Genomic DNA, 123,997 nt, shown 5'->3' with positions numbered 1-123,997 from the left:
TGGACAAGGCCTAACAATTGTTTCTGTAAAAGAAGTGGGCCCTATGCTTCCTCTCTCAGCCAAGGGCCGGCAGCCCCCCTCCAGGACTGGCCCCGGCACATCCCAGCTCCAGGAATGGGGCTATCCTTCATGGCTAGGTCTCTGTATCTCAGCCCGCCCCCAGCCCTCTGATCCCATACGCCGGATCAGCCCAGGTCTGAGCCGTCAGCAAAGCAAAGCACTTTGAAAATGTCCGAGTGCCAGGCAGGCAGGAGTCTGGCAGCAGGAGCAAACTCTCCAGATCCCCGGATCGCTAGCCAGTCTGAGGGGCTGCCGGGTGAGTCTGTAGAGGCAAAATCAACAAGCAGTCCGGGGGCATCTTAGAGATGAAGGGTACGCCTGAACTGCAAGGCTATTTTGGGGTACCTCCAGTATCCCAAAATAGCTACCCTGCGCCCATGGAACGCTTCCACTACTTCGAAATAATTTTTGGAATAATGGACATGCTATTTCAGCATCCCTGTAAACCTCGCTCCACGAGAAATAAGGGATGTCTAGAAGCAGTACTTTATTTTGAAATGTGGTGCCGTATAGACGCGCCAAATTTCGAAACAGCCTATTTCGAAATAAAATCAAACTAAAATATGCAATTTGCGTAGCACAAATGGCCTATCATATTTTGATTTTAGAGCGCAGTCTAGACAGACCCTAACCGATTTATTTGGGCGAAAGCTTTCACGGGTAACGACCACTTTGTCAGATGTACTGCGGCAAAGCAGGTTTTACCCACACATCCTGATGCCCAAACGAATCTGTTCATATATACGGTGCCCCCGAGCTCCTTGTTCATTTGGTTGAGCCCAATTCGGTCAGGGAGGATGTGGCAGCTGATGGGGAGGCATGAATGCCAAGAAAGGGGGAATTGCCTTTGTAATGAGAGAGCCATTCTAAATCTTTCTTCAGTCCTAATTTGATTGTGTGAAATCCGCGAGTGATGTGCAGCGCTGCTGTTGCTCTTGGCAGTCGGGGTTGGAAGTTTTTTTGTGGCAGGCCGGCTACGTTGTAATCTGTTACAGAGTGCCCAGGGAGGTTCAAGTGTTCTCCTTCTGCTTTTTGTAGGTTACCATCTTTGAGATTTGATTTGTGCTCACTTAGCCTTTGGCGCAGAGATGGTCGGGTGTGGCCAATCGCCATGGCCAACTGTACATTTGTGACGTAGTGGGGGTACCTTGCTGGCTGCTATGCTGGGCAGTGGGCTGTGGGTGACCCCCACTGGCTGCTGGCTGCAGCACGGCCCAGCAGGGCCAGGGGTGAGTCATTATGCAAAAAGGGTCTCTCAACCTGTCCAACCAGCTACCCCCCAGGGAGAGAAACAAAGGAAGGTGGAATGCCGCCCCTGGCTGGGAGCAGGGCTGGAAGTGAGTTAGTTCGTTTCTGGCTGGTATCATGGAGGAAACAGCCTAGGGAAAGGGGCTGGGATTTAGGGGCCCAGACTCCCCCATCTCAAGGGGGGCTGAGGCATCCTCGGCCTGCCCTGTAACCAGATGACATCGGTGCTGTGCTGTATCCTGGAGAAGCAATAAACTCCCTCTGTTCTACTGGCTGGTGGAGTCTGTCCATGTCATTACGGGGGGTGCAGGAGACGGGAAAACCCCAACGCGCCGTCACATACATAACTGCCTCTGAGAGATCAGCTGACTGGGGCTTAGCAGCTGTTTCTACGGCGGCAAAGAAATTAGCGCAGCTAAGTCGATACCAAGGGAGGGTTTGTAAGGCTGAAGAGATCCACAAAACTGAACACAAAAGACTATTTCAACCATTGTTCCAAATTAGTCTCTTCCAGGCCCCATAGCTCCGCCCGTGTGTGAAATGGAGACACTTTCACTTTTCACAGTGATGGGTGTCCGTTAGCATTTGGGACCGTGTCCTCAGTGAGCCCAGAACCAAATGTCGGTTTTGCTCCCTTCTGGTTTATTAGCCAACGTTACCTGGGAATATCCATCTTCCTCTCCTCCTCACCAGTGCTCTGTGTTCCCTGTAAGCTGAGCGCTTGGGTGGCCACCCAGGAGAGATTCAGATGCCAACCAGCTGAGGAGCAGCACGCCCACAGCCAGCAGCGTGTGTTTCTCCTGGTGGTGCACATCCACACATGCCTTGGTGCGCAGAACAAAAATTATTCTGTGCATGGGCGGAAAAAAATGAGGGAACGCCGCCAGAGCTCCATGCTAGCACTTCCAAGTTATTAGTGGTTCTTTTTTCAGAGCTAATGAGTCCGATTCGGAAGCAGCCCTAGTTAGGTGGCCTTGGCATGCAGCCCTGTGCACGGGTAGTGTCGGCAAATGGCTCTCGTGCATCGCTATCTAGCAATGGCCTGGCTGCATCCCACAGGGGACCGGCTCTCGGATGAGACACGCTCACACCGCAGCCAGGTGCGTTGGTGTCTCTATCCGGGGGCTGGCAATTCAGGCACTGCCCAGGCCCTCGGCAAACAAAGACCCACCTGGGCTAGCTGGCATGGTGCAGATAGATCCTGGAGCAGATGCCCAGCCAGGGAAATGGATACGTTCCTTATTCATTCACCTTCCGTAATGGGAGATGGGCAGCACATCGGTATCTCACCATAACTCGTCCCGCCAGTCCCCGCCCTCACCCGTGGGCAGGTCTCACACCCGGTTCCACCCTGTTATACAACTTCCCCGAAACCGCGCCACTGTCTGTGCCTCCTACATCCTGCCACTGGGGCGGAGGCTGGCACGGCCTCAGCCGGCTCCAAGTGACACCTCTCTTGGTACTCTGCTGCCCAGGGAAAGGGGGCGTGGCTTTGCAGCCACCTCCCTGGCGCTGCGGTACTCGGACCTCAGTGGTCCAGGAGCCAAATCAGCGATCGAAGTTATCCAGACGAGCCAGAGCCGTGTGGCGGCTGGGTTTCATTTGCTACAGATTCGTTTGTAAAGTGTCTGAGCGAGTGTGTCTGTGTGTGTGCGGGTGTCTCTGTGTGGGTGTATATGTCTGTGTGTGCACGAGTGTCTGTGTACGCGTGTCCATGTGTGAGTGTGTCTGTGTCTGCGCGCGCGTGTGAGTGTGTCTGTGTGCACGTGAGTACGTCTGTGTCCGTGTGAGTGTGTCTGTGTGTGTGCATGTCTGTGTGGGTGCGTGTGTCTCTGTGTGGGTGTATATGTCTGTGTGTGCATGAGTGTCTGTGCACGCGTGTCCATGTGTGAGTGTGTCTGTGTGCATGCGAGTATGTCTGTGTCTGTGTGTGCGTGTGTGTGAGTGTGCGCAAGTGTGTCTGTGTGTGCAAGTGTGTGTGTGTGTGTGTGTCTGTGTGTGTGGGGGTGCCTGTCTCACAGCAAAATGACTGACCAGGCATTATTTTATCAACTGCAATAGGTTAATAACACAGGAAAAGCATCCTGATTGGTGAGTCACTCGGATGGATTAACAGCTACACTGCAGGGTGGTTTAATATCAGGAAATGCATGTGGCTGGCAAACCTTGGAGCTAGTTGGAGCCTGTAAGCACCTGTCTGTTCTTCGGTTCCGGGGCCGAAGGTGGCGGCTGCAGCGTGTTCTGAACCTCGTTCGTAATGAGGTGTGACTGCACTGGAGGAGAGGGTCACAATTCAAAATGATCCGCACAGACTGGAGAAATGGGCTGAGGTCAACAGGGTGAAGTTGAATAAGGACAACTGCAAAGTGCACCACTTAGGAAGGAACAATCCGCATCTTGCACACAGAATAGGCAGCGACTGTCTAGGAAGGAGTTCTGCAGAAAGGGATCTAGGGATCAGAGTAGACCACAAGCTAAATATGAGTCAGCAGTGTGATGCTGTTGCCAAAAACATGATTCCGGGCTGCATGGACAGGCGTGTTGTGAGCCAGACACGAGAAGTCGTTCTTCCGCTCTACTCTGCACTGGTTAGGCCTCAGTTGGAGGATTGTGTCCAGTTCTGGGCACCGCATTTCAAGAAAGATGTGGAGAAATGGGAGAGGGTCCAGAGAAGAGCAACAAGAATGAAGAAAAGCCTAGAAAACATGAGCGATGAGGGAAGACTGAAAGAATTGGGCTTGTGTAGTTTGGAAAGGAGAAGACTGAGGGGGACATGAGAGCAGTTTTCAAGTATCTAAAAGGGGACCACAAGGAGAAGGGAGAAAAATTGTTCCCCGTGGCCTCTGAGGACAGGACAAGAAGCAAGGGGCTTAAACTGCAGCAAGGGAGGTTCAGGTTGGACGTTAGGAAAAACTTCCTGCCTGTCAGGGGGGTCAAACGCTGGAAGAAGTTGCCTGGGGAGGTTGTGGAGTCTCCATCCCTGGAGATACTGAGGAGCAGGTTGGACAGATGCCTGCCAGGGATGGTCAGACGGTGCTTGGTCCTGTCGTGGGGGCAGGGGACTGGACTCAACAACCTCACGAGGTCCCTTCCAGTTCTAGGATTCTCCCCCTGGGCATGAGCCCCCCGCCCCGTCCCTGGCGCTGGAATTCTCTGCATTGCGCCAGAGCAGGGCTCCGGCTGCCCCCCGCCCCCGGGGGATCCCAGCTGGCTTGGCGAGAGGCCGGATACAACCCCCAGCATCCTTTGCGCCTGCTCCACATTCCTGCTCTTGGCACACATGCCCCGAGCGCGGTGCGGGCTGGCACGTTCCACTCGGCGGCTATTCCTCGAATTAGGGTTCGGCCGCACCAGCCAGTTCCTCTGCGAATTGCATCAGCCTGCCTGGCCCCTCCCGAGCAAGGTGGAATCTGTTACAACACGCTGGGCCTTGCTGCCGTGGCCCGCCCGGTACATCCTGACCCCAGCCTCTGCGCTTCCCCGCCTTGCTGCCCGGCCTCGGCGTGTGGCTCTCCCAAGCCCGTGGCTCGTTTCCAGAGGCCCTGGCCTGCGGGGGAGAGGCTTGGTCTCCCCACCCGGCCCCCACGGGCGCTAACCTCCTCTGAGGTGAAACTCCCTTCCTGCACTTGCAGACGCTCCCCAGGCCGGCTGGCCAGCTCCAGAGCCCGGGCCCAGCTGTCCTTTTGACAGAACGGCCGTTAACCTGGGCTCAGGGCCCAGCCCACGGCATCGACCCTTCCCTGAGTGCCCCGCTGCTCGGGAGGGTCCCTGCAGCTGAGACAGGGGGGCTGAGGCCTGGCCTCTCACCTCAGGCGTGTTCCCTTTCCCTCGAAGAATCCCGTACACAGCAGGGCTCGGCCAGGTTGGGAAACTTGTTCTCCGTCTGACTGGAGTGGAGCCAGCTGCCTCGTGCGTCCCGGCCGCCTTCCTCCAGCCTGGCCCCTCTCCTTGGTCTGTGGCCTGGGCACCCCATGTCACCCCGGCCCGGGGTCAGGCAGTCATCTTGGAGGGAGAGGCCACTCCAAGGTTTTGGGAAGCATTCAAGGGCTGCACTTTTCTGGGGGGGTGTCTGGGATGGAGGTTCGGTGCAGAACAAGGGAGCTGGGGGGCAGGAGAGGGGGTGGAGTCTGGGAGGGAGTTTGGGTGAGGAGGGGGTTGTGACTCGGGGCAGAGGTTTGGGGTGCAGGGTCCGAGGATTCTGGCCTGGAGAAGGGGCACAGGAGGGGGTGCAGGGTCTAAGAGGGAGTTGTGACCTGGGACGGGGATAGGGAGGTGCAGATCTGGGTGGTGGACTCGGGCTGGCAGTTGGGGTACGGGAGGGGCTGGGGCGCCAGGTGGGAGGCGCTTAACTAGGCGGCTCCCGGCCAGCGGCCCCGCAGGCTGGCGCCCTGACTGCCACAGCCCCAGGCAACCCAAAGCAGCCAGCCAGGTTCTGCGAGCCGCATCCAAAGGCTTGGCAGGCCGGATCCAGCTCCCGGGCCGTATTTTGCCCGCCCCAGGTTAATTTCTCTCGTGGTTTCAAGTTTACACCCTCTTGCCAGCCTGGGGATGTCGCCCTTCGGCTTCCAGCCACTGCCGTGGTCGGGCTGTCCGACCGGAGAGCCCGCTAACAACGCTGGGGCCCCCACGTGGCTACATACAGACCGTGGCCCGCTCAGCCTGTCACCCCCTCGGCGGTTAGCTGCACAGATCGGCCTGTGCGACGGACCCCACGTCCCCCAGTTCCTGCTGCCTGCGTTCAGACCCCCTCCCGTTCACCGACACGCTGGGCGTGTGGCCCTCAGCCCCGCACACGGGATCGCAGCCGGGCCAAGGACAGACAGTGACCCGCTGCTGCTTCTGCGCACGCTTCCCTGGCTCTGACATTAGCTCTTCGATTACCCGTACGGTCCCTGGACAGGCTCCCGCATGGTCACCGGGCTGGCCCGTCACCGAGGGTCAGCGTCATTCCTCGCGCTCCTGCTCGAAGGTGGGGAGGTCGGAGCACTTCCAAGCTGCCCTCTCCTGCAGCATGCCCCTACCCCCACTTTCATGTCCCCCACTTGTTGAGCGAGCCCCAGGGATTGCTGGGCGCTGCAGGGATCTGTAGCTTAGGTCCCAGGGGCGATGGGGCAGAAAGAACAGAGAAGCCATAAAGCACACGCCGGGGAGAAAGACGGAAGCAACCAGCGTGACCAGGAAAGTTATTTATTGTCAGGTAAACAAAAGAGAATGGGAAATCGAGCTTCGGTTTGATTACAGACATCAGCTCAGGTTAATAGGGAGCAGGGTTAAAAGAACCCAAAAGACATTTTTCTTCATGCAGCACGGAGTCAACCCATGGAACTCCTCGCCGGAGGATGTGGTGAAGAGAAGAACTTTAGCATGGTTGAAAAAAGAGCTGGATAGATTCATGGAGGGAGGGTCCATCAATGGCTGTTAGCCAGGCTGGGCAGGGATGTGTCCCTAGCCTCTGTGTGTCACGTGATGGTCCCATTCTGTTTGCTCCCCCTGGGGCACCTGGCATTGGCCACTGCGGGCAAACGGCCCTGCCCAGGCAGGCTGACCCCCTGCATGGCTGAACTCGCCTCCGGCAGCTCTCAGCACCTGCCTGGGGCGGCCACAATCGTCCCTTTGCGCCGTGAGGGTGAGCGCTCTCCAGCTGGCTCACGGGCCACGTCGGGAGCGGTCGTGGTTACAGCATCAGTGGCCTCTGGGCTTTGTTAATGTCTTCCACTGGCCACTGGCCAGTCACTGGAACGGTCCAGCTGCCGCTCTGGCAGATCCGGGCCATCCGCCCATCTCTGCTCTCTCTGTGGCACCGGCCCGGCAGGCACCAGGCGCTTGGCAAAGCCGGACACTGTGGGGCCTTCTTCTCGGCCCCGCTCCAAGGTCCTGCCGCCTGTGGGCCCTGGCTCCGGCCAATGGCCATGGGCCCCCAACTTGGCTATGCACTCGCCTGTCGGCTTCCGGCCTCCTCCTGGGGATGGGACGGGGAAGTGGCAGCCATAGTGCAGCTGACTTTCGACCTGCTGCCTAGATTCCAGAGCCAGAAGGGACCCCTGTGAGCCTAGCACTGGAGGGGCCCTCGAGAGGCAGCGAGTCCGGTCCCCTGCCCTCGCGGCAGGACCGAGCATCATCTAGACCAGTGGTCCACGAGATCCCTTTTTGAATGTAAGTGCAATCCGAGATCTTCCCCTGGCCCCGCCTCCTCTGTGCTCCTGTGAGGCCCCGCCCCTGCTCACTCCATCCTCCCTCTCTCCCCCACCCTCACTCACGTTCACCAGGCTGGGGCAGCAGGTTGGGGTTCAGGCCCTTGTCTTGGATTAAGGGATCTGGGTGGGAGAGGGGCTCTGAGCTGAGCCTGGGGCAGGCAGTGGAGGTGCCGGAGGGGGATTCTAGGCCCAGGTTCTGGGAGGAGGTTTGGATGCAGGGGTGCCCCGGACCAGGGAAGGGGCTTGGGGTGCAGGAGGGGGGTCATGACTGGGGTAGGTTTCAGGACGTGGGCTCCAGCTGGGCACCACTTACCTCAGGTGGCTCCTGGGCGGTGGCGCAGTGGGACTAAAGCGGGCTCACCCCTGCCCTGGCCCTGCACCGCTCCCAAAAACAGCCAGTGAACTTCCTCCCACGTCCTGCTGGGCCCCCTCTCTGCTCTGTGGAGAAAGGATACAGGGTGGGAGAGGAGGCACCTTGACATCGGCACCCCCCCTCTCCCTCCCCTGCCCTGCACAACAAGCAGGAGCGGGAGGAGGCAGCTCCCAGGCAAAGGGCAGGAGATGTGCAGCAGTGGAGGGAGGGGCAGGTGACGTGCTGAACCTGACCAAACCAGGCAGGATCACCTGTCAGAGGCTCCAAGATCTTCCAGGCCATCCCGATCGACTGGTTGGTGACCACTGGTCTGACCATCCCTGGCAGGTGTCTGTCCAACTCGCTCTTCAATATCTCCAGGGATGGAGACCCCACAACCTCCCCAGGCAACTTCTTCCAGTGTGTATCCACCCGGACAGGCAGGAAGTTTTTCCTAATGTCCAGCCTAACCCTCCCTTGCTGCAGTTTAAGCCCCTTGCTGCTTGGCCTGTCCTCAGAGGCCAAAGAGAACAATTTTCCCCCTCCTCCCTCTGACACCCTTTTAGGTATTTGAAAACCAACATCATGTCCCCCCTCCGTCTTCTCCTTTCCAAACTAAACACGCCCAACTCTTTCAGCCTTCGCTCATCAGTTGTTCTCTAGACCTTGGATCATTTTTGTTGCTCTTCTCTGGACCCTCTCCCATTTCTCCACCTCTTTCTTGAAATGCGGTGCCCAGAACTGGACACAAGACTTCAGATGAGGCCTAATCAGTGTGGTGTAGAGCGGAAGAATGACTTCTCGGGTCTTGCTCACCACACCTCTGTTAACATTTGCTCTTTTTGGCAACAGTGTCACACTGCTGACTCATAGTTAGCTTGGGGTCCACTCTGACCCCTAGATCCCTTTCTGCAGGACTTCTTCTTAGACAGTCGCTTCCCACTCTGAGAGAGAGACACGGATTGTTCCTTCCTAAGTGGTGCACTTTGCATTTGTCCTTATTCAGCTTCACCCTATTGACCTCAGCCCATTTCTCCAGCTCATTTGGAATTTTGACCCTATCCTCCAATGCACACGCAAGCCCTCCGAGCTGGGTGATATCTGCAAACTTAATAAGCGTCCTCTCTCTGCCATCGTCTAAATCGTTGATGAAGATATTGAAGAGGACCGGTCCCAAAACAGACCCCTGCAGAGCTCCCCTTGTTCTGCCCTTCCAGCACAACCGTTAATAATGACTCTCCAAGCCAGTTCTGCACCCACCTTACAGCAGCACCGTCTAGGTTGTAAGTGCCTAGGTCTGACCCCTGCATGAGGCAGACCCTAGCTCTGTAATTCTTCTGGCAGCTCTTTTAGAGAGACTCCCAAAAGATGGATTGAATGGGTGTGACGTAGTGGGGGGGAACTTGCTGGTTTCTATGGGTCTGTGGTAACCCCCACTGGCTGCCGCCGGTACCACAGCCCAGAAGGACAGGGATGGGTCATTATGCAAAGGGATCTCTCAACCGGTCCGACCAGCTACCCCCATGGAGAGGAACATAGGAAGGTGGATGCTGCCCTGTCTGGGGGGCAGGGCTGGAGGAGAGTGAGTTAGTTTCTGTCTGGGAGCATGGAGGAAGCAGCCTCAGCAACAGGCTGGGGGGTTTAGAAGCCGAGACCCCTGCCCCATATCAAGGGGGGCTGAGGCATCCTAGGCCTGCCCTGTAACCTGGTGACATCTGTGCTGTGCTGTATACTGCAGAAGCAATAAACCATCTCTATGCTACTGGCTGGCGGAGTCTGTTCGTGCCATTTCGGGGGTGCAGGAGGCGGGGGACCCCAATGCGCCGTCACAGTGGGGACAGCGTTTTGGAGGAGGAGTGGGGCCTCAAGGAAGGGGCGGAGCAGAGGGCGGAGCCACGGCCTTTTGTAAAGTGAAGAACAAGTCGGCCACTTGCACGTTCAGGAGCAACATGAGGGAGGCAAGGCGGAATTCCCGCCCTGGAATTTGGTCCGCAGCGTGAGGGGCACACCCTGGCTCTGGCAGGCAGTAAACAGGTCTGCGGGTTACGTCACCTCTTGCAGAACAGCACACCCCATGCGGCTCCAGGGACAATGGTGCTGACGTCACGGCCAGGCCCCGCCTGGCAGTTACATAATGGGAAGCGCTCAGCAGCACTCGGTCCCCACGGCGCCCCTCACCAGCTCCCGTTCGGATCACCAGGCCAGCCGGCTCGGCCTGAGGGTCGCCCTGGGCCCGTTCCATCGCCGGCGTCACCCACAGAGGAAAGGCCGCGGGGCAAGAGAGGCTCTGGGAGACACCAGAGCCAGCCTGGGGCAACTCGGCTGCAGGGAACTGTCTCGCTGGTGCCCAAGGAGGGGGGGATACGGGCCCCTCCCCCAGGGGACGTCCACACAGCAGCATCACTGACGAAACTCCGAAATAACTAAGTGTGCGTCCACACGGCAAGCTGCTCTCTCCACATACCGGCCAGCTGGAGGACTGCTAACTCCGGCTCCCAGCACAGGGAGGACGTGGCTTAATTCGGCTGTAGCGCGCTGTGTGGATGGGCCCCCAGAGCTGGGCCGGGTCTGTGGCACCCTCAGGAGGAATGCCACCGTTTGCCCGTCCCCTCCCAGAGCGGAGTGGCGCTCAGCCGCCCGTTGTTCCAGCGGGGGCTCACAGTGACACCTGCAAGCCGCATGTCGCCTCTGGGCTTTGGTGACCACAGCGAAGGAAACAGCCACAGGAGCCCTGCCCATCTCGGCTGTGGCGTGTCCTCCCCTCCCCGTGTGGCAGGAACCCGCCCTCCTTCCGTGGCCACGATGGGACACGATGGTCCGGAGCCCTCCAGCCACCGCCTCTCTCTGCAGCCTGGGCCCAGCCGGGGCCTCTCTGCAGAGTCGTTTCCTGTTGCACTGAGGGGTGCAGGTAATGTGGGGTTCTCCCGTGTCCCCACTTGACTGGGCACAGCTGACCAAGAACTTTCCACCCCGTCATCACCCCTGCCGCCCCCTGGCCACCTCCCCCTCCCTCGCCTCCCTTCAGTGGCCAGGCGGGACACTAGCGCAGGGAAGAGGGGCCTTCCCCAGAGGTTGGGGGTAAGAGGGCTGTATCCAGGCCAGCCAATGGGTCCTCTCCCTAGGACATGTGGAACTGCTGTCTGCTAGTGGTCAGACCAGGCAAACACAAGGGGAACCCTGAGCAGTTTGAAAACGAGGGGCAGGCCGGGGGCACCGTAGAGGCTAACAAATACAGGCTCAAGTCTCTGTTTTAATCATTGAAATGTTTAGCTTTGTATTGAGTCCTTTTACATGGAAACTTAGTATTACGTCTTGGTAGAATACAAAGGGAAGGTGCCAGGGTTGGTATTAGTGTGGTATGTCCTGTGGTTGTTGGTAAGAATCATCCTGAGGTTAGGTGGTTGTCTATAGGAGATTTAAAAGTAGCCATTGTGCTATAAAGGAATTTCACCAGCCAACTACAGAGAGCGAGTTCACAACTGGAATTCATCCACAGATCTGAGACCGTTCTCCTGGGCTTCACTAAAGACACTAACTGGTTAACGCACTACAAAGCCAATTTCCCCTGCCTTTGATATTTGCGTTTTCGCATCAAAAGCTATGAATGGGACATATCCAGCCTGACTTTTAGCACCACTGAGCACGTCCACTCAGGGTGAATTGCTCAAACTCAGGTGCCTTACAACCCCTGACTGGAGACTGTTCCCAAATAGGCTACACACCAGTCACACCAAGCGCTTCAGCTGCCAATCTGGCCACCAGGAAGCCTCACAAGCAAAATCCCTCAGGCACCCCAGCTCTCCCTGTGCCACAATCAGCCCCGGGCCTAACACAGGTGAGGGGTTATAGAACCCCATCTCACCTCCCCCGAACGGGTCTTTCCAGTCCCAAAGAACCAGCCACAGATCCCCAGTCAATTTACACTTTGTATCTTATCCACAAGGGCACTCTGGGCCAATCCTTTAGAATCTACAAGGTTTATTAATGAAAGAAAGAAAAGCCATGAGAGGGAGGTTGTTAAGGAGAATACATGACATGCATCGACTCACCCAGTTCTCGATGCAGGCTCTTAGCAGAGATGTTACAAACTGCTAGCTTAAAAGCAGGGCTTTGGAGCAGAGCCCGGAGCTGGAGCGCAGAGCAGTGGAGCTGCGAGTTTTTACCCAGAGCTTGAGCGGAGCCAGGGCACACAAAATCTTGACTGCTCCACTGCTCCAGGTTTTTTTTTTTCATTTTCAATCCAAAATGAATGATATTTTAGCAAGAAAGTCCTAAAGGTGCCAAAAAGTTTCCAATTGTATAACAATTAATATTAACATCTCCTTGACCACTTTACGTAACATGTCACAGTTATTCTCACTTTGGCCGAAATCAAGATTTGATGTACAGATACAAAATTACAAAGTTTTTTTGGAGATATGTTTTATTAAAGAATCAGATAATTATCAGACATCCGGCAACAGTGCAGACTGCTCCCACCCTTGTGCCAAGGTTAGGGAGTACGTACTTGCGTAGATTAGTTAGATAAGTATGTGTTTATTTTCAACCTTGTAACGTGTAGCCTCATTACTTCCCAACAATTAATGTTGTAGAACAGCGATAGCACGTACTAACACTACGGCACATACCAAATTTCACTGATATATCTATATTAAAGAGTTTTTGAGATATTAATTAAAAACTTGGAAAATATTTCAAATATTTTTACCGCAAAATTACATAAGAAAAACTAACTTGCAATTTATAAATAAAAATGTATATTAATTATGTATATTAAAAATACTTCTTACTTCATTAAAACTGCAAGAACCATGTTAAAATATTAAAATATACTTTAATAATAATTTTGTGTAAAAAGAAAATGTGATCATTTTTGTCTGGAAAATCCAAAATAAATTCAAAGTACCTTAAGTGGTTAAGATATCACAAGCAGGTACATTATAAAAAAATGTAATGCTTTTGTTCATTGCTTTTCAAAGATCATAACAAGAAACATTCGGATGCGGTAGCAGCACAAGAAGATTTGGCCATGGCTTCAACAAAAAAATCAAATCTGCCCACCATGATTGAGAGCCGATTTACAGAAAAGGGTTTCAACGACATCTTTACTTTAGAATTTGAAAAGCCCAAATTTGGGCTTTTGGGAAAAGCAAAGAAGAAAGTAGCAACGTGCAAGGTAAAAAAGGAAGTGAATGGTGAGCTCAAACCACGTAGCTTCAAGACAAGTGAAGCAAGTGCCGTGAAAAGTTTCAACCTTTGGCGGCATGTAAAATGTAACTATCCTGAAAACTAAGCAGCTCTGGTTACAAAAAAGGACCAGGAAGATGAGGCAAAACAGAAAGTTGACGCGGCTAAACGACGTTCACCTGTCTTTTTGAAAACTCCTGAAGAAAAGATTTTTTGCGGAGCTTCATCTGAAAAGAAACCCAAAATTGAGCAAACAAAATTTGACTCATATTTGAAGTCCTCAAAGGTTACAGTCACCATGGATGCCAATACTTTCCATGAAGGGCTGATGGAAATGGTTTGCTTGAGTTCAACACCACTCACTATCTTCAGGCTAAAGAACAAAGAATTCCAAAAAATTGCAGGTGAAATGGGTCGGCAGCTTGGCGTTTTGATGGGGCACGATATGGTTCGTCATTTAGTTGTCAGCACAGCTGAGTCTGGTCGCGAAGAACTCAAGAAAGCTTTGGAGCAAAAATTGTGCAATCTGAAAATGGATGTGGCTACCCGTGGAAACAGAAGTTTCCTTGCAATCAATGCTCAGTACTACATAAGAACATAAGAACAGCCGTACTGGGTCAGACCAAAAGTCCGTCTAGCCCAGTAGCCTGTCTGCCGACAGTGGCCAGCACCAGGTGCCCCAGAGGGGGTGGACTGAAGACAATGATCAAGAGATTTGTCTTCTACCATCCATCTCCAGCCTCTGACAAACAGAGGCCAGGGACACCACTTCTATCCCCTGGCTAGTAGCCTTTTATGGACCTAACCTCCATGAAATTATCTAGCTTCTCTTTAAACTCTGTTATAGCCCCAGCCTTCACAGCCTCCTCTGGCAAGGAGTTCCACAGGTTGACTATGCACTGTGTGAAGAAGAACTTTCTTTTATTAGTTTTAAACCTGCTACCCATTAATTTAATTTGGTGTCCTCTAGTTCTTCTATTATGGGAACTAATAAATAACTTTTCTTTATCAGCCCTCTCCACACCACTCATGATTTTATAGACCTCTATCGTTTCCCCCTTCAGTCTCCTCTTTTCTAAACTGAAAAGTCCCAGTCGCTTTAACCTCTCTTCATATGGGACCCGTTCAAAACCCATAATCATTTTAGTTGCCCTTTTCTGAACCTTTTCCAAGGCCAAAATATCTTTTTTTGAGGTGATATTCTACGAAGAAGGAAAAGATAAAGCTGTGGTAAAAACCTTGGACATAACTGAAACTGAAGGGTGTCACAGTTCTTCCTGTGTGAAAAGTCAAGTAAAAGCTATTTTAGAAAAATTTGGGAACAGTGAAATGCAAGTGCTGAGCATCTGCATTGACAATGCAGCAAACATGACGGCTGCCATCAAAAATGTCAGCAAGGACAATGAAACCATTTCTATCTCTGAGAACAGGGATGTGGACAGAACTGAAGCTATTTTGTCTGATGAAAGAACTAAGGGAATGGATGAAATCGAGCTCAACATGGATGCTGTTGCACAATGGGTTAATGACCCTAGCCTCATACTTCCAACATGGCTTCATGAGGACGACTCAAAAGTCCAACTGCTGAGGTGAGGTATTCACACTCTTCAGTTGGCAATCTGGGATGGACTGAACAAAGCACATGTGAAGAAATTTCTGGCAAAAATTTGACAAGTTGTTGTCAAACTACGAACCCCAAGTATTCAAAGTGTTCTGCTTGATCTACATGGGGTAACTCAATCATTGGATACTGGGACTCGCTGGGGTTCAACATTTGCGATGAATGATCGGCTTCTCCTTTTTCAATCTTACTGTGAACAAGCAGCTGCTGCTGGAACAAGAGAACTCAAGTTAACAAAAGCTGAATGGGACAAAGTGAAGAACCTGTGAGATGTCTTGGCAAAGTCAAACCAAACAACCATGAATCTTCAAGCGGTCCATGTAACTCCGGGAGTTTTAATAAAGGAATGGCGAAAACTGTCAACATTCTTGCAAGAAAATGGTGGACAAATTGCAGAAGGAATTCTATCCTCCACGCAGAAACATGAAGAGAAGCTTTTTGACAATATTCATTTGCTTTCTGGAGTTTATGTTGACCCACAGTATCGGATTCTTCTTACCTCAAGGGAAATACCAAAGGCAAAGGAAGAGCTCCTTGATACTGCTCAACGACTCAAAAAACAAAATCTATTGCTACATTTGAACTCGGCGAAAGAGGTTGAAGAAAACGAAACTCAACAAAAGGAGTCATCAGTTGAATTTGTGGTTTCGGAAAGTTCACATCCTTCAGAAATAGCAGGCTGTTCTCAAACTTCCATCTCCATTCTGAACTTGTTCGAGCGTCCATCCCTGAGACGTCTTCAACCATCACAGGGAAATGACGATAATTCAAGCACCAATTCTTCAGAAGATGATGACTTTGAAAAGGAATTGGATAAACAAGAAAGACACTGGCGAGTTTCTGTGATTCATAATTGTAATGAAGCATTATTCGAGAGAAACTTTCGGGAAGATTGAGAGGCGATGGAGTCTATTGGTAGGCTAAAAGTTAAGTCTGTTTTTTGAGGCCATTCACAGCTACCCACACCGCATTCAGGCTGCCTGTGGAATTGCTTCGAGCATGCCAACAACTCAAGCTAGTGTAGAGCGACTGTTTTCGGCTTTAAAGTTAATTTTAAGTGATCTGCGGCAGACTATGAAAGACGACTTGATTGCTGCAATAATTTTTTACAGATTGAATTATGAATGATTCACGTTTGTATCATTGTTGATGATGTTTAAATTGTTTTAAAACTCTGAATAAAAATGTTTTTTCAAAATTACAGTATGCACTTTTTTATTTCGTTAAAAATTAATTTGAGTCGGATCACGGAGCGGAGCTGGAGCTGGAGCAGTCACTATTGGTGCTGGAGTGGAGCTGGAGTGGAGCAATTCAAAAATTTGATTGCTCCAAATCTCTGCTTAAAAGTCTCTGGTGTACATCCTATGTCAGGATGGGTCCATGGTTCTTCCCGGCTCTGTTCCTCGCAAGGCTGCATCTGGAATCAGTAGCAGAATTGAAGGCCAGATGGAGTTTGCCTCGTGGCATTTTATATCCATCCCTGGTCTCTTCCAAGCTGTAGCAGGTCACATGGCCCAGTGACCTATCCCTGTGTCCCGTGTCAGCAGCCATGGTATTGGCTGGTTTGCAGGTTCCAGACGCCTTCCTTGGGTGTGTCTTGGGCACCTTGAGAGCCATTGTCCCTGGAGCCTCGCTAATTAGCATAGTCATTGACTGGACAGTCCTTCCTTACAGCCGGCAGTTCAGGCTCACTGCTCCGTCTCAGACAGAGGACACTCACCGCATCAGCACGGAGTCCATATTCAGAACTCCACAGACACGTCATACACGTACATGACTAGTGTGACGTAGTGGGGCTACCTTGCTGGTTTCTATGCTGGGGCTGCGGTAACCCCGACTGGCTGCTGTCTGTAGCACGGCCCAGCAGGGCAGGGGGTGAGTCCTTATGCAAAGAGGGTCTCTCAACCTGTCTGACCAGCTACCCCCCAAGGAGAGAAACAAAGGAAGAGGGAATACCGCCCCTGGCTGGGGGCAGGGCTGGAGGAGAGTGAGTTAGTCTCGGGCTGGTATCATGGAGGAAGCAGCCTAGGCAACAAGCTGGGATTTAGGAGCCCAGACTCCCCCATATCAAGGGGGGCTCAGGCATCCTAGGCCTGCCCTGTAACCAGATGACTCCCTCTATTCAACTGGCTGGTGGAGTCTGTCCGTGCCATTACGGGGGTGCAGGAGGCGGAAAACCCCAACGCGTTGTCACAACTAGCATCTACAGAATCAGTAGAACACAAGCTTTCATTTGACACCTCACGTGGCCCCCTTTGCACAGACTTTGGGGCAAACCCCCCCTCCCTCCCGTGGGCGCAGCAATGCTCTGGCTGCGCCCCTTAAACTCCAGGAACCTAACAACAGGGAACTGCTTTTTGCGGCTATATAATCTTGGATTCTGTTCTTTCCACTCCAGCTCATCTGAGGAGGTGGGTTTTGCCCCCCAAAGCTCGTGAGCCTTGTATTTGTTAGCCTCTACGGTGCCCCCGGCCTGCCCCTTGTTTTCAAACTGCTCAGGGTTCCCCTTGTGTTTGCCTGGTCTGACCACTAGCAGACAGCAGTTCCACGTGTCCTAGGGAGAGGACCCATTGGCTGGCCTGGATACAGCCCTCTTACCCCCAACCCCTGGGGAAGGCCCCTCTTCCCTGCGCTAGTGTCCCGCCTGGCCACTGAAGGGAGGCGAGGGAGGGGGAGGTGGCCAGGGGACGGCAGGGGAGATGACGGGGTGAAAAGTTCTTGGTCAGCTGTGCGCTGGCCTGTCCCCATTCAAGTGGGGACACGGGAGAACCCCACATTACCTGCACCCCTCAGTGCAACAGGAAACAACTCTGCAGAGAGGCCCCGGCTGCACCCAGGCTGCGGAGGGAGGCGGCGGCTGGAGGGCTCCGGACCATCGTGTCCCATCCTGGCCACGTCAGTGATGCCGCTGTGTGGACGTCCCCTGGGGGAGGGGCCCGTATCCCCCCCTCCTTGGGCACCAGCAAGACAGTTCCCTGCAGCCGAGTTGCCCCGGGCTGGCTCTGGTGTCTCCCAGAGCCTCTCTTGCCCCACGGCCTTTCCTCTGTGGGTGACGCCGGCGATGGAACGGGCCCAGGGCGACCCTCAGGCCGAGCCGGCTGGCCTGGTGATTCGAACGGGAGCTGGTGAGGGGCGCCGTGGGGACCGAGTGCTGCTGAGCGCTTCCCATTATGTAACTGCCAGGCGGGGCCTGGCCGTGGCGTCAGCACCATTGTCCCTGGAGCCGCATGGGGTGTGCTGTTCTGCAAGAGGTGACGTAACCCGCAGACCTGTTTACTGCCTGCCGGAGCCAGGGTGTGCCCCTCACGCTGCGGACCAAATTCCAGGGCGGGAATTCCGCCTTGCCTCCCTCATGTTGCTCCTGAACGTGCAAGTGGCCGACTTGTTCTTCACTTTACAAAAGGCCATGGCTCCGCCCTCTGCTCCGCCCCTTCCTTGAGGCCCCACTCACTCCATCTTTTGGGAACAGTGATAGAAATGTAGCCGTGTTAGTCTGGTGTAGCTGAAGCAAAATGCAGGACTATGGAGCACTTTAAAGACTAACAAGATGGTTTATTAGATGATGAGCTTTCGTGGGCCAGACCCACTTCCTCAGATCAAATAGTGGAAGAAAATAGTCACAACCACATATACCAAAGGATACAATTTTAAAAAATGAACACGTATGAAAAGGACAAATCACATTTCAGAACAGAAGGGGAATGCGGAGGGGGAGGGGGGGGGAAGGTAGATGTCTGTGAGCTAATGGTATTAGAGGTGATAATTGGGGAAGCTATCTTGGTAACGGGTAAGATAACTAGAGTGTTTGTTGAGACCCACTTGTAAAGTGTCAAATTTTAGCATGAATGACAGTTCAGAGGATTCCCTTTCAAGTGCAGGTTAAAAAGGTCTTTGAAGCAGGATGCAGGTAGTTAAGTCGTTGAGACAATGTCCTTTCTGGTTGAAATGGCAAGATCCTTTTCTTTGTGATCCTGTCTGATATCTGTTTTGTGGGCATTGATCCTTTGGCGAAGTGTCTGAGATGTTTGTCCAATGTACGTAGCAGACGGACACTTTCGGCACATGATAGCATAAATTATATTTCTGGATGCGCAGGAATATGTGTTCTTGATCTTATAACTCACTTGGTTGGGTCCAATAATGGTATCAGCAGAGTGAATATGTGGCTCCACCCCTCTCCCTCAGAGTCTACAGCCCCATTGCTAAGCGGGGGAGTGGAAGGAAAGAGGCTGAGGCCCATCAACAGGACTGAAGCAGTCATGAGCAAGCCATGCCCGGGAGCCATTCTCCTGTCCATTGCTGGTGCTGTGTTGCTTCAGGCACGCTGAAATGCAGTCACCTCTAGGGTGGGCTGGACAGCTGTTTAACACCCTGTGATGGCGCGTCGGGGGTCCCCCGTCTCCTGCACCCTGAAATGGCACAAACAGACTGCACCAGCCGGTGGAATAGAGGAAGTTTATTGCCTCTCCAGGATACAGCACAGCACAGATGGAATCTGGTCACAGAGCTGGGCTAGGATGCCTCAGGCCCCCTTGAGATGGGGGAGACTGGGCCCCTAAACTCCAGCCCCTTTCCCTAGGCTGTCTCCTCCATGCTTCCAGCCAGCAACCAACTAACTCTCTTCCAGCCCTGCCCCCCAGCCAGGGCAGCATCCACCTTCCTTTGTTCCTCTCCATGGGGGGTGTCTGGCCATACTGGTTTGCATAGTGACTCATCCTGTTTTGCTGGGTCGTGGTACCCACGGCAGCCAGTGGGGGTTACCCCAGAGCCAGCAGCATAGAAACCAGCCAGGTACCCCCACTATGTCACACACCCGCACAAGGTTTCAGGCAGGGGGCAGTGCGGGCTGCCTTCCTGTAGAGCCCCCATCAGAACTACCGTGCCCTCCTGGCTTACGAAAAGAATAAACAGGAGGATTGGAAATTAACCCGCCCAGTCTTACGTCCCCTAGGCAGGGAATGAGCCATCTACATTAGGCCCCAGCTGGAGTATCATGTCCAGTTCTGGGTGCCACATTTCAGGAAACGTGGAAAAACTGGAGAAAGTCCAGAGAAGATCGACACAAATGATGAAAGGTCTAGAGAACATGAGATATGAGGCAAGGCCGAAGAAATAGGCCTTGTTTACCTTGGAAAGGAGAAGACCGAAAAGGGACATGAGAGCAGATTTCAAGTATCGAAAAGAGTATCATAAGGAGGAGGAAGAAAAATTGTTCTGCTTGGCCTCTGAGGTTAGGATGAGAAGCAATGGGCTTACATTGCAGCAAGGGAGGTTTAGGCTGGACATTAGGGAAAACTTCCTGCCCATCAGGATGGTTAAACACTGGAATAAATTGCCTAGTGAGATTGCGGAATCTCCATCACTGGAGATATTTAAGACCAGGTTGGACAGACACCTGTCAGGGATGAGCTAGGGCAACTCAGCTTTGGAAGCCCCGGGGGCCACACTGATACTTACAGAACATGCTGAGGGCTTCAACTTAAGTGTGGTTGCATATGCAAGCAAATAGATACAAATAGCTTCTCTCACACGGACAGGCATGAAAACAAAGATTAAGGCAAAACTACACAACGCACAGGCCCCATTTAAGTCAGTTCTGCTGATATTAATAAAGTTCAATATTTACCCGATTTCTACCCATGTGACAGCACTTTTCATGAGCAATGACAGTCCAGGAATGTAACTACTAAAACACATCAACAGAAGAGCATTACACTGACTATTTTTTTGTTTCAGCTCCCACTTGCCGGCCACGTATTGATCCCCACATGAACCCAAACTGCACTGTGAGGCACAAACAAACTGGCCGTGGGCAGCATGCCAAGTTATTAATAAATATTTTATAACCCTTTACCTTTTCTCTCTGCTGCCATGTCTCCTCTCCTCGCTCCATCAGCTCCCCTGGTGCCTGCTGCCCCCCAACCCCTCACCCTCCTCTGCTGTCCTGACTCCTGCCCTTCTCACTGCCCTCAGCCCTCCTGCGATCTGCCCCCCTCCACCAGCCCTTCTCTCCCCCGTGTCCACTCCTCCAGTAGCCCCACTCTGATCAAGTGAGCTACCCCTCCTCATCCCCTCTCCTAACACCTCCCTTGCCTCTCTCCTCTGGTGCTGGTCCCTCCCCTGCAGGTGTCTGTCCTTCTGCTTCACCCCAGAATCCCCTGGTACCTGCATCTTCCCTTAGCCCTGCACCCTCCTGGTGCCTCCCCCTTCCCTCACTGCCCCTGCCCCCTTTGCCCTCTTTTTCTCTGATACCCATCCCCTCACCACCCTCTGCCCCCATGCCCCTCTGTGCCCTCACACATGACTTGCTCCATCCCCACTTTTCTCATGCCCATCCCTTCTTTCAAGCCTTCTCCCAGGACCTCCTCCTCCAGCCCCCAGTGCCCTTCCCCCCCTCCTCTCCCAGCATCACCCTGTCCCCCCTCCTGCCCACTGACACCTCCCCTCCTGCCCTTTCTCTTGTTATCTGCACTTGGCCCCCTGGCATTTGTCTCTCCTGCACCCATGTCTATGCCTTCCCTTCCCCCTGCCCAAGCCCCTTCTCCTTCCACCCCTCTGCCTCTGCCCAAGCCCCCCCACCCCTGCCTCCTCTCCTCCCCCCCTCCACCCCCGCCCCCGCCCAAGCCCCCGCTGCCGTCGCCACCACACAAGCCCGTTCCCTACCTTCTGCCTTCCACATTGCGGGACCGGAGTCTGCGCTCAGGCCCTGGAGGCCGAACCCGGAGCCAGCCAGGCCCCGCAATGTGTCTCCCAGGACTTTTAAACTCCCAGCTGTGACATCATGTCACGCCTGGGCATCCTCCCTGCCCACGTGCAGACGGCGAGGAGGAGCCGCGCACAGCAGGGACAGTCCGGGGACACGGGGGACGCTCTGGGGGCGGGGGGGGGATGCACTCGGGGGCCCGGGGCCCGCTCCAGACACTCACCGGCACTTCCGGGTTCAGGGGCGTGGGGCCCACTTAGGCCCTGGTTGTAGCCTCCCTGATGGTGCGGCGGATGTGGCTAGGGCCTGTCATGGTGTCGCTTGCGTAGCTGTGCGGACAGAGCTGGCAATGGGGTTTGTGGCAGGTGTAGATTCCTGGGGGAGTGTGTCTGAGGCGAGGCTGCCAGCGAGTATTTGCTTCAGGGTGGGGGGTGTCCGTAGGCGAGGCCTGTCCGGTCCCCCAAGGCCCGTGAGAGCGAGGGTGTGTTTTCCAGGGGAGCGTGCAGCCTGCCAGTGCGGCGCCGGAGGGGCGGCAGGTGACGGCGTGAGCTGTCTGGACTCAGGGCCCAGGCGAGCCAGGTCAGTGCGCGGGGGCCTGCTCCCCAGCCAGGTTTTGCTGAGACCGGGGCGGCGCCTGAGTTACAAGGCCCCGGCTCCTCAGTCCATCTAGCTGAGGGTGCGTCTGGGCGGGTGGGGGCACAGCGCAGAGCGGCCAGGCTGGCTCGAACCGAAGGTCCATCCAGCCCGGCGTCCTGCCTGCCGGCAGTGGCCAATGCCAGGTGCTTTCGAGTGAACGGCACCCGCCAGGGAGCTGCCCCTTCCTCCAGGGCTGGCCTTGTGCAGCCATGCAGCCCCTCGCTCCCTCTCCCTGGCCTCTTAGCACCACTACACCCTTGGTGTGATGGATGCTTCATTAGCAAGGCTCTAGCTTCCTCCCAGCGAGCGCGAGCTCAGGCGCCATTCAAGGCCAGCGTCGGCTCCGGGCTGGGACGAGGCAAAGCAGCTCCAAGGCCACAGAGCTGAGATCTGCCAGATAAACCAGCCCTCGGGTGGCAGGCCCGGGAATGGAGGAGCCTGGAGAAAAGTCCCTGGACTCTTGCTGCTTCCCCCTGGCTCTGTGTCCTCCAGCAAGGGCAGTGCCGGGCTGAGAGCCAGTCACCCAAAGGGAACCGTGGCTCTGGGTTCGAGTCAGCCCGGCTTGCCTCCCTGTGCGCCAGGTCTGTCCCGTGTTACCTGCTGCTCCCTCCAGTGGGCGGCTGCGCCCGGCAGGCAGCATGGACATGGGGTCACCAGGCAGGCTGAGGGGCCACCAAGCTTGTCCACAGAGCATGTGACCCTGGAGGGAGAGGGGGCTGTGCTCCCGGCCGTGCCCCCTTGTGCTGGGGTGGCGTGCACTGCGCAGCCTCTGTTCACGCCGGGGTGCCCTCGAGCAGAGTATTGCGGACGGTCCTCGGGGTCCAGGCAGGGATGCCAGGCAGAGATACGGCTGGGGTGAGGCAGGGCTGGGTGGTGAGATGGGCACGGAGGACAGCCACATGGAACTCCCTCTGCGGCTTGCTACAAGAACCCGGGGACTGTGGCCTCTCAGCCCAGGAGCGGGGCTCTCTCGGCGGCCAGGCCCAGCTCTTCAGAAGTGCTGCCTCCCCCCTCCCCCAATGGACAACCATGGATCACCGCCCCGGAGGTTCCTTCCTCACCCCAGGCACTGGGTGCGAGGCTCTGGCACTCAGATGCCCCGGTGATGGGCTGGGTAGCACTACCGTGGGGGCTCAGAGCCCTGCCCTTACCCCTAGTTCAGACAACCGGCCTCCAGCAAACTGACGCGGAAGATCGAGCCTCTGCCGATTGCCCCCAGCCCAATGACACATGCCCCTCGCTCCTCCCAGCTGATTTTGCAACCCACCGCAGAAGGCTGGGGAGGAATCAAAAGCCCGCCCCAGAGGGGCTGGATCTTTCCTGCGGATTGGACACTGTGGGGTCAGGATTCCTGGGCAAGGCCAAAGACTCCCAGTGCCTGGCATGGCCCTGCTTTGTTGGGGGGAGCTAAGAGGAGAGCTCAGAGCCAGGGTGGGGTTCCTGGCCTGGTTTGCAAGAGGCTGCCTGGAGGTGGGTCCCCATGAGCCTGAACTGGGGGGAAGGTGATGGGGGGAGCCAGGACCAAGAAGAGGCGATGGGAGGGTGTGGGGAGAACTCTGTGCGTGCGGCTGCCCCATGGCGGGCCCGCGCTGCGTTCTAACCGGGCTGTGTTCAGGCACCGCTCTGGGTGGAGGCTGGGGGGGGGGATATGGCCCAGGGAGGCCAAGCGGGGCGTGCTTTGTGTGGAGTTAAGTTACCAGCGCGGCCGCTGGGGCTGGAAGGGGTTTGCAGCGGCATGAGGTTGGGATTTCAGCAGGCTCTGCTGGGGAAGTGTTTGCAAGCCAGACACATGCAAGGGGCCCATCCTGCCTTCCCGGCTCCCTCCTAGCCCGTCTTCAGCAAACGGGCGCTGGTTAGCCCATAGCCAGGCTGGGCCTGCTTGGTCGTGCAGCAAAGGCATGTGAACGCCTCGTGACGGTGCGTCGCGGACCCCCAACCCCGCAGCCCCGTCTGCAGCCAGCTGGGACTCTGCCAGCCAGGAGAATGGAGGGCTTATGGCTTCGCCGAGATGCAGCCCGGCATATGCTCGACGCAGGCCTCAGGGGAGAAGCTGACAGCCCTAGTTCCCTTGGGGGGAGGGGTTCACAGGCCCCTGACCCCCTACTCAGGCTTTATCTGCTTCTTCCATGCTGCCCCACGCCACACTGCCCCCTCTCGGAAGCACAGAACACTCCTCCCCCAGGTAGCCACACCCCTTCCCTGGCCGGGGGGGGGGGGGGGGGGGAGACGCTGCTAGTCACGGTCAAACCAGTGAATGCCCAACCAGTGTGGACCCAGGCCTTTCCCTGGGGACCGAGCGCTCAGCACGTTTTGGAGACGTCCATCCCCGCGTGCCCAGGTAGGCGGGAACATGCAGCAGCCGCAGGGACCTCTGCCCGTGGACAGGAGGCAATCCGGGCAGGGGCCCAGCCCTGAAGCAGCTGTAGAAACGTGGATATCTGCAGGCCACGTCAGGGCTGCAGCAGGTGGCCAGGGAGGCCAGCAGGGGAGCTGGTACCATGCTGTAGCCCTGCAGGCCAGCCCCCGCCTCCGTCCTGCACAGACGGCCAAGGAGCCCGAGAGAGCCCCAGCACGAGCCTCGAGGCAGGGAGGACCTCAGCCCCGGGGACTTGGGTGTAATAAACACGTGGGGTGCATCTAGACTGGCAAGATTTTGCGCAAAAGCAGCTGCTTTTGCACAAAAACGTGCCAGCTGTCTACACTGGCTGCTTGAATTTGCACAAGAACACTGATGTCATGTACAAAATCAGTGCTTCTTGTGCAATTCACGCTCCCGCTCGGGAAAAAGCCCTCTTGCACACGAATACTTGCACAAGAGGGCCAGTGTAGACAGGGAAGAACTGTTTTGCGCAGAAAATCCCCGATGGCTAAAACGGCAATCGGGGCTTTCGTGCGCAAAATCGCCTCTGGACTGGACATGGATGCTTTGTGCAAAAAGTGCTCTTGCGCAAAAGCATCCAGGCCAATCTAGACGCGCTTTTGCAGAAATACTTTTAACGGAAAAACGTTGCCATTAAAGTATTTCCACAAAATCATGCCAGTCTAGACGTAGCCGTGTAGCCCAAGCCAGTTTGCTAACCCCTGCGCGGTGGCACATGGCTGGTGTGCTGCTCCTTGAGCACAGCATGAGAGGGTTGCGCTCGGCCGGGCAGACGCTTTGGGGGGATTTGGGGCTGTGCTGGGGTCACCCTGCACATAGTGACTGAGGTCAGAGACCGGGTTGGGGCTGCTGGGCTCAGAGCAACCAACCAGAGCTGGGCAGCACACGGACCCTCAGGGTGTGAGCTGCTTGTCTGCCAGGGTCCTGGCACCCAGGTTACGGGAGAGGCGCGGATCCAACCCCTTGCAGCTCGGGGCTGCATCCCAAACCAGCACAGGCAGGCCAGGCAGGCCATGGGGGGAGCACCCACCGGAAGTAAGGGCCTGCTGCATGTCCCACGGGCGGGGGGGGGGGGGGGGGGACATTGGATATTTCTGAGATGCTGCTGCTCAGGGAGTTATGAAGCTCCTTGAGGTCTGGGAGCACAGAGCAGGGCCAACCAAGCAGACACTCGTCCAGGGAAGGGCCGGTACCTGGCCGGCTGGCTTCGGGAAACACAACTCTTGGCGTGTTGCAGGCCAAGCAGCTGGTTTCTTCTCTGGCACAAGCCCATTAATCCCGTGCTCCTTGACCCTACTGCCATCGATTTTTTACCAATGCTTTTAGCTTCCCTTTTCAATTGCCTGCATTTTTCCACTGCTGAGTGTTATCAGTTTCCCTATTTGTTTTATGTACATTTTACTGCTTCTTTCACCTCCCCTCTGAACCAAGGTATTTTTTATTAATGAAAAAAGACATCTTTGGTGATTGCAGACCAGTGAGGGGGGAGTTGGTCGGTTTTACATCTAATAAAACATTCTTAACTAACTGCCAGTTATGGAAGTTTGCATGTTTCCACATTTCTTCCCTCTCCCTTTTGCACATGGCGGCTTTCGCTTTCGGGAGTTGGCCTTTACAGCACTAAATGGCTCTATCCCTAGACGTGACTATCCTGGTTGCATCTAAATAAATGAAACCTCCGTAATCCCTCACAGCTACCCCCCATCACAGTTAGTTCTATGACGCACTCAGCGGGAGCTGTTAGAAAGAGGAATAACCCCAATTGGGTGCAATAGTTCTTGTGCCAGAAAGTCACCGTAAATCAAGTCACCGTGGCACCCTGCCGACGGGGACAGCCGGGTGGATGATGCAGGAAAACACGTGAGGTGCAGGGCCGGGGGAAGGGAAGGGAAGGGAAGGGAAGGGAAGGGAAGGGAAAAGGCAGTCTATCCAAAGGCCTTCCCACCAGGCCTGGCCAGTGCCTGGGAGCCCGGCAGGCCCTCAGCACACGTGGAAACAGGCCTCTGGCTCCACCACCCAGGAGCTGGAAGATGGGCAGACAAGCGGCCGCGGCTGAATTCTGAGGTGCCAAGCGAAGTTGTCCACAGACGGCCGAGGGGCCCGCTCGGGGCAGCGTGTGAATTCCCACCGCAGCTGGACACGGCCTTTGCCTCGGCCAGATGCTGGGGAGGGAGGCCAGGCGCCCCTGCTCTGACACAGGCCAGCTGTGCCAGCGCAGCAAGCCCTGCTCCCAGGGCCAGGCCCCCCCCCGGCTGTGGGGCCGAGGGGGCAGTCCCGCTGGAGGCCTGCGAGCCCAGCCAGGACCAGAAGGGAGCGTCACGGTCAGTGCCAACCCAGGTCCCCCCGCAGCTCCCCAGGGAGTGAGGCACAGGGGGTAGAGGGCGAATGCTTCCCGCTGCCTCGGGGCTCCCCACGCGCAGGCCCCGCCCTTCCTCAGGCCACCCAGCGCAGTCCTGGGCCGGCCGGGCTCCCGCTCTGCTCGCTCCGGGCCGGGGCATCGCAGGCTCCGTCCACAGCCACGGCCAGCGTCACACTTCCACGCTGGGAGCCCGCGCCAGGCCCAGGGCCTGCACCAGCTCCTCACTCAGGCCGCTCTTCAGCGTCCGCCTCACTGGGGAGAGAGGTGAGAATGGGGGGGTCAGGCCCACCCACGCCAGGACACGGCCAGGCGCTCTGCCCAGCCACCCGCCCGGGCGTGTGGAGACGGGGGCGACAGCGCAGCCGGCCCCCGGGGACCCTGGCACCCCCAGACGTCGCCCTGCCGCCGCGGCTGGCAGAGGCCGAGTTGCCCCTGCCCTGGCACGGCACTTACGGGACTTCCTGCTGACACGCGACCTCCTGCGCTCCTTGGCGGCTTCTGGGCGCGGGCGGGCGCTGTGCGTGACCGACTGCACCAGGCGCTCCATGATCTCATCCGAGGCATCAGCGGGGGAGCCAGAGCCGTCGTCCTGGGGCACGGAGCCGCTGGAGGGGCTGGACTGGCCCATGGCTGCCCGGGGAGCATGGGGACATCAGCCGAGGGACCGGAGCAGCCAAGCTCAGCCTGCTCCCAGCCGCGCCCCACGGCCGCTTGGCTGCTCCCCTTCTACCAGCTGCCAGCCCCCCCTCTCCCCACAGAGCCACCCTCCCGACAGCCTGGACCTGCCAACCGACCTCCCTACCTCCCTCCCCCGCCAACCGACCTCCCTCCCGACAGCCTGGACCTGCCAACCGACCTCCCTCCCTCCCTCCCTCCCTCCCCCGCCAACCGACCTCCCTCCCGACAGCCCGGACCTGCCAAGCGACCTTCCTCCCTCCCTCCCCCGCCAACCGACCTCCCTCCTGACAGCCTGGACCTGCCAACCAACCTCCCTCCCTCCCTCCCCCGCCAACCGACCTCCCTCCCGACAGCCTGGACCTGCCAACCGACCTCCCTACCTCCCTCCCCCGCCAACCGACCTCCCTCCCGACAGCCTGGACCTGCCAACCGACCTCCCTCCCTCCCTCCCCCGCCAACCGACCTCCCTCCCGACAGCCTGGACCTGCCAACCGACCTCCCTACCTCCCTCCCCCGCCAACCGACCTCCCTCCCGACAGCCTGGACCTGCCAACCAACCTCCCTACCTCCCTCCCCCGCCAACCGACCTCCCTCCTGACAGCCTGGACCTGCCAACCGACCTTCCTCCCTCCCTCCCTCCCTCCCTCCCCCGCCAACCGACCTCCCTCCCGACAGCCTGGACCTGCCAACCGACCTTCCTCCCTCCCTCCCCCGCCAACCGACCTCCCTCCCGACAGCCTGGACCTGCCAACCGACCTTCCTCCCTCCCTACCCCACCAACCGACCTCCCTCCCGACAGCCTGGACCTGCCAACCGACCTTCCTCCCTCCCTCCCCCGCCAACCGACCTCCCTCCCGACAGCCTGGACCTGCCAACCGACCTTCCTCCCTCCCTACCCCACCAACCGACCTCCCTCCCTCTCCCGCTAACCGACCTCCCTCCCTCCCCCGCCAACCGACCTCCCTCCCCCGCTAACCGACCTCCCCACAGCTGTTAGCGGGAGCTGGCCCAGCCGTAATCTAGCTCCAAGGACCCGCTAACAGGGCAGCCCAGCAGCGCAGAGCCGGCCAGCGGGCCAGGGCCCCACGAGGATGGGCTGGGTTGATGGGTCCCTAAGTTTTATGGGCACTGTGGGTGTGGCCTGTCGATCCCACAGGCAGTACCACCCAGGGTCCCTGGCTGCACATGGACCAGGACCTAGGCCACGGGGCATAGGCTGGGCTGAGCCAGGGGCCCCACAAACACAGCAGGGCCTGGGAGCAGCTGCGCGACAGGCTGTGCCAGGCAGGCTTCCAGCCGCAAGGGGGGGCCCATGCCCACAGCCCAGGGCGTTAGGTGAGCCGGGCTCTGCTCTGCTCTACCCAGGGACAGGCAGGCTCCCAGCACAGCCCCTGCCCTGGGGCCAGCACCGACGGTCCCGGGCCGGCCATGCCCCCTACCTCGGCTGGCCCTGCTGCGCCGGCTGTGGGGCTCCGCTGCCAAGCTCAACACGCTCTTCATAGTCTCGTGGCCTGCCTCTGCCTGCTGCTCGGGGGAGGCCGAGACCCGGGCCGGGGAGGGACTTGCCTCGGGGCTGCCGGCCATGCCGGAGAACCGCTCCATCTGCAGGGGGGGAGGCGAGGGCCGGCATGAGGGGAGGGGCAGATGCAGGCCTCAGACGGCTTCCTGCCCCCCAGGGCAGCCCCGTACCTCCGTGATCATGCGGCCCCGGGTCTTGTTCCGCTGGCGGTAGGCGGCCCGTTTGCGCTGCTGCTGCAGGACCCGCTCGTGGCAGGTGCGGTACTCCAGGGCGAACTCCCGCAGCAGCCGGCAGAAGCGCGTCACGCTCATGTCCCGCGTGCCCGCCGGCGGGTAGCCCAGGAAGAGCAGGAAGGAGCGGAACCTGCCGAGAGACAGGGCGGCTGGGCGAGGGGAGCTCACACGGGCCCACCTACGCCCGGAAAAGCGGAGCCGCATCGGGCCGCCCTGACAATCACACGGCAGAGGAGTCCTGTAACCAGCCTGGCTCCCCTCGGCTCCCTGGCCCCCGCCTTCCCGGGAACGGCCGCCGGCTCCGTTCCCCCCTCCCCCCCCGCCTTCCCGGGAACGGCCGCCGGCTCCGTTCCCCCCTCCCCCCCCGCCTTCCCGGGAACGGCCGCCGGCTCCGTTCCCCCCTCCCCCCCGCCTTCCCGGGAACGGCCGCCGGCTCCGTTCCCCCCTCCCCCCCCGCCTTCCCGGGAACGGCCGCCGGCTCCGTTCCCCCCTCCCCCCCCGCCTTCCCGGGAACGGCCGCCGGCTCCGTTCCCCCCCCCCCCCGCCTTCCCGGGAACGGCCGCCGGCTCCGTTCCCCCCCCCCCCCGCCTTCCCGGGAACGGCCGCCGGCTCCGTTCCCCCCTCCCCCCCCGCCTTCCCGGGAACGGCCGCCGGCTCCGTCCCTCCTTCCCCCCCCGCCTTCCCGGGAACGGCCGCCGGCTCCGCTCCCCCCTCCCCCCCGCCTTCCCGGGAACGGCCGCCGGCTCCGTCCCCCCCCCCCCCCGCCTTCCCGGGAACGGCCGCCGGCTCCGTCCCCCTTCCCCCCCCCCGCCTTCCCGGGAACGGCCGCCGGCTCCGTCCCCCTTCCCCCCCCGCCTTCCCGGGAACGGCCGCCGGCTCCGCTCCCCCCTCCCCCCCGCCTTCCCGGGAACGGCCGCCGGCTCCGTTCCCCCCCCCCCCCCGCCTTCCCGGGAACGGCCGCCGGCTCCGTTCCCCCCCTCCCCCCCGCCTTCCCGGGAACGGCCGCCGGCTCCGTTCCCCCCCTCCCCCCCCGCCTTCCCGGGAACGGCCGCCGGCTCCGTTCCCCCCCTCCCCCCCGCCTTCCCGGGAACGGCCGTCGGCTCCGTTCCCCCTCCCCCCCGCCTTCCCGGGAACGGCCGCCGGCTCCGTTCCCCCCTCCCCCCCGCCTTCCCGGGAACGGCCGCCGGCTCCGTTCCCCCCCTTCCCCCCGCCTTCCCGGGAACGGCCGCCGGCTCCGTTCCCCCCCTCCCCCCCGCCTTCCCGGGAACGGCCGCCGGCTCCGTTCCCCCCCACCCCCCCGCCTTCCCGGGAACGGCCGCCGGCTCCGTTCCCCCCTCCCCCCGCCTTCCCGGGAACGGCCGCCGGCTCCGTTCCCCCCTCCCCCCCGCCTTCCCGGGAACGGCCGCCGGCTCCGTTCCCCCCTCCCCCCCGCCTTCCCGGGAACGGCCGCCGGCTCCGTTCCCCCCTCCCCCCCGCCTTCCCGGGAACGGCTGCCAGCTCCGCCCTCCCCCCCCCCGCTTCCCGGGAACGGCCGCCGGCTCCGTTCCCCCCCTCCCCCCCGCCTTCCCGGGAACGGCTGCCAGCTCCGCCCTCCCCCCCCCGCTTTCCTGGGAACGGCCGCCGGCTCCGCTCCCCCCTCCAGACCATGAGATCCACCAGTCCCCTTAATGGGCCCCCTGCAGTAGAAACACCCCCCACCTCCTGCCAGCCGGCACCGCCACCTCCCCTTTGCCCCTGCAGGTCTAGGAACTCCCTGCTGCAGGACTGGGAACACGATTCCAGGGGGAGCAAGGGACATGCGCCCTGCCCGGGGCCCCGCCTGCGAGGGCAGCGCCGAGGAGCCCGGCGGGCGGGCAGACCCACCTGTGCAGCACGCGCCTGTGCACCACCTGCAGCACGTGGACCCGCTGGGAGCTGTCCCTCAGGAACTCCGCCAGCTTGTTCTTCAGGCCCGCTTTGAGCTCGTGCTTGGCAATGGCCTTCAGATTCTGCGAGGAGGCCCGGCAGCGCCGCTCCAGCTGGCCCAGGCTCTCTGCCAGCGCATCGAAGTCCACCTGCGGAAGGAGCGAAGCTGCGCACTTGGCCCGCTGCGCCTGGCACCCCCCCGGCCGCCCCGGGTCTTACCTTGGCCGAGCGGGTGATGGCCGCGATCTCCGAGTAGAGGTCGCTGCTCTGGGGGAACCTCTCCACCACGGCGTGGCAGAGGTGGTGCAGCAGGGACTGCCGGTGCACGGTGTCCTTCACCTCCGAGACCTTCTCCAGGTAGCTCAGCTCAAAGCCCCGGCTCTGAAGCCCAAGCGCATGCTCAGCGCAGGGGCACAGCCCCCCCGGAGCCAGGGGAGCCCAGGTCACCCTGCCTGGCGCCACCTGCCCCGCCGCTGATTCTGCCTGCACCTCCCCAGCCGGGCCCCATCTGGAGGGGCTGGGTCACATTTACAACTGCAGGCTCCTAGGGCACAGCCTGCGCCAGAAGCAGAGCCAGGTTCTCCCTGGCAGGGGGATGCGCCAGCCTTCCCCCGCCTCAGTTTCCCCTCCCACGGCTGGTCTGCTTCATCCGTGAGCTCTTGGGGGTAGGGGTGGGGGCAGGGTTTGCCTTGCTCAATGTGTTTGTGGGTCACCAGGCGCAATCGCCCCTTTTCCACAGCTAACCAGCCCCCTCCGCCGACACTGGCCTTTCGCTCTGCTCCCCCTGGGCCCCCCGCCTGGATCTCCGCCTGACAAGATCCTCAGTGCACACTGCCACGCACCAGCCCTGGCCCCAGCACGAAACCCCGGCAGCCCGTTGGGCGCTGACTGCAGGCCTCCCTGCTGCGGGGCACCGGCCCCCTTGGCCTGTCCCCCCGGCTTGGCCCCTCAGCCTCACGCAGGGCCCGGCGGCCTGGCCCTGCTGCCCACAGGGCGCTCCCGCCAGCGGGGGACCCTGCATCTCTCCCTAGGCCCCAGCTCCTCACCTGGGAGCCGTTGAGGAAGTTCCCCATGGCCAGCAGGGTAGCCAGGATGCAGCGGAAGGTCTGGTTCTGGGCCAGCTGGTCCATGCCGAGTTTCAGGTCGAACAGCGGCTCTGCGATCTCCTGCGTGGGGGAAGGTGCAGCTGCCGTGAGCGGCCGGCCGGCCCTGCCCAGTTCCCGCCCATGCGCACAGGGGCACTTGCCACTCTGTCGAGCAGCCAGGCACCGCGCCAGCGCCCACCCGGGGTCTGCTCCCCCAGGTCGGAGGGCAGCGCCGCATGGGGAGGGAGGCGGAACTCAGACCAGCCTGGGAGAGCAGAGCGCCGGCCCCCGCAGGGCCAGACCGGCCCGTGGCCCACATCTGCCGAGCGTGGCTGTACCATGCCCCATCCCCCGCCAAGCAGCAGTGGGACCCCGCATCCTGCCCAGCCCACAGGCTGGCGATGCCGGCGGCTACCTGCTCCATGCTCTCGTAGTCCAGTTTGAAGGCCCACAGCTGGAGGCGAGCCGTGAGCTCGTTAATGGAGGCCAGGGTGAGCAGGAACTGCTCGGCGGAGCCCAGCGGGACGTCGGGGTTGGCCAGCTGCGCCTCCTGGATCTTCTGCTTCTCCTCCTCCGTGGGAACCATGGTGAGGATTTTCTGGAGGGCACAAGGAGCCGCAGGTCAGAGCCACAGGGTGGATGGGCCTCGTGCCGGGCGGGGGCAGCTGACTCAGTGGGAGCTTTCCAAGGCCACACGCAAGGAGAGGTCACGGGAGTGGCCACGGCCACTCATCTCCTCCCCTGTCCCCACCGGGACTATCATCGACAGGCCGGGCCCTGCCAATTCACGGCCAGGAAAAGCATCACGGACCATGGACTCTGGTCCCCCCACGTGGGCCTTTAACCCAAGCCATGCCAATGTCCTGGGTAGACTGGTGTTGCCCAAACTGGGGATCCTGACCCACAAGGGAGCTGCAGGAGGTTGCGGGATTGCCACCTGTACTTCTGTGCTGCCTTCAGAGGGGAGCGGCCAGAGAGCAGCAGCTGACGGCCAGGCCCCCATCCTGCCAGCAGCAGAAGTAAGGGTAGCAGTGCCCAACCCGCCCTAGAGTACTCGTATCCTCCCGCATCTTCGTTTGGGGTCAGGGCCCTTACGGTCAGCACTGAAATTCCAGATGTGAGCAGCTCCAATCATGGCAGCTGTGGGTTTTCAACGCCAGGACTGTGAAATCGACCAAGGCGGGCTGTGAATTTGGGGCAACCAAGCAGCCCGTGCGCCCAGCAGAGCAACTTTCGGGAGTGCCGACGGCCGGGGGCGCCCGGGCGCTTTCCTGCTAGGAAAGAACACAAGGGCCTGGGGAGCAGGGCTCGGCTGCGGGCGAACGCACTCAGCAGGGTGCTAAGGCACCCCCGGGTCAGGGGACCCCCACTGGAGCAGAGTCCCTGTCCCTGGCAGCCTGGGCGTCTCCTTCCAAGGGCCGGGCCGGGCCAGACAGACCCACCCCGTGAAATGCTCTGGGCAGGGCAGGCTGGATGCTACACAAGGCCTAGGACTTGAGCAGTTCCCTCCCCCTGCGCATGGCCGTGCGGGGGGCACAGCAAGGCCAGGGTGCGCTTTGGAGGGGGACCCCGCGAGGCTGGAGCGCCACCTGCTGGGGACCGGGAGCCGGCCGGCCGCAGCCTCACCTCGATCCCTTCCTTGCTAATGGCGAACTCGTCGAAGTTGAGAATGGCCGTCTTGATGACGTGCGCGGGCGGCAGCACCGTCAGGCCGATGTTGATGGCGTTGCTCCTCTTGGGGTCCAGGACCACCGTGCACTTCTTCCCGTCAGCAGCTTTCTGAAAGGAAGGAAAGGGGCTGAAAGGCAGGTGTGGGGCATGCGGGCTGCCCCGAACCCTGCCGGGGGCACGTCGCCATGATATCTGCTGTGAAAATCGGCGCTGACTCAGCGGAGCCAGGGGCAGGCAGGCCCCCCTCGCCACCTTCCCCTGCACCCAGGACCCGGTGCAGCGCGACCCCTTCGTGAGCCCTGCTGGTGAGGTTACAATGGGAGTTCCGGGCACGGCTTCACACGAGGGTGGGGCTCACAGCACGGCGACTGCACGATCACTCTGGCCAACATCGCCACGAGTGAGAGCAGCTCCGGGGCCAGGGCAGCCACGCCAGGCGCCCGGTGAGCTGAGCTTTGAGAGACAAGGCCCCTCTCCCTCCAGTAACCTCACCCTAACGCGCCCCGGCCCTCCGGCCCCGGGGAAGAGCCCTTCTCTCCAGGCTCCGTTCCCAAGGAACAGCAGCCCGTGCCCCAAAGCGGGGCCCGGCCGTGCAGGCAGGCTGCCTGCTCCACAAAGGGCTCCTGTAATAGGCCCTGGAGACGCTGGGTAGCCTGGGCCCGTTTCCAACAGAGCTTCCCCCAGCCTGCGTTTCATTCTGGACTCAGGCCCGGTGCTCCCCCGACCGGCTGCACAGCCCTCCAACACAGCAGGGGCGGCTGGCATGCCCTGGAGACCGCGCGCACTCTCTGCCCCCCCCGCCGCAGCAGGGCAGAGGCCAGCGCGGCCTGGGGAGGGGACTCATTCTAACCTCACACCCAAGAGAGGGGACTCATTCTAACCCCCCCTTCCTCCCCGCCCTGGGGCTGCTAGGCTGTGTGTGAGGGCAGGCACTGGATCGCAGCCCAGAGACGGCGCTCCCACTCCTCCTTTCCTACGTCCCACTCCGGGTGGCAGGGCCATACAATCAGCAGGAGCCATTACAAAAGGGTCCAGAATAAGACAGAGAAAATCTAACGGCCTCTGTACAAATCCATGGGACGCCCAGAGCTTGAATCCTGCCTGCAGATGCGGTCGCCTCATCTCAACAAAGGTATCTTGGTGCTGGCAAAAGTGCAGAAAACAGCAGCCAACACGTGGCGGGGTTTGGAACGGGTCCCGTCTGAAGAGACGGCAACAAGAGCGGGGCGTTTCAGCCTGGCAAAGGCGACTAAGGGGGGATCTGCAGAGGTCTGTAAAGTCACGACCGATATGGGCAGTGAATAAGGAAGTTATTTACTGGTTCCCAGGGCTCACTAAACAAAATTAACAGGGAACAGGTTTAACACAAACCAACGGAAGTATTTCCTCATGCAGCGCAGTCGACCTGTGGAACTCCTCGCCAGAGGATGTCATGAAGACCAGGGCTTTAACAGGGTTCAAACAGAACTAGATACATTCATGGCTATGAGCCACAATGGGCAGGAATGGTGCCCCTGGAGGTGGTGAGAGGGGAGGGACCACTTGATTCCCTGTTCTGTTCCTTCCCTCTGGGGCAGTGCTTCTCAACCTTTTTCTATAAATTACTCCTTTAAAAAAATGGTAAGTACCCCCTTTTCAAAAACTACGTGTAAGTACCCCCGGTGCCTACAGTTTCAGACACACCACATCTTTTTCTGCCATTGCAACACATTTGTTTAACCAACTTAATCGTAGCCGGGTGGGCGATGAAACGTTTGGGTGTAAAAAGTACAAAAAAAATAAAGCGCTGCAAAACTTAACACAGCAATTGAGTTTTCTCCCAATGTCAGTTGTTAACGCCCCCCCCCCCCCCCCCCCAGGCTTCTCTGGAGCACCCGAGGGTACTTGCACCACTGGCTGCTGCCCCCGCCCTGCTGCGTACCTTGGTGCTCGGGGCCTCCTTCGCCCGCGACTCAAAGAGATGCTCCAGCTTGGCCGCGTCAATCTCTACCCGCTCCAGGGACGCCCACACGGAGGCATGGCCAAAGCGGCTGGCCCCGGGGCAGGTGCCAGGGGGCTTCAGCTCCTTCCAGAACAGCTTCACCGTCTTCTTCTTCTGGGCTGGGGGATGGCCGTCCGGCACCGGGGAGCCCAGCAGGGCCGGGGAGGGTGGAGCCAGACAGTCGGGGAGTGGGGGACAGCTTGGGGGTGGGGCGGGAGGACAGCCAGGAGGTGGGGGTGGGGCCGGAGGACAGCCAGGAGGTGGGGGACAGCCTGGGGGTGGGGGTGGGGCCGGAGGACAGCCGGGGGGCGGGGGACAGCTCGGAGGAGGGGGTGGGGGTGGGGGAGCCAGGAGGCCTCCCGCAGTCAGTGTCCCGGTGCCGGCAGGCGCCTGGAACGAGCTGCTCTCTACTGCCCCTTGCTCTAGGGCGTCGAAATCCTCCTCTTCCCCCAGGTCGGAGAAATCCAGGTCTTTGACCTTCAGCAGCAGGGGGCCGCTCTCCAGACGGTCCCATGGGAACTCGGCGTCCTTCCGAAAGGGGGTCAGCAGGGCCCGCTCCGCACTCGGAGCGCTGGCTTCTGCCTCCACGCTGGCCTGGGGGCGCACGGAGACCTGCCCGGCAGGGGCCTTGCCACGGGGCCCGGTGCTCTCCAGGCCTTGCAGCTCTGCCTGGCAGGGCGGGTCCCGGGCCGGCTCCGCGCGGCTCTTGGCGCACAGCGCGTCCCGCGTCAGCCCCTCGTCCGAGGAGATGGAGCTGCAGGGATCTGCGCTCTCCTGCTGGGGGCTGCCGGGCCCTGGGGGGAACCAGAGGACAGTGTGTCCAGGGCACGCACCTGCCCACGGGCCCCGGCCTCCCTCAATGGCCCGGCTCAGGGCTCTGGCACTGCACGGCCCAGGGCTGCACAAGGGCGGGGAAGGCTCCTGCCTCAGCCCCTTTGCCCCGTGAGGTCACACTGCGTGCGCCCCGGGGGCGCGGGGCAGGCAGCCGCCCACGCGAGAGCCGTGGGAGGGGCTGCAGGTGGCCCCAGGCAGGGGTCCCCAGGCACCGAAGCTGGTGCATTTGGGGGAGGGGAGCCACGGTCACCGCGGAGGTGTCCCAGGAGAGTCCTTGCCTGATGCGCCGTCTCCTCTCTCGTCCCTGCCCGGGGCGGTCCCGGCTGCTGGCCCCGACTCGGTCTGCTCCTCCCCCTCGCTCCGCGCCAGCCTCCCTGCAGCCCGGAAACAGCAGACCGTAGGCAGCTGGCGGCAGGGCGTGCGGCTGCCCCTGGGGCCCACCCTCCCCGCCGCCTGGGCTGCACATGCCCCAGCACTTTCCCTGGCAGCAGCTCTCAGGCCCGGAGGGAGGTGCCAGTGGCCTGGCGGGGCCTTGCAGCCCGGCGCTCGGCGGGCAGGGCTGGAAGCGACCGGGCAGCGAGCAGCAAGAGCCCGGTTTGCTGCCTGGCTCCGAGGGGGAGCGGTGTGTGCCGGCGGCTGGGGCACCCGGGGCCTGCGTACCTGCCGGGACCGGCTCCGTGCTGAGCTCACCGCCGACCTGCACAGCTTCGGCGAGGACGTCGAGCCGCCCCTTGGACATGGCGGACAGCTTCTCCTTCTGGGCCGACACCAGGTTCTCCAAGAAGCGAGCTCTGCAAAAGGGAGTCGCAGGCCTGTGACCAGCCACACCGGGGCGGGGCAGGGGGCACGGGGCACAGAGCCGTCTAGCAGGGCAGCACGGCGGGCGTGCCTGCCCCAGCCAGGGCACGGCACCATATGGCACAGAGCCATGTGTCTCAGGCCAGCACAGCCCCCCGCCCGGCCGCCTTTCCCTCCCGCCTCTGCAGAACTCCCCAGCCCCCCCGAGCAGAGAAAACCCAGGCACCCCGGCGTGGCCCAGCACCCCTGCATAAGTGGCCCCGTTTCCCACCCAGGGCCCACCCCCGGCACTCCCAGCTCCACTATGCAGCCCTGGAAGCTGCCAAAACATGAGTGCTCTTCCTGCTGGAGGACAGAGCGGGCTATGGGCCGGCTAGTGCCCCACCCTGCAGACCCCCCCAGACTGCGCTGCCCTCCCTCCCTCCCCACCTAACGTGCAGCACCGTGCGGAGCGCTGCCCCCTTCTGGCCATGGGGAAGGTCGCAGCCACGCGAGAGGCCCGGGGAGCGACCGGATTGAAGGACGCTGCTCCCACTGCCTGCTGACAGCCCCTCCTTCCCCAGGCCGGCCGAGGGAGTCCTGGGAGATCTGCCCAACCGGGAGTTCAGAGGCACCGAGCGGCTTAGGCTCCAGGCCGTGCCGTGGGATTGCTTGAAATCGGCCTTTTGGGCGTGCCGGAATCTAGCCCAGCCCCGGCCCTGGCTAACCGAAAACAGGGCTGGGGCAGCCTGCCAGAGCTCGCCGGCACTGTGCCGCTCGCCGCAGAACAGCGCCGAGAGCCGAGCGCTCCTTTCCAAGACAGACCCTGGCTCTGGCCCCACGGCCCTGCTGCCGCCCTGGGAGGTGGGAAACAGGCGCGGTGGCAGTGCTGGCCGGCTGGCCTGAAACGGGCACTCAGCCTGCCGAGACGCCTCGCCCGCCTCCTTAGGACTCGGTGCGAACGACCTGCCTGCTGATCACACGAGCCAGCGCTGCCCAGTTACAGGGGGGGTGGCCAGGCAAAACCACCGCCATGGCCCCGCCGGCCTGCCCGATCGACTCCCCGCCAGCCCGGGACGATCTGGCGCCTGTGACGCCGAGGCAGGAGGCCGCAGCAGGGCGCACGGATCCAGGGGCCTTGGCGCAGAACGTGGGCCCGGCTGGCCCCAGCTCTCCCGGCTGCTCGGTTTCCACTCATGCTGCCCGATTCGCTCAGCGGCAAGGCTAATGACACGGCCCCTTCCCCGCGCCCTGCGCCGCACAGCTCGGTCTCGGACACCGGCGCCGGGCCCCCCGAGCTCTGGCATCCCGCCAGCAGGCCTGGCGATGCAGGGGCCAGGGACTAAGGGGGCAGCTGCCATGGGCGGGAGCAGCACGCGGCACTGAGGGGGCAGCCCCACCCCTCAGGAGCAGGCAGCTGGCCCCCCTCCACCTTGCCCAGGGGCCCATGGAAGCAGGGGAGGGCCACAGTCCAGAGGCCACCAGGGAGCCCGGGCACCTGGAAAGGTTTAAGCACAAACTCCCAGCGCACGCGGCGGCCCCAGTCAGAATGGGCCAAGCAGGCAGGCAGGGCCACACAGACAGCCCAGCCCGACCTCTCTGCCTCCCGCCGTCTCTCCGCTCTGGCGGCTGCTCTCCCTGGCATTTACCCCACACAGTGAGCCGTGGGGGAGCCCAGTCGGCCTGAGCGGGGGCCCGGAGCACCCGAGCTCTGCTGTGCTCCCCCGGCGCCAGCCTCCGGAGAGGCGCACACGTCTGTACTTACTCAAACTTCCTCAGAACGGGCTTGTCCCCGTGCAAAGGGGGGCTCTCCTCACGCCTGGGAGGAAAGAGCCGTTATAGCAGCGCCACCGGCGCGCCCACGCTCTGCATGCTCTCCACACGGCAGCCGCCTCTCCGCTCCGCTCCGCCCGCAGCCCCGAGGGGCTCGGCAGGGCCCAGGGCCCGAGCACAAGTGGCAAAGCGCCCCCAGAGCACGGGGCTAACCATCTTCCACCCCTAGTGGGAGCTCAGGCACCAGCTTAAACCGCGTTCTGCCCGCACACACACCGAGCCAGGGCCCGAGCCAGCATCCGAACGCAGACCCCTGGACCCATGTTCTGGCCACCGTCCAGGGCCCCCCTTCCCTGCCATCTGGGCAGCCAGCTTTGGGGGAGTCAGGCTTCCCCACACTAAGGGTGTTACCAATCGGTTATTCTAGCCGACAGGCCCTTCCGCATTTCTCCTCTGAAACGTACAAGAGCCCCGAGCGGGAACGCCGCGTGCAGTCCGGGGCCAGGGGCAAGTCCCGCTGACTCCCAAGGGCTCTTGTGCATTTCGAAGCAGAGGCGCCTGGGTGGAGCCGAGCCAGCTGGAGTTCCCGCTAGCCCCCGACTGCACGCAGGTGCCAGCTTTGAAACGTAGGAGTCCCCCGAGCGGGGGCTCTTGCTCGTTACAAAGCAGAAGCACCAGCATGGAGCCTGGGGTCAGCGGGAGACTCAAGAGTCCCCCCGTGGAACCCGGGCTCCATGCGGCGCTGCCACTTTGAAATGCCGCACGGAGCAGGGTCAGCTCAGGGCTCCTCGTGGCATTGCCAAAGAACCTGGGATCAGCTGGGGACTCCCCAGGCTCCATGCGGACTCCCCAGCTGACTGCAGGTTCAGCGGAAATGCCCTGAGGTGGCGTTTCAAAGGGGCAGCGCCACACAGTCGACCCGGGGCTCCATGCGGTGCTGCTGCTTTGAAGTACCTCTTCCTCCCCCCACTTTGCTGCCCCTGTCGGATAGAGGCAGCAAAGGCGGGGGAAGCAGCTAGTCGACTCGACTAGTCCTTAACACCCTTACCCCACACTGCACCACCACCAGAGGGCGGGCAGGGCGCTAGGAAGCCGGGGGTACGGGTGGCTGGACTCGGAGGTCTCAATGCAGCGTAGAGCCTGGGGCTGCAGCGTGGGACCCCACCTTTCCTGGACAACCCCCAGGTGAGCAAAGGGCGGCTCTCCTGGCCCCGAGCTAGCATCCCAGTGTGGCTATACCGATGCCAGCCTCCCCTGCTCTGCGCCTGCCCCTTCTCCCGCGTTGCAGCATCCCAGCCAGCCAACGGGAGGGCTCTGGACGGGGCTGGTCCGCCTCCCTCCACCTCTGCGGTACCTCTACGGTCACAGGGCCGGGAACGGCACGATGTTACAGGGGACCTCTGCTGGAGCCAGAGCTCTGGAGGGTGGGGCACATGCAGATCCACACAGCTGGGAGTCACGGGGCCCTGCCCCCCCCAGCCGCGGCCAGAGGGGACTCAGCCGGCCGGGAGAGCAGAAGGTTTATTAGTCGACAGGGACACGGCGTCGAACAGACTAATCGGCACAGGAGCCAGGAGCAGCCAGCACCATCCGACCTGGGGAGAGGGGCCCAGAGCCAGGGTCCTGCCCAAGCCAGCGAGACTCTCCCAGCCAGCAGCCCGCCCCAGCCTTTGTCCCGCTTCCCGGGGGGAAAAGGTGTCCATTGGTGTTACTCCCCCTCCCAGGTCAGGTGACTGTCCCTGTGGGAGGCGGTCACCATCTCGCTATTGGTGCGGTGCCCAGGGAAACTGAGGCACACACGGGGTCACTCCAGGCCGGTCGCAATCCCATGGAAGATCACAAGTGAGGCAGGCAAATACAATCTCCACTCGGTCACACACCAGAGCGGAGGGCTCCCCGGTCACACACCAGAGCAGTCCTGGCCTGCTGGCAGGCCCGTCCGGAGACACGAGAGCCACTGCCTCTGGGACAAACTGCCACGGGCACCCCGGGCACAGCGCACGCCGGTCACTCGGTCCCCAAACACACCAGTCCTTCGCTGCCACCCCCCATCCCTGCCGCACTTCCGGATGGTGCCCGGCACACCCACGGCGAACGGGGGGCTGTCCGGTAACAGAGCTGGCTCCCAGGCACGCATCGCAGCCTCCGGGGGCAGGCTCTAGAGACGCCCCGGGGCAGACCCAGCTGCTGAACACACGAGCAGGGGGCTGCCCAGGCCCATAGCGAACGGCACGAGGGACGGTTGCATAGAGAGCCCTCCCCACGCAACCAGAACTACTCAGCCGGGGGCCTGCGCCAGAGGCAGCCGGTCGCTCTGCGCGCTCGGCACCGCGCCCGGGCTGTGTCCGCCTAGGAGGCGCCCGCTGCAGGAGAGGAAGGGAAGCGCCGTGCCGACCAGCCGTGGGCCGCCACGCAGGCGTCCCAGGAAGCGCTGCGCATGCACAGCCAGGCAAAGCGCAGCAGAGGGGGAGAATCAGAAAGCCAGCCTCGTGCGAGCAGCGCCCAGAGCAGCCGCAGGCGGGGAGGGAAGCCAGGCCGCCGCCCGCGGGAGGAGCATGCACACGCTCAGCCTCCGTGTCACTTACCAAACGGGGGCAGTTTGGTGAAGTCTGAAAAAGGAAAGAAAGTTTAGGCAGAGGAGAGTCAGCGCCGAGAGGAGGAGCAGAGAGCGCGAGAGCTGGAGCGAGAGACGCCGCCCGCCTGAGCTCTGCCCGGGGGCACAGCCAGCAGAGCAGTGGGCAGGTGGCAGGCTGGGATCCCGGGACTGGCAGCGACCCCCCTTGGCGGGAGAAGGGAGGGTGGCTGCTGGCCGAAGGGCCTTCCCCTTCCCTGCTTTGGGAGGGCGCTGGCCACCCTCCACACACCCGCATGCAGCTGAGCAGGCAGCCCCCCAGGGAGCTCTCCCCACGCCGGCTCCAGGGCACGGCCCATCACTACACACACCCCCGCTCCAGGACAGCTTCCCCCGAGCCCTGCGCTCCAAAGCCTAGGGACCATTCCCGGCTCCGGCCTTCCCCGCCGCGCCCAGCCCTCCTTGCATAGGCGGGGGCCCAGGCCTCCCCAGGCCACCCGCCCACTGCCAGACACACCCCGAGGGCCTGAGAGCGCAGGCAGGCCCAGGCCCAGGCTCCAGCTCCCGGAGGGGGGCTACACTGCAAAGGAAACTCTGGTGCAAAGCCTGAGACCCGGCCGGGGGAGAGGGTGCCCCAAAGCCCGGGGAGGAACATCCACACGGCGCGTTTAACCCCAGGCCAAGCGACCTGGCAGACTCCCTGCTGTGCTGGTGGGCACGGTGTACACCGACTCTGGGGCACCTTTGGGGGGGGGCCCTTACTGGGCAGGAGGCGGCGTCTGTCAGGCGGCAGGGACGGCTCTGCCCAGGGCCTGGCTGGCACCGTGCCTCGCTGTGGGTGCCCCCGGGCCAGCACACGCACCTCAGTTCCCGCCGGGCCAGGCCACTCACTTGTAAATGCTCCTCTCCCCCGGGCTGGCGTGGTCCCTCTCCTGCGGGGCGGCCGGCGGAGCGCACCACACGTTGGGCGTGCTGCTGTAAACGCTCTCGAAGCAGGGCCTGAAACACAGCGCAGACTCAACCCACGCCCCCCACGACCACCCGGGAGGGGCGCCTGTGCCTACGCGTCCGTGACGTGGCTATAGCGCCCGGCCTGGAGCCTGCGGGGGGCCCTGCATCCAGCGTGCCCAGCCAGGCCGAGCGCCCTGCCCGGAGCCAGGCCCAGAGAGCGGGAGGGGGAGGAGCGGATCCCTAGCTGGGCATGCCCAGCCCACTGCCTCAGGTCTGGCCCAGGCCCGCGCCGAGCCCCAGTGCCCAGCCCTGCTCCGAGCCTGCCTCCCCCGGCCAACACCCTGCACTCACGGAGCTGGGCTGCTCGGCGTCACCCTCTCGGCACCGGGCTCCCTCGGCGGGCTGGGGGCCCTGGGCTGCTCGTGGCTCTCTGCAGCCGGGCTTGGGGAGCTCGCGCCGGTTCCGGCATCCGCGTTGCCACCCAGGGAGCGCCGGCCCCGCCGGTTCTCGTCCGTCTTCCTCCGCTCCTTGCGCACTCCTGGCAGCGGCTCTTCCTCTCCGTCCTCCTGCCTGAGCGAGCCCTGAGAACAGCACATGGGCAGGGCATGCCAGGGCACACGGGGAGGGCCCTCTGGTCCCACGCTGCCATGGGGCTCAGGGGTTGCCTGCATGCCCCTGCCCACCCACCCGCCTATTCCGGCACGGCGCTGGCCTTGCGACCCCGACTTCCAGCCGGCACGGCTAGGGAGAGAACCTCCCGGCTTCACACGAGTGTGACCCTGAGCCTGCTGGCAGCCTGGGCCAATGCCCCCGAGGCGCCAGTGCCCCCAGCCGCACCGGGGCAGCTCCCCGCTAGCCGCCACTCACCCGAGCACTGCTGATGTTAGTGTCTGGGGGTCGGAGGGTGATGAGCCCCCGGGAGAGCGAGGGGGAGGAAGAGCGGTGCCCCGGGGACGGCACTGCCCCTGCAGGGATGTGGCGACATCTGTCACAGCCCTCGCTGCCAGGCTCCCCGGGGGCGCTTGTCCCAACGGCCCAGTGACGCTGCAGCATCTGCATGCCAGGAACCGGCGGGGCATCTGCCCGGGCCAGGCTGCTGCGGCGGGGTGACCGTGGCGCACCCAGAGCCCCAGGGGCAGGGGAGACGGAGGGCTGCAGGCCCAGGAGAAGGCGGAGCACTCACTTCGTAGATTGCAAACTGCTGCTTCAGGTCGGGGTCCAGGCCTTTGCCCTGCGTGTGGCGCTGCACAATGCCCTCCATGCCCTGCTGCTCCAGGCAGTCCGTCACGTCGTAGAACGAGTCCTGGTCCGGCAGGGCCGCCAGCGTCTGGGCGACATCACGGGCACGCCGTCAGGCCAGCCCGCTCCACAGCTGCCCCGGGCGGGGAGGGGGTGGGCCGGCCTGCGCCCCGCCCACAGGACTGACCTTGTTGATAAGCATCATGGCGAAGACCAGCAGCTCTGTGTCAGCCCCGTTGCGCTCGTCTAAGATCGCCACCAGGTTCGCCCACGGACAGGCCCCTAGGGAAGAGCACCGCAAGCTGGCAAGCGGCCCCCCCAGCGACCGGCCACTGCAGCACAAAGCAGCCTCGGACGTGCCCCAGAAATGCGAGCGCCGCCGCGGGCCGGGTAACTAGCAGTAGTGGGGCACCTCCCGGCCCAGGGCCCTCAGTCACGCTAACCTCGCAGGGATAGATGCGGCAACACCCCGACCTGCCAGCAGAGGTCGCTGGGGCACCGCTAAGGCAGAGCCAGGCCACCCGTCCAGCGCAGTACCAGAGCCCTGGCCGCTGCCCGTCCAGCCTGGGGCCTCCCTCTGTCTGCGGCACGCTGGCCCAGGAGGGTCCCACGCCCTGCGGGCGCACAGCTCTCCCCAGAGCCGGGCACGGCTCGCATGGCTGGAGAGGAGACGGCTGCAGAGTGAAGGGGGCCAGGTTCCTGACGGAGCGGCGCCCGGCTCACCGCGCTCACGGCGGATGGGGACTCACGGCCAGGCCCGGGCGAGGGGCTGCCAGGACACAGGGACGGCTCTCAGAGCACGCAGACAGGGCAGCGAGTTCCCCTCGGGACCACAACCCAGCTCTGCACAGCCGGCCAGGCCTCTGCGTCTCCCTGACGCCAGCGGGCGCCGTCCCGTGCCAGGGGCACCGGCACCGCAGGCTCCCCCCAGCCCCGGGGGCTGTGCTCACCTTGCGCCTGGTCCACCGTGTTGACAGCCTGGATGAGGAGCTGGGCGTTAGCCTCCGTGTACTCCACAAACACCAGCAGCAGCTTCAGCGCCGTTTTCACCACCAGGCGGTACTGGGCAGACAGAGGGCGTGTTACAGGGCTGGGAGGTCAGGGACTCCCTGGACTGCACCCGATTCGCACCCGGCGGCTGCCCGGCACCTCAGCACCTAGGGGAGAGGTAGGTGCCAGCACGCAACGCCCTGGCTCCTGGCCAGGATCGGCCAGCCGGCTGTGCCACACGGCCATCGATCCCCAGGGGCTGGGGCTGGCTGTTGCAGGGCTGTATCTTTGACAGGCGCAAGGCGAGAAGGCAGCCTTGTTCACAACTCCCCCTGCAGCTGGGCACAAGGTGCCCTTAGGGGTGTGAACTACAGCCCGTGGGCCATACCTGGTCTGCGAGCCCCTCCTGTGCAGCCCCCTGCCCCTCGTCCCTCCCCCGCAGCCTCAGCCTGCCACACTGCCAGCCCTAGTGCTCCGGACGGCGGGGCAGGGACAGTTGGGGGGCTGGACAGAGACAGGAGGTCCTGAGGGTGGTCAGGGGGCTGGAGGGCAGACGGGAAGTGCTGGGGGGTGGGAAGCAGGGAACGTGGGGGTTGAATAGGAAGTGGGGAGTCTGGGAGAGCCAAGAGGCAGAGCGCAGGAGGTCCTATGGGAGAGGGAGTTCCCCCCCTGGCTTCCCTACCCAGCCCCCTCCATACAATTTCTGAACCCCCATGTGGCCCTCAGGCCCGGCCCAGCCTACAGTCTCAGAAGTCCAGTGGCAGCAAGAAGCGGGGGGGTCTTGGCAGATTCTGGGTCAGTGAGAAAGGAGCCTTCAGGGTGGGTAGGAGACCGGCGAGCGCTGCTGAGCACAGTAACTCTCCCCCCGGCCGAGGGCACCAGGCCGCTCCCGCCCCTCCTCTTACCGCGCCCCAGGCAGATCGGAAGCAGGGCCGGGCGGGCAAGCAGGGACCGCGTCCGGCGCCGATCCCGAAGCACGGCGCACGCGGGGGACCGCGAGGAAGCGGGCACATCTGCAGTGCTGCCGTCCCTGTGCTGACCCGCTCTTGCGAAGGGAGCCTGAGTACGTGCGACAGGGAGCCCGGGTGGAACGCCACGCCGGGGTCTGCCCAGACCGGGGCCGGGGCGCCGTGGGACGGAGCTGTCTGGGCTGGCCGGGTCGCTGATGGAACGGGAGGTAGCAGGGAGGCGGAAGGAGAGGTCGTCCGACCAGGGGTCCCCATGCGCGCCTGACAGAGAGCAGTGCCCAGCCCGGACAGATCCCGGGGGCAGGCGACTACCCCCAGGGCAAGGCAGGCGCGCTCCGCTGCACTCACCATGCTCCCGCAGAGCGTGTAGAACCACTGCACCGTCTCGTTGTGCTCGATCACACCCAGCATCCCGTCCACGAACAGCATGATCTGACTCAGCGCTGCGAGGGAACGAGCCGTCAGAGCCCAGTGCGCGGGGCTCCCACCGCCCCACGGCCATTGGGGGCAGGCCCGGCCCGTCACCCACCTCGCAGGATGTAGTGCTGGTAGTTCTGGTCGGCCTCTGCCCCCACTTTGATCAGGCACGTCAGCCCCTCCGAGTTGACGAACTCCGGCACCAGGTCTTTGTCCTCCTGCAGCAGAGAAGAGTGCACGTGGCACCGCCTGAGGGCCCCAGACCCCGCAGCGCTGGGGGCAGGAGGCCGAAGAGCAGCCCCCACTAAGGCGGGGCTGAGGGTGAGAGAGTCCAAGGGCTACCCAGGCCCTGCAGCTAGGGCAGACTTGGTCGGGCAAGGGGCCAATGCCAGCTGTACCCTCCGGGGCAAGGTGGGGGGAGCAATGGGAGGACCGTTACCGGCTGTGCCTGTGCTGTACCTTGGGTCTCTCGAGCCAAGTCTTGATTGAATTTCCCCAGGAACGTATCAGTGTTTGTCACAGTAAAAACCAGGGCAAAACTGATGTGTCTGGGTAAAGATCCGGGCTAACGTGACCGGAGGATGGGGGACTATTCAGCGGATCAAGGCCTTGAATTGTGTCCAGCTGCTTTTTGTAAAAATCCGGGAACGTGTCATTACAGATCGGTTTACGCTGCAAACGAAGGGGCTTAGCTCGGGGGGGAGGAGGGGGCGTGCCGGCAGCACGTGCTGTACGGGGGCAGGCTGGGCTAGCAAACCCACACAGCCCTCGGGCCAGAGCCCTCGTCGCGGGCGCGTGCTGTCAGTGCGCACATGGGGGCAGCAGGAATCGGGCGGGGGGGAGGGGGAGAGGACGGACGGACAGAAGGGGGAATTCATCCCCCAAAGCAGTAGCGGGGGGGGAGCTGATGGGATCCCCCAGCATCACTTAGTGCCACAGGGCCTATCGGGCGGGCGGGGGGGAGGTTACCTGGAAGAGCTGCTTGAGGGAGAATAGGGAGCGCCGCAGCTCCGGCCCCTGCGAGTTGTACAGCTTCTCTGGAAGGGAAGGAGGCAGCCGCTGCGTTATCGGGCAGAGACGCTGTGGCTGGGGCTCAGCCGGGCTCGCTCCCTTTGCAGAGGGGATGGGAGACGGGCCGGGGCCACTGCCTCATGGGCCGTTCACCTCGGGGCAGGGCGGGACAGACAGGCGACCCGCTGGGCCTGGGACTACCCCACACGGGGCGGGGGGACCCGAGGGGTCCTGCCCACCCCCAACCTGCTGCCCACTGCAACGACTGGCAGAACCCAGCGCAGGGGGGCGCCCCAGGGCTGTGCTCACCCCTCACCTCAGGCCCAGCGCTGAGCCCGAACGCCAGGCACTGCTGTGCAAACCAGGAGGGGTCTCCAGGCATCGCGGGCCTCCCACTAGAAGGGTTCGAGAGCCTCCCAGTGGCCACGCTGGGGCCGGCACGGGACCCGCTCCCCGGGGAAGGCGCCAGATCCCATTCGGTTGCCACGGCACAAGGCCTGCGTCCCGCTGAGCCGCTCGCTTCCCCGCGCCCCAGCAAGGGAGGTGCCCTGCTCTCTGAAGCTGCACCCTCTAGGGCAACAGCGGCACCAGGCAGGGACACACGCTCAGGCCAAGCATCACCCCGGCCCCCCTGCCGCCCGGCAGCCAGACAGGGACGGGATGGGCTACGGGCCAGCCTGGGGCGTCAGGACAGAGCCAGACTCAGGAAACGACCCCGTCGTGGAACCCGCGCTGACAAACCGCCCCAGCCCGCCAGCTGCACCGACGCTTGGAGGAGACGGATGCAGACACCGTGCCCCGGCTGGGGAGCCTGGCCACACCCCAGAGAACTTCCAGGCCCCCCTGCCCCTGAGAGGGCATGAAAGGGCCCCACTCCTGGCCCTGTGTGCCCCTACCCCCTACTCCCCCAGCCACAGACCCCACCCCGGCCCTGTACCCTGGGTTCTCTTCCTGGCAAGGGCGCACAGCCTGACATTGGAACCCCCAGAACCAAGCGCTGGATTGTCAGGGCCACCGATGTGACACGCTAATGAGCTCTATAGGTCCCTGGACCCTGTCCCCTTGCGCTCCAGAGCCTTGGACCCCAGCTCTGACCCTGCACTCCCTGCGCCCATCGCCCACTGCCCCAGACCTATCCCTGGCCCCGCATTCCCTGCGCCCCCCATCGCCCACAGCCCCAGACCTACCCCTGGCCCCGCATTCCCTGCGCCCCCTATCGCCCACAGCCCCAATCCTACCCCTGGCCCTGCACTCCCTGCGCCCCCCATCGCCCACAGCCCCAGACCTACCCCTGGCCCTACACTCCCTGTGCCCCCTATCACCGACAGCCCCAATCCTACCCCTGGCCCTGCACTCCCTGCACCCCCTATCGCCCACAGCCCCAGACCTACCCCTGGCCCTACACTCCCTGTGCCCCCCATCGCCCACAGCCCCAATCCTACCCCTGGCCCCGCATTCCCTGCGCCCCCTATCGCCCACAGCCCCAGACCTACCCCTGGTCCTACACTCCCTGCGCCCCCCATCGCCCACAGCCCCAGACCTACCCCTGGCCCTGAATTCCCTGCGCCCCCCATCGCCCACAGCCCCAGACCTACCCCTGGCCCTGCATTCCCTGCGCCCCCCAGCTCTATCCCCCTGGCACTTCCCCCCCCCCCCCCATCGCCCACAGCCTCAGATCCCATCCCTGGCCGTTTCAGAACATTAGGCCAGTGGCGCAGGGCCCTTTGTCACACGCCGACTCTCACCACACACAGCCGGGTTCTTTTTTAAACAATAAAGGCTTTGAAACTGAAATGTAAACGAGGGACAGAGATCCGAGGTCTGTTTTCAGAGGAGGTTATTGACCCCCCCCTCCATTCTCAACCGCTGCTTTCGAGTCCCAGCCCGCGGAAGTGCCTCATGGGGCCGGAACCGCCCCCGCTCGCCCCCAGCAGTGAGTCTGCTCCCTTCAGGGAGGCCCAGCGAAGCTCCCGGCGCCCCTGGCTGCAGGCAGGCCGAGCCCTAGCTCCAGGGAAGCAGACATGCGGCTGGCGGCCTGGCAGCGGGGATATCTGGAACGCCCCAGTTTCCTGTGTCCTTTCTGCACAACAAAGCTATAAATATCCCCTGGCTTCCTACGCAGAGAAGAAACAGGAACTTGGAGGAGAAGCATGACCCCTTGCTCTCCCCTGCTCGGGATCAGGGCCAGCCCCAGCCGGCTCCTCCCCAGGGCGGGCCACGAGGGGGCGTTCTCAGCCCAGACCGGAGGGGTTTTCCAGCCAGGTGAAAGGCGACTCTCCCAGGGCACCACAGCAGAATTCTGGCCAGCGGTCCTCTAGGGCCTCGTGTTGGGGGCTGTCCGCTGGGCAGCCTGCCCCGGTCAGCAGCCCCCACGCAGCCTCTGCGGAGCCAAGCCCTTTGCCCACTCATGCCGACGGAAGCCCAGAACTAGTCTGCCGTGGACAGAGGGTCCACGAGGTGGCCGCGGGACACGGCTGGGGAGTGCAGACACGCCACGAGGCCTGCGCTCCCACCTCCTAGAGCGACCGGACAGACAGGCGAAACCCTCTCCCGCCGCGCTGGGCAAGCTGTACGTCTCTGGGCACGGAGCAGAGCCCGCACCGATCCCCGGCACATCCTGCAGTGGGCGACGCCGTGGTCCCTCTTGGCTCCCGAGGGACGGCTCACGGAGGCCGGAGCCCGGGAAGAAGAGATGCAGATCTGCATGCCCTATAGAGTGTGTCCCCAGACAGACCTTTCTATACTTCCCCTCCCCCTCTGAGCTCCTACAAGAGCGCACCCCTGAGAAACTCCTCCGCCTCGCACCCGAGGGGTGGCTCCTGCCCTGGCCCCTTCTCCCTCGTAGACCTCGGAGACCTGCTGCTGTCCGCACACGGCTGCTAGACAAGCAGGGATTGCAGGGGAAAGGTCTCCTCACTGCAGCCAGCCCGTCCCAGGGCGGGAGCCCCCGCAGCGAGCTGGGCCTGGCCATGGCAGGCAGGCACGTCCTAGGTAACGGCACTGGCAAAGCCATCCGCCTCCCCCCGCACTGCAGCCCGTGCACTCGACTTCCAGAGGCAGAGCATCCCCCCCACAGGACGGTTTGAGGGGCTGCTTCAGGCCCCGCACTTTGGGGATCCGTGGCGGCCGCCTCAACCGCCCACAGCTGGGTCCCAGGGCAGCCTGGGGGTTTACCCGGGGACGGAGGTCAACACCCCCAAACACACACGCATGCACACCGCGGCAGTGGGATCTGGAACCCGGCAGCCTGCCCTGCTGCACCCCGCTGCCCTCTCCCGGCACGGCACAGCTTCACCGTGGCAGTGGGAAGCAGGGCGGCCCGGCCCCAGGGCAAACCGGGGCACAGCAGGCTGGCGGAGGAAGGCAGGGTGGAGCAGAGCCACAGTGGTGAGTGCAGGAGAGGCCCCCCATAATTCCCTGCCTCGCATTGCTTGGGGAGGGTGGAGCAGAGCAGGGCCTGCAGCAGAGGTTTCCCTGGGCCCCATGCCAGGGGCACTGGCCCCAGGCCCTGCGCTCCCCTAGGGACCGTCCTTTCCAGGGACAAGGCAGCAGCTCAGGGCATCTTCCCGGGGCAGAGGAGTAGTTCAAACAGCAGAGGGAGCACTAAAGGGGAGGAGAAAAGAGCCCGGATCTCTGGGCACTAAGGCAGCCTCACCCGTGCTCCCCGCTGCCCCCAGCGGAGCGCGAGGGACCGGAGATCTGGGCAGGGCTTACACAGGGCACCCAGAAGCAGCAGGGGCTTGACACGGGTGGAGTGAGGGGACTGAGCGAGGAGCTGCAGGCCCAGCAGGAAAAGGACAAGAAAGCACGAGTGACTGAATCAGCCGGACAACAGGGTAAGGGCCCTGCAGCAGCCGCGCCCGGTCTGAGCGAGGCTGGCTCCAGCAGCAGCCCCCAGCGCCCGGTCTGAGCGAGGCTGGCTCCAGCAGCAGCCCCCAGCGCCCGGGGTGCAAAGCCGCGCTCCGTCTTTCTGTGCAGAGGGCCTGCCCCGTGAGCTACACAAGGCCTGGGCCTGACGCGCCGCGGGCACAAGTCCCGTATCCAGGAACAAGAAGCAGATTCTGATGGCCTGGCCCAAAGCCGGTGCTGCTGCAAACTGCAGCTGGGGGGAGCAAGGGTCCCAGCCAACGCTCCTCTCCCGCTGAGCACAGGACGGCTTGCGCCAGAGCGCTGCAGCGCCCGTGTTTGGTTTGGGCTAGAGAAACGCCTCTGCCCAGCGCAGGCTGCGGATTCCTGCACACGATCGCTGCCCGCTGACTGGGAACACCGCTGCCTCGTGCACCCGGACACGGCCTGCAGCATAATGTGATGAGCTGGGGTGAGAGCTGTATTGCTGGCTTCCTCTTACTCCTGCGTCAGACAGGCGGCTACTAAAGCACAAACCGCTTTGTCTCGACAGCCCGGCCGGGGGCTCTCGGGAGGCGAGCAGCGGCCCGGCCGGGGGCTCTCGGGAGGCGAGCAGCGGCCCGGCCGGGGGCTCCCGGGAGGCGAGCAGCGGCCCGGCCGGGGACTCCCGGGAGGCGAGCAGCGGCCCGGCCGGCCGGGGGCTCCCGGGAGGCGAGCAGCGGCCCGGCCGGGGGCTCCCGGGAGGCGAGCAGCAGCCTGGCCGGGGGCGGTGGGGGCTCTCGGGAGGCGAGCAGCGGCGCGGCCCAGCCGGGGGCGGTGGGGGCTCTCGGGAGGCGAGCAGCAGCCTTCAGAAGATTTCAGGAAGGCTGACGGGGACTAACTTGCCATTCCTGTGTCCTCAGCCCCCCGCTGCCGACTGTCAGAGTTCCAGGCACAGGCAGAGCAGGCCGCAGCCAGGGCTGGGAAGTCCCCACAGACGGAGCCCTGACCTCTGCACTCTAGGCAAGGGATTGCACAATTCCTCCGCAGGAACCCAGGGAGGGGCTGTCCCGGCTTGCAGGGAAGGGGGCTCTCCAGGCACAAAGCCAAGGGGCTGCTGCACCTTCCAGACCAGGGCCCACGCCCAGACAGACTGCCTAGAGAAGTGAAAGCATGACACGGGGGGGGGGGGGGGGTACGTGGCGCGTGCAATCCCTCTTGGCCCCTCCCAAACGCAGGGCTGGAACCTGCTCTTCAGGAAACGCTGGTCTGAGCTCGCCGGGAAGCCGCCCCGCGGTTCTCCCCTGGGCTCCTACTGCAAGCACCAGTGGCCTCAGCGCGGGCCTCCCTCCCCCCCACACTCAGCAGGCCACTGGCCCCGTGCCACGCCTGCTCCCCCGGCAGCAGGGGCTCGGGCTGCAGTGCTAGGTTTCACTAACGGCCCCCCAGGGTTCCTCCTCCTCCCTCCGCCGAGCACAGGAGCAGGGAAAGACCCAGCTCCGAGGAGCCGGGCTGGTTCCCAGCACTGGCTGCCTGACCCGCCGCTGGGGTCCGTGGCCACGGGAGCCTGCCGTGGGTACTTTCCAAGGCTCTATTTAAGGCTCACTTAAGCGACCCAGAATATCTGTAGCCTGCGATGTGTTTTGTATTGTCGTACTTGGGCTCTGCATGCAGAGAAGAATTAACCCCTTCGGCCCCAAGAGCCATAGTCAGCATGTGGGGCCAGGTCTCCTAGTCTGGTCCATCCAGCACTGACCCCTAGCAGCTGCTCACTGAACCCCTCACACAGCCCAGAGGAGTTCAGGTTACTGTGAGCCACAAGGAAGAAGAGGACGGAAAGGACGACATGCTCCAGGCTGCATGGGAAGGTGCAGCCTCTCCAGGTTGCTGGCGCTCTGGTCTGGAGGAAGTTCCTTCCCGCCCCATGGCAGGGTCCACACAGTGTGACGTAGTGGGGGTACTTTGCTGGTTGCAATGCTGGGCAGTAGGCTGTGGGTGACCTCCACTGGCTGCAGCACGGCCCAGGACGGCAGGGGGTGAGTCATTATGCAAAAAGGGGCTCCAAACCTGTCCTACCAGCTATCCCCCCTGGGAGAGAAACAAAGGAAGGTGGAATGCCGCCCTTGGCTGGGGGGCAGGGCTGGAAGAGAGTTAGTTTCTGTCTGGGAGCATGGAGGAGACAGCCTAGGGAAAGGGGCTGGAATTTAGGGGCCCAGCCTCCCCCATCTCAAGGGGGCTGAGGCATCCTAGGCCTGCCCTGGAACCAGATTACATCTGTGCTGTGCTGTATCCTGGAGAAGCAATAAATTTCCTCTATTCTATTGGCTGGTGGAGTCAGTTTGTGCCATTACGGGGGTGCAGGAGGCGGGGGACCCCAACGCGCCGTCACACATGGTCATCGAGCAAGCACCTGAGAGAGGCTGCCCCCTTGCTCCGCTCTAGCCATGGACGACCAGACAGGAAGCCAGAGAGAATCCTGGAGTGCAAAGCAGCCTGGGAACGGAGCCAGCCCCCCGGAGCTCACGCATGAGCCCACAGGCCGGATTAGCCAGGCCCCAAATGGCTACAGACCACAGCGCTGCTGCTCATGGCCGTGGGGAACACAGAAGGGCGGGGCCCAGAGCTCTTGGCTGTCGGGACTCACCGAGGATGGCATTGACACGGACCGAGAGCTGCGTGCGCAGGATGATGGTTGGTCGCCTCCCTTTGCTGGAAGAAGAGGAAAGCGGGTAAGTCACCGTGAACGTCACCCACAGCCTCCCTCGCAGAGCACCCCGAGAGCCCTCAAGTCAGTGTAGCCTCTCCCGCAGCCCCCACGCCCAGCACGCAGCCAGCCCCACCACTGACAGGGGGAAAACCAGCAGCCCCCACGCCCAGCACGCAGCCAGCGCCACCACTGACGGGGGAAAACCAGCAGCCCCCACGCCCAGCACGCAGCCAGCCCCACCACTGACGGGGGGAAAACCAGCAGCCCCCACGCCCAGCACGCAGCCAGCCCCACCACTGACGGGGGGAAAACCAGCAGCCCCCACGCCCAGCACGCAGCCAGCCCCACCACTGACGGGGGAAAACCAGCAGCCCCCACGCCCAGCACGCAGCCAGCCCCACCACTGACGGGGGGAAAACCAGCAGCCCCCACGCCCAGCACGCAGCCAGCCCCACCACTGACGGGGGGAAAACCAGCAGCCCCCACGCCCAGCACGCAGCCAGCCCCACCACTGACGGGGGGAAAACCAGCAGCCCCCACGCCCAGCACGCAGCCAGCCCCACCACTGACGGGGGAAAACCAGCAGCCCCCACGCCCAGCACGCAGCCAGCCCCACCACTGACAGGGGGAAAACCAGCAGCCCCCATGCCCAGCACGCAGCCAGCCCCACCACTGACAGGGGGGAAACCAGCAGCCCCCACGCCCAGCACGCAGCCAGCCCCACCACTGACGGGGGGAAAACCAGCAGCCCCCACGCCCAGCACGCAGCCAGCCCCACCACTGACGGGGGGAAAACCAGCAGCCCCCACGCCCAGCACACAGCCAGCCCCACCACTGACAGGGGGAAAACCAGCAGCCCCCATGCCCAGCACGCAGCCAGCCCCACCACTGACAGGGGGAAAACCAGCAGCACCTGGCTATTGAGGGCAGAGGCCTCGCCCCAGAAACCAAATCCAGACAGGGAAGGCGGCTCCTGGGCCATCCACGTGGCTCTCCCAGCGTCCCTCAGCCACTGCGGCGTCTCCCCCCGCAAAGGCTGCCCTAGAGTTTGTCCTACTGAAAGCTGGTCTGCGACCAGGCTCTCGGCCCAGCGGCTCTTAACACCCAGGAAGCAGCTGGCAATGGAGCGGCTCCCCGACCGACTCGGTGTCAGGCGTTCTTGCGCCCCTGCGGGCCCCTGGCCTGTCTGCTCCATCCAGCAACGGGCACCAGAGCCTCGTGCCACGTGTTACACAGCAGCGGAGCACGTGGGTGTGACAAAGGGATGCAAGGGGGACTGATTCACTCGGTCTGTTCTGCAACATCGCAAGTGATGTCTACTGCCCCCCAGTAACCCTGTGTGCGCCTCGGTTTCCCTGGCACTGACCCAATACTGAGATGGGGATGGCAATTTCAGTGAGAGTCACGGACACAACGGCTGATGCTTTCTGTAACTGGGGCACCTGCAGAAGGTGGAAGTGGGGCAGGCCGGGTCACAGCGCCTGGCTGGGCAGCCTGCTGAGTGACGGGGCTCAGACAGGTATGCACGAGACAGCAGCAGCGCACCTGATCTCCTCGTAGAACCCTTCCAGCTCATCCTTCTGCTCCAGCAGGGACAGGTCAAGATCCAAGTACTGTCCCGACGGCGAGAGCTGCAGCGTACAGTCCTCCAGCTGCAAACACAAGGCCCCCAGATCAGCGACGCTGCTTGCCACGAGAGGGGGCACTGTCTAGCCATGTCGTGGGGGGCAGGACCCCCGCCTCTCAGCCACGCGACTTCCTAGTCGCTGCAGCGCCTGGGGCCGGCTGGCTGAGGACTGGACGGAGGCACTTCACTTCAGAAGGAGGGGGCAAGAGTGTCAATCACCCACGAGTCCAGCGACTCCCGCTCTGCGACCCCCCAGCAACAGCGTTCTGCCCCCTCTCGCCCCCAGGCTGAGTGGGTCGGGTTTCATGGGCTACTTCTTCACGTGCCCGTCTTCTCTTCCCCTCTAGGGAGCACCGAGATCATCTGGCCAGAGACCTGCCCCGAAATCCTTCCCAGAGCAGATCCCCGAGATTAGAAAAACAGCCCGCCCCGATTTAAAGAGACTCCCCCCGCCTGGCAAATGGTCCCTGCGGTTAACTGCTCTCGCTGTTCCAAGCCTGCTCCTTCTGCACATCTGAATGTGTCTGGATTCAGCACCGGGCGTCGGATCGGGTCAGCCCTCTCTCTGCTAGCCCCAAGAGCCCAGGAGTCCCTGTTCATTCCCTGTGTATGAACTCAGCCTACGATCCGGTCACCCCGGCATCGTCCCTCTGACAAGCTACACAGACTGAGCTGCTGAACCTCTCTGGCCCGGCGCCCTTGGGACCCGACCGGTGCCAAACCAGAGAGCTTGCCAAACCACGGGAGGGCAGTATGGCCTAGCAGCGATCCCAACACTGCTGCGGCTTGCTGGGCTCCGAGAAGACATTGAGGGGCAAAGCAGAGCTAAACACCAGCCCAGAACACTGAGAGCCAGGCCCGGGGGCTGTAAACGAACCTTACGGGACGACAGGAAACTCGGCCACCCCCATGCCAAGAGGACACCAGGCAAACTAAAATCCTGCCGGATCACGGATGTAGACGGACCAGAGTGCCGGGCTAGAGAGGCTCAGCCTGTATAAGGCAGGTTTTCTAACCCGTCTGTCATTTCCGTAGCTCTTCTCTGACACCCTCCATCTCATCAACACCTGTCCGGATCAGAGGGCCCAGAACCAGACACAGCACGGCAGCAGCGGTCACGCCAGCGCCAAAGAGAGAGGTACAGTAGTCCCACTCATTCCAAAGAGCAGTCACTCTTTGGCCACAGCGCCCCACCAGGAGTCACATTCAACCAATCCGCCCCCGGCGGCAGCTGGGTGAAATGCCGGGTACCCTCCTCTCCCCAGCACTTGAGCAAGGAGCTACAGAGCCCCAGGGGAAAGGGGTGGGGAATAAACAACCTACAAAGGGGGGCGGTGAGGCAGGGACCGCTCGGCGGCGGGAGGAGACGAGGACGCCCAGCACGCCGTAGCAACAAGGTGCTGGCAGTTGGCCCCACAACATACACCCTGGAGATGCGGCCTGACGTCGCGGCACAGAGACATGTGCACACGCCCTTGGTACAGGCAGGCACTGGTGACTCACCCACCACCAGGCCACTGCCAAGGTCTGTGTGCTGATTCATTGCCGTCTGGCAGCTTCCTGCCAGCCGTGAAAACCACAGCCTCCAGCTCAGCCCAGCACTCGCAGCCCAGACAGGAGCACAGCCCGGACGGGTTCTACCGCTGCTGAGTCACAAGGCCACCTCTCCGGGGGATCGGCCAGGTGGCCCGGGCCCCCAGTCAGCTAGGGACTGCCAGCAAGAACCCGCCCCTCCACTAGAGCGGGTGCCCCTCCAGCAGGGATCTCAGACGTGCGGGGGGAGGGGGGTTAGAAAAGCCACAGGAAGGAAGCCCCCTTACTGAACAGCTGGAGGGAGAGGGCAGCTCCCAAGTCGGAGTCACCTGCCCAAATGCTGCCTCTCCCTCCGACTCCCACAACCCACTCCACAGACACCCCGCAGGGACCGTTCCTTCACCGGGTCTGAGCTTCTCACCCGCACTCCTGGGGGTCAGCCCTGTGCTGGGATGTGGCACAGAAACCCCTGCTCAGGGAAGGTCAGAGTCGCTCACGGTGCGGGGAGGGGGAGCGCAAGCCTCCCATGGAGATGGGAGTGGTCAAAGCAGGGATTAGATTTGCTCTGTTCACTTGTGACGTTGCATGTGGTCTCTACTGAAATGCAGCAACCCTGCACGTGTGCCTCAGTTTCCCTGGGCACTGCACCAGTCGCGAGATGGGGATGGGCATTTGGGAGTGACAGCCTCCCGCCCGGACACCATGGCGGATGCTTTGTCACCTGAACCTGGGAGGGGTGTGACCAGGTGGCACCTTCTGCCCGGGAAGCTGGATAGAGGCTGGGGTCAGGGCTGGCTGCATTGGGAGATGGGCTGCTGGGGGTGTGTGAGAGTCTCGCTGGCTTGGGGAAGTGTGTGTGTGTGGGGGGGGGGGGACAGGGAGAGGGGCAGGGTCCTGGCTCTGGGCCCCTCTCCCCAAGATGGACAGTGCTGGCTGCTTCTGGTTCCTGTGAGGAGCAGCCTGTTCTACGCCGTGTCCCTAAGGGCTAATAAACCTTCCGTTCCAGCTCTACTTGGCACAGAGACCTCAGCTGGCACTACCGTGCGCCTCTGAGCACCGCACGGGAGGGAAGATGTGGGCAAACTGGAGAGGGTCCAGACGAGCGCAATTAAATGCTAAAAGCTTTAGGTGACCCAGCCTATGAGAAAGGACGACTGAGAGGAGACCTAATTACTGGCTTCAAGTACGTTAACTGTCCCCAAAACAGGGGTGAGGAGCCTTTTCTGGGACTGGGTGGAGGGGGGGCACTGACCCACAGAAAAATCAAGTGAGAAGCAAGGAAAAAGCCACCTAACCCTCATTGATATGGCCCTCAACTGAGGAGAGAGGCACGCCCCACATTCCCCGGGCACACCAGAGCCTGGGGGGCCCAGCTTACTAGATCTTGTGTGCTCCAGCCCCGCGGTGGGGCAGTGGGGCGGGGGCTAGAGCACCAACATGGGATCCCCATTGCTAAGGGGGGCCCTGAGTCTCGGGGGCCAGATCCAGGCAAACTAGGGGCCACATCCAGCTCTCGGGCCTTAGGTTCCCCACCCCTGCCCAAAAAGGAGGCGATCAATTGTTCTGCATGCCCACTGATGGCAGGACAAGAAGCAATGGGGCTTCAATTTGCAACAAGGGTTAGATATTAGGAAAAGCCACCCAACAGTAAGAGCGAGCTTCCAAAGCGCCCAGAGATCCCCACCTCCTCTCCTACTGACTGCGACGCTCTTGTAGTGCTAGAGTGATGGAAATGGGTGCAACTGAACACTCCTGGGGTCAGAGCCCCCCCTCTCCTCCCTGGTACTTCTCAAGTTCCACCACGAGCCACGGGGCCTTCTGCCAACTTCAATTCCACCAACCGGTTCCACTGAATTGTTCCAGCCTCAACTGCTGCCCAGAGCAGTGCTGCCAACTGGGGCTGGTTTGGCGTGATTCTTGCAATGTTTGTCCGTCTAATTGAGCCCCAGCTCCAGGAGCGATGACAGAGGTCGGCAGGTACCTAGCTCTCCTCGTCGCAGTGGAAACGTGACATGGGAGCGACCCAAAGGCTCAGAACCAGCGGCCAAAGCAAGCAAGTGCTAACCGTACCATTTTTAAAGGGCTTGTGATTTTGTTAAGCCGATCTCATGCTACCTAAGACCTGGCTAATGGTCTGTGAATGCATGGGGCTTGCAGTACGGCTGCCTTGCTATGGGGTGCTGACGCGATTCTTATAAAACAACGAATAGTCCAGCAGTTAGTCTTTAGGGAGCTAACTCGACTACCCTCTGGAGATTCTGATATGCCACTTTGCATACCCAGGGGTCCCAAATCTTTCCCATGTGCTACAAGAGTGTTGCCATTAACCACACAGCGTTGGCCTCACTGGTGCACGTCTATGACAACAATCGACACTGGGGTATCAAACCCGTGGGTCACCTGGCATATCCTGCAGCGTCTCAGCTTTCACTTAAGACTCAGAGGGGTACCCGGTGTAGCCAATGCAGGACTGTGTCCAGTACACGGGTGTGAACGCTAATGCCTGGAGGGGACCTACTGCATGCCCACGTTAATTAGTGCTTTGCTGATCACCTTAGGGGAGAAGGGGGTGGGAGTGAAACCCAGGGGAGAAGGGCGGGGTGGGAACTGGGAGCTGCTGCAGGAAAGCAAGCGCAGTGAGACTCTGCAACTGAGAAAGGCAGGAGGAGGGACGAGGCAAAGGAGAGCACAGGAACAGCCTCCCTGGCCCAGATGGAGTAAGCAGTAAGGTGCTGAGCAGAGAGATGCTGAGAAGGTTTATTTCCTACATAGTGTCTCTGCAGACCCCAGGAGCGCTGCTGGAGACTGCAGGGAGTACAGGGCCCCATTCACACCCCAGCCCATGAGCTGTATCTAAACGTGGAACTCTTCCCTCCCCCGGAGCCATCTGACACCCCTGCTATGCACAACGAACAGAGCAAGCCCCCCTCCTTCCCAGGAATGCTCAGGCCTCGCTAGCAACCCAGGGGCAGGCCAGCGTCACGGTCCACGCCCGTTTCGAGGGGGGCAGCTCACGACTGGGCCAGCCTGCTTGGGGGGCCAAGCCCTCCAGGCGGCTGCAGGAACTCCCGTGCCAGTCTCCCACGTGAGCGCGGCAGGCATGCAGGTCCAGCGCCGGCGAGCGTGGTTTGGATTCTACCCCAGGCACATGCTGTCCCTAGTGCCAACCCCTGGGGACGGGGACATGCTGTTCCAGTCCGGTCACACTGCTCAGCCCTGGGAACCCTTGACAGGCAGCTCCCATGGCAGGGGAGTCTTGCGTGAGGGGGCAGGGACACCAGCAGGGCATTAGCTTGGTTCCTCTCCTCCCACCCAAACAAGGCTCTGTGCACACAGCTAAATCGGGACCAGAAATACTGAAGACCCAGTGCTGGAAGCAATTAGCAGTGGCCCTCACCCGACACCAGGGAGAGGCAGCCCTGGGACAAAACCACCTCTTTGATGTGAGCGCGGCTTCCATCTGTCAAGAACTCGGAGGGAAACAATCTTAGGACCTCTGCCCCTTTCAACATGGATCCAAGGGGATGGTGCGCTGGCTTTGGTTTGACACCTAAAGCCTGAACAACCAACATTCACCAGGGCATCTGCAAACTAGAGCAGGAGACGGCCACGAAGGGGCCACGGGGCCTGTGCAGGAAGACGCGGCCTTGCACCGGGTCACTCACTATGCGTCTAGACACCCAGAACACTTGGCAACTAGGGCTGATCTAGGGCACCAATTCCAATAGGAAAGGATTAGAGAGAGCAGCCACAAGACAGCTGCCTGCCAAATCCCAGTACGTCTACACAGCAACATTACTTAGAAATAACTTAGTCCACGTCCGCACAGCAGGCAGTTATTTCGACAATCTAGAAATACTGTCAAGCTGGAGGACTTCTTACTCCGACTCCTGTGACCCTCACTGTACGAGGGGGAAGGGAAGCTGGAGGAAGAGGGCTCCGATTTGACACTCCCAATTTCGAAATCCACTACACAATGGATGTAGCTTGATTTGCACAGCTTATTTCGAGTTACACCCTACTGGGTAGACACACCGAGGGAACTAGGGATGTAAACACGATTTCAGAAAGTAACCTTGTAAACATCTTTGCAGTTACACACATGCTAAACCCAAATCAGCCACCCTTCAGCTCAATTCAGAATGACCATGCAGGGGCTGGCACTAGTGTACCGAACACTCTCCAAAACCTTCCTCACTCCTAGTTAAAGTGTGATAGAAATGCAGCCGTGTTAGTCTGGTGCAGCTGAAACAAAAAACAGGACCATGCAGCACTTTAAAGACTAACAAGATGGTTTCTTAGGTGATGAGCTTTCGTGGGCCAGAAGTGGGTCTAATAAACCATCTTGTTAGTCTTTAAAGTGCTCCATAGTCCTGTCTTTTGTTCTAGTTAAACTGGTGTGCCTTACAATCGTACACCAGGCCCCAAATCTGGAAAGATGCCATTTTATTCTGTCCCCAGCTAATCCGTGCTGTGAAGGAGAGTTCTAAGTTTTGAGGCACAACTTCTCTAAGTAACCCCACACAACACAGGTGCGGTTAGCTCCTGGGTTTGCTCTTTACCGTATTTCAGTGGCCCAGAAGGAAAGGCTAACTGTCCGTGCCTAACTACGGGGCACGTGTAGTGTCTGCAATCCACAGGGCAGACCCCAGTCCTCCAGGATGGACACAGTCCTGCTGTAATGTAGGCCTAATTCTGCTCTTCTAGTGCTATCCAAAGAAACCTAGATGTGGATGCAAAGGTCCCAAATAAGCATCTTACAAGTATCAGAGCTATGTAGTGGAATCTAAGAACAGGAACCTCACGAGTCTAGTTATTTTAGAAAGCAACCTGGGACAAGATTGGCCTTTCACAAATGCAAGCTGACTCATACCTATTAGCTTGTAGTTTTCCAAATGTAGCCGTAAGCTACAACATCCCAAGTACTTTAAACCTTTTCCTAACACAGAAGTTCCTACAGCCTCTTCCTGAACTGTCACTGTTTTCTGAGCACCGGGCACTCCTATCACCAAGAATATCGCCTTGCTCACATCTGTCTAGGGACTTGCTTTCCACAATTCTGGTCTGCTTTGGCTCGTACTCTATCACACGAAGGCACACACCATGGAAGGACTGGTCACACGCTTTTTTTTAATCCGGCCCAGATGTCAAGAAGTCACTTCCACCTCCTGTGAGTCATTTCAAAAATCAGCAAAAATTTCCAACTCTTTTGTCCTCTTATTTTTCAGCCTTCACAGTGCACTTAAAGACATAGAAATGTAGCCGTGTTAGCCTGGGGTAGCTGAAGCAAAATGCAGGACAATGTAGCACTTTAAAGACTAACAAGATGGTTTATTAGGTCTGGCCCACGAAAGCTCATCATCTAATAAACCATCTTGTTAGTCTTTAAAGTACTACATTGTCCTGCATTTCACTTAAAGACACTGACACATCACTTGTTACAGCCACAAGGTTTGCCATGCTGTGACTGCACGACACAAAGAACACGACCTTTGCTCCGAGTCGGAGTTGTCTGGCTACCCCACCTGGTTCTGAAGGAATCCCTGCACCCAAGTGGATGTTTCTGCTATGGCCATCAATCACTGGCTGGGTAGTTTAAAACGCTGACATTTAAGCTGTCATTATTAGGCTTCAGAGCTGACTGCCCTCTGAGATGGGACAGCCCTGGCTTTGTTTTGTTCTGTGCAGCTGCCAAGTCGGAAGGCTCTGCCTTGGTTATTTGTTTGGTTTTTTTAAATCAAGGCTAGAAATCCCAGATACCAGCAGAGCGCTCCTGAGAGTGTAACTCTGGTGCATCCCCGGGGTGTTTGTTTCGGGTGTCACTAGATATGGTAGCCTGTCCTTTGCTGCCTGACTGATGGGAACAAGTGGCAGTGTTGACAACTTGCTTGCATTTGCTGAATCGGAATGACGGCCCTGCTCGCACATGTCCATCTAAATAGACAGGCGCCTTATTTGGTACCCAGAGCGTGTCTGATTCCCAAACAGGCTCTTGCTCTGCTTCTCTTCAGAAGATGCATGTGCCTAAACCACCTCTTCCGCACCTCACCAGCTGCCTCCCCAAGAGCAGTCTCTGAAAGAGGATGCAGAGAGGCTAGTCTGAAAAGACAGTACTACGGGGTAGCACAGGACTCACGCTGGGGGAATCTAGAGCATAAATGCTTAGCACTAGCTGTTTCCTCAGGGACACTGCGGGCCATTTCAATGAACAGAGTGGGTTCTAGGATCAGAGAAGTGCACACGCTGCTGTATATTGGGATTTTTTTCTCGTCTATGTTTTAGCAAGATTATTGTAGTGGAAATAAATTAGGGGAGAAGGAGACAACAGTAACACCAGACAGAACACCCAGTTTCAGCATGTTTCAAACAAAACCCCTGCTGGTAACACAGGTGGTGGATGTGAGAATACCCCGGCTATCCTGAGACAGCATCCAGACCAGCTGCTCCGTATTTGAATTTTCCAGGCATGCTCTCCCCTGCCCATTCTCCTGATAGTTGTATAAAATGGTCTTCTCTTCTCAGTGGTCTAAAGGGACTCTTCTCAAAGACAGAGTTCAGCGCCTAAGTTCAAGCTCCCCTTGAGCTCTCTACTCCTTACTCTCAACAGAGATAGTAGCAAACCTGCTTTTTATCCACCTTTACTTTTCTGGCTCTTAATCATGGTGCTTTTAACTGCCCTATCTTCTCCCCCACACACCGTAAGTGAGCTTCGAGTCTTAACTGGCTGCCTCCCTCTCTCCCATTCGTAAGAGTTTAGTGGTTGATTTAAACTCTGGAGTTCCAAAGAGATCCACAAGAAGCCACACATGCCCTTCCTGTTCCCTGCGGTCTTTCCCCTCCCAGAGGAACTAAGTCTCTTGTACCTTCCTTATGGTGGGTTTTTTAATTCCCTGGGCTACTTTCACATTCACACTGTCTTAATCAAGTTTCTCAATTCTACCCAAAATCCGGTCTCCTGAAATCCAGCATCTTTGTACTACTGAATCTGGAGCAGATTCACTTTACAAGCCTGGGTAAAAAAAAAAAAGTTAATTTTACTTAAAAGGACGCAACAATACAAGCATCTTACCAATGAATCTTATTTTATACGCATCCACCATGATGGGTAGATTTGTTTTAGAAATCCAGCTAGGTGTCTAAAAGTAGTTACAGAACATTGGATGGGAAACTATGCAAAATTTAAGAAAACTATGTTTCTTATTTGCCCCAGCAATTGTGATGACCGCCTGAGGAAGATGCTGGTTACGCTGACACATTAGACAGCTTACGATTAACAACAGCTTAGCCATGCTGGGAAAATCCTTTTGCCTAGAAGCCCGGGACACACCAGCCTTGCATGCATGAGAAAGCTGCTCTGGTTCAACTTGAATTGTTTTTAAACCAGTGTAGGTAGGCTCATGCACACACCTGAAAATATGCTCTCATTGCAGTGTAAGAGCGGTTTTTTCTCATTTCAGCTTCAGGTGACTGGGAACAGTTTTCAGTTAACACCCCCAAAGTCACTGAAACTGAAACAAGGGTGTGCACACAGGGGTTTACACCATTTTAACTACCCAGGATTAGCTAAAACAGCTTTATTAAATCGGTGTACGTTTGTGTGTGGATACAAGGACATAAGAACGGCCAGATGTGGTCAGACCAAAGGCCCATCTAGCCCAGTGTCCTGTCTGCAGACAGTGGCCAATGCCAGATGCCCCAGAGGGAATCGTCACGTGATGCACCCCGTGTCCCATTTCCAGCTTCTGGAAGTGCTGTCGGGGTCAGAAAGACTGCAGAGGCTGCATGCAGCAGCATTGTGCTGGCATCAGAGGATGGCTCAAGGAGAGTACGGAGGTAAAGGAAGGAGAGGGGACTTTGCTGAACAGCCCTGAGCAGTCAGTCACAGGGGACAAGGCGGCTGAAGTCACCTACACCGGTCATTCCTACTACAGTCAGGTGGTTCATAAGCATCTTACTTGTGCTGCCAGCCAAACCAGAGCCTCTTTGGCCTGAAAAAGGAAAGCTCACAACTGAACTCATTGCTCAGTTCTAGCAATGAAGCCTAACGATGCAATTACATCTGTGACCCATTCAATGCAATGAAACCCAACAAGCTGAGCGAAACGTCGCTCTGGCACACTCATGCATAGGAGGTGCTTGCTATTTTGACTCTGTCCAAAGTCCTTACGTTATACAGGAAACTACACATTTTCTATTTTGGGGTTTCCTCCAAACTGGTCCTTTTCATAGTTTCCTGCCTCACTCCTCCCAAATCCGCAGCGGCCTGCTGACACTAGAAGGGAACAAGCTACCCCCTTCCCCGCACTCTCCACTGTAGGCACCTCTCCTACCAAGGGAGAGAAGCCTGGGAAAGCTCGCTTTGGGAACTCTACTACCCAGCCTGGGACAGGACTGATTGATGCCACTAACTCTTTCCGGGAGATGCTCTGGAGGACTCTCGGGGTTCCAGGAAGGATATGCAGACTCTTGGCTAGAAGACGGAATTCCACGTCACTGCCTGTGGCTTTGTGAAAGATGCTGCTAGTTTTCCAAGGAGAAGAGCAGGCTCATGGGAATCTGTACCAAGGACCCTGCCTGGGGAATTGCACATAACACTGAGGGCACAGAGTGTTTGGAACAAGTTTTATATTTAACATTCCCAGCTGCATTTTTGGAGCAAAGTCTTCAGAAATGTTTGCCTGGTCAGATGCTAATTTTGGAGGCAGCTAGCTAATTTGACTGTGGTTGAACTTTTGCTGTTACTGTGCCTTAAGGGCCCATCTAAATGAAAAGTGCAAAAGTCTGCACCTGTGCAGCCACAGCAGTGTGGTCACATCAGTGCAAACCTCTGATATAGATCCCTACCCTGGTGCGACAATCTGAAAATCACCAGCGTGGGCACCCACTTCACACAGGGGCTGAAAGGCTCCCTGGGGGTAAAGACACTGATGGAATGAGACAGGTGTCAGTTTCTCCAATGTGGCCAGGCCTCAAAAGAGCTCAAGAAATGCCTGCAGTGGAGGTCCCCCTGCTCCTTGCTCAGAGGGACGTGCTGCGCCCCAATGACCACCCAGAGGGGTATTCAAGAGCAGAGCAGAGCCAGCGCTGTGGAATGTCAGCTGTCCTCCAAGCCACAGTGCAGAGTGCCACAGGGCCACCCTCTCCGTGGTGCCATTACTTGCCAAAAGATGCCATTGGACAAATGATGGCTCGTCCAGGCTAAGCCTGCTGCCCTGTAGGAACCCAGAGATCTCAGGTGACAGCATACGGACAGCGATTAAGGCTCAGGAGCCCACCCTGAGCTTCCAAACTCCAGCGGGCACACGGAGGGACTGGAGTACATGAAGCAGCTTACAGTAAAAGCGAGGGTTGCAATCTCGGATGGGGCATGCCAGTCCCACACTGGACAAGGGGTTAAGGAGCTGCTCTGGGCTCAGCCAGCCCTGCCTCACCACACCCGCCAGACAAGCACAGACTGGAGGGGAGGGAAGTAGAACAGCAGAGCCCTGCAAATCCGCAGGTATCCACATCCGCGGCTATTTTTGCGGATACAGCTTTTGTCTCGGTGCAGGACTCTACTGAACAGTTCACGTGCAGGCAGCGCAGGGAGAGAACAGACCATCTGCCCGGGCCAAGGGAAAGCAGGCGCTTCCCAGACAACCCTGCCTGGCGGGGAGGTGGAGGTGTTCCCCGCCCCCCTTGCTAGCTCAGGCCATTTGGGTTAATTCCCCTGGCTTTTGGTTTACAGACCACCTGCGAGGGGAGCAGATTTAAAACCATGTGGCTGGAGAGGCCCGGCCCAGGAAGAGGCAGGAGGCCCCTGCAGAGAGGGAGCTGACACCACACCTGGACACAAGGAGGCACCAGCAAACAACTGACCCCTTTGCACAATCACAGAGCAGAGTCCTGCTGCTTGCTAAGATCAAAACAGGGTAGGGCACATGAAATTGAAAGCCCTGGGAGCAAATGCCCAACGCCGCTGCTGCTGAGCTGTGACCAAGGGAAGGGCAGCACTCCCAGGGTCCTGTGGGATAGTTTTCTAAAAGTCCGATGCACCTAGACAGATTCCCAAGTCTTCCCCACTTCACTGAGACTTAGGCCTTGAAATCTCTCCTGCCACACTTGTTAGAACAGCCCCTCCAGGCCGAGCGCTCATCACCCGCAGAGCCCAGCTCAGAGAGCACAACCCATGCAGAGAGCTGGTGGTGTCATTAGGCATCGCCTTTGTTGCTTGTTCCCAAATTAACTCCATTTAGTCACCCCTGAAAAAAATATCTCATGACAGGAGACTCTGGTGTGTGAGTCCAAGAAAAATGCAGCTGTGGATGAAAGGGAGCTTGCCTGGCTCAGAGCAAGGTTTAACAACAAGCTCTGTTATCCCCACACCCCCAGGCTCCCGAGCCCCAAGCTAAACTCATTAATCTGGCCCATTTCTCCTGCCTGCGTACTCCGCCCTCCTGCACTGAGAAGCTTCCTCCGCCCCTGCTGCTGGCTGCTGCCACGGTGGGCTCCACGCCGAGTCCTCTTCTCCTTCGAGCAGCTGACTGAGCGCATCATGTGCTGCCTCTGGCCCTGCCTTGCATGCCTCCTGCACTAGGCCTTGCTGCAGAGCAAGCGGGAGCCAGAGACCCACTGCTCCATCACTAGGGTGGGAGAGGAGAACCTTCTGGGTCTACAGCAACAAGTAAATGACCCTAGACTCATGGGGGAAGGCAGTCCACTCCTCCAGGGGAAACAAAAATAACCAGCAACAGGACGTTGAGAGGAAAGGTGGGAAAGGAACCCTCTGGAGCGAAGACATGGTGGAAGTGCCACAGAAACAGTGGAGAGGCTGGCTGTCCACAAAACTGAGATCGAACATGATTGAAAACCCAACGAGCCCCACAAAAGGTGCAGAGGAAGCCAAACTCTGTTGGAATAGTTCCAGGGAGTATAGGGAAAGAGGAGGACTGGCCATCTGGCTTGATTGAGGGACAGAGCTTCGAATTCAGTTCAGACAAGTATTCAAGGCCAAATTTTGCACCTTGCAAGGTTCCCGCCCTCACTGCACCGGCCTCTATGTGCATTTTGCTATCCTACTGCTGCTGGAGCCTTTGGCTGTTTTTTGAACAATACATCATTGCGAGGCATCACTTTGCACTTCAGCAATGTCATATTGCAGTAGTTTCAGAGGGGGAGCCGAGTTAATTTGTAACTGGAAAAACTTAAAACAACAAATAGTCGTGCAGCACCTTAAAGACTAACGAAATATGTCGATGGTCTCATGAGCTTTCATGGGCACAGCCCACTTCTTCAGATGAGTGGAGTTATTAAAGGGCCAGTTTTGAAATACATAGGGGATATGGCGGGGTGGGGGGGGGAGAAGAAAGAAATGGGAAAGAAATAGTCAATTAGAGTCTCCATGCTACATGATGAAAGTTGTTCTGAAGTGCCCATTACTTGGGTTTAATGTCATTAGGATGTGGAATGCAGCAAGCCATCCAGCCAATGTCTCTATTCATAGCTTTGTAATAGGAATCAAATGTATAAATTAAGTTCCAAGGCTTCCCTGTGTATTTGGCTTGTGGAATTGGCCTGAAACAGTACGGTGACCTGGAGATCCATTAATGAGTGCCCAGGGAAGTCAAAATGTTCCAACAGGTTTCTGTGTGTTCCCTTTTGGGATAGCTGATTTGTGTCCATTCATTCTTTCCCGTTGAGACTGGCCAGTTTGGCCAACATACATGGCAGAGGGGCACTATTTCTTTCCCTTTTTTCCTTTCTCTCCGCTCCCCCCCCCCCATTTATTTCTAAACTGGACCTGTAACGCCTCCACCCATCTGAAGAAGTGGGTTGTGCCCATAAAAGCTCATGATACAATCAACCCCTTTTTGTTAGTCTTTAAAATGCTGCAAGACTATTTGTTGTTGTTTACGTGTTTCCATATTGCAATGGGGCAGTTTGCTCTAATCGCCACAGGTGAACCATTTCCCACAAATACATTAAGTGGCGTCCAGAGCTCCCTCCAGCCTCTAACTGGGACATCAATGCACAGCTAGTTATGGCAGCAGGAAACGGTTTCCTTCGTTCCTTTGCAAGTTTAGAATCACCAGAAGAGGAGCAGCATTTAGTAACTATGGGTGGGTCTCTTCTCACTGGATGGTTTTGTGCTGGGTTACATTCAATGTTCCTGTTTTCCACCCCTCACTTATTTACTCTTCACAGAATTCTCTCTCTAATTCACTGCTCAGACTTCGGGAGGACTGGTGGATGTTCTGCCATCTTCACCCCAGAGTTTTGAATATGTGCATACATTTCTGAGACACTCCAATGACATTCAGAAGACATGGGACAATCATCCATCCCAAGGAAGGATTCCCCACAAAAGCACAGTGGTCTCACTGCATGGGATACCGGTGACCCCAGCAGACACTAAATGCTGTCCCTTCCTTTCTGTGCTCTGGGTCAGACAAGCAGAAGTGTCTTCCCAAGTAGGAAAGGCAATGGGGTGCTGACTGCGTAGCTGTTACTTGCCCTCAGAAAAGCAAACTGTTGGTCAATAAGCTACCCCTGGATAGCTATTTCTGCTGGCCTCTCACGGCAGTTCTGTTATCAGAAGGTAAACAAGTCCCTGAGGCCAGGTTGGGCAGCTGTACAGACCAAGGAAAGCATTAAGTTACACAGTCCTCTAGTTGCTGTGCCACCTACACGTTAACCGTCGTCCATGCCCAATGCATAAAGCGTTTACCCAAAACGGGCCAGGTTTTACAAACGCTGCATTCAGGTTTTACTGATTTTCATGGGAACACTGAAACACTCAGAAACACCAAACAAAGTGCCGGAACTCTGCAAACTCAGCTCACCATGCTGGAAGAAGACGGTAGCTCACTAAACTAGGCCAACCAGGTAATCAAGCTGCCAACTCATGGGCCAGAGAGGGAGCTGGGCCAGACAAATTCTTACATCAATTTGTAGTTGTTTTTTTCCTGTCCTCCAATATTTTTACCCAGAATACTGAAAAGTTCTTATTTGCACTAATATGAACCCGTTTTTTATTTCTTTTGAAACAAACACTGATAAAGTCTCAGGAGACTTTAAAACAACTGAAAACAAAGGGCTATGTGATTCCTGCGTGCTGTAAAGCAATGCTGTTACATCTTCCTTTGTCCTGACTAGACACTTTCCTGCAATGGCTATTATATGTTTGCCATCTTTCCACCACAGACGGGCTTCCCTACATTCCCTTCAGCACTCCAACTTACAGAAAGCTGAAATTCTTTCATTCCTACCCATCTGATCTCTCGCTAAATCAGCAGACACGCATGGCAGGGTGGGACACTGAGTCGCATGCTATGATGTGCCCCAGGAGAAGAATGTTACAGCATCCAGGCCCAGGCGAAGCAGACCAGAGATTAGAATAAATCATGTTCTACAGATACTACGGGACATGGAAACGGGTGCGCTGGATAGCTCGAGAACAGCAGCTGATTCCCACAGACCAGCTGAAGCACAGCCATAGGCCTGTTTTCAGGAGGCCAGCCTGAATGAATTCTGAGGTTCCTTCTTCACTGATTACTGCTGGACTAAGTCAGCGTATGGCAAAAGCACAAAGCCATCTCCATGTTCAGCGCTCTGCTCCCAGCAAAGAACATTCCAAGCGCCTGTCCACTTCCTCCCGGATAATCCACTCAGAGTACCAGGAAGGAAACCAGACAATTTCCAGCTTTGCAGAAAGGCCCTGAGAACCACTCCAGAAACCCCTGAAGTCTCAATGTGCACACCGATGCCGGTCACTGTTAGCTTGCCGATCTGTTTATCCCCACCCCACCTCTGACAGCAAGCTCAGCCAGGCCTTCAGCGGGTCAAAGTTTGTCTGGTTTTAAAAACCCTCCATAGCAGACTTCATAAACCTCCTCTGCCTCCATCCCCTTTGTACCAGCTGGCTCTGAGACCACTCAAAGCTTAAGTGGATGCTGGCCCGAGAGCCGCCTCCTCCTCTACAGCGCCTGTCTACTCTGCGACAGCCTTAACGTAGCCATCCGCTGGCTCCCTGGATCATTTAGGAAGCTGTGATTCTATCCTTTGCATCTCCTCTTAATTTCTTACCTCATCTAGCTCTGGACCACTTTGTGGGAAACCCACCCCTGAATACACGTGTTATTCGGAGAAACATGCAACCCTTTGTCCAGCTATCTGTGCGTGGAGCCCCATTAGCTAGCAGTTCAGGCGTGCTTGTCTCCCGGCAGCAGGACGAAAACTCCAGATTAGGCAGCGAAGCCCCCACCCCCGATGGCCGAGGCTGCATCTGGAAAAAGCAGCGCTGATGCTCATCCTCACAGTGGCACTGCAGAGCAGGCAGAGGGAGCTGCATTCTGAGAAGCATCGTACTCCAGAAAAGCGTCCTCCCACCTGTGCAGAGGTGAAAGCTAACATCCATTTGCAGGACACTACTCTCAAAGATAACCCAGAAGTCCCAATCAACCTCCCTCTGAGTCTGCTGCCTGCGTAAGAGCTCTTACTTTGGCCTCGTCACAGAACCTAGTTATCAACTTCACAATCCCAAGCATGCAAGAGGCATTATGCAAACCAGCTGCTGCAGGAAGCTGCGCTAGTGACTCAGAAGATATGAACTGTTTCCTTCAAGTCAGTCCTGAGTCTAGCACTGGGGGCCCTGTGTTACCGACCTTTCAGAGTACAGATCAAGGGAGGTTTCAACCCCCTGGGGTTATCTGTTTCTCGAGCAGCGTGCTCCTGGTTTCTGCTACTCGAGAATAGCGGAGACAGGTCCCAACCCACAAGGGATACACTGTGTTTAAATACAAGCCCTTATGCTGACCCTTTCCATTCCTGGGGTGCAGAGGGGCTTACCCAAAGGATTTAAGCTTGGATGCTATAAGCCATGTCGCCCAGCTGCAGGTCTACCAGCGTAGGTGCCCACCGCTGCCAGCTCTCCATGGGAAACGAGAATTCCAGTCCAACAGGATTTCACCTGACTAAAGATTTCCAACCTACCAAAGGAACCAACCAACCCCTCCACGAATCACACGACAGCACCCCAAAAAACTCTGTGGGCTTCCACACCATCTCGCTTTCACCAGTCTGGCCCCTACAACCTCACATGGGCCTTGCCACCGCTTCATTGCCTCCAGCCCCCCAACCCTATGAGGGCCCTTCCTGCTATGCCAGCTCCTCCTCTTTGTGGGCATACCCCAAACCCATCACCCCTCACTTCCTCCAGCCCGCCCCGCACCACACAACTTCCTCCAGCCCCGCGCCCCCCGCCCATCGCACCCCCTTCCTCCAGCCCCGCGCCCCCCGCCCATCGCACCCCCTTCCTCCAGCCCTGCGTCCCCAGCCCATAGCACCCCACTTCCTCCAGCCCTCGCGCCCCCAGCCCTCGCGCCCCCCCCCCAGCCCCGCCCTCGCCCCCCCCCCTTCCTCCAGCCCCGCGCCCCCAGCCCATCGCACCCCCTTCCTCCAGCCCCGCGCCCCCAGCCCATCGCACCCCCCTTCCTCCAGCCCCGCGCCCCCAGCCCATCGCACCCCCTTCCTCCAGCCCCGCGCCCCCAGCCCATCGCACCCCCTTCCTCCAGCCCCGCGCCCCCCGCCCATCGCACCCCCTTCCTCCAGCCCCGCGTCCCCAGCCCATAGCACCCCACTTCCTCCAGCCCTCGCGCCCCCAGCCCTCGCGCCCCCAGCCCATCGCACCCCCTTCCTCCAGCCCCGCGCCCCCAGCCCATCGCACCCCCTTCCTCCAGCCCCGCACCCCCCGCCCATCGCACCCCCTTCCTCCAGCCCCGTGTCCCCAGCCCATAGCACCCCACTTCCTCCAGCCCTTGCGCCCCCAGCCCTCGCGCCCCCAGCCCATCGCACCCCCTTCCTCCAGCCCCGCGCCCCCCGCCCATCGCACCCCCTTCCTCCAGCCCCGCGCCCCCAGCCCTCGCACCCCCCTTCCTCCAGCCCTCGCACCCCCCGCCCATCGCACCCCCTTCCTCCAGCCCCGCGCCCCCTGCCCATCGCACCCCACTTCCTCCAGCCCCGCGCCCCCAGCCCATCGCACCCCCTTCCTCCAGCCCCGCGCCCCCTGCCCATCGCACCCCACTTCCTCCAGCCCCGCGCCCCCAGCCCTCGCACCCCCTTCCTCCAGCCCCGCGCCCCCTGCCCATCGCACCCCACTTCCTCCAGCCCCGCGCCCCCAGCTCTCGCACCCCCTTCCTCCAGCCCCGCGCCCCCAGCTCTCCTCACCCCCCCCCCGCCCATCGCACCCCCTTCCTCCAGCCCCGTGCCCCCAGCCCTCGCGCCCCCAGCCCATCGCACCCCCTTCCTCCAGCCCCGCGCCCCCAGCCCTCGCACCCCCCGCCCATCGCACCCCACTTCCTCCAGCCCCGCGCCCCCCGCCCATCGCCCCCCCCCCTTCCTCCAGCCCCGCGCCCCCGCCCCCGGGCGCTCACCGGCAGGGGCGGGGCCAGCAGGCGGTGCAGGGCGGGCAGCTGGGCGCCCAGCGGCAGCACCTCCAGCAGCGGGTGGACGGGCGCGCGGCGCGGCTCGGGGAAGCTGGCGCACGCGAAGGGGTCGGCGTCGTCCAGGTACTGCACGCGGCACAGCGCGGCGCGCGGCCCGGCCGCCATGGGCGCCACTGCCCCGCCCGCGCGCCCAACGGACGGACTCAGCGCGCGCCCTGCCCCGCGCGCCCAACCGGCCGACTGGCTGAGCGCGCGCCCCGCCCGCTCGCCCCGCTGCTGGGGGCGGGGCCCGGCCCGCCGGTCACCGGGGCAACAGGAGCCGCGGATGCGGCAGGGAACTGCCGGCTCCGCCCCCGACCCCGCCCCCGCCCAGAGCTCCGGGAGGTAGCGGCCGCGCACCGGCTGCCGGGGGCGGGGCACAGGGGTTGGGGAGGAGGGAGTGCAGGGGAGGAGGGGCACAGTGAGGGGGGGTTGGGGAGGAGGGGCAGGGGGGGTGGGGAGGAGGGGGCACAGGGGGTGGGGAGGAGGGGGCACAGTGCAGGGGAGGAGGGGGCACAGTGAGGGGGGTTCAGGGGTTGGGGAGGAGGGGCACAGTGGGGGGGGGGGGGGGGGTTCAGGGGTGGGGGGGTGGGGAGGAGGGGCACAGTGGGGGTGGGGGGGGGTTCAGGGGTTGGGGAGGAGGGGCACAGTGGGGAGTGCAGGGGAGGAGGGGGCACAGTGGGGGGTTCAGGGGTTGGGGAGGAGGGGGCACAGTGGGGAGTGCAGGGGAGGAGGGGCACAGTGGGGGGGGGTTCAGGGGTTGGGGAGGAGGGGCACAGTGGGGGGGTCAGGGGTTGGGGAGGAGGGGCACAGTGGGGGGTTCAGGGGAGGAGGGGCACAGTGGGGAGTGCAGGGGAGGAGGGGCACAGTGGGGGGGTCAGGGGTTGGGGAAGAGGGGGCACAGTGGGGGGTTCAGGGGTTGGGGAAGAGGGGGCACAGTGGGGGGTTCAGGGGAGGAGGGGGCACAGTGGGGGGGTCAGGGGTTGGGGAGGAGGGGGCACAGTGGGGGGGTCAGGGGAGGAGGGGGCACAGTGGGGGGGTCAGGGGTTGGGGAGGAGGGGGCACAGTGGGGGGGTCAGGGGAGGAGGGGGCACAGTGGGGGGGTCAGGGGTTGGGGAGGAGGGACACAGTAGGGGGTTCAGGGGTTGGGGAGGAGAGGGCAGGGGAAGAAGGCAAAGGGATGCAGGAGGAAGGTGCTGCGGTTGGAGAGAAGGGGATACACAAACATCACCACAGGTACTAGGAGTGGGAGGGGTGCACAAGCGGGGCCATGTGATGGAGCATCCATGAAACGTGCTGTGCGGCTCTGTGCTATAAGGGACCGCATAGGCGGCTAGTTCAACTGTTGCCTTTCCCAGACCTGCTGGGTGTCCATGCACCACTGGCTCTGCTCCCGTTTCTTAACCCGTGGGCAAGGCTGAGCCCTGTCACCAGCCTGAGGCCTGGCCCTTCCCAGTGTTAGCGGAGAAAGGACACCTAGGATTAAAGCTCTCAGTAAACCCGCTAATCACCATTTGTAACCAAGACTAGAGGGGGTTCAGAGTAGGGATGTAAGCAACTAATTGACTACCTAATAAGCTTAAGCTTATGGGATAGTTGAGTAGTCACTTGACTAGTCGCTTCTCCCCCCTCCCCCCCCCCCCCCCCCCCCGCTTGCTGCCTTTATCAGAGAGAGGCAATAAGGGTGGGGGAGCAGGAGCTGGTGCAGCCAGCTTAAAAGCCGGTTCCCCAGCACCGTCTTCACTGGGGGCAGGGGAGGCAGAGGCATCCCTAGTGCTGTGCCTCACTTTGAAATGTACAAGAGCCAGGGCAGCTCTTGTATATTTCACAGGGCGAGTTACATCAGGATAGGGAGCTCCCTCCCTTATTGACTAATCAAGTAGTCGATGGAAATTTCATTGACTACTTGATAAGTTGATTAATCAAAATTTAACATCCCTAGTACGGAGTTTTGACAGACTCATCCATAGCCAGGGGTTTGCTGTTGACTAGCGGCTCTTGGGAGGCCTGGCTGACTATGGTGCTGACGCACGACCACAGGTCACTTTTCAGGCCAGTCACTTGAATTGGTGTCATCCTGGGGCCTTTGCTGCACACAGAGTTGACCTCTGCCCCTTGGCTGTTGACAAACCTTTCACCCTGACACACTGCATGGTAGCAGCAGGGAGGAAAGGCCTCCTGGAGCCCCCGAGCAATCCAATTCACTCAGCTCCAAAGAACCGGGGGCCCCAGGCTGGAATTCCTGCTCAGGGGTCTGGAAACTCAAGTCTCTTCACAGCTTTTCGCTGTCGTATGGATTTCAAATTACATGTGTCAGTAGCCATCATTTTACGTGCATCGTGCACATACAAACAAGCCTCTTCATTATGTACGTGCCTGAGAACCAGCTATACTGCTCTTACTTTTGACATCAGCACAAGAAATCTCTGCTTACCAAGGCTACGTCTACACTGTGCATTGTTGTGCAATAACATATGCAAATAAGGCACGGGGATGAATATAACTGCGCCTTATTTGCATACCTAATGAGACACCATTTTGCAGCACAGACTTTTGCGCAAGAAGGAGCTGTCTACACTGCTCCTTGTGCAAAAAACCCCTCTTGCACAGAGCCATTCTGCCTCTTATTTTCAGGAAGAACGGCTCTGTGCAAGAGGGTGTTTTTTGTGCAAGAAGGAGCAGTGTAGACAGCTTCTTCTTGTGCAAAAGCCTGTGCTGCAAAAATGGCGGCTCCTTAGGTATGCAAATGAGGCACGGTGATATTCATCCCTGTGCCTCATTTGCATATCTTATTGCGCAAGCATGCACAGTGTAGATGTAGCCATGCATATGTTTCTATCCCGTAACTTCTACGGTTGTCTAAAAAGCAAATTGACCATGTTTACACTAAGATATCACCACTGGTGCACAATTGTGATAAATCTTATACAAGTATGTCAATGGAAATGTTATGAGCTGCTACATATTATTATTATCCACACATCACCATTGTATCTGAAGTTGTGAATATTTGTGTGTGTTTGCATCTCAGGTGTGCTGTGTTCCTGGATAACACCAACAAGAAAGAAATGCATTGAAACTAGTCAGCCATGTGGTGATGGCCCAGTAAGGAGAAGGAATGGTGACATTGTCTACCCCATGACTCAGCAACAGCATGTAACGACATGTGATCCAAGATTTCATGTTTGCATGCCAGTAACTTTCCATGCACATGGGCTGAGAATATAAAAGTGGAGACTATGACATCAATTTTTGGCCTCTTTCCTGCTCCAAGTCTCTGTATTATGATTTCTAACAAAGAAGAGCTTAGTACAATGGGTCTGAAGACCCCAATATTTGGGATTAATCAGAGAGACATATTACAAACTGGCAGATTTAATATCACTGCTATTAATCTGATTTATAGACTCAGAAATCAACTAATCTATATGATTAATTTTAACCTCTTAATAATGCTTCCTTTTTATGTATTAACTCTTTAGTTACTGCATCATTTTTGGATAAGATCTAAAGTATATTTTGATGTGGAGCGTGAATCTCGTTCTTTGGAATAGGAAGATCCTAATGCTTGTGATTCTAGATTAAATAATCATTTACCACAGAAGTCTGGTCTGTCTGGACCGTTCATGAGGGCTAGAGGCCTGCAGGAGACTGACTGTGGCTTCTGATGATGGTTAACCATACTGCCATCTTTCTCTGTAAAATGTCAGGTGCACCGATAGTCTCAAAAGGTAGCTTTTGGCTCAGCAATTTTCCTGACTATGATAGCCATTCTATTTTCTAACTCAGTTTCCACTTTATGTAGTAGTATGATAAATATCCTACGACCTGTATGTACGCATTATGGTGCAGCATTGCCTCTTAAGCTTATTGTACTTGCTCTCCTACCGAAAGTCCAATAGCACCAAGCATTCCATCAAGTTCTCATTAGACCCATCCTGGGGTGTTGGTCTGTGGTCTTTTGATCCCATGCAATCTGGGATAAACTGTTTGTAGTGAACTGCTACCTCCAGGGCTAGTCACAGCTGTGTCAGATGATTGCAAATCTAGTCTGAGATGACTATGACCTCAGACCCTGAGTCAATTTTAAATCAATCTTGCCATCAATATTCAAGTTCACTCTCCAGGCAGGATCTGTGTCATCACAAACAATGCAGCACTTTAAAGACTAACAAGATGGTTTATTAGGTGATGAGCTTTCATGGGCCAGACTCACTTCCTCAGATCAAATTGTGGAAGAAAATTGGCACAACTATATATACCAAAAGGATACAATCAAAAAAAGTGAGCACATAAAATTGACAAATCAGATTTTAGAACAGAGGGAGGGTGAGGGAGGGAGGTTAGTGTCTATGAGTTCATGATATTAAGGGTGATAATTGGGGAAGCTATCTTTGTAACGGTAAGGTAGTTAGCATCCTTGTTAAGGCCCATTCGTAAAGTGTCAAATTTAAGCATGAATGACAGTTCTGAGGTTTCCCTTTGTAGTCTGGTGTTAAAGTCTCCTTGAAGTAATATACATGTAGAGAGGTCCTTGAGACAATGCCCAGTGCTGTCTTTTGTTTCAACAAGACCAGACTAATACAGCTACATCTCTAGTACTATCACAAACAATAGATTCCAGAAACAGTAACTACTGATTGTCTGCCATATATGTCAACTCCCTGACCCTTTGGTGGGACAAACAGCTGTAAAATGTTTAATATATTATAGGCATTTATTACAGCATGTGCCTCTGGCAGGTCTTGCCTTATCTCTTGGGATATGACTTTTCCCACATTTCATGCATGTAGGGTGGAATTTATCCCTCTTACCTTGGATGTTCTCTCCTTGCCTCAGGAGTTTTATGATCATGACTTAGCATTCAGCTGCCTGGTTTCAGTTTTTAAGCTAATTTTAGATTTCCCAAGTTTATGAGGTAGCATCAGGTTTATCTGTTAACTCAATAACCAGCCCATCTCTGGTATTTTCCTGTTTTGCAGTCCCAAAAATCAGTGTTCAGCCAATGTTTGCAAAGCTGTTAGAAAGCATTCAGCATTTTCCCCTGCTGCTTGAATTCTTTGGTGAAAACATGCTCTTTGATTAAACCACATTTCTGTGAGGTATAAAGTGTGCCTCACACATAGTCAAAGCCCTTTCAGAGCTGTCTTTGTGGCTGTCTTCAGTAAAGTCAAAGGATTGAAAGATATGCTTTGCCTTAGCATATATTAGATACCTGTATCTCTCTAGGCTTTGTGAAATTTGTTTGCAGTTCGAAAGCTTGCAAAAAACCGTTTCCCAGTCCAGCCTCCTGTCCATTATGAAGGTTTTACAAAGCTGACATTCTCTGGGGCATTGAGGAGTGGCATGTTGTTGATCCCGCATCCTCTTTCTTCTATCTGCATCTTTGTTGCTATTTTCCATCTGATTTTTGTTCTTGATTCACTTCTGACACCTGTCCTCTACCAGGTGTGGCCTGGCTTCAGAGCATACTTGCTTATACAACCTGTGTTCCAAAACTGCTTTAATGCTCTGGCAGGTGCAGGTAAGTAAAGGCCTGTGTGGCTACAAAATTTGTATCCACAAAAATGAGTCGCAGATATTTTTATCAGCATCCACAGATGCAGATGCCCATGGATAGACAGCAGATAGCCACACATTTGCTAAGTTCTAGATACAAAAAATGAGCTACCGCTAGCCCCATCCCGGAATACCCGCGGATTTGCAAGTAAGGTTCATTTAAATAAGATTGTGCACAAAGTGCCACCTAGTGGCTGAACATTGCCTTACAGTGGCTAGGTCCAATTCTGCGTGCACAGAGCTCCAGGTGAAACAAGTGATGAGCAGCTCTCACAAGCAGTGCAGTCAAGGAACACAGAAGGGGGCTGGGGAAATAGACGGCTAGAGAATCAGGTTCTATGAGAAGGGGATATGGTTGGTGGGACTAAGGAAAGCCAACAAACCAGTGTGGCCTTCTAGAAGGATGCCTGGAGTTCTGGCTCCAAAAGGGAAAAGACAGGCCCGCCAGTCGGAAGGCGGGGGGGGGGGGGGGGTAGCCCAGGGGCACCAGTGATTTAAAAGGGCCCCACAGAGCCCCATCCGCCACTACTGACAAGGCTAAAGCAGGCTTCCGGCCCACCCTCCCTCCCTGCTGCTCCTTGAAACAGCCGACATCTTCCCCTAGCCACACAGAGGAGACTTTGCATACTCCCTTGTCCCCAGGTCTCGATTGGCCTGGTGGGGGGATCTGGCCACGGACATGGTCTTGCCCACCCCGTCCTAAAGTATGATTGCAGCCTTCCCCAGCAGCCTCTTCTGCCTCCAGTAGCCTGGTCTTATGACCTCCCACCCAGCTCATTCCACTCCACCTGGCTCCATCCCTGATGAGCCCCCAGGTTCCTCTGGCACAGCGGCAGATATAGGGCAGGGCGAGTGGGGCGGCTGCCCCAGACCCCGCGCTTCAATAGGCCCCGCGCCAGCGCCGGAGTTTTTAGATGACATCACATCTCTCACCCACTTCCCTGGGGAGCCAGCCTCCCGCCACGTTTGTGCTAGGTTAAGAGCGAAGCTGAAGCGCAGACACAGCCCCCGGGGTCAGCCGCCTCTTTCTCTCTCACAGCCTCAGGCTCCCCTCCCAGGTTGCCAGTTCAACTCGCAGGAGAGCGCAAGGGGAGCAAGGAATCTCATGTGGAGCGCGAGAGAACACATCGCCTGCCCGTGTGTGGCTCATCACAGGTACCCCGGGGCGGATGGCTGCTGGGATCTAGAACCACATCCCCCCTTACACACACACGATCAGGCCACCTGAAGACACCCGAATGCAGGGCCATCACCCCTCCCCAGTTCGCTCTGTCGCGCCGCCACTGCCCTGCGCGCCGCGCCTTTCAGAGAGTGGCAGCGCTGGAGGGGGTGTTGCGATGTAGCTCATCACCGTGGCCCGGAGGGCGAGGGGCCAAGGAGCAGCAACGCGCCCGTTTTTAAGCAGCCGAAAGCTCCCCAAAGCGCCCATCCCGGCGGTTTTGGGTTACCCAGGTTAGAAACACGAGACACTGCGGAGGGGGGAGGGAGCCCCCGGTGCCCAGAGCGGAGCCCCAGGACATGGGGGGGGCGGCCAGTGGCACTTACTGCAGCGTCTGTGCTCAGCCCTCAAAGCCCCAGCAGCAGGCAGCCAGCAGCCAAGCGGCTGCAGCCACGCGGCGCTGCCGTAGCCCGGCCAGGGCTGAGTGTGGAGCGAACCCCCCTTGTGGTGGCCCCTTCCCCTCTGCTCCGCCGGGCAAACTTCTCCCAACTTCACTTCTCCCGGCCCTATTTTGCCCCCAAAAAAGGCAGGCGGGCGGGATCCCTCCGCTGCACTCTAACCTCGCCGGGCTAATGGGCAACCTGGAGAGAGGCCTGTCCTGGGGCAGGCTGCTGAGAGCCCCTGGCAGGTTAGCTTTGCTCTAGCAAGGGTTTCCTTCCCTGCGCCAGGGGGGATGCTTGTCCAAGCCCGCCTAGGATCACAAGATATGAGGGTCAAAACGGCAGCCTGGCTACTCTGTTTCAGCCAAAATTACAATATAATTCAATGAAAATGTGTAATTATTCATGCAGAATTTTGTTTAAGAATGAATTACAATAGAATTAAAATAAAAATTATCCAACTCAATTAAGTTTCTATCAAATTTATCCAATTCACATTTAGTATGAAAATTGCCTTCAATCTGCGCATTTTTTCTATTTTGTCTCCAAAGGGGGGCCCCGCAAAATTGTGCTGCCCTGCCCACAAAACTCTCTTCCGCCCCTGCTCTGGCATGTGGCCTGTCAGGTTAATTAGCCCCCTCCCCCCTTCTGACCCATCCCAGCATCTCCGAGCCATTTCTCTGTAACCTGACAGGCAAAGGGGGAAGTGTGCTGCAGCGCAGGGAGAAGGCTGGCTCCACCACACAGGTGAACCAGGTGATCACTTAGGGTGCCAGGCTTTAAGGGGTCCCAAAAACCCAGCCAATAGAAGTGTGTGGGGGGGGGGGGAGCTTGCAGGCAAATGCTCCCCTGCACTGCCATTTCCCCAGCCAGTGTGGGGGAGAGAGGGAACCACAGTGCACAGATCCTCTTCCTTTCCCTGCCAGGCAGAGCCGGCCCTGCAGGGGCTCTGGTGATAGCTTCCCCCAAATGAATGAATGCTGGAGGGGGGGGGGGGGGGTGTTCCAAAGTCCTAGTTGGCTAGAGTGCCAAATAGGGATGTTGACATGGTGTCTCCGTGTACATGGTTAACCAATAACCTGTATGGGTCCTCCACATCCCTTGCGAGTTGCAATTCCAATTGCGCTTTCGCCTTCCTGATAACTCTCCTGAATTCTCGAGCTGTACATTTATACCTCTCCCTAGTCATCTGTCCAAGTTTCCACTCTTTGTAAGCTCCCTTTTTGTGCTTAAGTTCACCAAGGATTTCCCTGGTAAGCCAATCCGGTCTCCTACCATATTTGCTTCTTTTGCTACGCTTTGGAATGGTTTCTTTCTGTGCCTTCAACTGAGCTTCTTTAAAATATTGCCAGCTCTCCTGGGCTCCTTTCCCCTTCATGTTAGCATCCCAGGGGATTCTGCCCATCAGGTCTCTGAGGGTATGTCTACACTACAGCGCTAATTCGAACTAACGTCCGTTAGTTCGAACTAGCGGAGCGCTAGCGTAGCGCCTATCAAAGTTAATTCGAACTAACGTCCATTAGTTCGAATTAACTTTGTAGTGTAGACATACCCTGAGAGAGTCAAAGTCTGCTTTTCTGAAGTTCAAGGTGTATATTTTACTACTCTCTTTTCTTCCTTTTGTCAGGATCCTGAAATCTACCGTCTCATGATCACGGCTACCTCTACTTCCCCTATTAGCTCCTCCCTGTTTGTGAGCAGCAGGTCAAGCTGCGCACGGCCTCTGGTCAGATCCTGCAGCACTTGTACCAAGAAATTATCCCCAACATTCTCCAAAAACTTCCTGGATTGTCTGTGTACTGCTGTATTGGTCTCCCAACAGATGTCAGGGTGATTAAAGTCCCCCACGAGAACCAGGGCCTGCGATCTGGAAACTTCTCTCAGTTGTCCGAAGAAAGCCTCATCTACCTGATTCGGCAGCCTGTACCAGACACCAACCACACCATCACTGTTGTTGCTTACACCGCTAAACTTGACACAGACTCTCAACAGGCTTTTCTCCCTCTATATACTGGAGTTCTGAGCAATCATAGTGCTCTTACATACAGCGCAACTCCTCCTCCTTTTCTCCCCCGCCTGTGACTGACTGGGCCAGGTCTGGGCACAGCTGAGGGTGTCCACTCAGGGCAAATTGCTCAAACTCAGGACTCCTTACAACTCCTGACTAGAGACCTTCCCAACTAGGCCACAAACCAGTCACACCGAGTGCTTCTACTGCCAGCCTGGCCAACCAGAAGCCTCACGAACAAACCCCTCTGACACCCCAGCTCTCTCCGTGCCCCAAACAGCCCTGGGCCTGCCCCCAGGTGAGGGGTTTTAGAATCCAATCTCACCTACCCCAAACGAGTTCTGTCCGGTCCCAAGAAACCAGCCACAGATCCCTGGTCAATTTACCCTCTGGACCTTACCCACAAATCACGCTGGGCCAATCCTTTAGCATCTATCCTCTAAAGGTTTATTACTAAAAGACAGAAAAGCATGAGTGTAAGGTTGTTAAAGTATCCTACATTACATGCATCGAGTCTCCCAGGTCTCGATGCAAGCTTGCAGCAGAGATGTTATAACTGCTGGCTTAAAAGTCTTTGGTGTACATCCTATGTCAGGACGGGTCCACAGTTCTTTCCGGCTCGTTGATCCCTGCAAGGCTGCCTCTGGGATAAAGAGCTGAGCTGAGCACCAAGATGGAGTCGGCCACATGGCATATTTATATCCCTTCCTGGCTTCTTCCAAGCTGGAGAGAGTCACATGGTCAGTGGCCAGGCACCTAGATTCCTTCCCAGGTGGGTCTCTGGTATTTAAGAGACCTATTGTTCCTGGTGGCTTGCTAATTAGCATGTCCATAGGCTGAGCTTTTCTCGCCCATTGCTCAACCCCAGATAGACACTCCAGTCTCCATACAGAGCACATGTTTATAAATTCCACACAGACCTTATACAGGTATATGAAGAGCATTGTGGTGGATTTATGGGCACGAGCTCGTGCTCTCCATATGGAGGGTGGGGCCCTGGAAGCCCACTGCCTTTAAACCCTGCGGTGTGGCGGATTTATGGGAATGAGCTCCCACCCCACGCCCATGGGGGAGGGGCCCAGTGAGCCCACCATCCTACATATTTCAGGGTCTTACGGGGTCCTTGAGCCCCTAAAGCGTGGGCCCTTCCCCGGGGTCCAGGCTAACCCAGTGGCCAACCACTGAGTAGGCTGTCACTCCGTATGTGCTAATATGATGGGTGAGACTATCATGGGGCATAGGATGGGGGATTAGGGTGAACCGGGCCTGCCCTCTTCACCGGGTCTCAGCCTGGGGCCCTAAGGGATCAGGGAGTGCAACCCTTACCTGGCTGACAGGGTTCCTCCCTCAAGCACGCCAGCCCATGGGCGTCAAAAGCACTCTGCCCTGGGCTGCTTCCTATCCCCCTCCTGTATGACAGCTCCTCCAGATGGGCCCACAGGACTTACCGCTCCATCGTCTCCTCCAGTTCCTGCCTCCCTGCTCCAGTCCTCCCGGGGACTCTCCCGGCTGTTCCACCTGCGTGAGGTAAGGTGTTCCCCCCAGGCTGCCCGGCAACTCCTCCCGTGCAAGCTGCCTCGCCGCTTCCTCCCCCGGGCCTTTTCACCTGGCCCACCAAGGGGCATCGCGGTGCGCTGCCCTGCCCCCTCAGCATCCCCACGCTCTGGGACACTGTGCCTAAGAGCTGAAGCTCCTTCCCTAGTGTGACGTAGTGGGGGGTAACTTGCTAACTCACTGGCTGCTGTCTGTAGCACCACCCAGCAGGGCAGGGGGTGAGTCATTATGCAAAGAGGGTCTCTCAACCTGTATGACCAGCTATCCCCCAGGGAGAGAAACAAAGGAAGGTGGATGCCGCCCCTGGCTGGGGGACAGGGCGGGAAGAGAGTTAGTTTCTGTCTGGGAGCATGGAGGAAGCAGCCTCAGCAACAGGCTAGGGGGTTTAGCAGCTGAGACCCCCCCCCCATATCAAGGGGGGCTGAGGCATCTTAGGCCTGCCCTGGAACCAGATGACATCTGTGCTGTGCTGTATCCTGGAGAGGCAATACACTCCCTCTGTTCTACTGGCTGGTGGAGTCTGTTCGTGCCATTTCAGGGGTGCAGGAGGTGGGGGAACCCCAACGCGTCGTCTCACCTAGACGCTGCCGTCAGCTGCCAGAGGCACAGCGCTGGTAGTCGACAGCCGTCCTTCCCCAGCTCTGCTTTGCCCCGCCCCCTTTCCGGCTGGACTGCTGGTCCTCTGCCGGGCTCTGCGCCGGCCTTGACAGGCCCAGCATGCTGGCTGCAGCTCTCTGGCGCAGTGCTGCCCGGCCCCCGTGCTGGGTGAGTGGGAGAGGTCCCACCAGGTGTAGTGCGGGCCCTGGCAGGCCCGTCACAAGCATATACAGAATCAGTAGACAGTGGGCTTTTGTTTGACACCTCACATGGCCCCCTTTGGACCAACTTTTGGGGCAAAAACTCCCCATGGACACAGCAGTGACCTGGCTGCGCCCCTTAAAATCCAGTAACTGACACCGCCTGTTCTTCTTGAGCAGTTTATACCCTTCCATGACAGCGCTCCAGTCATGCGAGTCATCCCACCAAGTCTCTGTTATCCCAATCAAATCGTAGTTCTTGGACTGGGCCAGGTGTGACGGCGCGTTGGGGGTCCCCCGTCTCCTGCACCCCGAAATGGCACAAACAGACTGCACCAGCCGGTGGAATAGAGGAAGTTTATTGCCTCTCCAGGATACAGCACAGCACAGATGTAATCTGGTCCCAGAGCTGGGCTAGGATGCCTCAGGCCCCCTTGAGATGGGGGGAGACTGGGCCCCTAAACTCCAGCCCCTTTCCCTAGGCTGTCTCCTCCATGCTTCCAGACAGCCACTAAACTCACTCACGCAGCATTCCACCTTCCTTTGTTCCTCTCCATGGGGGGTGTCTGGCCATACTGGTTTGCATAGTGACTCATCCTGTTTTGCTGGGTCGTGGTACCCACGGCAGCCAGTGGGGGTTACCCCAGAGCCAGCAGCATAGAAACCAGCCAGGTACCCCCACTACGTCACACCAGGACCTCTAATTCTTCTTCTTTGTTGCCCAGACTTCTCTCATTAAACACCTTAGATAACCAGTTGATCACCCTACCCTCTGCATTCGAATCAGAGGTCCACCTTTGCAGCTCATTCCTCTTTGCATTTCTTCCCGGTATCCGACTTCCCCACTCCCCGCAGGGTTTTGGTCACTGTCCCCCAACAAACCTAGTTTAAAGCCCTCCTCACTAGGTTTGCAAGCCTGCCTGTGAAGATGCTCCTTCTTCTCTTGGTTGGGTGGATCCCATCTCTTCCTAACAATCCTTGTGCCCGGAACAAAGTCCCATGGTCAAAGAAACCAAAGCCCTCTCTGTGACACCACCTGCGCAACCACACATTTACTTCCTCAATTCGATGATCCCTGCCCAGTCCTTTCCCTTCCACAGGGAGGATGGATGAGAACACCACTTGCGCTCTGAAATCTTGGATCCTTCTTCCCAACTCTACGTAATCCGCTCAAGGTCATTCTTGGCCGTATCGTTAGTTCCCACATGGAGAAGCAGGAAGGGGTAGTGATCCGAAGGTTTGATCAATTTTGTAAGCTTCTCAGTCACATCCTGAATTTGAGCTCCTGGTAAGCAGCACACCTCTCGAGATTCCAGGTCCAGACAGCAGATGGATGGCTTAGTCCTTGAGTTATCTCTGGCCCCTCAGGTGGATTCACAGATAATCCCCTCTCAGGCACATAGACAGACTCACAAGAGACAGGGTCAGAGGCATCTTCACTCCCTGTGCAGCTCTCTAGATGGCTGTAAACGTCCACACCATCATTAGGCACGAGAGTTAACACTCCCTCATTCTCTCCTTGTGCCCGGGCTAAGGGGTCTCCCTGCTCCCACAGAGTCGCTCCCGCCCCTTCCAGCAACACAGCAGCGTCAGGCACAATATCAGGGTCACCACTGTCTGGTCTCTGGGGTTCTGGTAAAACACTGACTGACTCTACCTGAGTCACCTCATCCCTCTCCCCAGCAGACACAAACCTTGGGCCACCCCCTTCCTGGGCCTTAGCCATATCCAGACCCAACTCTAGGACAACAGCCCTGCTCTCAGCCAACACAGGCTGTGGGGCACCTTCCTTAGACAAAGAAAGAAACTCTTCCCCACACACAGACAGGCAATCAGAGACAGTTTCTCCCTTGTCCCAACACCCCTGGCTAATTTCAGGCATACAGCTAGCTACTGGGACAGCTTCCTTCACTTCCCCCTAGCTACTTCCACCAGCCATATTGCCAGCTTGCACACACTGTGCTTCTTCACACAAATCACTTTCAGCTTGTGCAGGTTCAATTCCACAAACCTCACCAGCCAACAACACCTCAACCAAACCTCCGCTCTGGCCAGCCACTCCAGACTGCCCCAGAGAAACACTTCCCTGACTTCTGGGCTCTTCCTGCCCCGGTTCTGATTCCAGCCTCACCTCTGAGGCATCAAATGGGCCCTCACCCACAAGCTCACTGCCCCCTTGCACAGACACACAGCCGTCTGCCACAGGCACACATGTAGAGACGCTTTCCCCTTGGTTACAGGGAGACTGACCAGCTCCAGGAAACTTTCCATACCCACATGCACCCCCTTCCCAAATCTCCCTGTTAGTTACAGGTAACACAAAAGGTTTGCATTCACACATGCTTTGGGGTTGGGTCATCACATCAGCTGGGCAATATAAGTCTGCCATATCATAAGCATACTGCATACCCACAGAGTTATACATTGAACCTTCAGGAGAATACAGTCTCTCTTGTTCTTTTAGTCTCTTAAGCTGGAGGTCAAGTCTAGCATTTTCCTCCTTGGCTAGAGCCATCTTCTTTGCATGCTCTACCTCTTCCTTCCGCTGTCTCTCAGCATATTCTGCCTTTTTCTCCTCAAGTTCCCGATCCATCTCCTTCTGTCTCTTAGCAATTTCTTCATCTGCCTTCTGCCTTCTTTCAGCAGCTTCCTTGGCTCGCTTCTGATCCCTTTCATCCACATCTCTGGTTAGTAACAACACTACCAGATCTAGTTTAGAGGCCTTTTTCCTAAAGGCAATGCCTCTCCCCAAGCACAAATCCTTCAGAGCACTTTTGCCCAGACTCTCATATAATCCCGGGATCATCGCAGCGGCTCTTTAACCAACCAAACTCTCAACACCAAAAATCAAATTTAGAAAGCGTGGGGTCCTGATCCCAAAGCTCAATTGACCAAGATCTGTGGATCCTGCCAACTACGCCACTGTGACAGACCGGGCCGTGTCTGGGCACAGCTGAGGGCATCCGCTCAGGGCGAATTGCTCAAATCCGGGGCTCCTTACAGCCCCCCTGACTGGTGACCTCTCCAAACAGGCCACAAACCAGTCTCACAGAGCGCTTCAGCTGCCTGCCTGAAGCCTCACGAGCAAAACCCCTCCGACACCCCAGCAATATCCGTGCCCCAGATGGCCCCGGGCCTCATACACAGGTGGGGGGTCCTAGCACCCAATACCACCTACCCCGAACAAGTTCTGTCCGGTTCCAAGAAACCAGCCACAGATCCCTGGTCAATTTACCCTCTGGACCTTACCCACAAATCACGCTGGGCCAATCCTTTAGAATATATATCTAAAGGGTTATTATTACAATAAAGAAAAGCATGAGAGTAAGGTTATTAAAGTACAGTACATTACATGCACCGAATCTCCCAGTTCTCGATGCAGGCTCTAGCAGAGGTGTTGCAGCTGCTGGTTTAAAAGTTCTTATTGCACATCCTAAGATCAGGATGGGTTCACAGGTCTTCCGGGCTCTTCGATCCCCGCAATGCTGCCTCTGGGATGAAGTGCTGAGCTGAGAACAAAATGGCATCGACCACATGGCCTCTTTATACCTCCTTCCTGGCCTCTTCTTGTATGCAGCCGGTCACCTGGTCAGAGGCCAATCTCTATGTTCCCTGCTGGCTGCTCTCAGATGACAAACCCCGTTCTTTGGGTGTGTCCATAGCCCATTGAGAGTCATTGTTCCACAGGGCTTCGCTACTCAGCCTGTCCATAGCCATGCTTAACCACATTCAGAGAAATATTCAGCTTCCACACAGATTACAGATTCCTACCTACACACACAGACATTATATACTCACATAAATAGCGTACATAAGATCAACAAACGATAAGCTCCCATTCAATACCCCACATGGCTCCCTTTTATACCAATTTCTGGGGCCAACACCCCCACCTAGGGGTGCAGCAGCAATCTGGCTGCTTCCCTCCAATTCGGTAATGTGACAAGCATCCTCGGGGACACTACTCGACGAAGAAGCGAGAGTTACTCACCTTGTGCAGTAACGTCTGTTCTTCAAGATGTGTGTTCCCGTGGGTGCTCCACGACCCACCCTCCTCCCTGCTTCGGAGCTTCTGTTTATCTCTTTCAGATGCTTCCGGTTGGGAGGAAACTGACGAGCCGGCCCGTGCTCAGCTGTAACGGCGCGAGGCAACAGGAGCGCATGCGCAGGCCGGCAGGGCTACTGCTGTGGAAGTTTCTCCGTTTTGCGGCGCCGGGCTGGACCCAGCACCTCGAGTGGAGCACCCACGGGGACACACATCTCGAAGAACAGACGTTACTGCACAGGGTGAGTAACTCTCTCTTCATCTCCGCCTCCCTCCCTTTGTCTCTCCCCTAGGGGAAGAGCCTTATTATCTGGTCAGGCTGGTCCTAGTGTCTGGGCCAATCCACATGTGGTGAGTCAGTGGGAATCACACATCACCGTGCGGGGGACACCGGCTTACAGAGCAGACAGCCCCCCTCTATGTCACACCCCTTCTGGGGTGAGTGGTCGCAGTGCAGTGATGAGTGGTCTGCACATATTTAAATGACCCAGTGTAAATGGGGGGGGGGTCTCCCAATATTTTCTTTTTCAGAACTGGTCCATGGGACTGTGATGGCAGGAGCCACCGGGGCAGAGAAGCATCACGCCGCATGCTGGCAACAGAGCTCTTCTGTCCAGCCTCTTGCCATTGCTCGGGTGTGAGGCAGGCAGCAATGCAATAAGTGGACCAATAGATCCAAATCCCTCCTTGCCCTGGGGAAAGCAGCAGCCTGGGCCTACGTGCAAGGGCAGGCTGCAGGAACGGTGGTGCTTTGTGAAGACGAGGCTGCCCATCCAGCGGTGGGGCATGCCAGTGCCCCTGCGCCAGGTCCACTGCCTTGCGCCGGGAGGCAGCAGCTTCTATTCAGTCCCTGCTGCACCCTCTGTTCAGGGGAATGCATTGGGCTGGATCAGGGAACTAAGAGAAGTGGGGAGGGGGCTTCGGGGCAGGTGGGAGGTTGGGGGGCTTAAGGGGTGGGTGGGGGTGGGGGGCTAGAAGGGCAAGTGGGAGCTGGGGGGGTTGAGGAGCAGGTAGGAGATGGAGGAGGTCGAAGGGCAGAGGTGGGGTTGAGGAGCAGGTGATGGGTGGGGGCTGAGGAGTAGATGGGCAGGTGAGGGCTGGGGGTTTGATGGTGTGACGGCGCGTTGGGGGTCCCCCGTCTCCTGCACCCCAAAATGGCACAAACAGACTGCACCAGCCAGTGGAATTGAGGGTGGTTTATTGCTCCTCCAGCACAGCGCAGCACAGATGGAATCTGGTTACAGGAACTGGGCTAGGATGCCTCAGGCCCCCTTGAGATGGGGGAGACTGGGCCCCTAAACTCCAGCCCCTTCCCCTAGGCTGTCTCCTCCATGCTCCCAGACAGCCAGCAACCAACTCCCTCACTTCCAGCCCTGCCCCCCAGCCAGGGCAGCATCCACCTTCCTTTGTTCCTCTCCATGGGGGGTGTCTGGCCACTGGTTCAACAAGTTTGGCACTACCTCTGCCTAGTGAGGTTTTCCCTGCTGGGTCTTGCTCCAGACAGCAGGGGTCACCACAGCCCAGCAAGTACCCCCACTACGTCACAGATGGGCAGGTTGGGAGCTGGGGGGCAGGTAGGGGGTAAAGGGGCAGGTTGGGAGCTGAGGGGCAGGTAGGGGGGTAAAGGGGCAGGTTGGGAGCTGGGGGGGCAGGTAGGGGGTAAAGGGGCAGGTTGGGAGCTGGGGGGCAGGTAGGGGGTAAAGGGGCAGGTTGGGAGCTGGGGGGGCAGGGAGGGGCTGGGGGGGGCAGGTGGGAGGGGTGGGGGGGGGGCAGGTTGGGAGCTGGGGGGCAGGTAGGGGGTGGGGGGCAGGTAGGGGGTAAAGGGGCAGGTTGGGAGCTGAGGGGCAGGTAGGGGGGTAAAGGGGCAGGTTGGGAGCTGAGGGGCAGGTAGGGGGGTAAAGGGGCAGGTTGGGAGCTGGGGGGCAGGTAGGGGGTAAAGGGGCAGGTTGGGAGCTGGGGGGCAGGTAGGGGGTAAAGGGGCAGGTTGGGAGCTGGGGGGCAGGTAGGGGTAGAGGAGCAGGTAGGGGGTAAAGGGGCAGGTAGGGGGGTAAAGGGGCAGGTTGGGAGCTGGGGGGCAGGTAGGGGGGTAAAGGGGCAGGTTGGGAGCTGGGGGGCAGGTAGGGGGGTAAAGGGGCAGGTTGGGAGCTGGGGGGCAGGTAGGGGGTAGAGGAGCAGGTAGGGGGTAAAGGGGCAGGTAGGGGGGTAAAGGGGCAGGTTGGGAGCTGGGGGGCAGGTAGGGGGTAGAGGAGCAGGTAGGGGGTAAAGGGGGCAGGTAGGGGGGTAAAGGGGCAGGTTGGGAGCTGGGGGGCAGGTAGGGGGGTAAAGGGGCAGGTTGGGAGCTGGGGGGCAGGTAGGGGGGTAAAGGGGCAGGTTGGGAGCTGGGGGGCAGGTAGGGGGTAGAGGAGCAGGTAGGGGGTAAAGGGGGCAGGTAGGGGGTAGAGGGGAGGGTTGGAAGCTCGAGGGGCAGGTGGGACTAGGGGGGTTGAGGACAGGTGGGGGGCTGGGGGGCGGGGGTACCTACCCCACGTGCCCGTGACGTCCCCTCCCGCTAGCGGCTCCGGCAGCCGGGGAGCTGCAGCCCGGAGCGGAGCCGGGCGCCGGGCGCCGGGCGCGATGCAGTCCCCGACGGGCCCCGCGCCGGCCGCTGCCCCCGGGACCCCGCCGGCGCCAGAGGCTGCCCCGGGCGCGCTGCTGCGCTGGCAGTGGCGGGAGGTGCAGGCGCCCTGCCTGGTGGCGGCCTGGCTCCTCGTGGCCGGCCTGGCCAAGATCGGTGAGTCCCGCCCGCGCCCCCAGCTCGTGCGGGGCTCGGGGCTCTCGGGGGCTGCCGGCCCGGCATGGGGCTGGGGGGGGCTCGAGGGAGGGGGCTGCCGGCCCGGCATGGGGCTGGGGGGGGCTCGAGGGAGGGGGCTGCCGGCCCGGCATGGGGCTGGGGAGGGCTCGAGGGAGGGGGCTGCCGGCCCGGCATGGGGCTGGGGAGGGCTCGAGGGAGGGGGCTGCCGGCCCGGCATGGGGCTGGGGAGGGCTCGAGGGAGGGGGCTGCCGGCCCGGCATGGGGCTGGGGGGGGCTCGAGGGAGGGGGCTGCCGGCCCGGCATGGGGCTGGGGAGGGCTCGAGGGAGGGGGCTGCCGGCCCGGCATGGGGCTGGGGAGGGCTCGAGGGAGGGGGCTGCCGGCCCGGCATGGGGCTGGGGAGGGCTCGAGGGAGGGGGCTGCCGGCCCGGCATGGGGCTGGGGGGGGCTCGAGGGAGGGGGCTGCCGGCCCGGCATGGGGCTGGGGAGGGCTCGAGGGAGGGGGCTGCCGGCCCGGCATGGGGCTGGGGGGGGCTCGAGGGAGGGGGCTGCCGGCCCGGCATGGGGCTGGGGGGGGCTCGAGGGAGGGGGCTGCCGGCCCGGCATGGGGCTGGGGGGGGCTCGAGGGAGGGGGCTGCCGGCCCGGCATGGGGCTGGGGAGGGCTCGAGGGAGGGGGCTGCCGGCCCGGCATGGGGCTGGGGAGGGCTCGAGGGAGGGGGCTGCCGGCCCGGCATGGGGCTGGGGGGGGCTCGAGGGAGGGGGCTGCCGGCCAGGCATTGGGCTGGGGGGGGCTCGAGGGAGGGGGCTGCCGGCCCGGCATGGGGCTGGGGGGGGCTCGAGGGAGGGGGCTGCCGGCCAGGCATGGGGCTGGGGGGGGCTGGGGCCAGGCAGGGGGGGAGGGGGCTGCCGGCCCCTCTCGGGGGAGGCAGGGGGAGGTTGGGGATGGGGGCTGCCGGCCCGGCATTGGGCTGGGGAAGGCTAGAGGGTGGGAGGCTTCCAGCCGGTCTCTGGGGGTGGAGGCTTCCAGCCAGGCATGGGTTCTGGGGAGGACTAGGGGCTGGCGGGGGGGGGGAGCTGCCAGCCAGGCAAGGGGTCTGGGAGGGGAGCTGCCAGCCCATCACACTGCAGGCTGGGGGGCTGCTAGCCAGGCATGGGGACTGGAGAAGCTGGTGGGGGCTTCCAGGCCGTTACAGGGGAAGCCCCCCCCCCCCACTGTTTTCTCCTGCACCGTGGGGCGAGGGGCTGGAAAGGAGCTGGGAACAACCCTCGCAACACCCGGGTACAGGCCATTCCCTCTCCCCGGCCCAGGCTGCCCGCTGGTCAGGCCAGGACTGTGCCTTCCCCATGGGCAGCGCCAAACGTCCGGTAATCTCCAGCCATGCCAGCCATCTGGCCTCACAGAGGCCGCTATAGGCCAGAAGGGGCAGCCGGTGTCATGAGCAGAGCCCTGCGCCACTACAGAACCAGTCTCCACAGCCTCCCCGCCCGCACGCACGCTCCGGGGACCCCGCTGGGCTGCCATGCTGAGGGGCAGGACCCACCTCTGCGGGCAGGGCGAGGGAGCAGCTTAGGAGAGCTCAGAGGCAGGGACTAAACGGATGTGTGGCTGGTCTCCGGCTCTCCTGGTCACCCTTTCTCCCCAGCCTGCACCCCATAGCACAGTGAGTCGAAAGGCTCCCAATTAAAGCTGTTACAGTTTTACTCACTTCCCACCTGTGGAACTCATGGCCACAAGATGCCACTGCAGCCAAGGCTATCCCGGGGACAGTGAAGGCAGACACTTACCTGTGGAGCTTGGCTCGGTGGGAAGGCGAGAGCCCCACAAAATGGATCCATCAGTAGGAAGGTTTTGATTTTGTCACAGGGTGTTTTCCAATGGAGAGGCTTTCCAGCAGCTGCCAGGGGAGGGGGATAGGGCGAGGAAGGGGATCCCTGCGGCTGTGTGCCGCACAGGATGGCGGAGGGGGACAGGAGGGTGGCCAGGGAGACAGAGGCCACGGGAGGCCAGGCAAGAGGCGAGCCAGGCGTGGGGAAACGCTCCCCACACTGGCTGAGGAGGAGGAACCAGGGACTCTAACCCTTGGGGATGGCCAGGGAGGGGTAAGTGCTGGTGAGACAGCCCTGGGGCTCCCAGACCATGAGGAAGGTGGCGGTATTGTTTTTGCGCTACTGAGAAAACAACACTAGATTCTGTTCTCTGCACGCTGGGGGAGCCCCGATCCACCCGTGGCCGGCAGGGCACAATGGCGCTTCGCCGGGGGAAAGCTCGTTAGGCTGTCGCTTTCCCAAAGGCACAGCCGCCGTCCAGGTGTGCCAGGTAGATGGTGCCAGGGGTCCCTTGTGTAAAATGGATGGCTTAGGTGGGATTGTTCTGCTGCGTGCGGGAGGGCTAGAGTCGAAATGCCGCGCCTGGTGAGTCAGGCAAAACAGCCCAGTGGTAACCAGTGTTCCCTCAAATAGTTTCGATTCATGTGCAGAATAAATGTTGTCAGACGCACTGAGGCAGGTGTGGATGTGCACCACCAGTAGAAACCCATGCTGCCGGCTGTGGGCGCTCTGCTAATCAGCTGGGCAGCATTGGACTCTCCTGGGTGGCCACCCAAGCGTTTGGCATCTGGGGAACACTGGCTGTAACTCTCCCAAGACTCGGGCTCTGCTTCTGGTCCAGCGCCTTTGCTCCAAGGTCTCCCCGATCCTTGGCTAAGGGCTAGGACCCCGCAAGACTGGGGTGACCTCTGGCAAGCTGGAGAGTTCTTTTATTCTTTGCCCGTGTGTGCTCTATAATGCTTTCTCCTCTAGCTTGCTGAGAACTTGGGACCGCTGGCTAGACGCTGCTCGTAGTGCTCGGAGGGACCTGGACGCCTGTTTGGGGTATCGCAGTGTAATGCAGGGAGCTGGGCAGGTTTAAAACCCCGGCGGGTTTCTGCCCAAGAGAGGGGGCAGCTGAGGGCTGGACAGCTACAGCGGCTGCCCTCGAGGGACCCCGGTGTGGGGAGTACAGACCCAGCTGCCCTGAAACTGACACCGGGCGCCACTGAGTTTCCTCTGCCCCATCCTGTGGCCTGTTTCCAGGTGCCTGAGTGGAATAAAGCAGAGAAGCTAGACAGTGCCTCTGGGTAGGAGCAGCTTATGCTCCCTGTTGGAGGCAGCTGCCTCTGGAGGGGGGTGGGTGCTCTCATCAGTGCGGAGCGAGGGGGGTCTTAGCTCTGCAAGCAGAGGGGCCAGAAGGGCCACACTGGAGTCACGACTGGCCCTCCCCCCAGCAGCTGACGCTGTCTTGCCCTGCGGAATCGGGGCTCTGCTCGCCAGGCAGAGACCTGGAGCCCTCGGCTGCCTGCCTGTCCAGCACGTGTCGGGGTTACACCTGTGAAGGAGGGGCCATGCACGAGTAGTGTGAGCAAACAGCCAGCGAGGTCTGCTCTTCCCGGGGCGGGGGGGGGGAGCAGGGCTAACAGAAGGAGTTGTGGAGCCCTCCCGGTTGATGGTCAGTGGATAGTAGACACCTGTCAGGAATGAGCTAGACAGTGATTGGTCCTGCCGCGAGGGCAGGGGACGGGACTTGATGACCTCGCGAAGTCCCTTCCAGGTCCCTCAAGGCAGCTACCCAAGGGTATGTCTACACTACCACCCTACTTCGAACTAGGGTGGTTAGTGTAGGCAACCGGAGTTGCAAATGAAGCCCGGGATTTGAATTTCCCGGGCTTGATTTGCATGTTGCCGGGCACCGCCATTTTTAAATGTCCGCTAGTGCGGACTCCGTTCCCGCGGCTACATGCGGCACGAACTAGGTGGTTCGGATTAGGCTTCCTATTCCGAACTACCGGTACTCCTCGTCGAACTAGGGTGGTAGTGTAGACATACCCCAAGGGTTTAATGTCCCCCAGGGCTGGTGGACTCTCCCTCTCCAGTTTCCAAAAGTTCCCAACCCAAACCGCTGCGCAGGCCCCCGTGAGAGGTAGCTGGAGTGAGGCTGGCGGGGAGAGGTCTTCTCCCCACACGTAGCTATTGCAGGGGTAGCCCAGGGCGCCCACGCGGATCTCTGCTCCCCCAGTGGCAGGTCCCTTCCACACGCACCAGAATACACTGAAAGGCGTCTCGTGTCTTGTTACTCCTCGGTCTCCTTGCTTGGGACCACATGGACGTTTCTGAGGCCCATTCGGGTACCAGCAGAATTTCTCATTGCCATTCATGTGGGATGCTTACGATTGTCCAGGTAGGAGGATGGCCCTAAATCTGCGAGAATCAGGGCCAGCCTTGTCAGGACAACCCAGCCTTGTGTCCAGGGAAGAATTTGCACCCTGGTCTGACGGTTCGTTGGCGGGTTGCACCCTGGTCTGACGGTTCGTTGGCGGGTTGCACCCTGGTCTGACGGTTCGCTGGAGGATTGCACCCTGGTCTGATGGTTTGTTGGCGGGTTGCACCCTGGTCTGACGGTTCGTTGGCGGGTTGCACCCTGGTCCGACGGTTCACTGGCGGGTTGCACCCTGGTCCGACGGTTCACTGGCGGGTTGCACCCTGGTCCGACGGTTCGCTGGAGGGTTGCACCCTGGTCCGACGGTTTGCTGGAGGGTTGCACCCTGGTCCAACAGTTCGCTGGAGGGTTGCACCCTGGTCCGACGGTTCGCTGGAGGGTTGCACTCTGGTCTGACGGTTCGTTGGCGGGTTGCACCCTGGTCTGATGGTTTGTTGGTGGGTTGCACCCTGGTCTGACAGTTCGTTGGCGGGTTGCACCCTGGTCCTACGGTTCGTTGGCGGGTTGCACCCTGGTCCGATGGTTCGTTGGCGGGTTGCACCCTGGTCCGATGGTTCGTTGGCGGGTTGCACCCTGGTCCGACGGTTCGTTGGCGGGTTGCACCCTGGTCCGACGGTTCGCTGGAGGGTTGCACCCTGGTCTGATGGTTTGTTGGCGGGTTGCACCCTGGTCTGACGGTTCGTTGGCAGGTTGCACCCTGGTCCGACGGTTTGTTGGCAGGTTGCACCCTGGTCCGACGGTTCGTTGGCGGGTTGCACCCTGGTCCGACGGTTCGCTGGAGGGTTGCACCCTGGTCTGACGGTTCGTTGGCGGGTTGCACCCTGGTCTGACGGTTCGTTGGCGGGTTGCACCCTGGTCTGACAGTTCGTTGGTGGGTTGCACCCTGGTCCGATGGTTTGTTGGTGGGTTGCACCCTGGTCTGACAGTTCGTTGGTGGGTTGCACCCTGGTCCGATGGTTCGTTGGTGGGTTGCATCCTGGTCCAATGGTTCGTTGGCAGGTTACTGTGTATTTCCCAGGAGTGATTCTTTCTGGGCAAGGCCGCACCGTTGCCACGCCAACGTTTGGGTTAGGTGGTTGTTTACTATTTCCTCAGAGTGGGGGCTTTTCAGAGATTTTTCAAGGTCCTCCTTTTGTAACTAGCTGTGTCTCCGAGCAGCGTTTGCCTCAGCGCTCTCATGGCAACGGCCCGTATTTTTGGGATGCTGTCTGTGGTGCTGAGGCGATGAAGTTAATTCCTGGGTGGCCACGTTGCAGTTGCTGTGGGAACCTGACTTCTCACATTCCTGCTTTGTGTGTGTAAAATTAGCGCTCCCGGCCCGCTTCCTGCGCCATGGCTGCCGAGGCGTTTGCCTGGCTGCCGTGGGTTGTGTGGGTGGCGGGGTTTTGGTGGAAGGAGCATCCAAGTACACGGCGTGTGTTAAGGCCACGTGCCTGAGGCGTTCCTGACTCATTCCCCCTGCTTAGGCACTCTTTGGGCCTGGCTTGTGTGACCGTGGGCTCCAGAGGCGGGGGAGAGCCTCGCTTGGCGGCTGGTTGGGTGTGCTCCGTGGCTGGTGCGTGGGCCACGCTGGAGGCGTGTAGCAGTGTGTGCCCCTCTCAGGAGGCTGGCTAGGGCGTTCCCTCGGCATCCAACGGCAGCGGGCAGTCCGGGAGCAGAGCCAGGCCATTGCTGGGTTTGGGCCACGGCCATCAGGGGGCTCTGGCCTGGGCCTGGGGAAGTGAGGGAGGGGAGAAGGCAGAGGAGGGGCTCAGGAGTGGAAGAAAAGCAGCAGAGATGGAGGGGGAACAGCCGGCAAGGAGGTGGGCAGGAGAAATGGGCAAAAGGGGCGACAAAGCCGGTGGGGCGTCCAGGGGAGGGTGCTGCAGCCCCCAAGGTGAGTGGACGGCTGTGCTCCCTTCCTGGGTGCTCTTCGCCAGCCTTGGCGCGGGAGAACAAGCGTGGGAGCCAGCGCCTCGCGCGTGTGTCCAGACCACGCTGCTTCCGTGCCGCCGGGTCCCTCCCGGCCACGCTGAGCGCGTGTCCCCACCCCCGGGCCTCACCGGGGCAGCGGCCGGTTGCTGCTAATGGCTAATCTGGGCCCCCAGAAAGATCTCCACTTGTTTCGGGAGCCACGGGGCCGCTGGGGTGACCTAGCTGGGCAGTGTGTCCAGGCCGCGGGGCCGCTGGGGTGTTCTAGCTGGGGCGTGTCCAGGCCACGGGGCCGCTGGGGTGTCCTAGCTGGGGCGTGTCCAGGCCACGGGGCCGCTGGGGTGTCCTAGCTGGGCCGTGTGTCCAGGCCGTGGGGCCGCTGGGGTGTCCTAGCTGGGGCGTGTCCAGGCCACGGGCCCACTGGGGTGTCCTAGCTGGGGCGTGTCCAGGCCACGGGCCCGCTGGGGTGTCCTAGCTGGGGCGTGTCCAGGCCACGGGGCCGCTGGGGTGTCCTAGCTGGGGCGTGTCCAGGCCACGGGGCCGCTGGGGTGTCCTAGCTGGGGTGTGTCCAGGCCACGGGGCTGCTGGGGTGTCCTAGCTGGGGCGTGTCCAGGCCACGGGGCCGCTGGGGTGTCCTAGCTGGGGCGTGTCCAGGCCACGGGCCCACTGGGGTGTCCTAGCTGGGGCGTGTCCAGGCCACGGGCCCGCTGGGGTGTCCTAGCTGGGGTGTGTCCAGGCCACGGGCCCGCTGGGGTGTCCTAGCTGGGGTGTGTCCAGGCCACGGGGCCGCTGAGGTGTCCTAGCTGGGGCGTGTCCAGGCCACGGGGCCGCTGGGGTGTCCTAGCTGGGGCGTGTCCAGGCCACGGGGCCGCTGGGGTGTCCTAGCTGGGGCGTGTCCAGGCCACGGGGCCGCTGGGGTGTCCTAGCTGGGGTGTGTCCAGGCCGTGGGGCCGCTGGGGTGTCCTAGCTGGGGTGTGTCCAGGCCGTGGGGCCGCTGGGTTGCTCTCTCATTCCCCTGCCAGCCCAGCAGCCCCTCTTCCAGTGTCTGGGGGCGGGTGGCAGCTCCCAGAGAGCAGGGCCCGAGCATGGACCCTGGGGCTGGTAGCCTGGCGCCCGTCTGCAGCCCCGCCGCGATGCCCTGTCCCCTGTGTGCTCTGCAGTGTTCCAGCTGTCCAGGAAGGTGACGTCCGTGGTCCCTGAGAGCTGCCTCCTCATCCTCCTGGGGCTGGGCCTCGGGGGCATTGTCCTGGCCATCGCCAAGAGAGCTGAGTACCAGCTGGAGCCCAGCATGTTCTTCCTCTTCCTCCTCCCGCCCATCGTCCTGGACTCGGGCTACTTCATGCCTAGCCGGCTGTTCTTCGACAACCTCGGCGCCATCCTGACCTACGCGGTGATCGGCACGCTGTGGAACTCCTTCGCCACCGGAGCCGCCCTCTGGGGCGTGCAGCAAGCAGGGCTCATGGGTAAGTGAGCCGGGCCCCGGGAACGCCTGCCCCTCTCGCAGCCCCCTAAGCCGGTGGTGGGGAGCGGGAAGGGAACCAAACCAAACCGAACAGGGAGGCTGGGGATGAGCTGGGGGAATGACAAAGGAATAGAAAAGGTGAGTGAGTCTGTGGTGAGCTGCGGCACACGGCCTCCCAGATCCTAAATTCATAATCCTGGCCCTCATGAGGGACCCTCTCTCCCTGAGCTTCTACGTATCAGCCTTTTGTTAGAGGTCACCACATGAAATGAATAGGGAGCAGGTTTAAAACAAACAAATGGAAGTTTTTCTTCAAGCAACACACAGTCCACCTGTGGAACTCCTTGCCAGAGGATATTGTGAAGACCAGGACTTGCTCAGCCGGTTGGGAAATGCCAGAATCCACAGCCAGTGTCAGTTTCTGGGATTATTATTATGTCTCAGTGTGTCCCCTGGTCTGGCTGGACTCCACAAGGTCTTGGATGCATCTGTTCTTTAATGCTGCCCTCTTGGCCCCAGATGTTAGAGGTTTGAGTCCTGCCGGCTTTTAGTGGTTTGCCAAAGAAGGCGACCAGTGGCTTGCGATCCGTTTCCACATATCCGGCCACGAATACCTTGACTGAATCTCTTGCAGGCAAATCGCATTCCTAGAAGCTGCTTCTCAGTCTGTGCACATCTGGTTTCCACGTCCGTCAGTGATCTGGATCTGTACGCCGCTGGTTGCTGGCCGTCACACTTCTGTAACATCCCTGCGCCGAGCCCAGATTGCGAGGCGGCCACTGAAATTGTAAGACACCTGGGTGGTGTGTAGAACGTCAGTGCTGGTGCTCATATCAGTTGTTTCCATCCTTCCCAGGATTCCTGCACTCATTTTTATTTCCCAGGAGTTTCCTCAAAGCTGCGCCTTTTGTAGCTAGATAAGTCATGAATTATCCAAGGGAAAGTCTCAGGGAGTAGCTGTGTGAGTCTGTAACTTCAAAAACAGCGAGCGATCCTGTGGCACCTTAGAGTCTTAATAAATATCCCCTGAGCTGCTGAGAGCATGAATATGTTGGTAGAACAGATGTATGGCTGTGTGGTACACGTCTCGCACGGAGGCTATGCCGAAGGGCAGGAGTAAGAATGTGTACCTTTCAAATGGCGAATTAAATATGTATAGCTTTGATCTTCCTTTAGTTAATTTTAGCTGCCCAAATCCAGTGGCAGCATCCAGCATGCTGAAAGGTTGCGCGTTTGCAAACGGAGCCGTAATCTCTTCTCTGGTTGGAGGTTTGGAATGCTCTTTTTATCACCTTGCTGAAGTCTCGCTGGTCTAGGAATGAGTGTGGCTGGCCGTTATTTTTCTGCATATTCACCAGGGCACTCCTGTGTGCTGTTGGCTCCTCCATTTTTTGGTCTTGCTTGCATTGCTCTCGTGCTTGAGGTTATCACGGAGTGCAAAAGGCACTGCTCTCCAGGGATGGGTAGCTGGAGGAATCTGCTTGTGTCTGGATTGTGTGTGCACCCTGCAAGCAATCCAGCCCTTGAAACAGATCGGGATCTTCCTGAAGGAGCGTCTCATAGCCAGGTTCAGTATGGCCAGTTGTAGCAAAAGCCCCACCTGTTTTACAAGGCGGAGATATTCACACACAGCCAGGCCGAAAGCTGGTGTCGCTCCAATGGACAGGACTTTGTACATACTGTTTGTGTGTGCACTTCCCTTCACTGGTATATTTCTTCCAGAATAACCAGTTCATTCTTGTTTGCTGGACCCCGTTCCAGTCTCATCTTCAGTCCCTCACAATCGTGTTGGGAAAGGATATTGATCCAAGTTCCTGTGGGCAGTTTCAGTGGAATAATTGTTTCATTCCCTTCCCTGGGACATATCCAGTCTCTCTCATCAGGTTTGCTGGAGCCCAGTGCTTTTGGGTAAAACCTCTCTGCTGAGTTGTTTTCAAGGCATGCAGCGTTGTGCAAAATGGTTCTCCCCCTTCCCCCCCATTTATGGCAGAGTTTCCCAAAGGCCAGACTCATTTAGGACCGTGCTGTGAGCCACCCCTTCCACAGAAACTGTCCCCCCGATATTCTTGTGTACGTACTACATGGGTGGTCCCTTCTGGTGGATTGAGTTCTTTGGCCTGTTGTGACGGACCGGGCCGTGTCTGGGCACAACTGAGGGCGTCCGCTCAGGGCGAATTGCTCAAATCCGGGGCTCCTTACAGCCCCCAGACTGGCGACCTCTCCAAACAGGCCATAAACCAGTCCCACAGAGCGCTTCAGCTGCCTGCCTGAAGCCTCACAAGCAAAACCCCTCGGACACCCCAGCAATATCCGTGCCCCAGATGGCCCCGGGCCTATACACAGGTGGGGGGTCCTAGCACCCAATCCCACCTACCCCGAACAAGTTCTGTCCGGTTCCAGGAAACCAGCCACAGATCCCTGGTCAATTTACCCTCTGGATCTTACCCACAAATCACGCTGGGCCAATCCTTTAGAATCTATATCTAAAGGTTTATTATTACAATAAAGAAAAGCCTGAGAGTAAGGTTGTTAAAGTACAGTACGTTACATGCACCGAATCTCCCAGTTCTCGATGCAGGCTCTAGCAGAGATGTTACAGCTGCTGGTTTAAAAGTTCTTGTTGCACATCCTAGCATCAGGATGGGTTCACAGGTCTTCCGGGCTCTTCGATCCCTGCAGTGCTGCCTCTGGGATGAAGTGCTGAGCTGAAAACAAAATGGCATCGACCACATGGCCTCTTTATACCTCCTTCCTGGCCTCTTCTTGTATGCAGCAGGTCACCTGGACAGAGGCCAATCTCTGTGTTTCCTGCTGGCTGCTCTCAGGTGACAGCCCCGTTCTTTGGGTGTGTCCCTGGCCCATCAAGTGCCATTGTCCCACAGGGCCTGGCTAATCAGCCTGTCCATAGCAATGCTCAACCACATTCAGAGAAATATTCAGCTTCCACACAGATTACAGATTCCTACCTACACACACAAACATTATACACTCACATAAATAGCGTACATAGGATCAGCAAACAATAAGCGCCCATTCAATACCCCACATGGCTCCCTCTTATACCAATTTCTGGGGCCAACACCCCCATGTAGGGGTGCAGCAGCGATCTGGCTGCTTCCCTCCAATTCGGTAATGTGACACCTGTGCTTTCACAGTTTCTGCTGCCCTGGCTACCTGGAGAGCTCTTTCTAAAGCTAAACCTTCACAGAGGGTCTCTCTCTTCACACCTGCTCTTCTTCCCCTCCGGCTTCTGAATACAATTCGAATCCCGTCGGGATTTTTCCCAGGTCTCGGCAATGGTTGCCTGGCAATTGCGGAATGGATGGAGCGTGCAGCTCATCTGCATTGGGGACTTCCCCCCCCTTCCTAAGCTGCCCATGCATGTTTCCATTGTGCGCGTAGAATATACACAAAGGCCTTTGCTCTTCTCTGTGGCTCCGAATCCTCCCCCGCCGCTGCTTTTCCTTTCCAGCCCAAGCGTTAGCCTCCACTGGCTGCCGGCTCCTTCTCGCTCAGCACCTTTGACAGCGCAGAGCCATGGGGGGATTCACGAAACCACGAGCCAGGGAATAGAACTGGGCAAGGGCAGGCGTCTCGGCGTGGTCCTGCCATCTGAGGCTCTGCAGAATCCAGCCCCACATCGGGGAATTCTGGCATTTTAGTGGAGACGTTCCTCTTACCCCCTGCCAGATACAGCTGCTGCGAGTCCCTCACGCGGATGGTGCATTGGCTGCTTAGGCGGGGCTATGGGCTGGTTCCTCTCCATCCCAGAGCTAGTCCTCCCCCACTCCCTGCTGCTCATCCCTTTCATCACGGGCTGCCCCATAACGGTCTGAGGCTGCTGCTCCTTCCGAACCAGCCAGTGCCACTCCCCAGCCCCTCGGGCACGGTTCTCACGCGTGCATATTCTCTCTCCCTCAGCTGGCAGCCTCTTCACCCCTCCACAAGGAGGAGGGAGAAAAATTGTTCCCCTTGGCCTCTGATGGTAGAACAAGCAGCAACGGGCTTAAACTGCAGCAAGGGAGGTTTAGGTTGGACATTAGGAAAAACTTCCTGCTTGTCAGGGTGGCGAAACACTGGAATAAGTTGCCTAAGGGGGTTGTGGAGTCTCCATCCCTGGAGATATTTAAGTGCAGGTGAGACAGACACTGGGCAGGGATAGTCAGACGGTGTTGGGTCCTGCCGCGAGGGCAGGGGATGGAACTTGATGACCTCGCGAGATCCCCTCCACGTCTAGGATTCTGTGAGTCTGTGATTGGCGGGTGTGCACGTGCGCGCTCACACAACACTACCCTGTACAATAGTTCAGCGATACTTCCAACAGAGCTAAATCCGCTGCCGCTGTCTCTTCACAACTTGGCAGCAGCCGTTCCGGTTGCAGATTCCCTCTCCGCCAGCTCCTTTGCGCCGCTCGGTTCACTTGCGCTCGGCCACTTTGCTCACCTTGCTGCAGAATTTCTCCTCGCTCTCCCCTCTCGCCTCCCCAGCGACCGGCCATTCCTCTAGCTCCCTCCCAGCAGCTCTTCTCCCACGGCTCCCAGCTCTTCATCCGTCTCCTCGCCGCCTCCCGTCTGCCTGTCAGCGCCCTCTTCTGACCCACGGCGCCTCGTCCTCAGCTGCCCCAAACCTGTCCCAGCCAGTTCAGGCTGCTCGCCTTGTCTGTCACCCCTTTGACTCTGCACAGCTCCCCGTGGCTGACCCTCTGGGCCCTTTGCCAGGGCAGTCTGCCCATTAACGGAACTTGTCACCCTACGTCAGTGCCAGCGTGTGCCCAAGCGCTGCAGAGTTCATCCCGGCGAGTTGCGTGGCTCCCGCTTCTTCAGAGCAGAGACCAAGGACACAAACTGGAGGCTGGAGAAATTCTCTAGCAACGGGGGCAAGTCCCAGCTGAGCCCCCTGGCCGAGCCGCAGGTCCGGCGTTGTGCGCCCTGGCTGCCGTGACGTGCAGAGACAGATGTGTGGCGTTTCCTGCCCGCTCGGCAGCCTCCTTAGGGTGTGTCCAGACTCCATGCCTCCGTCGACGGAGCATGTAGATTAGCCAGATCGGAAGAGGGAAATGAAGCGCGATTAAAATAATCGCGGCTTCATTTAAATTTAAATGGCTGCCCCGATCTGCCGATCAGCTGTTTGTCGGCAGATCGGGAGAGTCTGGACGCGATGCCCCGACAAAGAAGCCTTTCTTCATCGACACAGGTAAGCCTCGTGAAACCAGGTTTACCTGTGTCGATGAAGAAAGGCTTCTTTGTCGGGGCATCGCGTCCAGACTCTCCCGATCTGCCGACAAACAGCTGATCGGCAGATCGGGGCAGCCATTTAAATTTAAATGAAGCCGCGATTATTTTAATCGCGGCTTCATTTCCCTCTTCCGATCTGGCTAATCTACATGCCTCCGTCGACGGTGGCATGGAGTCTGGACACAGCCTTAGCGCGTGCACGTGCCCCAGCTCTGCACGGGGCTCCCTCCTTCGCCTCTCTCGCTCCCCGGCGTCCAGCTGGGCTCACCGAGAGGGAGCTGGGTCCGCGCCCGCCCTGTGGCCCTGAGCTGTGCGTTTCTGTGCCGACAGACGCGGGTGTGGAAGCTGGCCTGATGGACTTCCTGCTCTTCGGCAGCCTCATCTCGGCCGTGGACCCCGTGGCGGTGTTGGCGGTCTTCGAGGAAGTCCACATCAACGAGACCCTGTTCATCATCGTGTTTGGGGAGTCCCTGCTGAACGACGCTGTCACTGTGGTGAGGACGGCCCAGGGTTCCACGTTGGGGGGGGTGGTGGGAGGCCGGAGACGTCAGTGCTGCGACTGGCAGCTGGCAAAGCTTCGCTGCTCATCGTAGAGCGGCGCGCCGGGCTGGAAGGGCCTCCCTCCAGGAACACGCTCCTCCCGCTGTCTGTGGTCCCTGCCGTCTGGGGGCAGAGGCCTCATCTGTGGGGCTTCCTGTCCTTCATAGGCCTGCCCCAGCTCAGGGTAGACCTGGCTGAGGAGGGGACAGAGCCTGGAGACAGGAGACAGTAGGAGTGGGGTGCGGCGGAGGGGGGGGGTAACATGCCAGCACCCAGGCAACGTGGCTTCATAGCTGGATCAAGAGAGAAGCCAGAGGTGTTGGGGCACCTCAGACCCCCTGCTGCTTCTCGGCGTGTGCTCGGGACAGCCCAGCACAGGACTAGCTGGGCAACCCCCCAGGCAGGTGTAGAGCAGCTGGAGGCAGGAAACCTGCCCTCCCTCTCGGCAGGTGGGGACCAGGCGTCTGCAGCCTCCCTGCATCTCACCCGCCCGAGAGGGCCAAGGGCCCTTCCCAAAGGGAGAACCGCAGCCTGCAGCCGCCTGGCTGTGTCCATGGGGCCCAGCGCCGTGCTGACCCCCTTGCCTCGCCCCGCAGGTGCTGTACAAAGTGTTCAACTCCTTTGTGGAGATGGGCCCTGCGCACGTCCAGGCCACAGACTACCTGAAGGGTGTAGGTGAGTGTCTCCTGCCTCCCTGGGCCTGCCCCGCTGGAGAGACCGGCCGTGGGGCGCCCTGGCGGCAGCCAGCTCCCTCGACACGCCCGGCCCACGGGGTTCTGCTGTCCCTGCGGTTGCGCCTGGCATCAGAAAGGGGGTTACTGGTGTAGCCGGGTCGGAGCCGTGCTCAGCGGGGCCCTCTCCAGCGGCAGGGCAGGGGGCTCTGGAGAAAGGGGAGAGGTTCCCTGTGCCGCCAGCCGCCGAGAGCCACGGGGGCAGCCAGCCAGGCTCAGCGGGACCCTGCTCGTCTGCCCCCCAGCTGCCTTCTTCGTGGTGAGCCTGGGGGGCGCCGCCGTGGGGCTGCTCTTCGCCTTCCTGCTGGCGCTGATCACCAGGTTCACCAAGCGCGTGCGCATCATCGAGCCGCTCTTCGTCTTCCTGCTGGCCTACATGGCCTACCTGGCCGCCGAGATGGTCTCGCTCTCCTCCATCCTCGCGTGAGTCCTCGGGCCCTGCCCTGGCGGGAGGGACGCTGGGCCCGGGGCACCGCCACCGCGACCCCCCATTCCCGCCCATCCCCCCCATGCTGGGGACGCTCCAGTCCCAGGCCTCTGGGGAAGGAGCAGAAATGGGCTGGAGCTCCGCCCCATTCCTTTAGCGCCCGGTTCTCCCCGCCCCGGCCCAGGCAGACCGGGCACCGCCCCGGCGGAGAGGCTGCGGGGGAGGGATGCCAGGGCCGGGGCCCAGACTGGATCTGCGGAACGCCGGGGCCCTCGGAAAGCCGCGTCCCTGGGCGGATCCGCCCCCTGCTGTTTCGATGAGCAGCACCCGGCGGTAACGCCCGCAGCCGGGGCTGGCCTGGAGACCGTGCCCTGCACCGGAATTCACCGCCTGAGCCCACGGGGCTGCCCTGGGCCTAGAGCCGTCCGTGAGGGGCTCAGTGTGCAGGCCCGCCCACCCCCGCCTTGGCATGTGCCCCCGGGATCGGGGGCCCACTGTGGAGAGCGAACCGGGCCCCGGGCGCGCACCCTGTCTATCCCCAGCTCTGGCTGCCCTGCAGGGTCACCTTCTGCGGGATCTGCTGCAAGAAATACGTGGACGCCAACATCTCCCAGAAGTCCCGCACCACCGTCAAGTACACCATGAAGACGCTGGCCAGCAGCTCGGAGACCGTCATCTTCATGTTCCTGGGCATCTCGGCCGTGGACACCTCCAAGTGGGCGTGGGACACGGCGCTGGTGCTGGCCACCCTGCTCTTCATCCTGCTCTTCCGGGCTGTGGGTCAGTCTGGCTGCCCCGTGCTGTCCTGCCGCTCGCCGCCCCGCCGGGCCCCCTTCTCCTCACCCGCTGTGGCGGCGCGGCGTGGTCCCCTGCCTCCTGCACCCCCGGAGTGGCACGAACAGACTCCCCCAGCCAGTAGAACAGAGGGAGTTTATTGCTTCTCCAGGATACAGCACAGCACAGATGGAATCCGGTTACAGGAACTGGCCCTACAATCCCAGCCCCCTCCCATTCCCAGACAGAAACTAAAGACCGTCCCTTCCAGCCCTGCCCCCAGCCAGGGGCGGCATCCACCTTCCTTTGTTCCTCTCCCCAGGAGGTAACCGGTCGAACAGGTCACCTCCCTGTCCCATCAGCTACTCGGCTGGGCCGTGGTACAGACAGCAGCCAGTGGGCGTCACCCACAGCCCAAGCCCAGCAACCAGCAAGGTACCCGCACTGCGTCACACCCACCCTCTCCTCCTCCCCCCAGGTGTCGTCCTCCAGACCTGGGCGCTCAACCGCTTCCGCCTGCGCCCGCTGGACCGCATCGACCAGGTGGTGATGTCCTACGGCGGCCTGCGGGGGGCCGTCGCCTTCGCCCTGGCTGTTCTGCTGGACGGGGAGAAGGTCCACGCCAAGGACTACTTTGTGGCTACCACCATCGTGGTGGTGTTCTTCACCGTCCTCGTGCAGGTCAGCCCGGCCTCGGGGCTGGCCCTCCCCGGAGAGCAGGGCTGCTCCTGCCTGGTGGAGGAGGCAGGTGTCGCAGACAGAGCACTGGGGGAGGTTGGAGGGTCCCATGGGGCGGGTGGGCCGGGCCGCTCTCGGGCACCGCACGGCCCCTAGCAATTCTCTGGGCGGGGAGGCGGCTTCACCAGCCTGCCACCAGCCGGCTCGCCCTGCCAGTCCCGGCCTGCAAGCCGGGCACATGCCCTCGCCCCCCGTCGGAGCTGGGGCGCAGCAGGAGTGAAGGGGGCTGCCGCCGGCCCCCCACCGCTGCTCCATCCCTCTGATCCTGCCCCTTACGCCGGCTCAGCCTCGGAGGAGCGGCTGCAGGGCCAGCACCCGCATGTTCCAAAACCAAGGGCCTCCTCCCCCCACAGAATCACCCCCAGGAGCTGGGCTGGCGGCAGCATCGTTAATAACAACCAGCGGGACCAGCCTGCCCTGGCCAGGGGTGTCCTGGGGCCGTGGGCAGAGACTGGGCAAGGGGGAGGCCGGGCCGAGCCCCTCCCTGCCCCTGCCCGAAGCCTGCGCAGGGAGAGGAGACGGGGCTGGCCCCCCTGCTGGCTCCAGCCCCATCCACTGTCCCTGCCCCGGTTCTGGCCCCCTGCCCCAGGCAGGTGCAGCGCAGGGTCCTGTGCCAGGGACGGGCCCTGGTTCTCCGGCTGCAGGGGGAGGCTGCTCAGCGCTGGGCCGGGGCCTAGGGTGTCAGCCTGCAACCCGGGGGCGCCGCACACAGGCTGATGGAGGTCGGGATAATTGTGAGCAGGCTACAGACCGGCTGCCCCTCCGCCCCACAGCGAGACTCAAGTGAGGCCACTAGGTGGCACTGCAGCCTTGCTAAAGAGTTGACAAGGCAGGGCTGGGGCGTGCCTGCCACGGGCCCCTCTCTGCCTGGCCGTGCCGGGTGTGCCCCACTCTACCCGGCCACGCTGGGCGTGCCTGCCACGGGCCCCTCTCTGCCTGGCTGTGCCGGGTGTGCCCCACTCTACCCGGCCACGCTGGGCGTGCCTGCCACGGGCCCCTCTCTGCCTGGCTGTGCCGGGTGTGCCCCACTCTACCCGGCCACGCTGGGCGTGCCTGCCACGGGCCCCTCTCTGCCTGGCTGTGCCGGGTGTGCCCCACTCTACCCGGCCACGCTGGGCGTGCCTGCCACGGGCCCCTCTCTGCCTGGCTGTGCCGGGTGTGCCCCACTCTACCCGGCCACGCTGGGCGTGCCTGCCACGGGCCCCTCTCTGCCTGGCTGTGCCGGGTGTGCCCCACTCTACCCGGCCACGCTGGGCGTGCCTGCCACGGGCCCCTCTCTGCCTGCCTGTGCCGGGTGTGCCCCACTCTACCCGGCCACGCTGGGCGTGCTTGCCACAGGCCCCAAACTGCCTGCCTGTGCCGGGTGTGTCCCACTCTACCCGGCCACGCTGGGTGTGCCTGCCACGGGCCCCTCTCTGCCTGGCTGTGCCGGGTGTGCCCCACTCTACCCGGCCACGCTGGGCGTGCCTGCCACGGGCCCCTCTCTGCCTGGCTGTGCCGGGTGTGCCCCACTCTACCCAGCCACGCTGGGCGTGCTTGCCACGGGCCCCAAACTGCCTGCCTGTGCCGGGTGTGTCCCACTCTACCCGGCCACGCTGGGTGTGCCTGCCACGGGCCCCTCTCTGCCTGGCTGTGCCGGGTGTGCCCCACTCTACCCGGCCACGCTGGGCGTGCCTGCCACGGGCCCCTCTCTGCCTGGCTGTGCCGGGTGTGCCCCACTCTACCCGGCCACGCTGGGTGTGCCTGCCACGGGCCCCTCTCTGCCTGCCTGTGCTGGGTGTGACCCACTCTACCTGGCCACGCTGGGTGTGCCTGCCACGGGCCCCTCTCTGCCTGCCTGTGCCGGGTGTGTCCCACTCTACCCGGCCACGCTGGGCGTGCCTGCCACGGGCCCCTCTCTGCCTGTCTGTGCCGGGTGTGCCCTGCGGGGTGCCCCACATTACCCGGCCACGCTGGGTGAGCCCTGCCACATGCCACTCTCTGCCGGGGCGTGCCGGGTGTGCCCCACTCTACCCGGCCACGCTGGGTGTGCCTGCCACAGGCCCCTCTCTGCCTGCCTGTGCCGGGTGTGTCCCACATTACCCGGCCACGCTGGGCGTGCCTGCCACGTGCCGCTCTCTGCCTGCCTGTGCCAGATGTGTCCCACATTACCCAGCCATGCTGGGTGTGCCTGCCACATGCCGCTCTCTGCCGGGGCGTGCCGGGTGTGCCCTGCAGGGTGCCGGGCGGGGCTGGACAGAGAACGTCTTACGGCAGCCCCTCTGACAGCCCTGCTCTGGCGTTTCAGGGCCTGACCATCAAACCGCTGGTGAAGTGGCTAAAGGTGAAGCGGCGGGACAACCACAAGCCCACGCTGAATGAGGAGCTGCACGAGCACGTGGGTAGCAGGGCGGGCGGCCTCTCCCGGCCCTGCCAGGCATGGGCCCTGCTCTCGACACCCGGGGCCGTTTCCAGCAGGGCCCCCCCCACTCACTGTCATTTCTCTTCCTCCCCAAGGCCTTCGACCACATTGTGGCAGCTGTGGAGGACGTGGTCGGTCACCACGGTTACCGGTACTGGCGAGACAAGTGAGTGCCCCTCACCCGCTCCTGGCCCCCGCCCCGCCTGGCAGGAGTCTGCCTCCCCCATTGCGCCTGGGCCTGCGGCTTCCCTCAGCCTGTGCGTGGAGCGGACATGCCAGCGCGTGGGGACCCCAGCGCCCCACAGGGGCCCCTCGCTCTTCTCCCCTCCCACCCCAGCCCCTCCCCAGCCTCCCTCACGTCTACCCCCACCCCCACCCCAGCTTCCTCGTCACCCCCACCCCAAACCCTCCTCCCCCTGCCCACACATCCCCCTGCCCTGAATCTGCGTGGGAGGGGCCGGCTTTGGGCCTCTGCCATGCTCTTCGCCGAGCACGCGGCAGCTGGGCCGTGGGGCGGGACCGCGAGGCTCTATGGGAGAGGCAGCCCACCTGGCCACGAGCCCCCAGGCGCCCGGGGGCAGGAGGACTCGGCAGCCATGGCACAATTGAGCCCGTTTCCTGAGGGGGGGCCTCTCGTGCCAGGTGGGAGCAGTTTGACAAGAAGTACCTGAGCCAGCTGCTGATGCGCAAGTCGGCCTATCGGCTCAGAGACGAAATCTGGGACGTGTACTACAAGCTGAACATCCGGGACGCCATCAGCTTTGTGGATCAGGTACCGGGGCAACCCCCAGCCCGGCGGCAGGCAGACGGCAGCACCGCGGGGGGACGGCGTGACCTGGCCCTGCTGCTGTGGGACCCCCGGGGAGCCCCTAGTGCTGCTCCCCCAGCCAAGCCCCGATGTACTGCCCCCTCTGAGCTCAGCAGCCCTGCGTGGTCCATCTGTGGTAAAAAACAAACGGCCAAATAGCTTGGAGGCACCTCGCAGGTACCCTTAACTCTGCCCAGACTGACAGAGGGGCAGGTCGGGAGCGTCCAGCCCAGCCGAGGGATGCAGGGCGCTGGCAGAGGCCTGGCTCCTCCCATCCCAGCTGGGGGGCGGGGCTGCCTGACCGCGGGCGAGGGCTTTGACGCTGCTCTGGTTTAGGGCGGCCACGTGCTCTCCGCCTCGAGGCTCACGCTGCCCTCCATGCCCAGCAGGACCTCCATGTCGGAGTCTTCCGTCACCAACCTCCTGTGAGTGCCAGCGCCCCGGGATGTGTCCAGGGAGCCCCGGGCCGCCCGCCCGAGCCCGCCCTCCCCAGGCGTTCGGGGAGCCGTGGCTGACATGGCCGGGCCCAGGCTCGCCGCCGCCGCCGCTGGGGCTGACTTGCCGTTGGCTCCGCTCCCTCACTTAGGGTCTGTCTACACTACCGCCCTACTTCGAACTAGGGTGGTTAATGTAGGCAACCGGAGTTGCAAACGAAGCCCGGGATTTGCATTTCCCGGGCTTCATTTGCATGTTGCCGGGCGCCGCCATTTTTAAATGTCCGCTAGTTCGGACTCGGTGCCCGCGGCTACACGCGGCACGAAGTAGGTAGTTCGGACTAGACTCCTCGTGGAACGAGGGGTTAGAGAGCCGAATCCGAACTACCTAGTTCGTGCCGCATGTAGCCGCGGGCACCGAGTCCGCACTAACGGGGATTTAAAAACGGCGGCGCCCGGCAAGATGCAAATGAAACCCGGGAAATTCAAATCCCAGGCTTCATTTGCAACTCCGGTTGCCTACATTAACCACCCTAGTTCGAAGTAGGGCGGTAGAGTAGACAGAGCCTTACTCCTGGCCCCCGCGTGCTGCTCCAACGTCTCCGCTGGGCCTCAAACACCCCAGCGGCTGTGCTGCATCACCAGCTAGTGCCCCACCCTGCCTGCGTCCAGCTGCCATCCCCAGCTGAGCCCGCCCTGTCCTGATGGCCCGTGGCCTGGCGGCTGCCCTGCATTGGCAGGGAGGGGTCTGCTGGAGGCCAGGCCCAGGAGCCCAGGCTGGCGTCGGCGGGAACGCTGCCTGGTGGCGTGGGGCTTTGCCGGGGCAGGAGATGGGGTCAGAAGGGTGTCTCAGCTCACAAAGCGTTGGGCCTGTGTGTAGACAGTGCATCCACACACGCTGAGGGTGGCTACGTCCTGGCCCCTTTCCTGGGACCACCCCCTCCCCCCCGTTCTCCCAACAGGGCCATCCCGGCACAGCCCCACTCTGTGTCCAGGCCCCTCGCCTGCCGTAGGGAGGGCTGTTTCCCTGGCAAAGGGGATGAGATGCGGGGGAGGGGCCGCGCAGGCGGGTGGGAGAGGGCCTGGGGATGGGGCGAGGGGGGCGGGAAGGGGAGCAGCCCAGGGAGAAGCCGGGGCTGGGCTCTGACAAGGCTCTGTCCCCACACGCCCGTCTGAGCCGGAGGGGAGGGGAGGGGTGGCACTGGGGGGGGGGCTGCTCCTTGCCCTGCGGCCGGGGGACCAGGGCCGGGGCGGCTGGGTGCAGCAGAGAAGGGAGGTGCAGGAAGACGGGGCAGTTGGCGGCCCCGAGCCGGGTACCCGCGCTGGAGAGCCGAGGGCAGCGTTGCTCACCCGTGCCGGGAGCCGGGAGCTCGGCGGGGCTGTGCCGGGGCTGCCCTGGCTGACGCAGGCCGGGCGCTGGGCCGGCTCCGGCCCCGGGGCTGCGGGGCTCTGGCCCGCCAGCCCCAGCGGGTGGCGCTGAGCGCTGCCCGTATCCGCCCACAGGCGGGAGAGCGGCAGCGGTGCGTGTCTGGATCTGCAGGTCATCGACACGGTGCGGGGCAGGAGGGACAAGGAAGACGCCGTGATGCACCACGTCTTACGTGGGAGCCTCTACACGCCGCGCCGGAGGGTGAGCGTCCCGGCCCCGCCGTGGCTAACAGGGCCGGGCGCTGGCCGCTGGCCGGGCTGGCTGCGTGTCGGAGCCGGGCCCTTTCCCGGGGTTGTGGGGAGCAGAACGCTGGGCACGCCGGGGCGCGGGCAGTTTGCTCTGCCGGGGGAGGGCTGCACCCCAGTGCTCATGGCGCCGTGGGATGGCGCGGTGTCAGATGGGCGAGGGCGGGTCTCGCCGGCGCAGGGGATCGCCCAACCGTAAAGACCCTGCGTCCTCCGCATCCGCCCGGGCCCCAGCGAGGGATCGGGGCCGGCCCCGTGCGACGCCCGAGAGGCTCCCTGAGACCTGCTCCCCTGCTCCAGAGACTCCATCTGTGTGTCTGCCTCCTCCCCGGCTAGTCCAAGGCCAGCTACAGCCGCCACTTCATCCCCCCACGCGCACAAGGGCGGCAGGACAAGGAGATCTTCCAGCAGAACATGAAGAGGCGTCTGGAAACCTTCAAGTCCGCCAAGCGCAACGCCTGCACCGCCAAGGGCCCGGCCCGGCGGAGGAGAGTGAGTCGGGGCGGTTGTCACTGGCCCCGGGGAGTCCCAGGAGCCGGTTGTGGGGGGGCCAAGGGAAGCCGCCTGCGCCCGGCACGAGCCGGCCGGGAGAAACTCCTGGCACCGGCTGCAGCGTCTGGAGCCCGGTGCCCTCCCAAGGGCTGTAGTGCCGAGGTGGGCGGTTTGGGGGCGGCACATCAGGGCAGGGGGGCGGCAGCCCGGCTCCCGAGGGGGATGTGACCCCCGGCCTTTTCTCTGCCCCGCAGAGGAGGAGCGCTGCGGAGCCGGAGCTGCCCAGCGGCAAGGCCGACGGAGGCGTGACCTGGCAGCAGATGGGTAAGGCCAGGGGACGCCGGTCAGGGGGTGGCTCGATGTGCCCCGAGGACTGGCCCCTGGAACGCGGTGCCCGGGTTCTCTGCACAGCGGGCTCCCAGGAGCAGGCCGGAAAGCGCCCCCGGCCGGCTCTCGTCCCCGGAGAGGAGGGGGAAACACCGGCCGTGCCGCGTGCACCCGACCCGCCTGGCACAGCGCCAGCCAGGCCGGAGCCGGGGGTGTGCTGCTTCCATGGGGGGTTCGTCAGCAGGGGCAGCACTGGAAGCTGCCTTGGGACGCCTGCCTGGACCCCACTGGGCATTTCCTGTGGCCGGCAGGCCTGGCGGGAGCAGGAGGGGGGCGTCCCAGCCCGCCTAAGGCAGGGCGGAGGCATAGGCCCCCCAAGTCCCAGCTGGGAGGTGCCTGACTGTGCCCCTCTGGCCTCAGAGGGCAACAGCTTCGCGGGGAGGCGCTTAGGGTCTGGGGGAAGGCTGGGAGAGGCCGCAGGGCACCTGAGATGGGCCATGAGGGAGGGTCTGGCTGCCCCCTGGGTGGGGCTGGTCCTGGCTGCCCCCGGAGGCTGCTGGAACGGGTGTGGCGTGCAGGTGCATGGCCAATGCGGGGACTCCTCCTCTCACCGCAGCTGCCGTGCTGGTGACGCTCGACTCGGAGGCTGAGGAGAGCGACAGCTCGGAGACGGAGAAAGAGGAGGACGAGGGGATCGTCTTCATCGCTCGCGCCACCCACGAGATCCTGCAGGGCAAGAAGACGTCTGGTAGGGAACGCTGGGGGGCTGGGCCCGGCAGGAGCAGGGGGAGGCTGGCTCGTGGCAAGCCCAAGCTGCTGGCCCTGGGACCACAGGGGGGCCGACGCACAAGGTGCCGGTCGGACACGAGGCACAGGGACTGTGCCTCAGCCAGGGGCCAGTCGGCCCTGGGGGGGGGGGAGCCCTGGCTGGACCCGAGCGCTCCGCACGCCGCCACGCTGGCTGGGCATGGATGCCAGCCTCGGGCTTTCCAGAGCATGGCTGTTCCCGGGGCAGACCCGCCTGGGCAACCTGGTCCTAGCGGGAGAGCTCTGGGGCTGCTCTCCCTGCACTCGTGTGCCAGGAGGGGAGAGGGCACTCCGCCTTCCCAGCCCGTGGCGGGTCTCTGGCCCCGGCAGACAGGGTCCCATTGAGAGACTGGGGTGGACGTGGGGCTGAGAGCCAGAGAGCCACTTGAGAACATGAGCGCGGCCAGGCCGGGCCAGACCAAAGGTCCATCCAGCCCAGCGTCCTGTCTGCTGCCAGGTGCCCAGAGGGAGGGAACAGAGCAGGGAATCGTCACGTGATCCCTCCCCTGTCACCCATTCCCAGCCCCTGACACACAGAGACCAGGGCCCCCAGCACGGCTAACAGCCACTGATGGACCTACCCTCCATGAATCTATCCAGCTCTTTTGTGTGCCCTGTTAAAGTCCTGGTCTTCGCAACATCCTCTGGCAAGGAGTTCCACAGGTTAATAAGAGGTGGTCAGCAAAGAAGAAAATCTGTGGATTGTCCCCTGCCTGTGTTCCCTGTAAGCTGAGCCCTATGCCATCCAGCTGGCACCATGTGTTTCTCCTGGTGGTGCACATCCACACATGCCTCGGTGCACATAACAGTTTATTCCGCACACGGAGGGAAACAGTTAGAGGGAACATTGCCCGCCCCCATTCCCTTTCCCCCCACAAGTACATTTACCCACGCGACTCTCTCTGTTAAAACCAGTGAAGCGTTGCCTGGCCCAGAGCCAGCGACCCACTGCAATACGCACACAAGCAAAGCGGCGATGGCGGCCGATGCGTGCAAGGAAACACGCTTGCCACGCCAAGGCACGGGGAGCAACGTACAGGCGGCCCCGGCGGCCTCTCACGCTGTGCACACGTCACAAGGAGCCCAGGCAAACGCAGCTGCAGGGAGATGCGCCACGCCCTCCGCGGCCCTGAGGTCTCTGGCTGTCGGTCATGTGCATGGGGAGACTTTCTGTCCCTAAAGCCTCTCCAATACATTCCCTGCTCCCCCATGGAGCCGTCCCCCGGCCTGAGAACGTTTGTGCTACGTGCTGTGTGTGGCGCCCTCCTGCAGCCCCCGTCGCTGCTCCATCCCTTTGCTGGTAGCACTGCCCTTTGCTTACGGGGGCTGCGTTGCTGCTTCCCCTCTTGCTCAGCACACGGCCTCTGCCCCTGTAAGGGCCCTTGCCAACCTGCTGGGGGTTCCCAGGCAGTGTGCCCACTAATATTTTCCATCCGTCTGTGGAATAAATTTTGTTCTGTGCACCGAGGCAGGTGATGATGCGCACCACCAGGAGATGCACATGCTGCCGGCAGTGGGTGCTCTGCTAATCAGCGGGGCGGCATTTGCCTCTCTCTGGGTGCCGCCCAAGCGCGCGGCTTATGGAGAACGCTGCTCTGAGGGGAGGGCCGCTTCTGGCCCATGCCGGGTGGCAGTTTGTGTCACTCACCTTTGCCTGTGTGTCTGCAGGCAGCCTGGACGTCTGCCCGAGCCCACGCATCATCCCCCCCTCGCCCACCTCGGCGGAGAAGGAGCTGCCCTGGAAGGGGGCCCAGGATGACCTCGCCGTTTACATCTCCTCAGAAACCACCAAAATCGTGCCGGTGGACCTGCAGCGGGCGTGGACCCAAAGCATCGCCTCCCTGGAGAGCGCCGCCTCGCCCCCCGGGGCGGAGCCGGGCCCGCCTGCCAAGGCACTGGTTGGCCACGCACCAGACCAGGGGCCCACGGCGGAGCGGCCGGCGATGCCCGAGCAGCGCACCCACTTTCCCTTTCCCGCCCCTCTCGCGAGGGGCAGCCGGTCGCAGAGCCATGGCAGCCCGGAGCGGCCGGAGCTGCAGCCTCTGATGGGGCCGGGAGAGCCCGGCAGGATGAGTACGAGTGCCGGGCCTAGCCACGGCCGCTGGCTGATTCAGTTCGACAGGCACACCAGGCTTTCCGACGGCTAGTTTGGGGGCCCGTCCGGGCTCGGGTTTGCGCCAGGCGTTCAGGCCTCCTGGCCAGCTCCTAAACCCAGCCCTTCCGCACCCTTCCCCCCCGCCTGGCTGTTCCGTGGCTCGGGCCGGGGCCTGGTGGCCACGCCCGCAGGATGGCGCACAGCTGCGGCACCGTCTCCTTCCGTGCGCGCTTCCACGAGTTCCGGGGGTGGCTGAACCCTCCCCAGTGGGGCAGTGGAGTGAACTGCCCAAGGCAAACGGGGCCGCTCCTGCCTCCCACAGCTGGTGTCAGGCTCCCTGCAAACTCAGGCGGACGGCGCGTGGGTCGCACCAGGCTCCCGCCCGCAAGGGGTCACCGTCTGGCCCTCCAGCCCATCGCTCCAAGAGACAGCAGCACGACGGGGGCGTGGGCCTTTCAGAACGGGCCGAGCACCTGTCCCGGGGGCATTTTGCTGCTCTAGCTTTGATTGTGGGGCACGGGCTGGGGTGGTCGGGGAGGCGGGATTATGCAGACGCCTTCACACGTTCTCAGCTAGCCGTCTGGCACTGGCGAGGGAAGCCGGACCTCAGGCATATCCAGCGGCCCTGGTTCTAACCACTAGCCCCCGCTGCCTCCGTCAGGGAGTTGGGCATGAGCAGCACAGCTTCAGGCCTGAGGATCCCCTCCTGGCTCCGTGCCCATGTTGTGGTCTCCATCCCCTGCAGGCTGGCGGAGCAGGGGCGGGCCGGGGGCCGGGTAGCTGGCGGGCGAGTGTGCTGGCTAAGCACAACGATCTGTGTTCCACCCGCAGCGGCTTCCCCTCGTCTCCGGTCCCAGGAGGACTCTGTGACAAGCCTGGCCCACTCTGTGGCTGCGGGCCACCATCCCTCGAGCTGCAAGGGAGCTGCTGCGGGTGGAAGTTAGTAGCAGCTCGCCAGGCTTGCATGGGTAGGCAGTGCCTCCCAGGGACTGGGGCCGGCCCTGCGCAGTGTTGTGCAGCTTGCACTGGGAACAAGAAACAACTCAGCGCCTAGTGCGTCCCCTCCTTGCAGGAGCAGCGCAGGCTGGTAGGCAGGGCACTGGCTCTCCCAGGCTGGCGTCCCGGCAGCACGTTAGGGAACGCAGACCCGCCTGGGAGCCCGGGGAAGGAGGTGGAAGAAGACCCGCCCAGCAGGGACAATATCCAGGCCCTGGGGTGGAGACAGGCCAGGCTGGATTCCACAGCTTTGGGAAGACACTGGATGTGTCCTGCCACCCTGTTTCCTGCTGCCCACATACGACAATCCTGCTGCCTGCCGAGATGGACCAGCCGGGCAGGCCCATGCACCTCGGTCGCCCACCGCTGATTTAGAGACTCGGGGCGGTGGTCGCGGGCCGTGGGGGTGATGCCCACGCTCAGAAGATCAGCGTGGCACCGCGCGTGGAACCTGCGTTTCCTGGCCAGCGGGAGTGGCTGTCTGACGCTGGGCCGGGCCACGCTGCACTGGAATAACCTTCCCGGACAATGCGGCGTGGAGGGAACAGACGTGCCCGGAGACGAGAGCCCGCAAGCGGTCGGGGTTTACTAATAGCTAGTCCCAACTGCCAGATGCTGAACCTGGGGCTTGGTCCTAGGCCCTAAGCTGCCAAACGCAGCCTGCGAAAGTTTCCAGCAGGGACGTCAAACCCGTTGGCTCGCGACACCGTAATTTACTGCCCTGTGATTTCCTTTTCCATAGCACCCTGCATCTCCGGGCTCTCCAAGCGCCTCGCGGAGCTTGACCTGGCTCCGGTTTCATTCCTCCTGCCCTCCCCGCGTGCCATGGCTGTGCCTCTGGCCGGCGACGAGCCCTCGGATCTGCCTGCGCTATGAACTGGGCTCCCCCCCCCCCCCCGAGTCACGGCCTTTTTAGCGCCCGGCTCCTCCTGGAGCTGCGTCCAGACCGCGGCAGGAGGGAGGAAGCAGCTGCCCCTTCCCCCGGCCACTCAAAATGCTTTTCTCATGATCTACTTGATGAAAATCGTTGAGGCCGGGACCCAACAGACTGTGACTGGAGTGGGGGCTCCGGGGTGGGGCTGAGGATGGGGGATTTGGGGTGCATGAGGGGGCTCCAGCTTTGGGGGGTCAGGGCTAGGACAGGAGGGGCTTCCCTGGAGTGGCTCCCAGTCAGTGGTGCAGTGGGGGGCTAAGGCAGCTTCCTGCCTCTCCTGGCCCCACAGGCATGCAGCCAGCAGCAGGGTCCCAGCCCGTAAGAGTGCAGAGTAGTGCCTGGGGCAGTGCATGGAGCCCTGTGTGCATCCCCCCCACACTTAGGAGCCGGGCTTTCTGCCAGCCGCTTCTGGGGGGCAGGACAGTCTGCAGGGCAGGACAGGCAGGGAGCTGCCTTAGCTCCCCCCCCCACTGGTCCCCCTGCAGGCACGAGCCCCAGCACTGCTCTTGTGTAGCTATCAGCCTCAAACTACTGAGTATCTATGGAAAATAACACGAGCGTGCCAAGCCACAAGAACCAGTGGCCAGAGCTCCGGTTCTCTAAGGCCGGAGTTGTGCCATGAGGCACGGATCATCGGCCCGAGGCGTCCAACCTCGTCCAATCGGTGGGCTGCCTGGCCCGTCGCTTCGCGCCCGCGGCCTCTCACCGGCGCTCCGTCTGAAATACGCATTTTTCCAGGGTGATTGACATTCACACGTAGGTCGAGCCAGGTTTTCCAAGAAGCTGGGGCCTCCGCTTTCCTGCTACAAGGAATTGAATTGCAAGTGTTCGGCGCTTGGGTGCTCAGGCCATGTGGGTACGCGGCTTGTTTTCGCAATCCAGACGAATGTCATGTTGTGGTTGACTCTGTCTCCTGTGCTCTGTATTGGGGTGGGCACCCCGTGGCCCATCGGGGTTCTCTGTGGGGCCCACGAGACAGTTTGCTTCCTGTTGTCCACATACAGGGTTGCCAGATTCTGCTCGTTTTCATCAGCCTGGTTTTTTTCTTTCTGTCAGTATTACAAAAGTCTCATGCCCTTAAAGCTGGGGCACGTGGACATGGCAAGGGAAGGTACAGCCCCCCCCCCAAACTGCCGCCATGCCCAGCTCCCAGGTAGGGCTGGGGCCGCAGCACCCTCCGGGTGGCCAGGGCTTGGCTCCAAGGGTGGGGCCTCAGGCAGAAGGGGCGGGTCTGGAGTTTGCCTTTCCCTGCCGCCCCCATGCACATGGAGAGAGGTGGGTGCTGATTGTGCCCAACACTGAAAGAGCCGAGCACTCCCTCTGCATCCCATTCAAGAGCTGCTCCAATGGAATCGGCACGCCCCACAAATTCGAGGCATGCCCGCGCAGATAGCGGACGGCGCTCTCCCAGAAGGCCAGCTTGGTTGCAAGTTTGGGTTCAGAGCCCTGAGGCCACCCCCCCGCCAAGCTTTCAAGTTGTTCTCTACAGCCACCAAAGCTAGAAACTGGTTCTGCCCCATAATGCAGGCTGAGTCTCACCTATTCCCCCCCATTCTGGGAGCCGAGACTTTACCAAAGAGACCACATTTTGTGAGAATTACAATGAAATCACAAGAGTTGGTGACACTGATTTTTAAGTGATAATGGGGGGATAATACAGAGCACAGCAGAGGAGGAAAAATGAAAAGAAAAAGCTCCCCAGAGATGTTTGCTGATTGCACCTGGTAAGACGCATTATTTTGAGCTTGCTAGCCCACCCTCTTTCTGCCGCTTTCTCTTTATCCAATCTCCTCCTATGCTACCAGGTGCCTGTTCGGAGGGGCACCCCCCCCAGCAGAAACGCCTGTCGAATAGCATCCCTCTGCTTAATCCTAGAACTCATCTACAGTCTCCCAGAAGCGAGCATTTCTTTGAGCAAGTTGGCTGGGATGCGAGAGGCTTCCAATAGAATGTGTCCGTGTTTACAATAATCCGCTTCAGAGCACCCGGGCAGTCGTTTCATCTTTGAATTTTGAAGATTTTCTGATAAATATATTCCGAACAATTTTCTGCAGAGCAAGCGGGCACTGGCCTGCGTAAACCAGCCTTCTTTTCCCTGCCTGGCAGGTAGATCTGCCGCAGCAGATTTTTAACAGTGGAGGTGTTTGGCTGTTGGAAGAACTTGCCTTCTTGATGGCTTAGAGCTTTTCAAGCGAGAGTGGGTGTCTCTTCCCACCCTGACTGGGATCCTTCCCCTGGCGTGGCTGGGTTAATGCCCCTTCTTGCCTACGTGGCTGAGGTTTGCTGGCCTATGTTGTGCCCACAGGCAGGGCGAGTGGGGCGGCCGCCCCGGGCCCCGCACTTCAAGAAGCCCTGCGCATGCACCATGGTGCCACTGCACATGCGCCGTGTCAAAGGGGGGCCCCGCGAAATTGTGCTGCCCTGGGCTCCGCAAAATCGTCATCTGCCCCTGTCCACGGGCCAACTAGACCAGGGATGGGCAAGAGGGCATGGGCAGGCTGGATCCGGCCCACCCAGTGGGATGATCTGGCCCATGGATGTCCTGCCCCTCCCAGGTCTGTGGGCGGGGGAGCACACGACGTCTCCTAGCCCCGCCCAAGGTGCAGCCCGCAACCACTTCGGAAACTTGTGAAAGGTCCCCCCGGGATGGACGGTCACAGTGGGCCAGACCGGCCGTCAGTGGCCAGGCTCTGCACACTGGCACCTTGCAGCACGTGGGGGGAGTTAATACGAGACGCGCTGGTAATTGTGCAGAACTTGTTGCCTGCTGCAACGACCCTCGCCCTTGGGCCACCCTGCCTCACAGCGGCCTATGGCAGGGGCCGTGGCGAGAGCCCTCCAGGCGGGCAGAGTAGCAGGGTCTGCGGGCCGGCAGGTTCCTGGCTGGGGCACAAGGGGCGGGGCTCCCCTCCCCACCTCATTTACAGGGAATAGCCCCCTCACAGCCACCCCCTCCCCAGAGACGCCTTCGCTCTGCCCCCCCTCGGCCCCAGGGCAGTCCTGGAGTGCAGGGTGTGAGGGAGCCACTGGAGGGGGTTGGGGGGGAGCGGGGATTAACAGGCGGGGGGGGGGTGAAGGGAGGTGGCAAGGCAGATGCTCCGTGCTGTGGTGCACAGGGTATCTGCCTGGCATCAGAGGGCCCACCAGGACCCACGGCCACAGCTCCAGCTGAGGCTGCCCCATGGCAGACTCCTGGCAGAGCCCATCCAGCCAGGGGCCATGCCAAGAACCCGCCCCTGCAGAGACTGTTGGGTCTGCTCCCTGCTGAGCATCACTACAGTGGCTGCCCCCATAGCCCCACATGCCCCTGCAGCTCGCCCCAGTACTCCCTAAGAGCCCCCACACCTACCCCATTGCCCCGACTGCCCCTGCAGCTCGCCCCAGTACCCCCTAAATGCCCCCCACACCTACCCCATTGCCCCGACTGCCCCTGCAACTCGCTCCAGCACCCCCTAAGTGCCCCCCACACCTACCCCATTGCCCCAACTGCCCCTGCAACTCGCCCCAGCACCCCCTAAGTGCCCCCCCACACCTACCCCATTGCCCCGACTGCCCCTGCAGCTCGCCCCAGTACCCCCTAAGTGCCCCCCCACACCTACCCCATTGCCCCGACTGCCCCTGCAGCTCGCCCCAGTACCCCCTAAGTGCCCCCACACCTACCCCATTGCCCCGACTGCCCCTGCAGCTCGCCCCAGTACCCCCTAAGTGCCCCCCACACCTACCCCATTGCCCCTGCAGCTCGCCCCAGTACCCCCTAAGTGCCCCCCCACACCTACCCCATTGCCCCGACTGCCCCTGCAGCTCGCCCCAGTACCCCCTAAGTTCCCCCCCACACCTACCCCATTGCCCCGACTGCCCCTGCAGCTCGTCCCAGTACCCCCTAAGTTCCCCCCCACACCTACCCCATTGCCCCTGCAGCTCGCCCCAGCACGCCGTCGCGGCCCCTACCCAGCTGGGGAGTCCGGGCAGCGTAGCCAGCTGCGGACACATCCCCGGGCGCTGGCGGGGGGCGCTCTCTGGGCAGCGAGCCCGCCCGCCACTCGGCCCCGTCGGCGGGACTGCGAGTCGGCGAGCGGCGCGGTGCGCGCCTGGGAGCCGGGCCCGGGGGGGCCCGCCGGCGGGTGAAGTCATGCCGACTCAGCGGTGCGGTGTGTGGTCGCAGGGCGAGCCCTGGCTGCCGCGCTCGGGACGGCTAACGAGGAGCAGACTTGTCCCGGGCGGGCGCTCGGCGCAGCTCAGAGGCGGCGTGGCGGGGGCAGGCCGGGCCTCGGGCCGCGTCCATCCCCCGGCTTGACCCTCGCCTGGGGGCCTCGCGTCCGCGGACCAGGCTGGGGGGCCGAGCCGTGCCCCTGGCCGGCGTAAACGGAGGCTCTTGCCCCCTCCCTGCGCACGGGGAGCCGCCCCTTGGGGCTGGGGGTTCGCCTGGAGACGCGCGCTGCGCTGCGGGAGACCCAGAGCCGGGGCGCTCTGCCCTGGGGCCCGGCGCTGCCCCGTCGGCAGGGAGGCGGTGGCTGCACGGAGCGCGGGCCGGCGGCGCCCCCGGAGGAAGGCACGAGGGGGCCGCGGGCTGCTTTCGGGATGAGCCCAGGTGAGCAGAGCGCGGCGGGGGGGTCTCTGGGCTGTGAGGAGCCTCGGCCCGCGCCCTGCGCCCTGGGGACGGGGGACGAGCCTTCGCTTGGCCGCTCAGTGCAGATACCCGGGCTGGACGCGAGTCCCCGTCCCCAGCGCTGCTGGGCGGCCTGGCCCGCTCCGCTGGGCCGAAAGGGGCCCAGGTCCTGGGAACCTCGTCTGCCCCCGGGGAGCGGAACCAGGCGCCCTTCGCGCTGCTCCCCGGAGCTGGCGTTGCGCAGGCCGGCGCGAAGGGGAGCAGGTTAGCGCTGGAGCCCGGAGCCGGCAGCGAGCAGCGCCCCCGCGGGGCCATCTCGCAAGGAGCCAGCGAGCAATGCCACGGCCGGAGAGAGACCAAAACCTCCGCGCAGCCCCTTGAAAAACTCCTGATTTTCCAGGAGTCTGGTCTCCTGAGACGGGCCATGCCGGCCCCTTTCTGGCCAGAGAACAATTGCCCAGGGGTGCGCAGTATTAAGGGGCATTCGGAGGCGCATGGCCAGCAGA

At 60.5% G+C, this 123,997-nt stretch overlaps 2 protein-coding genes and 1 pseudogene across 4 annotated transcripts; 2 read left to right on the top strand and 1 right to left on the bottom strand.

The window, feature by feature from the left end:
* The first annotated feature begins 10,979 nt into the window (after positions 1 to 10,979).
* LOC149523682 (uncharacterized) lies at positions 10,980 to 15,992 on the top strand (annotated as a pseudogene).
* Positions 15,993 to 25,801: 9,809 nt separating this feature from the next.
* Positions 25,802 to 73,795, bottom strand: FHOD1 (formin homology 2 domain containing 1). 3 transcript variants are annotated; one of them, XM_075940566.2, is made up of 25 exons: positions 73,446 to 73,794; positions 55,422 to 55,528; positions 53,814 to 53,878; positions 47,303 to 47,370; positions 46,446 to 46,551; positions 46,265 to 46,359; positions 44,909 to 45,020; positions 44,146 to 44,240; positions 43,903 to 44,046; positions 43,071 to 43,300; positions 42,660 to 42,767; positions 41,782 to 41,805; positions 39,189 to 39,242; positions 37,307 to 37,437; positions 36,925 to 37,020; positions 35,753 to 36,606; positions 33,787 to 33,939; positions 32,576 to 32,758; positions 32,122 to 32,241; positions 31,295 to 31,456; positions 31,034 to 31,224; positions 29,108 to 29,300; positions 28,858 to 29,020; positions 27,194 to 27,370; positions 25,802 to 26,992 (listed from the first exon to the last, which is right to left on the bottom strand). In XM_075940566.2, the coding sequence occupies exons 1-25, from the start codon at positions 73,620 to 73,622 to the stop codon at positions 26,910 to 26,912; spliced, it is 3,891 nt and encodes a 1,296-aa protein (XP_075796681.2). In that variant the 5' UTR covers positions 73,623 to 73,794; the 3' UTR covers positions 25,802 to 26,909. The 3 variants fall into 3 exon arrangements, with proteins under 3 accessions (XP_075796681.2, XP_075796683.2, XP_075796682.2); XM_075940568.2 differs by lacking the exon at positions 36,925 to 37,020 and having other exon boundaries at positions 73,446 to 73,795; XM_075940567.2 differs by lacking the exons at positions 39,189 to 39,242; positions 41,782 to 41,805 and having other exon boundaries at positions 73,446 to 73,792.
* Positions 73,796 to 91,573: 17,778 nt separating this feature from the next.
* Positions 91,574 to 120,977, top strand: SLC9A5 (solute carrier family 9 member A5). The gene is made up of 16 exons (XM_089781394.1): positions 91,574 to 91,828; positions 99,172 to 99,474; positions 105,038 to 105,201; positions 105,844 to 105,922; positions 106,224 to 106,401; positions 106,965 to 107,185; positions 107,658 to 107,860; positions 110,205 to 110,294; positions 110,414 to 110,484; positions 110,961 to 111,090; positions 111,463 to 111,551; positions 113,064 to 113,190; positions 113,571 to 113,726; positions 113,981 to 114,050; positions 114,670 to 114,801; positions 116,529 to 120,977. Exons 1-16 carry the CDS (start codon positions 91,672 to 91,674, stop codon positions 117,005 to 117,007), a joined length of 2,649 nt encoding a protein of 882 aa, XP_089637520.1. The 5' UTR covers positions 91,574 to 91,671; the 3' UTR covers positions 117,008 to 120,977.
* The last annotated feature ends 3,020 nt before the right edge of the window (positions 120,978 to 123,997 follow it).

The sequence above is a fragment of the Pelodiscus sinensis genome, chromosome 12 (assembly GCF_052426305.1).
Source record: "Pelodiscus sinensis isolate ZL-2025 chromosome 12, ASM5242630v1, whole genome shotgun sequence".
NCBI classification, from domain to species: domain Eukaryota; kingdom Metazoa; phylum Chordata; order Testudines; family Trionychidae; genus Pelodiscus; species Pelodiscus sinensis.
The sequence above is the reverse complement of the archived record's forward strand: the minus strand, read 5'-3'. Positions and strand labels throughout refer to the sequence as shown.

Coding starts and splice junctions, on each gene's coding strand:
- FHOD1 (XM_075940566.2), bottom strand. CDS start 73,622: ATGGCGGCCGGGCCGCGCGCCGCGCTGTGCCGCGTGCAGTACCTGGAC. Junction 32,242..32,575: donor ACTACGAGAGCATGGAGCAG/GTAGCCGCCGGC, acceptor TCCCCCACGCAG/GAGATCGCAGAGCCGCTGTT. Junction 26,993..27,193: donor GCGTGTCAGCAGGAAGTCCC/GTAAGTGCCGTG, acceptor CTCTCTCCCCAG/TGAGGCGGACGCTGAAGAGC.
- SLC9A5 (XM_089781394.1), top strand. CDS start 91,672: ATGCAGTCCCCGACGGGCCCCGCGCCGGCCGCTGCCCCCGGGACCCCG. Junction 105,923..106,223: donor AGACTACCTGAAGGGTGTAG/GTGAGTGTCTCC, acceptor TCTGCCCCCCAG/CTGCCTTCTTCGTGGTGAGC. Junction 113,191..113,570: donor TCTACACGCCGCGCCGGAGG/GTGAGCGTCCCG, acceptor CTCCCCGGCTAG/TCCAAGGCCAGCTACAGCCG.